The sequence below is a fragment of the Arvicanthis niloticus genome, chromosome 2 (assembly GCF_011762505.2).
Source record: "Arvicanthis niloticus isolate mArvNil1 chromosome 2, mArvNil1.pat.X, whole genome shotgun sequence".
Lineage (NCBI taxonomy): Eukaryota > Metazoa > Chordata > Mammalia > Rodentia > Muridae > Arvicanthis > Arvicanthis niloticus.
Window position 1 is genome coordinate 102,566,469 of NC_047659.1, and position 144,179 is coordinate 102,710,647.

Sequence of the window (144,179 nt, forward strand, 5' to 3'; positions counted from 1 at the left end):
AGACTGAAGAATAAACAGGATTGAATCACACTCTGTCTGGTCTCCATTCTTCCAGTCCATCCTCACTCTCTCTCTTGCTGAACCCTGACCCGCAGACTGGAGCAGCTTGGGGTAGTGCAGGTTCTAACAGTTTAGCCACCAAGGCTTTTGGCAGTGCAGGTCCCAACACTGACAGAGCGGTCTGTGACATTTTGGCCCCCAAACATAGGGCAGCTCGGGCTGCAACACTGTGTTGCGACCATTTCCTCATGGCCTGATTCATAGTCTGTCTTTATAAAGAATGTTGGGCTTCAAGATCATTTACCTTGATTTAACAAGAGATGATAATAGAAACACTATGTTTAGGAAAGAGTGTTCGGTTTAGTGAGCTGTTTCCCCCGGGTTATTCTGGATTTCCATTTCCAGCAGGTGACTTGATTGATTTTCTTTCATCCTCTTTTTCTAATGAGTCCATTTTTTAAAGTTAAAGTTTTACTTGGCAGTGACAACTGTTTTTAAAAGTTTAGTAAGTACAACTAGTTCTAAACTCATCTGACTTTCATTATGTTTTCCTTGTCAACCTACAGGCTGCTCCCAATTTTAATTCATTGTGAAAAAAATTGTGATCTTCAAAATAATTATTTGGAATATGTTGAGCTTTTTTTTTCCTTTTTTGTAGTTCAACATGTGGTCATTAGGGGGCGTGCTCTTTGTATGCTTGGGGAAATGTGCTCTGTGCAATACAAGTCTCTGTGTGTGTACGTGTGTGTGTCTGTCTGTCTCTCTGTGAGTGTACATGTGTGTGTATACTTGCGTGTGTCTGTCTGTGTGTGTGTCTCTCTGTGTGTGTACATTTGTATGTCTGTGTGTGTGTGTGTGTTTCCATGTGTGTACGTGTGTGTGTCTGTCTGTTGTCTGTCTCTCTTCCCCCTCCCTCTCTCCCTCCTTCTCTTCCTCTTCCCTCTCCATGCCGAGATATCTGTAGGAATCTCATTTGGGAGTAGCCTCCATCAGACTGGCCTATGGACATGTCTGTGGAGCATTTTCTTGATTGGGCAGCTTGGCCTGGGATGAATAAGAGGGGTAAAGGAATGTGATCTTGGAGCATAATCTACAGCTGCCACTTTACAAAACCCACACAATCCCTAACTCCCTTCCATTTGTCCCTTAGCTCACAGAGAAGTGGAGTCCCACTGCCTCATAAGGGAAACTTCTCTTGCAGCAGACAGAGAACATTTCAGAAAATGTGCAGTACACGTGCAGAGTTGTGGAGCCCAGTCCCATTTGATACATCCGCAACACAAGTGGGATCATCTTGGAAGAGGGGCAAAAAGATTGTACGAGTCCAGGGAACAGGGAGTCTGCTGTGAGATTGTTTCTCTTAGGAATGCCAGAAGCTAATGCCTCACCCACATGGCTGCCTAAGCGTGACCTGAGCAGGGACAACATCAATACACAGACATGCTAAGGTGGACAGGGGAAAACCCACTACCACAGTTACTATAGTTGTATTTTGGCCTCAACATTAAACAGAGGACTACGGGCAAGTAAAGATGCTGAGAGCAGGAGGAACAGCCGTCCCCAGAGAAGAGCACACTAACTGGTTATCCAATACCAAATGGTCAGCCCTGAAATCATACATACAAGTCACATTACACAAACTGAGGTCATAGGGGACATTTACAGGGTGACCATTTAGACTCCCACCTCTGGATCTAGGATGTATGTTTGTGGAAGATAAAGGGCACAGCTGCATTTACACGGTGACCGGTGCCTTTGGCTTTCCCAAGTCCCATTATTTATTTGGCTTTGTTTCCCCCCAGTGGTTCAAAACTCCATCTTTAAAGTATAAGAACCGTCACGGCTGGAGAGATGGCTCAGCAGTTAAGAGCACTGACTGCTCTTACAGAGGATCTGGATTCAGTTCCCAGCGCCTACAGTCATTAATAACCATCTGTAACCTCAGTTCCAAAGGCTCTGGCACCCTCTCTGGCCTCCACAGACATCAGGCATGCACATGACACATAGATATACATGCAGGCAAACACTTGTATGTATAAAATAAAATATTATAATAATAATATTAATAATAACTAATAATAATATTACAGGGAAAAAATCTACGTGCATGAGCCTGCATCTTGACTTTCCCTTCAGATACCTCCCACTGATCTGTCTAATCTGCTCAACTACTTACAATTTCACAGTATGTTTTAATGTGTGGTAGAATTATCCTATTTCATTATTCTTCGTAGAAAAGGTTTTCTAGCTATCCTTTTTTTAATTGACTAGTAATAATCTAGTATATTTTGGGAGTACATTGTGATTCTTGGTTTTGGTTTAAGACAGTCTCTGTGTTGCCTGGGCTGGTCATGAATTCACAGTCTTCTTGCTTCAGCCTCTGAGGGCTGGCATTACAAGCATGCTCCACCATGGCCCACCCATGTATACAATGTAGGATGATCAATTTAGTTAATATACAAGTCACTTCACATGCTTGTTTTTGTAGGAAAAATATTTTAAATATATTCTCAGTAACATTGATATGTAGGATACATAATTATTACATAATTATTAGCTCTGTTCATCGTAAATTTAGTGTGAAATACTCATGTTTATGTGAGCCTTAGAAGCAATAAACTTCACTCTCTCCTCCACAAATCTTTACGGGCAATTGCATTATGGCCCCCTTACATCTTACATTTTACTTGGCTATGTTTACCACATGGAGTCTCTCAGTCTGAGACTACAGTCTGCATTTCATTTGTCTAAATCCCTGATCTTCAGAATCATTTTGGAGCCCTATTACTTTATCACTTTCATATTAAATTTAGGCCCAAGGCTTTCATTTCCTAGCTGATGTGGCAAAGGGGCTTTGCCTCCTCAGCCATTCACCGCCTGCTATATGGAAGCTTTGGGTTTTGAGTATGTGTTTGTCTCTGTCACCTTCTGTCCATCTTCACTCTTTCCCCCTTTTTCTGAGTACACGTTGCTCTTCACATTAGACTATTGGTGATTTTATCTCCTCATTTCTAACGTTTAAATTAATAAAATCAGTCTTTTGGCCAGGAGGTGGTGGTGCATTCCTTTGATCCCACCACTCAGGAGGCAGAGACAGGCAGATCCCTGTGAGTTTAAGGCCAGCCTGGTTTGCAGAGTGAGTTCCAGGACAGCCAGGACTACAAACAAACAAACAAGCAAACAAGCAAACAAGCAAACAAACAGTCTTGGCTGCCACATGGCGTGCACCTCCAGGATGGATGATTTGTCTCTTTCCAAACTTGCATGAGGGTGAGTCTCTTGCTTTTTCTTAAAGCATGGTGCTGGTGCTGGTGCTGGTGCTGGTGCTGGTGCTGGTGCTGGTGCTGGTGCTGGTGCTGGTGCTGGTGCTGGTGCTGGTGCTGGTGCTGGTGCTGGTGCTGGTGCTGGTGCTGGTGCTGGTGCTGGTGCTGGTGCTGGTGCTGGTGCTGGATGGAAACACTGTGCCCTACCAAGGGCATGTCCAGCAATTCCTTTTTACTTAGTACTTATTATCAGATATTAACATGCATGTTTTCTAGATGCTTAAGGATGACTCCATCACATCTAGTCCCTTGGGTTGAAACTAAATAAATCTCATTTTAATTAGTCTTAATATATATGTTCCAGGAATAGGGTATTAATGATCTTTCGAGCTTCATATAAAATGCTTTAATATTTCCATTATCAAATATTGTGGGGGCTGGAGAGATGGCTCAGTGGTTAAGAGCACTGACTGCTCTTCCAGAGGACCTGAGTTCAATTCCCAGCAACACATGGTGACTCACAACCATCTGTAATGGGATCTGATGCCTTCTTCTGGTATGTCTGAAGACAGCTATAGTGTACTCACATAAATAAAAATAAATAAACCTTTAAAAATATGTTTTAAAACATTGTGAAGCTTAACAGAAAATTAGAAGTAGTAGCCAGCCCATTTTGTGACACAGTGTCCATAAATATCACAAGCGCACATGATTATTGATATAATTAATAAATTTTATTTTATTTATATATATATTTTTTGGTTTTTTTGGTTTTTCGAGACAGGGTTTCTCTGTTTAGCCTTGGCTGTCCTGGAACTCACTCTGTAAACCAGGCTGGCCTCGAACTCAGAAATCCGCCTGCCTCTGCCTCCCAAGTGCTGGGATTAAAGGCGTGTGCCACCACCACCCGGCTTATTTATATTTTTACAAATTGTGGGAATTTGGGGGCTAATCTGTCCCTTTTAATTCGGCTTCTCCCTTGTGAGGATTTTACATTTAAAACTAATTTATTTTGTAATGTTTTTGTATATTTGTTGACTTTAATATAATTTGCTAATATCTGGGTAAGAAATTATGGCTCACAGTAAACTCTTGAATTCCTGACCCTGCACTACTCACACTGACCACGGAGGGGCAACATTGTGAAAGAAATCCAGCAAGGCTCCTCCAACGCGTCATGAAACGTTCGCCCCATTAGACCTTAAGTTTAAGGAGGTCTGTCCTTGCCATTTCAGACTCTTTTCAAACTGTTTTTGATTAAATGTTTCGTGTATAAAAAAAATCACATGATAATAATCATTCAGTAAGAAGGATGAGAGCACAGTCAAATCCCTCACTTTCTGATCTTGATTCAATCTTTGCCGATGTCCATGCTATATGAAACTGCCTGCCCACGGGCCCCGCCCTCCAGCCCTCACCGCTCTCTGCTTCCTTTCCATAGTACATATCGAATCCTAGCATTTTTAATAACTTCCTTCGTATGGTTTCAGGTCCCTTTAGCGCCTGAAGTGTAAGTTCTCAGGAGACTGTTGTGTCCTGATATATATACTATGGGCCTGAGAGAGATTTACAGCAAGTGTTTGTCGAGTACATAATTGTGTGAGGATAGTGCTGATGGGGGAATTTGTGATGATGGTGGCAACGGCTTTGAAAGTGTTTCTATTGGAGGTGGCGGTGGGTCAGCGCAAGGGACAGCAGCTGATGCTGTATCAGTTGTCATGATGCTTATCATCTTATGGTTGGCCAGGGTACTCTGGGAAGATGGGATCTGAACCTAAGACCAGATGACTTCTAGAAGGTTCTAGAGAGCTCAGTCTCTGAGAGTCATTGTGTGAGATTTGGCATTCAATTCCTAAGCTGAAGTAGGAAGGATTGGTCCCTCATGTGATATATACATGTGTGCAAGTATACATATATAAACATATGGGGGGGGAGCGCCCCACTCCTATCCCTCCGACGTAAGCGCTGTGAGAAGCTGGAAGGCACAGTCAGCTATCACTTGTTCAATTCATCGTTCTTGTCACAGTTGAGGCTCCAAAGAGAAGAAAACACACCTACAAATCAACCCACCACATGACTGGGTGAGAAGGCGCAGGCAAGACTGCGCCTGGCTTTTGCTTAACACCAAGGACCCAGGGAGGAGCTGCCTGCTACATAGCCAAAATCTTTAAAGTGAAAAACTGAGCCAGCAGGGGGAGCTGGAGAGAGAAAATGATGGATGGATATGACCTAAATACATTACATAAATTGCTGTCTGTGCCCTGGACTACTAGCTGCCTGACCCCATCTACTCTTTGGGGTTTTAGGTAAGGAGGGGCAGAGTAGCAGACTCTGGGAGCAGGTGTGAGAAACACCACAGCAAGCTCCTTGAATACCCTCCACCCGCATCCCACTGGTCCTAAGAAAGCATCTCTTCCGAACAGCAGTTCCTGATTGACTGGCATTGTCTGCACCAGCAATCCATGGTCTCTCAGTCAGTCCTCAGTTAGGTCCTCCTGCAGGAGATGCTTTGATGGCAACAAGGCCAACAAGGCCTGGCATTTAACATAGAGGTTACTGCACTGTTCTTCCTACAATAAATATGAAATTTTCAAAGAATAAAAAAATATGGAATACTTTGGAGGAGGGGTGTTTCTCTTAAAATATGATTTTTAAGATTTATTTTTATGTGTAGGGTGTGTGTGTGTGTGTGTGTGTGTGTGTGTGTGTGTGTGTGTGTATGAGGGGCTGCTGCCTGTGGAGTCCAGAAGAGTGCATTGGATCCCCTAGGGATAGGAGTTGCAGGTGGCTATGAACAGGGCCTTCTGGAGGAGACGTTCTTAGCCACAGAACTATCATCTCTCAAGCCCCAAGGGAGGGAACTGTTTTTAAGGGAACCAGGACTTCCCAAGGGTGCCTGACTACCAAGGGAGAAAGTGTTCAAGGCAGGCAGAGTTGAGAAGGAGAATCATCAAGAGGGAAGCATTATAAAATTTCACGTGTGATCTATTACTTTATATGCTAATTAAAAGTCAAATGAATCCACTAAAAAAAAAAATCTATTGACAAATGCACTCTTGTGAGCTGCAGGGCTGGCTGGACTCCTAGAACTCATACCAAACACTGAGAAGCCTGCCTACCATCCCTACCCAGCCTCCTTAGGATTTCCAACATAGCACAGTCACCCAGATTGGCAGGCATGAGCTCTATCTACACTGACCCCAGGCAAGCAGCCTCCAGTCCCGTCAACACAAAAGCAGAGCACAAAGGTATCGTGCTAAAAATACAGGTCCCTGAGGTAACCATGGGAGACACAGGCTCGGAGGCAGCAGAGGAGGAATTCCCGAATCCCAGATACCCAGAACATGGAAAGGGAAGATACAATACAGATGTCTCCTGACCAATGTGCCTCTCTTCCACAGGGAGTGTGGCTAGTAGAGGGCCATCAAAGAGCCTGGGGAGCCCGGGCCTAGGATAGGTACCTTGTTCTTCTGGATATTGGGGTCACTGGGATCCCAGAGTGCACTTCTGCTCAGAGAAAGTTTGAATTATGATGTCATCCTGATACATCTAGGCAGATGGAAAAGAAAGAGCCAGTCATCAGTGGAAAGTACCTAAGCCTCAGTAAGGTCTGAGAAGGTCATGTCCATACACTGACAGCCCCAGCCCTCCAGTGTCTCAGGCCAGCAGAGAGAGAAGTCATAAGGGGCCCTCCTCTGGCCTTACATGGAAGCTTCAGCCTCCTCTTCCTCCTGTTCCTCTTCCTCCTCCTCCAGACCTCTGTAGATGTTAAGGGTTCCTGGCTGGTGGCTTCTTCCTCCCACTGATGTTTCTCTCACTCATATGCAGAATGGTTATGCTCCTTGGGCCCCACACTGTCTTTCTGCCCTCACTCTCCACCTCTAAGCCCTGGAACCTACTCTTCCGACCAGATCCCTTGAGGCCCACCTCAGAGCCCTAGAACCTGCTAACAGGCTCACTCCCTTTCCCAGACAGTTGTCCCTGCCTCCTCAGATGGGCTCACAACCATTGTTAGTGGGGTGTCTGATGCACTGTGGTTGTGCTAAGATCCATGGAATAGCACCTGTTAGGTTAGATTAGTGGCTGAAAAGATGGCTCAGGGGCATCTTGCAGAAGACTTAGATTCAGTTCCCAACATCACATGACAGCTCACACTGCCTATAACTCCAGTTCCAAGGGACCTGACACCTCTTCCAGCATTCTTGGGCTCATGTTTACATGTTGTATACAGACATATACACTTAGGCATACACACATACACACATAAATTAAAATATAATAAACATTTTAAAGGATAGTTATGTTTATGTGAATTTCAACTCAATTAAATAAGTGTTTAAGATTTCAAAAGCCTTCCTGCCTCTCACAGACACATGCAGCTGACAGTGTCCCCTATATCCCTTGCTTACACTGTTCTTTCATTCTATTCTTTATGTGACTCCCAAACTGTAGGTCTCCGTTGCTGCCAAAGGACATAAAGATGAATTCCTTGTCCTTGTCCCAAGGATGCATAGCAGCAGTAATGGCCATGAATAAATTCTGTCTGTGATTGATTCATGACAGCATGTTCTTTTGACAGTGGACACCCATGTCTGAGATGGGTTTTGTAAAACACATCCTGCCCTTCCCCAGAAGACCTCCAATCCCGAGGGACACTTTCCCCTGCTTTAGAGACAATCTTTCTGTCTCTAGAAGTTCATGAGTAGACCACATGCCACTTGCTTTGAACAAAAGAATGGAACCTTGTGTCCTATTCCAGGTCATCGGCCACTTTTCTCAGCAACCCGAGTCCCAGAAGGAGCAGCAGGAACAGGCTTAGTCTCAAGACCCGGAGGTGGAGAACTGGTGGCTTTGTCACAGGACCCTGGTGTTCCTCCAGGTTAGCACCCTTGAGTAAGGGAGGTCCAAGGACAGGGTGCCCCTCTGAAGGCAGCATATGGTCTTGTGACATCTTCCCAGGCTAGTGTTCATTGTTGTCATGTTGCTTTCTCTGTTCTTTTCAGCACGCAAGGAGATTGCATCTCAACTCTCCTTCCCTGAGATAAACAAGCGTGGACACCTTGTCTCTCACACACACTACCTCCCTTGGCGCCCCTCCTGGGAACAATCTCCCAAGAGGGACAATCTAATCATTTTGTTACTTGTCACATTGTGTGAACCTCCCTGCCCTGTCATCAGTACAGAGCTCAGAGCCCTGGGACACAACCTGCCCTGTGAGCTGGTGCTATCCCTCTGCTGCTTCCCTTCCCACGTGACAACAGAATCCTGATTGCCCCCAAGGACCAGAGTTCACAGTGGGCTCTGGGCCTCCCCAGGCCTCTGAGGACTCTTCTAACTTAACCAGATGTTGATACACCTGAACTCATGCAGCAACCTCAGGGTTCCTCAGAGATCTGCCTTGGAGTCTCTGCTAGGCGTCATCTCCATCTCCGACTCAGCAGGGTCTACCCCCAGCTGGTTTTGATGCAGCTGGACTCCTGTCAACTGTCTGAACCCCATTGCAAGGAGCATGTGAAATCCCAAGTGTGTATTGTTTGAGTGTGTATTGAGTATGAATCCTTTGACATAGGCATGGCTGTGTTAAGGACCCCAGTGCCTTAGACCAGTGGGAGTGGCCAAGCCTGTCCTGGGTGAAGCTCAGAGGGATGGCAACGCCTTCCTCTAGTCTATGTGTGGTTGTTGATAGTGTGTATAGAAAATGTCCACCATTGCTTTCTCCTTACACACACCACCCACAGCCTGAAAGCAGCTTGCCTACAGAGACTGGACCTGCAGAGATTAGATAGGCTCGTCTCTCTGTTCTATATAAGAACCCTGCCTTTTTATTTTTATGTATGCAACAATCCACTTCACCAACCCACTTCCCTGCTCAACTCTATTATAAACAGGCTGAGCTTCCAGATGCTGCAGTTTCCCCATCAGGGAGCCCAGGCCTCCCAATCCCAGCTCTTCTGTAACACAGGCCATGACTCCCAAGGGCCCCAACAGAAAGGCACAGAAGGCTTCAACAATGTTCCCACAGCTCCAAAGCAAGGAAATGACAGAATCAGATTCCAGCCCAGTCCCACTTCTCTGTCATGGATAACAACCCTGCCTGATCTACAGATGTGGCTTGGCCTTCCATAGACACCATGGACCTTGAGATGTTTGCAGTGACTCCACATCCCCATGTGTCCTCCTTTCCCCAGTCTTCTCTGCCCCAACGCAGCTTACTACCAAGATAACACTCTCTCTCTCTCTCTCTCTCTCTCTCTCTCTCTCTCTCTCTCTCTCTCTTTCTCTGTCTCTCTCCCATCCATCCTTCTCCTTCCCATCCCCTCTGTCATTGTGGTTCATTCTCTGAAAGTAAGTCACCATTTTGACTGCCTCCAAGTGTACAATCCAGTGAGATATGTCCAATCACATGGTCACACTGCTGACGCCATCACCAGAATGTTCCTGTTTTTCTGAATTAATACTATACTTAGTAAACCACAGCTCCAAATTGTCCCCTCTATCCAACACCTTGGTCACACTCTACTCCTCTGCATTTGACTGCTCCAGGTATCTTGTATGGGAAAATAATATAGCATGTGTCCTATCTAGGACAGGCTGATTCCCTAGCACAATGTCCTCCAGCTTTATCCAAGCTGTAGCATTGGTTAGAATCTTCTTCATTTAAGGCTGACTGATATCCCACTGTTTATACACACCGTATTTTATTACATCCAACTAGAGACACACTTAGGCTACTTTCGTCTTTGAATGTTTTGAATAATGCTGTTATAAACCTGGATGTGAAGATATCCCTCTAAGTCACTGATCTCTGTATTTTCAACTATGTAACCAGAAATAGGCTCATGTCTGGGTCTATGGTCATTCTCTGTTTGGGGTTTTGGAAAACTACCTTACTGTTTTCACAGCTGCTGCACTCACAGAAACAGGAGGTAGGGAGTCCCGTCTCCCCCAGCACTGCCCTAATTTGTTTTTTGTTTGTTTGTTTGTTTTAGAGTTTTGGGTGATAATATCCCAATGAGTGTGAAGTGGTACCAGACAACTTTCTCTTTTTAAGACAGAGTTTCTCTGTGTAGCCTTGGCTGTCCTGGAACTAACACTCTCTCTGTCTCTGTCTCTGTCTCTGTCTCTGTCTCTGTCTCTGTCTCTGTCTCTGTCTCTGTCTCTCTCTCTCTCTCTCTCTCTCTCTCTCTCTCTCTCTCTCCAGATCAGACTGGCCCTAGACTCAGAGATCCACCAGTTTCTGCCTCCCTGGTGCTTAGATTAAACCCATGTGCCGCCATGCCTGGCTAGTCAGATAAGATTCTTGTCACCAGCCCTAACATTTGCCTACTCATTGGGCAGGGCTGTTTGGGTTCCTGGGGTGTAGACAGCTGGGGTAGATGCAGGGAAAGGTACCTATCTGCGGCTACAGCAGAACTCAAGCAGGGAAGGAAGCAGCCTTGAGTGGGTCTATTGACTGAGGCCATAGGCGGGGCAGGAGAACTCAGGAAGGATGGGACACCCCTGCCTGGCTGGGAAAGATGTTGTATTTTCACAGAGGCTGCGGCACTTGAGGCTTCTAAGTGTGGACCCAGCTTGCCTGGAAGGATGAGGAGACTGGCATCCCTGTCACAGGAGCAGTGTCACCAAAGGCAGGAAACCCCTAAGAAGGTGTGTTCTAGGCAGCAAAGAGCTTAGTTTGCTTGACGCTTGGATGCAGGAAGGACAGTAGCAGAGGATAATGTTAGCTGTATGTGTTGGCACAGGATGCTAGGGGCTTCAAGGCAGTTTGCACTCAGGGATAGCCACCAAATGGTGTTGAGCAGGAGTGTCAGGTGAGACAGTGTAGGGCAGTGGTTATGTCCAGGCACTCAGGAATTAGACAGCCTGAGTTTAAAAACCAGCTTGAATTCAAATACAGTTCATAGGTGGCAAATTATCATTGAGACGTGGTTTCCCATCTGCAAAATGCGGGAAATGAGAGTGGCTGCCCAGTGAGGGAACTATGAGACCTAAGTGGAGAAAGCCTTGAAGATCTGGTGTTGGGTGGAGCTAACCTTCCTTTATCTCATTTGAACTCTGGCTCATGAGCTGTCACTGTGGGGATCAGGTTGGAGAAGTAGGTGTTGAAACCATGGGTCCCTGGAGAGATGGAGACAGTGGTGACCATGCCAGGTATGGCCAACAAAGGACTGGAGAGACAGGGAGTAACATCAGAGTCACAGAAGGGTCAGATGGGTGTGTGGATTGGGCAGATAAAGAAGACAGGGGAGGGCAGGAGAGATGGCTCAGAAGTTAAGGGCACCAACTGCTCTTCCCTAGGTCCTGAGTTCAATTCCCAGCAACCACACAACCACATGGTGGCTCACAACCATCTGTAATGGGATCTGATGCCCTCTTCTGGTGTGTCTAAAGAGAGCAATGATGTAATCATAAATAAAATAAAGAAAGAAAAAGAAAAAAAGGGGGGACCACTCATAAAAGTACATATATGCAAGATTATTCTACAATTTATATGGAAAGGCAAAGAAGGAGGAGGAGGAGGAAGAAGAGGAAGAGGAAGAAGAGGAGGAGGAAGAGGAGGAAGAGGAGGAGGAGGAAGAGGAGACGGGAGAGAGAGGACTGTATCTATGTGACACGAAGAGAGGTGATGGCTGAGTAGCCAAGGGTCTTGAGTAGAGCGAGATGAAAGAAGTAGGGGCTCATAAATGAGGAGATAGCCCTGGAAAGCCACACTTGGAAGGTGTGTCCAGAGTACAAGAACGTCAAACTGAAGGCTGAGCTTTGAGGAGGCACTGCTCAGGCAGGGGAGGAGAAACAAAGCTATACAGCCAAAGGAGAGAGGAAGGGGCAAGCAGAGGGAAGACGAGAAGAGTGCAGTAACTGTTCCCAGGGTGGCAATCAACTCATGGCTGTATATTAGACCCAAGTTCACAGTCTGCTTTGCTACCAACTTAGCTGCGTGCTATTGGGTAGGTTGCTGAGGCTCTCTGTAAAGTTGAGTGTTGCAATAGAACTTCCCACATAAGGCAATTATGGGAATTAAATAAGGTTCTGTTTGTAAGTCCTGATGGCCATGCCCTGCCCCAACAACAAAGCCTAGAGGAACGGTAGCTGGAAATCTTATGATCATCACAAACCCCAAGGCAAGTGAACAGGAGCCAGAGAGGCAGGTGAAGGTCAGCTGCTGCTGCAACCCAGGAGAGAGTGGTAGAGCAGGAGACTAGGGAGGGAGACTGTAGGGAAGCATGGCGGCGGCCTGGGTGGTGCTGCTGCTGGTGGTGGTGGTGGTGGTAGGGCAGTTACCAATGCTGATGGCTCACAGCCCTCCAGGGAGCAAGAAGGTGGACAGTACTTAGACATATGCCAATCAGCATATCTCATCTAACTTCAAAGAAAGCAATGTGGGTTTTCACATAAAGGTTCAGTGGGAAAGACAACGGTAAAGGCTTGGGTCTCTTCTCATGGGAGGTGAGAAAGAACGGGACAGCTTGAAATCCTGGCTGAAGTCCAGATTCTATACTTAGGGAACAGGGCAGCTAGGGAGGCATTCGGATGAGTGGCATGCTGGTACAGTTTTAAAGGGTGGGTATAGGGGTTGAGGGAGTGACAGGTGGTGCATCTCTGGTGGGGTGCCATACCTGCCCTGGTAAGGTTAGTAAGATTGAATGACGAGGGTCTAAAATTCCCATGTTGATGTTTCTACAGCATTACTGCTCCAAAGATTCCCCAATTCAGGTTAAGTTATGTCCCTTAAATAGTATTAGACAGAATTACATCATCTAAAATCTCAAATCTTACACTAACACAAACTGGGTGCCCTTGACAAAACAGGGAAGGATGGAGCCTGACCAGAGAGGCAGCTGGGAAGTGTGTGTGTACAGGAGTCATCTTTAGAGACATATAAACAGTATCTGTCATCTGAGAACAACCGAATGCGGAAAGCTTATTTCGTTAGCATAACACTGTCAGACACATTTTACCTCATAAATACAAACCATTGTCAACCACGAGCAAAATTTATAAACCAACCACCAGGGGGCACTTGCTGAGCGTTTTCACTGAGAAGATGATCTCATTCGCCCTCCGGAAATCTTGCCCTGATTTTCAAACTATTGCAGCATGGCAGCGAAAGTCAAAAAAAAAAAAAAAAAAAAAAAAGGACCATTTCGGCTCATCCAAAGTATCCCGACCTTGCGGTTGGGCCACCTACTCCAATTTCACAAAGCAGTGGGAGGATCAAGGGACAGCTCTTGTTTTGCTTAACCATGATGGAAAACCAAAGCTAGACTTCCGGTTATCTCTGGAGGAGTAGTGTCCATTAGTTGTCGGGGAGCCAGGCAGCTTAGAAAGGTCACTCTCCCCCTCTACCTTTCAAGTTCCTTCAAGCTGTCTTCGGTGCGGTTGGATAGGGGACATCGTCCCAAACGCAGCCTGCGGGGTTCATTTTTGGCAGGAGATCAGAGTGATGAATACAGCGGCACTCTGTCCTCTGTGTAGGCCTCTGTGGAACCTTGGCTGCTCTGGACTGCCGGGCTCAAGGAAACCATTACATAGGACGAAAGGTCTAACCAGAACCAGGGTTTTCCTCCTCCCAGGCGCCCTCTGGAGCCACTGCACTCCCAAAGAAAGGGTTCTTTCATCATCGGTGCTAGGGCAAGTGAGTTCTGTTTTCTAGTCAGAAACGGAATGGGCTATTCTTTCTTGGTGGTTTGTTGGGATCCTTGCAGCCCATCCAGATAGTTTACATATGAAATGATTTCCTAGCATCCTCAAACATGGTGCCTGAAACACAGTAGGCGCTAAACACAGTTTCTTAAAAACACTTTCTTCCACTTGCCCTCAGATGGCCCTGACCCGGCTCTAAGAAAATGTCTTACATCAAAGTTGGGACTGGATCCTTGAATATTTCTCTCCAAATGCAACAACAACAAGCCCCGATTCTGTAGCAACTATGGGAATTTTGATAATTACTTCAAGTAAATCTTTAAAGTACAGATAGTAATCTAAATGTGTGATTCCCCCATCTGTCCCCAGACTGGCCCTGGATCCCCTGCCTCCAAGAGAATTGGTTTCCTAAAATGAGAAAGAATTCAAAATAAAAATGTGAAAGAAAGGAGAAAAAAGTAAGGTTTAGTATAGGAGCCTATTCCTCTCATTATTTCATTGCTAGTTTTCTTGGGGGGGGGGGGGAGGATATGTCATGCTGTAATGCTGGAAACTGAACAAAGAGGAGAACATGTTTATGTGAGCATACCAGGCATGCTGCCACACACCTGTACCGGGGAGGGTATCAGAGACAGACTGAGCAATTGTTCTTAGTTGTGTTGAATTCTCAGCCGGTGAGAATCTGCAGCCAGACACTGGAGTCTGGGTATGGGCTCATTCCCTTCCCATATTCTCATAATTTTCCCTTCCTACCCTGCCTCAGTTTCTCCCTCTGAGACTTAGATCTCTCCATCTTAAGAGTTGATGAAGACTGGAGATCTGTCTTCTATCATTTCTTCAGGAGTACACAGGTAACAGACTTCTCGTCCAGGATCAAATGTCTCTATCTTTCTCACCTAAGGGAGACAGAAGGTCTAAGCTTGGAAAGAGAGGACCATCATTCAGCAGGAATCTTGGTGAGAGGGCATCGTCTCTCAGTATATTGAGACCACACCGATAATAAAGCACATAAGAGATTGTCTTGTCTAAGACCAGCACTGAGAAACAGCAAGGCCCTCTTACCATGAGACGCTTGGTAGCCATTATAATAGTAAATCATTAACACGTAGGGTAGAATCTGACATAGACTTAATATGAGTTTGTACATCTTAGAGACCGGAGTCTCACTGTCTCTACACTACCCTCAGGCCATTAAGTCAGCTGTTCCTAATCACACTGACTTTTGAGTTTAGGAGTGAAGATTCCACATTGTAAAAATATATACTGATGTAGTTACCGGTCAATTATAAGAAAGAATCCAATGATGGAAAAAATTAAAGAAAAAATAGTGTTATGTTGTAGTCACAAAATGTCATTGAAGAGGGGAAAAAAAAAAAACCACAATAAGCAGACCACAGTGCAAACGTTCCAGCTGCCAACAGACTCCTAAACTGGACTGATGGATATTTGTGTTGAAGATCTTAGTGTGTTTGCTACTTTGTTTGAAGAGAACTTTTAAGTCTTGATTTATGGTATGAACAGTCGTGTCTCTAAAATGTTCTTGAGGCTGTAGAGATTGAGAAGGGACAGATTTGCTGCAGAATAACTTCTGGAGTTATTTTAGTCGGGGGGGGGGGGTGAGGCAGGTTTTCATGCCTCCTGAGAAGCCATCAGTAAACATCAGAGGATACTCACATCCTTGTCAGGGAAGCATTGGCATAAAAGCTAATTAATAATTAGTATTTCTTGGAGTGTGGCTGTCCTTCGAGGTAGGCTGGGAAAGGTGGTGGCTCAGTTTCCTCTTCTGTCAGTACAGAGGCAAACAGACGGGCCCCTAAGAGTTTGGGGACTACGGACTTCATCTTTTTTCCCCAAAGGCCAACGGACCAGAGTAGTAAATATCTACCATTGCAGCTAACATAAGTAATGAACTACCTTATGTTTTAATATTTAAGACAACAGGATGGTATCGGCCTTTGCTGAACCCATTTCTGTTGTTTTTGTTGTTTCTGCATAAGGTAGGCTTAAAACTTGATTTGGAAAGAGGTCTGCCAGCCATGTGTGCAGCCTCCAGACTTTATCCTAGGCTGTTACAGGTTGTAAACAGCTGGCTATCTTGGCTACAGTCTGGCTGAGACCTCCAGATGAGCAACCCCGGCGTGATGATGCTTTACCTCTCTGTCACATAAAGAGCAATTTCCAAGGCTGAACCTGACAAGAATAGTTCCTTAGACTTTGGGGTATTCCTATAAACACTGGTGACTATATAAATTTGTTTAAAACAGGTCTTGGGTTATCAATTAAGGCAGAGAACAAAGCCCCCATACTGAAAAATTAACATTTTTACCTGCCACATCAAGAGTTACCCATGATACATGATGGTGAGTCATTCCACTGTTTTTTTCCTTAATTTAATTGTTTTACTTTATGTGTATAAATGTGTTGCCTGTGTGCCGATGTGTCTACAACATGCATGCCAGTTGGATCCTTTAGAACTGGGGTTAAGGGTGGTTGTGAGCCACCATGTGGGTGCTGGGAATTGAACCTAGGTCCTCTGCAAGAGCAACAGGTTCTTAACTGCTGAGCCATCTCTCCAGCCCTTCACTGGGGTTTTCACCAGGGAGCCAGCCTTGGGCGGCATCCTTAGGGACAGCCATCAAGGGAGCTGAGCCTATATTCCGTTTGGTGGACAGGACATCATCCCTCACAGTGGTTTCTCTTTGCAGATGGGGGCAGAGGCCTGGGTTTGTTCTGTTTTTATAACCCCACGCAGGGCTGTCCTTTTCCAGTGTCCTAGTTTTGCCCCAGTTGAGGGAAATTACTGGCCCTTTAAAAGCCTCTCTTCTGCTAGGGGTATGGGATGCTTCTCCCGAGCAGCAGGTTGTCTGCCTGGGGAGCAGCACCATTCCCCAAGACTAAAGCTATTACATTAACTGGGTTTGTTCCCTTGGCTATAATCCTTCCCCTGGGCAATTCAGACTGTCTCTATTTTATTTGTTGTTAAGAACCCCAGGAGCTACATTTAAAAATTATTTGGGGTGTCTGGTGACTCAATGTCTACTTTTGCAGTTTTCTCCTCATACTTAGAACAGATTGAGCAATAAAATAAGAATTATCAATAATCTAACCATAAGAAAAATAACCTGACATTATAGCAAACACAGTCACAAAGAGACTGTCTTTTACAGTCTTAACTTTCCGCAAATCATTTTGTGGTTCACACAGTTGTCCTGTGGCATGCTTAAACCTTGGGTTTTGTCCTTGCCTCTTCTTCAATTTTGAAGCAATATTTTAATTTAATACAGAACTAAAATAATGTCTTACCTGAACACACTTACTTTTCTCTTTAATCTTTGGTAGAAGATTAAAATTTTTGGTAAAAAATATTTTTTCTATCTATAATTTCTTTATATCTTTTTCTTACTTAATTGGTTTCTGTCTTGGAGTTTCTACTGCTATGATAAGACACCATGACCAAAAGCAACTTGTGGAGGGAAGGAGCTGTTTTACATTACATTTCCAGCTAACAATGAGTGGCTCAGGGAACTCAGGGCAAGAACCTGGAGGCAGGAATATAAATAAAACCCACAGAGGAATGATGCTTACTGGCTTGTTCCCATGGCTTACTCAGATTGCTTTCTTTAAAAAAAAAAAAACAAAACAAAAAACAGCAACAACAACAACAAAAACCCACCCAAAATAAAAACAACAAAACCCTCTTTATTATGTTTTTAATTATTTAAAATATTTTTTAACTTTAGATCTATTTTGGTCATATTCTTTCCCTCCCCCAGGTCCTTCCAGATCCTCTCCTTCTCCCTATCCACCAAACTTTAAGTTCTTTCTCAAAAAAACAAACAAACAAACAAACAAAAAACCCCAAACTACAACAAAATCTCAAACCAAAAAATGAAAGGAAGTAACCCCCCAAAACTCCACTAAACTGTACCCACATAAAAGCACAGACACAAAACCGTGGAGTCCATCATGTGTTGGTCAACTACTCCTGAAGATGAGGCCTGCCCTGATGTGTCACTCCATTGGAAAAAACTGATAGTCCTCTCCCAGCATGTATAAATGACAGTTCAGTTCAATTGTTACCCTAGTGGCTAGGTTCTCACATATTCATTCATTCATTTATTCATTCTGTTTTTTAAATGTCACAAAATTAAATATAATAAGATAAAACAAAACCTATTACATCAAAGTTAGACAAGAAGAACCAACAGAAGGAAAAGAACTCAAGAGAAGGCACAAGAGTCAGAGACCTTCTATTCACACACTCAGAAATTCCATAAAAAAAATCCTAAACTGAGGGGCTAGAGAGATGGCTCAGTGGTTAAGAGCACTGGCTGCTCATCCAGAGGTCCTGAGTTCAATTCCCAACAACTACATGGTAGCTTACGACCATCTGTAATGGTGTCTGATGCCCTCTGTCTGATGCTTTCTTTTGTCATGCAAGCACACATGCAAATAGAGTACCCATATATCTACATAAATAGATCTTAAAAAAGAATAAATTAGCAAACTGGAAGCCATAATATAAGCACAGAGGACCTGGTGAAGACTGGTGCAGGCTCTGTGCAGGCTTCAGCCTGCTTTCTTAAACAGCCCATGACCATCTGCACAAGGGTGCACAGTGATCTGGGCCCTTACTAATCATCAACCAAGGAAACATACTATAAGCTTGCCTACAGGCCAATCTGGTGGTGATGGTGGGGGTGGTTCTCAATCGATGTTCCCTCTTCCAAAATGATTTTAGCTCATGTCAAGTTGATATAAAACTAGCCCGCACAATTTCTTTATACTTTATTTTTTTCTTACAAAATTTAAAAGACATTTTATTTAAAAAAAAAAAAAAAACATTGTAATGACAACACAAGAAGTTGCAATGAAAGTTCTTTTCTTTTATATCCACAAGTAAAGAACAGAGAATATATTTTACCCTTGCAATAAATTTAAAAATTTGTTGGCCAGCAGTGGTGAGGAAGAAATTTTTTAACTCTAAGAGAATGTCTTGCCTTGCTGTTTAGCTCCTAAAAGAGAAAAGGGTATTATTACCTAAGTCTACGTGACTAACTACATTATAATCTTTTTGCTTTTTAGATCAGTCTCTGAGCCTTTAAGATGTAAGTTTTCTACATCACTTTTAAGAAAAAAAGTCATAACTTTAGAAGAATAGATTTAGGAATAATGATTGATTTGTTCTATGAGAAAAATAATCATATTAACAGTCTAACATGAAACTATCAAGTGAGAAATGTGTTGAAATCTAAAAAATATTTGGTTTGTTTAAATTTATCTTTATGTATGACTATGTCCTAGTCAGGTGTGTTACATTAATACTCCTGTCATCAATTTCTGTCTTAGGTTAATATTGCTGCAATAAACACCAAGACCAAAAGCAACTTGGGAGGAAAGGTTATTTTCTCTTATACTTTCAGGAAATAGTCCATCAGTGAAGAAAGTCAGGACAGGAACTCAAGGCAGGAATCTAGAGGCAGGGAGTGAAACAGAGACCATGGAGGAATGTGGGGAAATGGCTAATTAAGGTTGAAGTCTGCCATTCTCTGGATAGCCTTCTGGGGCTTGGCACAATGTGGAGGGCTCGCTTCATTGTCAGTATTTCTCCTTCTCTGACCTTGGCTGGGGAGTTCAATCCACACTCCCTACCTGCAGAATGTCTCTTAGCCTTGGTTAAGATTCCAGGTTCAACTTCCTTTCTCCCTGTTTAACCTGCTTTCTTCTACAAGCCAGGACCACCTACCTACCCAGTGGTGTCACTGTCCACAGTGAACTGAGCCCTCCCATATCAATCATAAAAAAGAAAAGAAAAGAAAAGAACTCACAGAATTGCCTACATGCAATCTGTTGGCAGCAATTCCTCAGTTGAGACTCCCTTTCACCAGATAATGTCTAGATTTGTGTTACACTGACAAAAACCAAGCAGAATGCCATGCATATGTATGTGTACTTTATATGTGTTTATGTTTTTATGTTGTTTATATGATATCAAATTGGCTTATAAATGAATGTTCATGTTGTTAGATTACCCCAAATTCCTTTTAGTTCAAAGTATGATTGATGTTTTAGGGGGGAAAACTCCAGCTCCAATAATCTCCAACAGGTTCAAGTTGGCATCTGTCTTGATATAATGGTTAAAGAGTCAAAGTAATGGCAATGGACAGAGTGGAGATTTGGTCAATATGGCCACGTTGAGTAGCAGATAAAAGTGTGGACAGCCCCAGATCTATCTTTGAGGTACCACCATGAGCTTTAAATTTAAATAGAGAAAATTAAAATAGAAGACAAGAGTTATGTGCAATTGGACAGTCTGAGTCATTGTGTTAACTGGTTGATTGCTGTCTCAATTCTGGTTCTAGAGGATGGCTCAAAGAAGTGTCTATTTCCTGCTTAGGGGATAATGGCTCCTGCTGCAGGACACCGCCTTTTCCTCACAGACAATGGCCTCCATCTGAGGGCTGGTCCTGCTCAACTCTGCTGTTGCTGAAACCCAAGGACTAGGAAGATGGGTTATCACTGTGTAACTCATGTAAGTTTTCTACATCATTTTTCAGCTTTCCTTGAGAATTAATATGCTTACCTACAAAGGTAAAGACACAGCCCAAAGGAAGAGAAACAAGACACAAAATGAAGACAGAGATGCAGTGACTTTATCCTGCATCAGCTGCCCCATGGGCCCAGATGAGAAGTGAGTTCTTTTTAATAATAATTTCATAATGTTTGTTACAACAAGACTTAAATCCTTAACAAATTGATTTGTGGTTCACAACTATCCATAACTCCAGCTCTATGGGATCTGACCCCTCTTCTGACCTCCAAAGCGCCAAGCATGTACATGGTACACAGACATACATGTTGAGCAAAATACTTACACATATGAAATAAGATAAATAATTTTTTATTTAATTTTTTTAAAGGAAAGAGATAAGGTAAGCATAGTATAGATTTGGGCTTCTTGCAACACTTTTCTGTTCTCATTGACTTCTTCCTTATCTCCTATACTAGACATTGCCAGGCCATCTCTTATAGCCATTTGCTTATCAGTGAGTATCTCCACAGCTCCATCGGCTCCCTAGAGACTGAGCTGTGCTTACTGTGTCTCTTTAAAGTAAATACATAGTTAGATACACAGAGCATCTGTGTTTTTAACCTTTCACAAAATGAAAACATGTGGAATTCACCTATTTTGGTTGTGACTATTATGTATGCTCCTTTGGTAAAATACCACCTAGGAGAATCCAGAATTTAAAACAGAGATTACTCTCTCCAAGGGAGCTATCAAAACAAACTGGTAGAACAGCCTTGAGAGAACAATTCTCTTTGCCAAAAGCTTTTAGCTGTACATGGAGCAGCTAAGGTAAGGACAGCAGCATGTGCCTTAGGATTTGAGTGGCAAAGAACAGGCAGCATATTTAAAAGTTTAGGACCAAGAAAAGATATGGAAGTAGCTAATCCCAGTGTGTTTTGAATCCAGATATACTGCTTAATGAAGTTAGCTTATCCAGATGTCATGACAGAGTTCATTCACCTTGACAGGGTCTTAGGGTGTCTTTCTTGAAAGCCAGGGTTATTTAGAATACCAATGGGTCAGTCTCATGGTAAAGTCCTCCTAGACAAGCCATGTAGTATTCCATATGACTCAGGAATGCAATATGGTTGACTCTAAGTGACTAATATCTTTGGTGTTAGTAGCACTCATAAAACATTAAATAGGTTTCTGCCTAGAAAACAGAAACAAACAAACATGTATGTATGTATGTATGTGCATATGTGTGTGTATATGTGTTTAAAATACGATAGATGAGCTAAGCAATAGTTCGTAAAACCCACCAACATTGCTTCAAAGAGATCCCAGACGAGCCCCCAAAGAAGACTCTATCAAGGGTAGCAGGGGCAAGGCACAGAGCCACACTGTCATCCTCAGCAACCTAAAGAGTTCCCTTAATATTTTAGAAACTTCATCTGAGGTAAAACCAGATCCTTGTCTTAAATGCAGAAAAGAATGTCAAGACTAGCAGTATGAAGAAGAGTTAGGGTTATTAAAAATCAGAAGACACTCTGAGGACTACAGAAGCATACCTAATTGTGATGTGAATGAGAATGCCCCTCACTGGTTCATATGATTGATTGCTTGGCCCCCTGTTTATAGAACTGTTTTGTAAAGGGTTAGGAAGTATGGCCTTGTTGGAGGAGGAATGTCATTGAGGGTGGACTTAGAGGTTCCAAAAGTCCCACACCAGGCCCAGTCTGTCTCTTTTCCGTCCCCTCAACATGCAGATAAGATGTAAGCTCACAGTTACTCCAGAACCATGCCTGGCTCCCTGCTACCATACTCCCCAGCATAAAGATCATGGACTATCCCTCTAAAACTCTAAGCAAATCCCAAATTTAATGCTTTCTTTTATAAATTGTCCTGGTCATGGTGTTCTTTTACAGCAATGGAAGAGTTACTAAGACACTTGAGAACATGGATGTACACTTCTTAAAGACCTATCAAGATTTATTAAAAGACATTTTAACAGAGATTGTAACTGAGGGGTCAAGAGAAAGAAGGAGAGAATAAGATACACCTAGTGTAGGTTTGAGCTTCTCATGGAAGCACAGCTAAGTGTCTTAGCATTGGCCATATTCCATGTCACTGGCTCTCCAGATGCATCACATAGGGTTTATAAGAAGCTCTTCTCCCTGCCACACCCTCTCTTTGATAAGTGAGTTTATGGGATGGCTCCAGAAGTACTTTCAATGGAATTATAATTGCATATCACAAAACCAGGAGACACTAGAGTTGTGTGAGGGGGTTAAGACAGGTCTTTTAATATAAATGGAGTTTCTGGCTAGATTCCTAGAAAATTATAGGGTTACATTGCGGGAGGGAGAAAGGCTTTAAGTCCCCACCCTTCCCTTGTTGTGTTGATGAGAATCTTCATCCTGATTCTGGAGCCAGGGATTTCTTTCCTACCTGGGTCCCCACTTTTTTTTTTCTTTCTCTCCTACCCCTTTAAGAGCATGCACCTAAACAGTGGGGCTGATTTGATCTTGTGATGCATAGACTCCATGTTTCTTTCTTCTTAAATCCCTCATGTCTAGGGCATTAGTTTCTAACTTTGCTAATTCCCTAGAGTCAGTACAGGTTCCACAACTAATCTGTGGCTAAAGCAATAAAAGTTTATCCCTTCACAGTTACGATGACTTGAAGTCTAGACTTGTAGTGGCTACAGAACTGGACCTCAGGGGAATAACCTGTTTCATGTAACAGGATCATCTCCATCCTTACCAGGACAGTTATAACGTCATTAGTACAATGCTTCTGACACCAGATGTATGAGGGGCTTTCGAACATACACCAAGTAAACAGTTCAAGGGACAGCAGGTGAGCACACTCCCATTCAGTTCTGATGCTCTCTGCCTGAAGACTGCATCAGACCCCATAGATTGAGAGTTTGAAACAGGAATTTAGAAGCTGCTTTTGCTGAAAGTCACTAACTTCTCTCTTGGGTCTACAAGGAATCCAAGAGCAGGATACAAGCCTTACATCTCTGCCTTCATGTTGTATCTATCTCTGTAACCTTTGCTAGGTTTGAACAGCTCTGTCTCACTTTCTATCACTGTTTGTAAAGCAACCTAGGTGTCTGGATTCCAACAGAAGATAGGAACCTAGGAACTCAGAGACCTCATACACAAAAGTCTCTGTTGCTCTCTCTCCCTCTCTGTCTCTCTGTCTCTCTCTCTCTCTGTCTTTATCTCTATCTCTCTGTCTCTGTCTCTTTCACAGACACACTCTCTCACACACACACTTTCTCACACACACATTCTCTCTTTCTCTCTTACACACACACACACACACACACACACACAGTGACTTTCAAATACACCACTCCCATTTCTTCCAGAGTCCTTCCTTACTTCCCTATGGTGCTAGCCACTCCCTCTTCTCTTCTTCCCTAAAACAGCTTAAAGTAGGCTTCTGTGCTCTTCCTGGTGGTCTGAAATTTCTCCTCTTCCTTGGAACCCACCAGCTCTCTGGCATTAAATACATTGTATGGCCTCGTGGAGCAGTTTCTGTCTCAGGGTCCTTTATATCCCTTCAACCTTCCTGGTAGGAATTAAAATATTTTAAGCTATTGTGCCCTTCCCTTTAGCTATCACATTATTGAGATAATGAATACCAAGAAACCAGAATTTCCAAAGACATTGATGAACACATTTGTATCTTTCCACAATGACAGAAAAATAACAGTTTCACAAGTTCCTATGATTTCAGTGGCAGCAAGTTGTCAGATAACCCCACCTACCTTGATAGCCTTATCAAAGTAAATGCAGGCTCTTTTATTATAACCTTAATTGCTAATATTAGGACTTATATCACACAGCAAACAGCCTCTCTCTCTCTCTCTCTCTCTCTCTCTCTCTCTCTCTCTCTCTCTCAGTTGTAAGAGGCTATAGCAGAGTTGAGAAGTTTACAAAGTGGACTGAAAATCTATAGTGATAAGATAATGAACCTCGGTGGAGTCAGAAGAAACTGCTACTGATGAAGCTGACAGAGACAGAGTTCAAAACCAGAGCTGCAGTGTCCAGATGGAAGGTGAGGCCAAACCAGGGCCCAAGAGCCAGAGATGGTGGGTTCAAGAACAGGTCTAGACAGGAGAAAGAGTAAATGAGCCAACTGCCAAGTAGCCACATATAGTGAACTGCAGCTACAGGGAGAGGTGGGGAGTCCCCTGTTGTCAGTCAGACTCACACAACGGGTATTGTTAGTAGCAGTAAATGCCTACTAAGCTGATAGGATCTCTGGCCTGGGTAGAGAGTCAACCTTCCCGTTGCAGTGTCAATCACCTGGCCAAGGGACCACCCCTAGGAAGGAAATGCAAGTTCACCTTTAGCCACACTGAAGAGATAGCTGGAATAATTATTTAAATAAAATACTGTATTTTTCCTTCCAAGAATCCTGCCCTGTAGCACTCCCTAGAAGCTGCCATGAGGGTCTTCTTTGAGCCTACTCACCCAAGCCATGGCTCAGAGGATACAGCACACCTCTTTCTTTTTCCTGTCTCTCTCTCTTTCAGATGCTTCCAGAACATAAGAATACTTTTTCTGATGTTTTGGGTTTCTTTACTCTTCCTTTAAAGGTTTATTCCTACCATATGACTGCTTGTTCACCATGACTCTGATGCCTGTCTGTTGAACTCAGCAGTGTGGCTTCTCCCTTCCTTCCCTGCATTCTCCTCCAAGTAGCTGCTGAGATTTACAGTTTGGTTGCACTGTGTGTGTGTGTGTGTGTGTGTGTGTGTGTGTACAGAAATCAAACTCTTATCTTCTAAAAGAGCAGTACATGCCCTTAGCTACTGAGCCATCTCTCTGGTTCCCTTGTGTCCATTTTGAAATTAATTTCTTAATGATACTAAGAACACCAATGAAGGAGCCTGATTTTCCAAGTATCATCTGGTGGTCACGAAGGGATCCCCAACATTTCTGGTAACAGAATCAGTAGATTGATGTGGGGGCATCAGAGTGTTAGGTGTCCATCACTTTATGGGGTCTCAGTGAGAGAATTATTCCTTCCTCAATCTGGACTATCTAATAAGTTCTTGGACATGGTTTCCTTGGCATGATTTTAATACACTCATACACCACCGCAGTTGGGTGGGTCTTTTTCTGCTCCCAGGAATAAGTAATTTATCAGTCTGTGCTACTTGGGTGGTGCCAGACAGATATATGATTTGAGTGTCAACCGAAGGGTTGCAATCATCATTCTTCCTCAAAAGAAAGTAAAGATCTGCTAGTATAATGGGGTTTCCTGGAGCAAGCCAGAAAGAAAGAAAGAAAGAAGAAAGAAAGAAGAAAGGAAGAAAGAAAGAACACTGTTTTTATATAAGTTATATAAAATAATATTACATTATATAATATAATGTAAGTTACAACAGGACATAGTTCGAGAGCAACATTGCTCTTATTTCTCTCTTTGTCCTGTTGAGGATAGGTGGCTGAACTTGTCTTGTTAGGTCAGCCAAGGACCAGGCTCTGACAGAACAGTTACAGGACATCACCTTTACTCTGACTCCAGTACAGCAGTAAGTCACTGGACTTCTTTCTTCTCAAACCACCTTGAGTTCCCAGAACTGCAGAGATTCCCAGAATCCTCTGCCCAGATAACAACCACCCACGATGGCAAGGCTGCACCCTGAAGCAGATGTAATCACCCTGAGAACTGCCCCATCCCCACAACAATAAGGACTTCTTTGACCACTTTGCAGAAATGGAGCTGAAACAGGGATGGGCAGGACCACACCTTGACCAGGACTTGCTAAAGCATGCTACCTCCTGTTCTCGCAGTGCCCCCCCCACCCCCCCAGTTCTTCCTCAACTTACATCTAAAGCTGGTATAAGAACTCCTGAAAAAGGACACGAAGTCACTGAACCCATCTGTCTATTGTCTCTCTGGCCATAGTGAACAAATCTCTGTTCTCACTATTATTTGTATCCTTATCTGGTACACTAGGGTGGTTGGCCAGTCATAGCCTATTGAGACTGCCAGCCCTAGGCTTCCCCTAAATACTCTTATTTCTCAGGTTAGGTCCTGAGAAAATGCTCTCACTTCAGATTCCAGGCACAAGCTGTAGGTTGCCACTGCCACTTCTGACTGACTGGTCAGAAACCAGGGATCGATACGACCACATATTGGACTCATTACTTTGTTAGAGTGGTTCACAGAACACAAGACAATACTTTACCAATATTCATCACTCATTATAAAAAGCTATGTAAAGGATACAGATGATGAACCTGTGGAAGAGGTGCACCCACCCATGTGGAAAGACGGGGCGGGCGTGGAACATTGATGTATTCTCAACGCCCCACTGGTGAGAAATGGGCGTTGGTGTTGTTGTTTAATCAAAGTAGTTAGCCCAGGAAGAACTCCTATTTCCTGAGCCTCCTCCTTTTCTCTTGTGCCAATTAGCTAATCACAGAGTGTGAAGCTGAGCCAGTGGGATAAGATGCAGTCACCACCTACATCAGGGATAAAAGGCAGGAGCCTGCAGTGTGCTGCTAGTGGATTGGGGGTGAGTGCATCACTTTTCAAATGGGTTGCACTTGCTGAGATTCTTTTGCTTTGTGGGTTCCTCTGTGTGACGCTGGGGTTGTTATTTTTAACACGACCTCCAGGAACATCCTCTTGTTAGCTCTGTGGAAGCGGCTCCTAACCTGGTCCTTTGTGTGTCACTTCATTATGTAGGCAAGGTTGATGAGGTGGCTGGCCTTTGAGAAGCAGCTGAACTTGAAGCCCTTTGTCCCTCCCAGGAGCAGGAGAGAAGGCTTTGAGTTTCAGCCCTCTCATCTCCTGGCTGGTTTCCTTGGCAACCAGCTTTCTTTCCAGTGGTTATTTAGGAACTTTCCAGAACTTATCTCACCAATATAAACTCATGTACTGTGAAAAGGGCTTTTCTGTTAATAGCAAAAGCCTTTGTCTTTACCACCCTGGTACTTCCCAGCCCTGTCTGAAGGACAGGACCGGACAGGACAGTTCTCTTACAGCAGAGTACCTTCGGGAAGCCCCTGGTGGGCGAAACTGGAAACATGTGTGCTCATGTGTTTCATGAGAACAACTTTGTAACAAGTGAAAATTGAAAATCTTAGCAAAGGAGCAAATGGAAAAGATAGAACTTAGAAATAAAACAAGCAATGTTTAAAACTTACTAGAGAAGAGAGTTAACACAAGTAAAACCAATGAACTTCACAAGTCAATGGACATACCTTAAACTAGGGCCTCTTAAATCTTCTTATGGGGGTTCTTTTCCACTCTAGAAAATTTCACATGACCCTGTGTTTATAAGTATATAAAATAGGTTTATAAACCAAATATTTATTGATTAAAAAACATAAACATTCAAAAAAATTTGAGATACATAAAATTTTGGCATTTCTTGTATGTTTATGTAGAATGTGTATGTGTGTATGCACATGCACATTCACACATGTATGCATGAGGGAGTGTGCACGGGTGTGGGCACACTTTTGGAAGCCAGGTGTTGACTTTAGGTATCTATGCTCACTTGTTCTCCATGTTCATTTTTTGACACAATATCTCTCACTGAAACTGAAGCTGATTGGATCAATTAGGCTAGCCTGCCAGTTAACTTCAGGAATCCACCTGTCTTGCAGCACTGAGGTTGCAGGTATATGCCACCAAGCCTGGAGTTTTACATGGTTTCAGGAGATACAAACTCAGGTCCTTGTGCTTACATGGGAGGCCCTTTCCTGACTGAGCTATCTCCCCAGACCCACGTGTTAGCATTTCTGAAAGACAAAGGTAAATTCTCATACTGCTGAACTTTAGGATTTTTTTTTTGGGAGGATGGAGATGTGAGGTGGTAGATTCTAGAGAGAAGCACTGAGAGGAACTGTTTTAGTTTGGGTTCTATTGCTGTGAAGAGACACCATGTACAAGGCACTCTTATAAAGGAAAGTATTTCATCAGGGCTGGCTTACAGTTTCAGAGGTTCAGTCCATTATCATCGTGGCAGGAAGCATGGCGGCATGCAGACAGACATGGTGCTGGAGGAATCAAGGGTTATACATCTTAACTGAAGGCAGAAGAAAGGGTCTAGATTCCACATTGGACAGAGCTTGAGCATAAGAGGCCTCAGAGCCCACTCTTACGGTGACACACATCCTCCAACAAGGCCACACCTACTCCAACAAGGCCACACCTTCTCTAACAAGGTTGTACCTCCTAATAGTCCACTCTCTATGGGCCAAACATTCAAATACATGAGTCTACAGGGGCCAAACCTATTCAAATCACCAAAGGAACTATCTTCAAGTGAGAGCTTTATTGGGGTCGTTATTGACACCACTGGCAATATCTTACGATGTGGCTTTAAAGAATGGGAGATTTTGTTTTGGTTCCACCAGTGTGGTGGTTTGAATGAGCATGGCCCAGATAGGCTCATATATTTGAATGCTTGGTCTCTAGTTGGTGGAATTGTTTTAGAAAGAATTAGGTGTGGCCTTGTTGGAGGAGTATGGCACTGGAGGTGGGCTTCAGGGTTTAAAAAGCCCATGTCAGACCCAGTCTCTCTTCCTCTGCTTCCACTTGTGGATCACATGTTTGAGTTCTCAGCTACTAATCCAGCCCCAAGCGTACCTGCCTGCCACTGATACACTTCTGCCATAATGACATGGACTCACCCTCTGGAACTGTAAGCAGGCCCCCAATTATGTGCTTTCTTTTATGAGTTGCCTTAGTCATAGTGTCTTTCCACAGCAAAAGTAGCTAAGACAAGCTCACTAAAAGTAACTAAGTACTAAGAACAAGTAACTAAGAAAGCACAAGTGTTTGTTCTTAAAGGTTTGCAAAGAAGCAAGGAGGGGCCGTAAGCACCACAGCAGGATTAGTTAGCAAGTGGCTTAGAACACCTACCTGCAGGCAGGCTGTTTTGGATTCTCTGATAAAACTCCACCTTTTGTGAGAGAAGTGAGAGAAGACAGGAGGTACCCAGGTCTTGTGTGTGTGTGTGAAGTGAGGGATAAGATGGCTGCAGGAACGAGTATGGTCCAACCTGTGAGACAGCAGGATTCATAATCTAACATGTATCAAGACGGATGAGTTTATTTATTCTTAAATAAAGAATTAAATCTGCAGGGCATGATTATTGACAAACAAAACAAAAAACAAACAAAAACAACAACAAACAGACTCACAGCTTCCACCTTAAAAGGAGCAAGTGATGGTTTATTCTGGAGCCGAATCTGAGAGATCGTGACACAGCAACACAAATTTAGGTTATCCCAAATACCACATTCCAACAGGGCAACAACTTCATGTCATCTTTAATCGTAACAGAGCAAGGAAAGTTATAAATAACTTTTCAAATACCTCGGAGGAAACATAGGCAGGGTATAGCCAAGCAGAGAAATCTTTGTTATGAAATGGTATTATAAAATTATATACAAACAGCCCATGAGACAAGGACAGGTAGGTAACTTCTCTTAACTGCTATGAAAAGACTCCATTTATGCTCAGGAGTGTGATTCATTTTCTCTGTATGTGTTTTTGTCTGTCTTTCTATGTGTATATGTCTGTCTGTCTGTCTCTCTCTCTCTCTCTGTCTGTCTGTCTGTCTCTCTCTGTCTGTCTCTCTCTCTCTGTGCATGTCTCTCTGTCTTTGTCTGTGTGTCTCTGTGTGTCTTTCTGTCTGTGTGTCTCTCTGTCTCTGTCTCTATCTCTATGTGTCTCCCCTCCCACCTCCCTGCTGTGTTTTCTGCCCATGTTCTGTTTGCAGTGTGTATTCTTTATTAAACTTTCATATCAATTCCAATCCGTAAACACTTTTAGCCCTGCACTTTGGACTTTTCCCTCCTGCCACAACAGGAAACATTGTTTTTCACAATAAAACCATTATTTTCCTATAAGAAGATTGGTGCTTTGCACACAGAGTGAAAACACTAGCATTCAAACGCTTCAGTGGCCTCGGATCTGAGCTGGGTGTTTCAGGAAGCTTCATGGTGTGCGCCTCACAGTGAGATAAAGTTCACAGACCAGAGTGTGAAAGCTGAGACTCCTAAAAAGCTCCTGATGGAAGAGACATTGTCTTGGTTTAGGTTTTCATTGCTGTGAAGAAACACCAGGACCAAGATAACTCTTATAAAGGAAATATTTCATTGGGGCTGGCTTGCAGTTTCAGAGGTTCAGTCCATTATCATCATGGGGGAAGGGAAGGGTGTCTGTAGTGTAGAAAGGACAGATTCTGAGGATGTGGAAGAAGGGGAGAGACATGTCCAGTGGAGGTGTGCACACTATGGGTGACAGAATGTGTCACCACTAGTAGCCCTCTACTGTCCTGGAGTCTGAAAATCTGATGCCTGAAACTTCTTCAGCAAGTGAGAATGGTACCTAACATCCTCCTGAAATCTGACACCAGGGGAAGCTGCTCATGGGTTAAAGAATCAGAGGAGAAAAGGTGCCTACTGTGGTCATGGCCTTAGCCAATCTAGTCTGTGTGACTTCATGTGGAATTGCCACCCACAGTTTAAAGAGCTAGGCTCTTAGTAACAAAGAGAAAATGAACTAAAAGAACAGAACGTACAAAGGTAGAAAGAACTGAGCCTCTCCTTTGTTCATGAGTATCTTTGAATTGTTTGCCGTGTGTATGTTACACATGTACAATGTATATTACACATGTATACTGTATGTTGTGTGTGTTACATGTATATAGTGTATGTTACACATGTATACCATATGTTGTATTATGTTACACATGTATACTGTATGTTATACATGCATATTGTATGTTGTGTGTATGTTACACAGGTGTACTGTATGCTGAGTGTGTTACACATATATACTGTATGTTGAGTGTATGTTACACATGTATACCATATGTTAACACATGTATACATGTGTTGTATGTTATACATATATACTGTATGTAGAGTGTATGTTGCACATATATACTGTATGTTGTGTTTGTGTTACACATGTATACCGTGTGTTGAGTTTGCCCCACACCCATGCACCTCCCTCCTCCCATCCACCTTTCTCCCCTTAGCTCTCCCCTTCCTCTAAACAGGTTCATGTCAGTTATGCACACATGATTTTATTTATCTATAGAAACCCTAGGAACTACAGAGAGAAAATGTAAATTTTTTCACATATTTTCTTGCGAAAGACTAAATTTCATCATGCCTGAAGTTTCAGTGTGTGTGTGTGTGTGTGTGTGTGTGTGTGTGTGTGTGTACTAAATTTTCCTTATCTATCCTTCTGTTGTTGAGCTCCTAGGTTAGTTCTATAACCTAGGAATTGTAAACAGCGCTGCACCAAATAACTATCTCTGGGACATATTAACATGAAGCCTTAGGTAAATACTCAGGAGTGGTGGAGCTGGGCCATGTACAGCTGTTGCACCCAGCTGCTGTGTCCTGCTCTAAGGCCCTCCATGTCACAGAGTGTGAGTGTGGCTCTCTAGTCCAACATGGTGTCAGGTATGGCGATCCCTCCAACATTGTCTCTCTGCCCAACGTTACTCTGTCTATCTCGGGTCTCTGGTGCTTCTGTATGAATTTGAAGATTATTTGTTCTGAATAGTATTGCCATTTCTACAATATTAATTATTCAACCCCATGAGCCCTGATGGCAATGCTGAGCACAGGGTCATATAGTTCCTGTCTGTCTGACAAAATAGATTAGTCCTAAGCAATAATCGGTGTGCTCTATGAAAGACCTGTTGATATCATGGAAATCTGCACTCTGAAAGTGAGTCACCATTTCTGTTAACATGTCAGGCCATTTCTGAGGTAACTCTTCCAGAAATGCTGAAAGCAGCGCTCAGCTCCATCTGAACACTCTGGGCCACTCAGCTGTAAACACATTGTGTGAGCTTTAGTAGGTCCCTGGTCAGATTTGCGAAGTTTGCTTGGTTAATTTTTACCAATTTTTCTACTTCCTTTCAATATAGTGGTGTGTCTGTGTGTGTGTGCATGTGTGTGTCTGTGTGTGCATGTGTGTGTCTGTGTGCATGCACACACTTTCCTGTGTACATGAGACTTAAGCTGAGCATCTTCCTCCATTGTTCTCCAGCTTATTTTTTGATAAAAGTCTGTGATATAAATTATATCCATAAATTGTCATGTGCCATCTGCGCTTGTTTCGAGCTGACTCTGAGAAACAAGCAGCTATGTTTATTTCACGTGGATTCCGGGACTCCTTGTTCTGGGACAGCCCGGCTCCTGCCTCTGTAATCAGGGAGATAGGAGACCAGCATGTGCCCTTGAAAACAGATAGAAGGTAAACCATTTCCATAAAGGTTAAACTGTTTGTCTCATGGTATAAAAGGGCACGTGTCAGGGACTGGAGGCCTGAAGCTCATCCAGGGAGAGTCTGGGTTTGTTCAGGACTCCCGGTTAGTCCGGCCTGGCTGTTTAGCAGGGCACACCTAGTCACTTCTACTGCCGTTCTAAACACACAGTTGTTATAAACAGCTGACGTGGTGACGTTTTCCTGTCTGCCACTTGCTGCTCATGTTTTGATTTTTGTTAACTACATATTTAATAAACTCATTCTTTAAAACTCAAAGTACCGCTATGGTAGACCATTCTCCCTGCAGAATACGGTCTCTCCTGAACCTGAAGGTCATAGATTCCACTAAGTTGGCTGGCCAATGAGCTCCAGAGCACCAGCCTCCAACCCTACCCCCTCACGACTGGGGTTATAGGCACCATTCCAGCGTCCTTGTGTGACTGCTGGAGATCTCAGGTCCTCTGCTTGCAGGACAAGTACTTACCAGGTAAGGCAGCTTCTGGCTTAAATTGTGGTTATCCAAGCTTACTGGACACATGCTTTCAAAAGGCTATTCACATGGAGGGCTGAGTGATGCCTGCTTGTCAAGATTCCATTAACAAAGTTTGCAATGCCCTCATGCTTCCTAGATCTTCAAAGAATGGATATGAAATGCATGAAAGCTAGCAGGAGGAGATCCTGCCTCCTATAAGAAGTCTGTACCCCTCTGATCCCCCGCCTTCATCTCTTAGCATATACAGCAACTGTAAGAGCCCAAGCAAACTTCCTTTTATCCCTATTTGTTTAAAGCAACATGCTGTCCACAAGAGGAAGCTGCCAGTCTAACTCTGCTGCTCTTGTAAATTCTGAGGAGGTTTTGTTGCTGCTATCTTTTTATTAATATTCCACAGAGATAGGAAGGAATTTATCTCACATACTTTTCATGTGATACCTTTGTTTCTGGAAACACACAAACCTGACTCCGGTCTTTACATGTGACTATCTTCCCACAACCTTCTCCCAAGTATCTGGGAAGAAAAAGAGAGACCCTTGCTCTACTGAGGTGGCGCTAAGCATTTTTAGAGTGCAGTTCAAACACTAAAGCAAGTGCGTGCTACTGTTGACAGAATTCCCAGGTTACTGGGAATCTTCCAGAAGCTGATAGGCTTCTTCTCAATAGTCTAGCAGAGCACACACCTCCTGAATCAGTTGGCCAATACAGAAAACAAATCTTCATTCTATTATTCTAGAGACTTAACAGTTCCAACACCATGAAGTCGAGCAAGCTCTTATTAATTTGTATTCCATAAAGAATAGGACATAGAAATATTTGACTGTATACAGCAAAAACATACATACAAGAAATATATATACGTACAAGAAATATTTGACTGTATACAGCAAAATATTCAGAATGGTTGTGGGTGGAGGTCATTATCCCAGAAATTCAGACAGTATCTGGGACTATATATAAAGGTCTGTGCAGGTAGCAGAATCATACTTACACTGTCCCCCAGACACAGACACTGACAGTGGCAGCTCTGGACTCCTTGCTCTGGTCTCTGATAGACCTTTCCGAGTTACAGGAAGATGACACCATTCTTGGTGAGCAGTGTTTTGTTGCCAGTGAAGGGTCTGCCAGGATACCAGACTGCTGCTCATAGTGGGCATTCATGTGGGGAGTGGGGAAGGGGGAGGGGGAGAGGGAGAAGAGAGCGTGACCCGGTAGGGTCCAGCCTCCACACTTACCTAGGATCACTTCAGTTGTCTGCTGCCTGAAACAGAATGGGCTTGCCACCCCCCCACCCCCCACCCCCCCCCCCCCGCAGTGAACACAAGCCTTATTTAGCACACCATCACCAAGGCCACCTCCAGGTGGCCAGGGACCCTGCTGTGTACTGCCTTCTGACTGGCTGGGTCCTCTGGCAGTTGCTTAGGAACTGTGTAGACTCCAGAGCACAGCTGTGCTGAAACAAAGCAGATTTCCCTTTTGAGTCTGTCACGAATTCCATCTTGTAAAGGGACGATGTTGCTTTGAGCCAAACTTCGAGCACATTAGGTGGTTTGTGTGATTATAGATTCAAGCAGGTAGCTTTTTTTAGTTTGCACCTTGGAGGGACATTAACAGTATGATATATAACACTGGTTTGTGTTGAGCATTAACAGTTTGGATGATTTTACATTTTGACTGTGACTGAGCAGTGGTTCGGATGAGCATGGCCCCCAATAGACTCATATGTTTGAATGCTTGGCCCCCAGTTAGTGGAACTGCTGGAAGGATTAGGAGGTGTGGCCTTGTCGAAGGAGGTGTGTCACTGGGCGTGGGCTCTGAGGTTCCAAAAGATTGGTAGTGTTACCAGTGTGTGTTTTCCTTCCTGTTTGTGGATGGAGGTGTGAGCTCCACCGTCATGGACTCCAGCCCTTAGAACTACGAGCCCAATTAAATACTTACTTCTATAAGTTGCCTTCATCATGGTTTTTTTTTTTTTTTTAATCGCAATAGTAGAAAAGTAACTGATACACTGACTATGGAGACTTCTGTTACCAAATCCTTTTGTTTTGAAACTATTGCCATTTGTATTTTTTATGTGTTAGGGTTTTTGTTTGTTCCCATGAGCATTTATTAGAAGTGTGGAAAGATAAAAGAAAATCACTTGTTAATGTGATTCTTCACTGTAGTCAGCAATAAAGAAAACCTTAAAATGTGTATCTAGGGGGGAAAAAACCCAATAAATAGGAACAAAAGCAAACTTAAAACCTGAGCAATCTGTGGTCAGACATATCCCAAACAAACATTCATTTATGAACGTTCATTTAGACAAATGTTTGTGGCACTTTTAGTTGTGATATTTCAAAACTAAAAACAACATACAAGTGTTCTTCAAAGAGTAATAATGGTCACTGGGCTTAGTGACACCTGAAAGGCTGAAACAGGAAGACTTCAGGTTTAAGGCCTGCCTGGCCTTCAAAATGGCTCCAATTCTGCCCTGGCAATTTAGTGAGACCCTCTCAAAACTCGAAAGAGGGCTCTGTATACAGCTCAGCGGAAGAGTGTTTGCCTAACATGTGCAATGCCTTAGGTTTAATTGTCAATTCCACCACAAACCAAAACAACAAAGAAACATAAACAGCAAGCACACTTGAGTGCATTAAACAACAAGAAAAATTAAACTAGGAATATACATAAAAATTTGGTGTAGACATCCTTGCTCCAGCTTAGCTGACTAAGTATAACCCTCAACCCTCACCAGAGAAACTTGTTTTTACAGCAGATGCAGAACACACGCGCCCACACGCGCGCGCACACACACAAACACACACACACACACCCCTAATCAAAACCCAAGAGAACAATTGATCATGGGGTGTCTATCCCCGATTAATACATCTACAACACAACTCCTGCACCCAAGGTTCAGGGAACATCTCAGAAGAGGAGACAGAAATCTGACAAGAAACAGAGGACCAGGAAGTCTGCTGTAGGATTGCACCTTCTAGCTATGACAGGGAAGTTTAAACCTATGAAATCTCAACATGGCTGCCCAAACAAGACACGGACAATTCCAACAACAATTGACATCTTGAAGAACTTAAATAATGCAACTAAAATATAAGTAAGCCATTTTCTTCCTCTCCACTTTCCTACCCCTCCCATGCTTACCCCACCCTCTTCTTCTTTAACCACTGTTATTACAGATACAGGTAAGTGATTAGTACCGCCCACTGAGTCCATCAAGTGTTGTCCGTATATATGTATGTTTCTAGGGATGCCCACTTGGTGTTAGAAACCAATCAGTGAGTTCATCCCTGGGGAAGGCTAATTCTTCCTCTCTCAGTAGTTATAATTACTGTGCTTTTCATCTAGATGCGGGCCTCATGAGAGTTCCCCCTCCTTTATGTTAAGATGACTAATCTCAAGAAATTTATCTGAAAATGAAGAAAGCCAATAACGAAACTATGTGTGCTATATAATTCCACCTATATAGCACTTATGAAATATCATAATGATAGAGATACAGAACAGATTGGACGTTGCCAGGAGTTAGGTAGAAATGGAAGGTGGGGAGGGGCTAAGTGTAGGGAGTACGTTCCATGAGAGGTCTTGGGGGGGGGGAGGTGACGGAGCTAAGTGTCCTGAAGCTGAACACAGAGCATATAGGTGTTTGTGTAGAGCTGTAAGTAGCAGCACACTACTTCAGTAGATCTCCAAGCACGCCCCCAAAGATGAACATTTTCTGTACTGTAACATCACCCAGAAAACTTGATAAAATGCAAATTCTCATTCCTAGACACTAAAAGGCCCAACACTGGGTGAAACAGTCTTGGGCTGGGTGAGTTCTCCAGGGGATCCTGATGCATACCTGAAGCTACTGCCCCTATGGGTAATGTACCAGCTCTGGTATACTGAAACTTCATCTTCTACTTTATACCACCCCTCTAGAAGAGACTCCAGCCAAGCATAGTCCTGGCCCCTCTTCTGGTCCCTCTTCTCCAAGCTGGTTGTGAATCACATTGGTATATTCTGCCACAAATGATCTTTCAACAGGAGAGAACATGGAGATCCTCAAAGCCCGCCATCCTAGGTCACTGAGTCACACGAGTTTCTGTGAAAGACATAATTTCTCATAAAGACCAAATTCTAAAGGAATGTGTGTTCCCATTAGGCCTGGCCTAAGGAGCACTCTAAGTTAAAGGAAATGTGATTATTTCCAGAGCTACCTAAAGCCTTCATCCTCTGCCCAGAAGTGATGCTGGGAGAAGTGAGATTCATTTAACTCAGTAGTGCCTGAAGCACTTCACAAAGCGGGTTCCAGACGTGAACTGCACGAAGTATAAATAATAGTGCTAATAACGTCTCCTTCATCTTCTCTCTATCTCTGGGGCCGGGAGGATCAAGCCTGATACACACAGCTTCAAAGGCTTCTCCCATCCCAGATCTGGGAACGAGTGTGTTCCAACAAGTCTCCAGCCCCAGTTCCTGCATTCCCAGCAGAGGTTCCAATTCATCTTAAGTGGCGTTTGAGCCTCTCTCTCCCCATGATTGTCTCTAATAAGCTTAGTAGCACGAAGTCTAACAGCACCATCAGTGAAGAAACCTGCTTTCAAGAGCCACGTGCCCCACGGTTTCATCTTCCCCCATCCCTAGAAGTGCTTAGAATACTTTCATGAATTAAATAGAATCTTTAACTTGTCAAGACAGCTTTAAAAATAACCAGAGGCTGTGGATGGGATGGTAACAGGAGGCTGGCAGATAGCAGTGGTAAAACAGAGCCTGCAGTTACTCTGGGGAACCTACGAGGCTTCACTGTGGGTGGCAGAGAAGAGGGTGGGTCACCCCGACACTCTAGAGTTGCTGATCAGGGGCTGCATAACTAAAAAAATATGACTAGCAGGAAAGTAGACTCCATGTCAGGGAGTGTACAGCTGGGCCACAGGTAGACGTCTGCCAGTCAGCCTTGTGGATTTGGTCCAACTGCGAGGTACAGGCTTGAGGACAGGACTTCTGGCCCCAGAAGAGTGAGAAGAGCCAGATGAGCCTGCTCTTGAGCTGGTGGAGGAAGTAAGATGTAAGCCTCAGGATGAACCACAGCCCACTGTGGGAGGACAGACAAGGCCCAGGTTGTCTCCACCCAAAGCCCTATCAAATGGGGGTGTCCTACTCAAGAACCTTTAGCTTAGAGAATCATTTGGCCCCTTTCAGTCCAGACTAAATGAAAGTTTCTAGAAATTAGAGGCCTAAGAAATGTTGGTTTAAGGACAGCACATTTTATGGATTATTCTAAAGCCTGAATTAGGTAATAGAGAGCTGTTTGGAGGAAGTGGCCCCGGGAAGGGAGGTAAGGCACCGAGTAGCATCCACACCTCCAGAGCACTGACCTTATTTAATCTCATTCTGTTTACATCTGCACGTTCCAACTGGCTACACTCTCCAATCATCTAGCACAGCGGTTCTCAACCTTCCAAACACTGTGACTTTGGAATACAGTTCCTGGTGCTGTGATGGCCCCCAACCATCAAATTACTTCGTTGCTACTTCATAACTGTAATTTTGCTACTGTTGTGAATCATAATGTAAATATCTTTCTGTTCTTTTGGAAGCCAGAAGTCCTGTCCTCAAGCCTGTACCTCGCAGCTGAACCAAATCCACACTGTACTAAGGACACTGTAGCTAAGGGTGACCTTGAACTTCCAATTCTCTTCTCTCTGTTTCCCAGTTGCTGCTATTACAGGCTTTTGAGACCATGACCTGCTAAGAAGCACAGTTCTAAGGATACTGAGAACATTTTTCTCACCTGGGAGCTTTAAAAACTATTAGTATCTGAGGTCTGGTCTAAAGCAATACTTTGAACCCAGAACCAGCAGTAATGAAGGGAAACCCAGAACGGTTGGTGGGCCCCTAGGTGCAGGAGATGGATAGATCAGCCTTGTAATGCCCATCTCACTAACTCAGTAGGTCCTGATTACCAAGATGCCAACTCCTCCACCTGGGAGAAGCAGAGTGTGGTAGCCAGCAGATGCCTGTAGATGTTGGTGATACATGAGACGTATTTTCATAGTCACCCTCCAAACCCCTTGATACTTTACTGTGACCACGGGAGCTGAGCCTTTTAAACAAGCTCCCAGGAGATCGGTGGCTCCTGTGGCGGTGGCTGTGGCTGCTGTTGTTATGGGTCTGGAATTGTTCAAAGATTCACCAGTCTGACAGTGAAGGAATTTTAACAAAGGGGCTTTATTAGATATTGGTCAGGACCACACCTGAGACTCAGGATTCTCAAAGTGTGTCCCCAGCTATTGTTGGAAAACCCACAAGGTTATAGTTTGAGGGTGGAGTTATCACACACCTTGCCTACATGCAGGCAGAGCTTAACTTTTATAACAGATGCCTTGCAGACACCTTGATTATCTTGAGCAAGCAAGCATTTTTTTTTTTCATACAGAAGCAGAACCAGTGGTTAACCTTGTGACCATTATCATGTCAGAACAGCAATGGTAGTTCAGCATTTTGACTAGATCAGGCAGTTTTGAAAATAGCCCAAATATTCGAAGAACTCATCCATCTTGGGCAAGTTAGCTGACAGGGTACACTTTACAAAAACTTACAAGCTAGAACAATTGCACAGCAGTTTATGGATTTTAAACACAAGGTTAATCATTATCACATTCTCCCCTGGGGTTGTGTTCTGAGTCAAACCCTTGACTTGGTGGTGGGTGCCTATTCATGCTGGGACCAAATAACCATTAGTTTAGTAGCACAGACGTGTGAGCAGGAGAGCTAAGTGTAACTGATGGCAGAGTTACCTGGAGGTACTGAGCCAGGAGGCACAGTAGCCAGGAGGAGCCTCAGAATGAGAATGGGAACCATTGTCTCCCCCTTTCTGTGAGGTTTTTCCAGAGCACAGCCAAGTTATCTCTAATGATTCCTGAATGCTTTGCATAAGAGCAACTATTCTCCCCTAAAGCCCTCCTTGCTCTGCATAGAACCACCTCAGCTAATGAATCCACATGCTTTTCTAGCTTGGCAATAGATTTTTCTAATATGGGCAGATCTTGGGTTGTTTGACGTGTTATGGTTTTGAAGTTAACATCAGCCATTGCTGTTCCTGTGGCACCACTAGGGGCTCCAAGCCTAAGAGGATTAAGCAAGGTATGAGGAGGTGAATTGCACACTTTGTTTATTTTCCTGGACTGGCAGGGTCTGTGAATACAAGTACTCTCTCCCTGCTGGACCATCATCATAAATACATTTTCAGGGGAACAGAAATACCAAGATACAGAATTTTGGGGCTTGTGCGTATGGCAGATAGGCAAGCATGGGTACAATTCATCAGTACTGGTGAACCAAACAATTTCTGCCAGGTGGGGAAGGAAGGAAGGGAGGGAGAAAGGAGGGAAGGAGGGAGGGAAGAAGGGAAGAAGGAAGGAAGGAAGGAAGGAAGGAAGGAAGGAAGGAAGGAAGGAAGGGAGCAAAGGAGGGAGAAAAGGAGGGAGGGGAAAGGGAGGAAAGGAAGAAAGGAGGAAGGAGGGAAGGATGGAGGGAGGGAGGGAAGGAAGGAGGGAGGGAGGGAAGGAGGGAGGGAGGGAGGGAGGATTCAGCACTTGACAAAGTGTTGCAAGGAACTGAGAAATATTTATGGAGAACCTTCATTTATTCTTAAAGGGGGATTTAGATATATCATAGCTCTTTGAGTAGAAATGGGTTCCCTCACCTTGGATTTGGCCTACGTGAAGAAATTTGATGCTTGAGTGGAAAGACGTACCCATGGACAATTGGCAAAGAGAATGGCTGAATGGGCTTCTGATTTATGGTGAGTCCTACATAGTGTGAGAGTTTTGTAAGGTTCAGGACCAACAATCAGGCATAACATTTGAGTTAGTAACATTCATGAGCAAGTATACTGATATTAACATGTCATTAGACATTCAAAGGAGGCCGGAGAAGTAGGGTTAGTGGGAAGAGAGAGAGAGAGAAAGGTGGTGGTAACACAAAGTGATGTCAGCCTGTGACATCACCAACAGGGCCAGGAGCAGGTTTAGTAGCTGGTTTGGTTATAGCACTCAAACAGAGGAATATGAAGGTCTATATATCTCTAAACTTCTAAAGATGAGTATCTTAGTCTTCCTGTCATAGCCTGTATCCTTCTCATTATGTCTGTAGATATGACCCTCTACCCCTGTTCTCCATCTGTCATTCCAGGGGTCAGGGATCGAGTAGGTGACTCTAGTATGCCAATCAACCGAGTTGAGTCTAGATGGATTTTCTCCTCCCCATCTGGGCCAAGTACTGTGATATTTGCAGCCCCAGTGCGGACATCCTCCATAATTCGGGTCTTTACAGTCTGAGCGTGTTTGCTCATACATGAAACAAACATATATAGGAGAGGTCATAGCATTGTAGAGCTCCTGTATACATTTCCCTTGGCAGGTGTCCCTTATATCAAAGGTGAGGCTTATAGTACTAGCACATCCTGTCACCGGACAGAATGTATAGGCTATGGTCTTGTTGAGATTTTCTAAGGCAATTACCCGGAACTTCCATGCCTTAACGGCTGGTTTGATCAGTTTAGGATCCTGGGGACCTAGGGGTCTCCAGTTTAGATTCCAGGAAAGAACAGAAGGAAATATAGCCAGATAAAACAACATCATTAGGTTAAAACCCATGGTACCCTTATCTTTAGTGGCTCTTTGCAGGTCTTGGTGACAGTCCCCTTTTAGTTAACTGGGTCTTGTTCCCAGTGGCACACTTGACCTAAGAGTGATGTATCCAGGTACAGACTCTGTCTACTTTGACAGCACAGGAGAGGTCAGGATGATGATGTGGTCTCTCTAGCAGGGTCCCAGTGTCTCAGCTCTGAGTCTCTGGATCCTGGGAAGGACGTGTTAACGCGATGGAGCTCGGAAAGCAGCCTTAACTGAGGAGATCACAGTGTCCTGGGGCAGCTGCTGAGCCTGTACAGATTGAAGAAGACGGTGGTTAGAATTTCAAGTCAAGGTCTTTTTGTTTCTTTCTTTCTTTGTTTGTTTGTTTGTTTTGGCTTTCTCTGTGTAACAGCTCTGGCTATCCTGGAACTCTGTAGATGAGGCTGGCCTCCAGATCACATAGATCCGCCTGCCTCTGCCTTTGAGTGCTTGGATTAAAGGTGTGCACCACCATGCTCCACTAGGTCAAGGTCATTTTACAGGTCTTACTTATCCTCTCTACCTGTCCTAAACTTTGTAGATGGTAAGTGCAATGGAATTTGCAACTGATCCCCAGATCAGCAGAACTGTTCTCAGTAACCTTAGACAGAAAGACTGGTCCATTGTCTGATCTTATGGACAATGGCAGTCCAAACCTAGGTATTATCTCATCCTTTACAAACTGTATTTCTGTCTTTAGTTTGTGGAGCAGTGAGTGTCCCAACAGAGGGTATAGACACTCAATTATGACTAAGAAAGAATAGGTCATGGTTCCCTTTCCCAGGTCCACAGTCCTTTTGGTGGTTCAAGAACAAAATTTGTGAACCAGTAGCTCCTTGTATTACAAATCTGTTTCTTACTTATTGGCCCACCTGCCTGCTTTAAAACCAAATAAGTGGCTCTGATCTCCACAAGGAAATTGATGGGAAACATTGCCCCCTTCAGAGTTATCTTGGGCTGGAGGTGTGGGAAGGGTGGTGGCTGAGCCCAACCCATCAGTCTATAGCTAGCTGGCGCGCCAGTGCAGATCTTTGCTTTTGTTTCTCCTATGGCTGGTTTCTTTGCAATAGGCACATTGGCCTTTCTTTAAGGGAGCACCTCTCTCAGCATCCATTTCCCTTGGCTTTGGCCCTTCTTTCACAAATCTTGGATGCTGAGGTCCTTCTCCCTGGCAAGACGCCACCATAATCTTAGCTAGTTTCTTAGCCTGCCTGTCCCTATTGCTGTATAGCTCTGATAGTGCCTATGCTTCAAAGCCTTCTGTTTTCTAAATCTTTTTTCTCCTAAATCTGTTTTCTCCTAATGTTTGATGCTGACCAAGACACAAAAGCTATATTGACAGTGCTCTGGTTTTCTGGGACCTCCTGGTCCATGGGGTGTGTAAGTTGGGTAAGCTTCTAGGAAGCACTCCAGAGAGCAGATGGTGACTCATCTAAACCCTGAGTTATCTAACCTACTTTAGACAAATCGTGGGACACTTAGCTGAGGCCTCAAGACTCCCCTGCAGAGTCTGGTAAAAGAGGTTAAAAGACAGACTCCCTACCTTCATGGGAATTAGAATTCAAGTCTGGTTGCTGGGAAGGAAAAATGTCTCCGGTTGTCACCAGATCAATAATAGCTGCTCTCCCATCATTTCCCAAGACCTGCCTTTTGGGCCTTTCATCAGACTCCCTCCCTCTTCTCTGTGGTGAAGAAAGTTTGAAGTAGCTGCTGACAATCTGCTCATGTAGGTGGTGTATATAAAACACCACTTCTAGCAGAGAGAACAAGCCTTGGGTTTTTTCTGAGAGAGATTTTGGAGTTTCCAGTTATGCAGATCACTAGTGGAGAAGGGACCATATGCCATAACTGATTGATGGCTCTTCCCATTTTCCTCATCCATGTGTGTGTGGTGGGGGGGGAGTCTTTTTCAAAGAGAGGATATCTGGAGGCAGAGAACTGGGGTAAGCATGTCAGAGAGTGACACCAGGGACATGGTAGGATGTGTTCTGAGAGGGGAGTCATGGGGACTCTATCACAACCTCAGATACAGCAGGCAGGAATGAAGTCTCTGAGAGAAAAGAGGAGGGGGGTTGGGGATCAGAGATAGTGAATGACCAGGAGACTGGGGTCAGGAAGAGGTCCCACCCAGGGTGTGAGGGGACTCAGGAGTGCCTCTGGCATCAAATTCCTCTCCCTGGCTGGTGCCTCAGCCAAACAGGGTGGCAGTACATCTTCCAGTGGGGATGGTAGTACTGGGGGCTGAAATTTGTCCCACTCCTTGGTCTTCTTTCTCTCCTCTGATACAAAACTGGTGGCATTAGGAGACTGCTTTGGCTGGTACTCTCTCATCTGGGATGGAAATTCCTCACCAGGAACCTCCAGACCAGAATGTAGCAGAGCTGGTGGGTGCCCTGGTTTTCTAAGGGCCTCCTGTTGCACTCTGTAAGTTTGAAGGAGCCATCAGCAGGCCAGACTACCTGAAATGAAGGCCAATTGAGGGAGCAAAAGGCAGTTAGTTTTCCTGAATAGTTCTGTTCTCTGGACTCCAGGGCTTTTCTCTGGAAGTCCTTAAAATGAAACTTCCTCAGATCTCATTTTAAGGGGGGGGGGTTTCCTGGGTGGAGGACATTTTTGCCCCATCTTTTCAATTTCTTCAAGGACAAGAAATGACACAAAAAGTAACACACACAACACAAAGCCACATGTTCTCCCACTTGGCAGCTACCCTCTGCTTCTAGTCAGCCTTTGCTTACCTCCAGAAGGAAGCAACTAGGACCCAGTGGTCCCTCTGACTCAGGAATTAATTCTGTGTTCAGCTTTCCTATGAGTCTCACAGATAGATGCATGCTACCAACATAACTTTACCTCTGAGAGGGCTTCTGATGCCACAATCCAGGCGTGGAGAACCTGTCGGTGGCCACCTCTAAATGTTAGGCTTATCCAAATTTCTCAGCTTCCAGTAGACCAGAGACCCCACCGTCTCAGGGCTCCTTAGTGGGATGTAGGTGTTGAGGACTGGCGGCTCCCTCGGCTTAAGCAAAGTCTTGGCTCCCAGTACACCAGGATCCCTGGGATCAGAAAAACGTGAGAATCAGACTGAAAGCCTAGGTATCTGTGGAGTCTCCAGATATCCCAGACCTTTATTAGATGCTGGCCAGATACACACCCAAGACTCAGGATTCTCAAAGTGTGTCTCCAGCTATTGTTAGTCTGGGGTTTATAAAGGCAAAAGCCACTGGTTACAGTTTGGGGGTTGAGTTAGCACACACCCTGCCTACGTGCAGTGTAGACAGAGCTAAATTTTTATAGCAGATGCCTTGCAGATGCTTTGGCTATCTTGAGCAATCAAGCATTTGGTACAGAAGCAGAACCAGCAGTTAGCCTTGTGACCCATTATCTTGCCAGAACAGCAGAGGTAGTTAAACATTTTTACAAAGACCAGGTGGTATTAAGAACAGCCCAAATACTCCAGGAAATCATCTAGCTTGGGAGTGTTAGCTGAGAGGGTATACTTTCCAAAAACTTACAAGGTAGAGCAATTGCATATAATGCTGGTCATCACACTGCCAGAACCTCACATAGCATAGAAAGGCCTGTTAAAGATGGCAGCCTCAGGTCCCATCCCTCAAGGTTACTGCTGGAAATATCAGAATCTGCAGCTCTGAGAGAGGGAACTGAGAGACTGGCAGGTGGGTATGCTGAATCATACCCACCTTGTGGCCTCGAGAATAGTGATGGTCAAGGACTCACATCCCACACTCTGCCTCTTCATGAGAAATGGCTTACTACAACTCTGCTATCCCAGTAACTGGGATAAGATTTCAGTTGTCATCTTGTCATCCAGACAAAACCAAAAGGACCTCCAAATTCTCATTCTTAGTCTCCTAAGTGACTTACTAACCTAGACATGGCGCCTTCTACCTGGAATTCCTGCACTCCAAAGTCTGATGTAGGAGGATTATGAATTCAAGGTTAACTTAAGCTATATAGCAAGACTGTCCAAAAAGAAGAAAGAAGTAAAGAGTCAAAATAAATTATTTCTTGACCTGTTTGCTTCTACTGATCAACCTGAACACAATTCTTGATGGTCAGACTTCATTTAAGGTTCTCCACTCTTCTACAGGTCTCTGAAATTTGGTCTACCTTCAACAGGAGATCCATATCGCCCTCCTGATGAAAAGGTGCCCCGTGTACAGCCTTCTTAGACACTGACAGGTCATGTTGATGAGAACAGGATATAGAAACTGGTTTGAAAGGTTTAAGGGCAAAGACTCAGAACACAAATAATTCTAATTCTTATAATGCTCTTGGTTGTGTCTTGGCTGGAGGCCAGGCAAATCAGAAGATTCCTTATTCAGCTTCTCATAAGTGAGCTACCTTGTCTGGAGGCTGCATACAAAGTGTGATCCAAACTCCTAAACCCTCTGGACAGCTTTGGAACTGGACCTCTAAGCTTTCATGATGGAAATAAGTTACAGCTATTGTCCAGTTTCAGCCCATCTCCTAAGTGATTTTAGAGTGATTGAACTCTTGAGGTGAAATGTTACAGTAGTCTTAGAAGCCATTAAGGATATCAAGGCTCTGTAGAGGCCCATTAAAGAAAGTTATTTCTTCCCTGTAAAAAGAATGGAATCTATCACGGGACCTGGGTGGAGATGACATTCTGATCTGCTGCAAAGAGTAGAACATTACATATATTGTCTCCTCCCTTAAGAGTCAATCCATCTGGGCTGTCAGTTACCTGGCTAAGAGATCAACCCTCAAGAAATGATAAATTGAAAGCCACGCTAAGGACAGGGAGAAATAATTACCCCCCTAATGAGATAATGCCCTTGCCCTTCCTGGAACCTCAACATGGGTTCCCCAGAGTTTCCACAGCTAGCCGTCAGCCTCTAAAAGTCAATTTACTCCTTTTATTCTTCCTTTTCTTCTTTCAGATACTGGCTGAAGCCTAAGCATGCTTTCCCAAATACCTGGGGCTTCCTCGCTCTGTTTCTCAAAGCTTTCCTCCTCTTCTGCCTCTGTCCCCCAACATTACTAAAGCTTCCTGCTTTCTATCATCTCCTTCTGACCACTGCTGAGATTTGTGGCTTGCCTGCTCTGTTTCTTTCTTAATAGCTAATAAAATCTTCCACTAATGAAATTGTTAGGCTCCCTCATAAGTTTGTTTCTAAATTCTATTAATGAATGAAGAACCCAAGAGAAGTACTCCCCGCCCCCAACTATGGCCTGCCTTTACCCCCTTTCCTGTCCAGGTTCTTCCTGACAGTACTGATTCACTCCTTCCTGTGAAAACTAAAACCAAAACCCCCTTTGCCTAATCTTTGAGAGTATTGTCCTTCTGACCTCGGTCTTGACATCTCTTTCGTGATGCTTTCAGGTAAAGTATCTTTACCACATCAGGGTTTGCACTTCCTTAAACAGGATGAAAAGGTCCACCATGGGAATGGCCACGTGAAAAAGTCCTTTGAGGCCTCACTAGAATGTCTGGGGCAGGGGCATGATACAGAAGTGAGGAGTGGCTCCTAAGACAGAGTCTGCCCAGAGTCAGAACCAACAGAAAGAAAAGCCCTGATGCTCCAGGGACCTGAGCCAGGTAAGAGCCAGTGGTCCCGGCTAGGCATCGTTTCCAGTGCTCCCAGCCTCTGCTCCTCACTCCCTAGGTTATGTACCAGCCCAATGTTAACAAAATGCTGAGGATGGCAGTCTGCCTTGAGCCTGCACCACCTCTGCAGACTCTTTCCTGTAGCAACTAACCCCCTCCCTCCTGCTCCCACAGCCTCTTCCTACAAAGGAGCTCTGTCTCAGCATATAAACCCCCCCCCCCCCGCCCCGTCTTAAAACAATACTGTCCTTGACCTCAAGTCTCAGGGGCTGTCCACCCCTTACATGCATGCGTGTGCGCGCACACACACACACACTCACGCATGAACAAAACCAAATAGATTTAAGACTGCCCTGTACCTGCTTGCCTCCCAGCCAACCTGTCCTGCTGTGTCCCACAGATTCCTTGTGGTTGAACACCTTCCCCTGCAAGCTTCCTCTGAGGTATTTTGCTGCCTTTACAGTTTGTAATCCTCTTGCTCTCTTCTTGACATTTCTCTGACTCCCCCCTCTCCTGACCTGTGGTCCTATTGTGCTCTCTCGCTCTCTATCTCTATCTCTCTCTCTCTCTCTCTCCCTCTCTCTCTCTCTCCTTTTTCCTCTCTCTCTCTCCTTTCTCATGCCATTCTGGCAATACCAATACTGGACTTGAATTCCCAGCCCAGCTCTAGCATAAAAGCATCACAAGCAAGCCTGGGTATGAAAGAGAATGTCACCTATAACCACATGGGGTGGATCTTCACTCCTGCCTTCTCTCCATGCTCTCTCCCAAGGGAATGGAGGAGGGGGAGAATTCTCTTACTGTTTCTCATAGATCATAACACGTCTCATGAGCCCCAAAGGGTCTGCTGGTCCTCAAGCCCTTAATAAAATCTCAGCTCCTTCTAAAGGAGAAGTAGACATTAGCTTCCTAAGGCTTCTTTGCCAGGACCCAAGCAGCCTGCTCCCTGTGCTACAACATAATCCACTGCTAATCTCTAGCTAGGGCACTAAATAAAGATGTTTTAAAATCCTGGTCCCCCCTGGGCTCATGGCATTTGCGATACATAAATACGTTGCCATAGTGACACAGTGACAGATTAATTACCAGATCCTCCTGGAGCAAAGCTGCTTTAACAACGTGGAACCCTAGCACAGGATGAGGGTGAGTGATTCCCCCACTCCACCCAGCACACAGTTGGGGTCATTGGACCTACTGGATGAAGACGGAGAAGACAAAGCAGCAGCCACTACCTCCTTCGTAAGTCAAAATTCCCTGGGGCTTCTGGAATCAGACATGCTTCTAGAAAATGGAGTGTGTGTGTGTGTGTGTGTGTGTGTGTATGTGTGTGTGTGTGTGTGAGAGAGAGAGAGAGAGAGAGAGAGAGAGAGAGAGAGAGAGAACCCAAGAGTGAACGTGATCCTAGGTGAAATGATCAAAGGTGGAGGAATCACAACATCTGGTTTCAAAACATAAAAAACATGGGATTTCCAACAGAAAAGATACCTGTGTCATCCTGTTGTTCATTTTTATTTTTGTATATTTATTTTACCTTATGGATATGAAGGTCTTCCTGTGAGTATACATGTACACCATGCACATGTCCACTGCCCACAGAGGTCCCTGGAACTGGAGCTACAGATGGTTGTGAGCTGGGAACTGAACTCAGGTCCTCTGCAAAAGCAACAAGTGCTCTTAAGTGAAGCGCCATCTCTGCAGTTCACATGACAACCTTTCATCCAGGCCTTTGCCAGGTATTGTGCAGCCTGTGTGCCTGCTTAGTTCATGAGCTACTTCCCACAACCACCCCCACTACCACCATCAAGTTGTTCTTAGCTAACACTCCTCGGAAGCAACTGGCTGCCAAAGTGCTGCTCCCGAGAGTCATTCTGCCAATCGTGTGGCTCTTCACACGGAAAAAGAGGCAGAGACTCTGGGACAAAGCTGCCACCGAGAACCTATTAAGGATGCCAAGGCAGAATGTGATCCCCATTTTTACATAAACAACATTGAAAAGTTACGTAAGTTTTGAGATAAGCCTGTCCCTACTAGTTCTATGGCCTTGCCTCTTTCTCTCTGCTTCCTTGGCCCCTCTCACAGCTCCGTGGTCTGACGCACCATCTGTGCTTGGCAAGTCTCCTGTCAACCTGACACAAGCTACAGTCATCTGAGAGGAAGGAATCTCAATTGAGAAAATGCCTCCAGAAGATTCTGTTGTAGGCGAGCCTGGAGAGCATTTGTTTAGTGTTTGATGGGAAGGGCCCAGGCCGTGTGGATGGCATCCCTGGGCTGGTGGCCCTGGGTTCTATAAGAAAGCAGGCTGAGCAACCCAGTTAGCAACATTCCTCCATGGCCTCTGCATCAGCTCCTGCCTCTAGGTTCCTGCCCTGTTTGAGTTCCTGTCCTGACTTATTTGATGATGAACAGTGCTGTGAAGGCATAAGTCCTCCCCCAACTTGCTTTTGGTCATGGTGTTTCACCATAGCAATAATAACTCTAAGTCAGACGGGCTTCTGAGCACTTGGACCCCACGAACCACTGGCTTCTATATATCCTCACTGAATTCACTTACAACATATCTGACATTAAGTTACTAGCTCTTCATTCTTCTGCCTGTTTGGAAGTAATTCATCTGCCCATGCTGTTGGGAAAAAAATAATAAGATGAATCGTGACTGCTTGTCAAATATGAAGGTAACACTATCTTTTACAAAAACAACAAAATGTGGTGTTTCCTTCAGCTTGCAAGGTGGAGCCGATAAGATGGGGTCTCTGATAAGGCTATAAACACACACACAGGAGTTGATAGAAACAGCAGCTGCAGGGGACAGTTCCTGCTCTTCTCTCTAGATGATGGAACAGCTGTTCCCTGGAGGAAGGTGGAATGTCTTCTGGAATGACTTATGCCAACATATGCCAAAGTGGGTTGAAAGGAAACACCAACACCCTCAAGTGAGTCTGTAGAGAAAGCTGGCAATTCACTCGGAGTGATACAGAGAAAGGGAGCCCACTCTTCAGTCCTCAGACAAATGGCTTAATGACCTTAATAGCTAAAAGGTTCCCAAATTTTGTGCTCTCATATGAGGGTGATTGTGCCGACCTCAGTTTGTGTGAATTTAAGCGAACAGAAGTGATAAAATGTTTATGGCAGGTTCTCTGTAAATACATATTCTTCTCCACCTAATAAATTAGTTTACAATTCACACTATAAATAGTTGAAATCCAAACCATGAACAAAAGGTTTTCTGACTATTGATGTTGCCCTTAACGAATTTCTCTGTGGTAACTGTAAGGGAGTTAAGAATCATCTAGATAAGACTTACGTCCTACTTACCAGCCATGTCTTTCGGTGAGTTGCGTAACCTCCCCATGTGTCTTGGTTGTTCGTCTGTTTGGTATTCACATTTGAAAATACTTTATGGCTTAGGAAATAAATGCACAGTGCCTGCCCCACAGCAAACACTTCATAAATGTTAATTGTCATTATCTTTATCGTTGTTGGTGCAGTTGTAGGTGAAATGACATCAGTCTGCCTTCCTATTCTCAGGGTGTCTGGTAACATAATTCAAGAGTGGTTTATCTTCATGACCTGTGCCTCACTAGTCTAGTTTCATTCTGTTGTCATAATAAAGTACACATCAAAAGCAACTTAAGGATAGAAAGGGGTTATTTTAGTTTATTGGTTACTCTTGCTGATGAAGGAAGTCAGAGCAGAAACTTGACACAGAAACTATAGACAAATGCTCTTTACTGGCTCACAGCTTCATTCTTAATTTTCTTACACAGCCTAGGACCACCTGCCTAGGGAATGGTGCCTCCCACAGTGGGTTGGGCCCTCCCATATCAATTAAACATCAATACAATACCCCGTAACATTTCCATAGGCCAATCAAATTTGGGAAACTCCTCAAACAAGACTCCCTTCTGAGGTGACTCTAGGCTGTGTCTAGTTGACAAAGCTAGCTAGCTAGGACACTAACATAGATCAAAAACTAGAGTCTAACTTTATGATTGAGTGAAATGGGACACAACTCTTGTCCATCTCCTGAAACTAAATTGAGTTTAGCATTAGAGGTTAACACCTCCTGCCTATTCTCATAGTGAAGTAAAGAAATGCCAGCTGGTGACAGAAGTAGTCCGAGTTTTGTGGGGACCATTCAGTCAGGAGAGGCACACTTGAAAATGAGGCATTAGTGGTACACTTCTCCCTTGTTTGAGTCCTGTGAACATCAAGAAAGGCTACTCCTGTGCCCCCAGATTCCCCACTCATGTGGGAGGCGGGAGTGGGGTATCTTTCCTCTCCATCTTCTCTGCCAGGAAAGTCAGGCTACCTGTAAAACTATAAAATGTACCCACCTGCTACATTTTCTGGCCCAGCCTTATGAAAAATGCAGCTGAAACTACACGCCAATGCCTTAAGCAGGCTCAAACCAAGGAGAGGAGTTGCAGAGAGCACATCCTCCCAGCTCACCACAGTCGATGTGGCCAAACGTTATACTCCAGGCAAGAAGCAGCAAGCCAGCAAATGCTCAACACTGTCTCTAACAACCTGCTTTCCAGGGAGGAGTTTAGCACCTGTACATCTCTGCTCTCCAGATAATCCCTCCGCGGCCAGTTTTAAGAAGCCGATATGATATTAAATGTCTTGCGCAATTATTCAATGTTAGCAACTGGTCACAAGGCTCTCGTGAGCAGGCACTTCTGCCTCAAAGCCAACACAGCACTGTAGCTGTACCCACTCCTTCTCTTGTACCCCACCCTACTCTCCCCTTCCGAGTTCAGTGAAGTCTGGTTATTCAAGATGGATGCCCAAGAAATGTTGAAGCTAGTGTAGTATCCGAACCTCTGTTTTCCTCTTCAATTCTGACATCTTTCAGCCAAAAGAACTGTAATGCCTAACTTTGCTTCAACCCACGTTGCTAAGAAACCTTCTCAGAAGAAATAACAGACTACATAATGGGTACCAGGCAAGACCCTGTCTCAAAATCCAAAGACCCAAAAAGTGTCTCTAGCTAAACCTGAATGGAAACAAAGACCTCCGGCCAAGAAGGGCTGAAGTTTGAAAGATGAACCTGGAGTGCAGCAGGGAGCGTGTACGAAGTGAAAGAAGCCATTTCTGAGCCTTATAAAGATGTTCAAAAGGTCTTTAAGCCCATTCAACCATCACCTCTGTGTTTTGTCTCCTTTTGCTGCTATTTAAATGTAATTTTGATGTCTGCCAAGTTAAATTACCTATTTGCCCTTAAGTGAAAATGATGTAATTATCCTTAATAAGTATAACTATCATCCTGCATTTTGTTTGATGGGTAGGAAGTTTTATGCCTTTTAGAAGCACACCTTCAAGCAGACCACTGGGCTTTTCAGACAGCCAGAAACCAGCTCTACACGGAGTGACAGACAAGACCAGAACCTCTCCTGTTCCCCATAACAATTTGAAATAGTTTGAAAAAAAAAAAGTACACATTCACCAGAAGATGCACTCTCATAAAAACTGACAAAGCAAGGAAATCCTACATGGGTTTTGAGAAAGGAAGTCAATGTCCTAGTACAGCCTACCTTTCAGCTTAAAAGCAATAAAAACATTGTTCTTGTTCTAAGTGGCTTTGGAACTGGCTCCTTATGGTCTTTCTTGCTGGTAGTAGTCGAGTTTCCTCAGGTGGCAGCCTGTTCTTAGCCCAATGTGCCTTTTATTTCACACTTCCAGTGTCTCCTCTCCCTCCTCCTCCTCCTCCTTCTTTTCCTCTTCTTCCTCCTTCCCTTCTTCCTCCTCCCCCTTCCCCTCCTCTTCCCTGCTGCTGGGGTCCCTCCACTGAGGTGCCTTACTTTCAGCTAAGCGGTGGCCTGGGAGTAGAGTGGGAAGGGGGCTTCATCTTTTGCTTCCTGTGTTTCATTATCTATGTGACATCAAATGTAAACAGATAGCGGAGGGGTGGTGGTTCACACCTTTAATCCCAGCACTTGGGAGGCAGAGGCAGGAGGATTTCTGAGTTCGAGGCCAGCCTGGTCTACAGAGTGAGTTTCAGGACAGCCAGGGCTACACAGAGAAACCCTGCCTCAAAAAAAAAAAAAAAAAAAAAAAAAAAAGTAAATAGATAAATTAATTCATTAAATTGGTTCAGTTAGAAGACATTGGAGTCAACAGATTGTTGTAAAGGTAGAGCAGCCATACTCTGAACTCTGGCTCTAAGTTCTAAAAATCAAGCCCAGAGGGTGGTGAAGCTCTGTGCAGCAACTATGGAGTGCAGAGGACCAGAGTTCAAGGCCTCTGGGTAACTTAGAGGAAAAGTATTTGCAAGTGTCTCACGAGTTTAGGGGAGGACTTGGCTTTTCATTTTTGTTTTCAAATAGGATGGTCACTGAGCTCAGCCTGTTAGAAGGTCACAGCCTGTTCTTGGGAAGGGCAGTGAGGACTCATGTGCTGGCTCAGGCTGGGTATAGGTCAGAGTTCAGGAGGTATAGGTCTGATGAACTAGGGTTGTGTTCTGATTGCGCACTGGGGTAAACGGCTCAGAGGACACCAGTGTGAGGCAAAGGGTGGGAGTCTGAAGGAACTTTCTGTCCTGGTTTAAGAGAGTAAAGGGGTATCCATGGTCTTGACTGAGTCACACAGGTTAAGAGAAGGGCTTTGTAGTAGTCAGCCTTTGTTTTCCAGAACACAGAGAGGTAGGGGAGGGACTTCCAATCCTGTCTTCCAGTAGTGGCAGCTTTGTGCTGTTGTTACAAAAACACAGCTCTCATCTCAAAGGGAACGAGAGAGAGAGAGTTTACTCTGGAGTCAAATATGAGTGACCAAGGATCAGGAACACAGATTTAGGTAACCCTCAACTCCATGTTCCAGTGCGTAAGAGGTCTCATGAAGTTTTTAAAGTAACAGAGCAAAGAGTCATACAGCAAGGCACCTTCAGATACACTGGTGGACACATTAACTGGGTGTTTAGAGCAAAGGAGGTTCCCAGCTATAGCCTCCGATGACGCTCTTTTGGTTGGTAGAAACTATGATCTTAGTAAGATGTCCCAAAAGGCATTATCAGTCATCACATGATGTTAGGTCCAATGTAGAGGTGGCACAGAATGGCTATTCAGGGGTTAAAGACAGCCCAGATAAATTCTAATTGGGTCTGGACCTGCAACAGTATAGCCTCTCCATATCACTGAAACCCTAATCAATCAGTCTTCCAGAATGCTCAGCTTCTTTCTAGCAGCTGTGCTCACAGTTCCTCCCGTTGGCCAAGGGTCACATCCTGCGCATGTAGGAGCCACACATTAGCATAATGTCGATTATACTAGTAAGCCTCATTCCTAGGATGTGAAGTAGATAAGACTGGTGGGCACAACAGTCTTCAGGAGAGAGAAATAGTCAATGAAGCCATAAAGGCAAACAATCCTTGGTCAGAGCACTAAACTCTTACCAGTCACTATGATCCAGATCTTATGGTTTTAATCCTCTCTCTTGACATAATATGTGACATGTATTAAGAGTAATATATTAAAATTAAAATAATCAAGAACATTGTCTGACCTTATAGAGTGGCAGTAACATACAAAGGAAACAGACATTTTAAATAAATAGAATTTACCCATTTAAAAAAAAACTTAGATTGATTCTACAGTTACCCCGTACTTATAGTAATTTGTATTGTATGAATGCTCTTTTATATGTGGTATATTTAAATAAACCTATTATTTTTAATTTTAGTGGGTTTTTTTTCTTGGTTTAGTTCCATTGCCATAACCTCATGTGGAATGGTTGACTCTAATTCTACAAACAATTGGCCTTCAATGTCTAAATTGTCATGCCTGTGGGTACTGACTTGATTGATTGCAGTATGCTGACATTATACCAGATTTTAGTTTGGAAAGAAGCCACAATCCTCAAGACATGGGTCCCAGAACCCTTGCCAAGGTGACAAGGGGATGAAGAAAGGGCAGGCACAGTGAAGCTGGGATGAGATGGGGTCCTCCCACTGCCACAGCCTGCCGTTCATTATGCACAGCATGGGGAAAGGGCTTGGCTAGTCTTGGTAGGAGGTCTCTGTAGATGAACAGTCTCAAGCTATAAACACATGGGAGGAGAAAGCCACAGTTGCTGGTCTTTGCACACCCTGATCAGTCCTTCATATTCACTGAGAGTCTCAAGGAAAGCTTGCCATTCCTCTTGACCTTAGCTGTTCCAATTTACCATGGACCAATCAACACTGGAGTCCCAACAGGTAATGCTCACATCAAAGAACTTATGCACCCAGGATTTCACTCACTCAGGGCTTTCTCCCGCCAGAAAGGTAAATAAAGCCAGAGTAGAGAAAAAAATAGATAACAATATAGTATTCCTTTAGATTTTCTTTTAATAAGATTGTCTTCTTATATACCAAATATTAATAGTGCTAAAAACAAAGTTAGAATGGCTAGAAATCAGAATTTTATAAAGCTATAGCTACAACCAAATCTTACTTCTTAATTTATTGGTTACAAATAAAATATGGATTCCAGGAGTCACTGTAGTATTGTCCATTTTCTTCTTATTAGCAAAATATAAATATTGTATAATTAGTTCTTTAATCACTGCTACTTGTACTTTGGAACACCCTAAATATTAACCTAATCAATAAACATCAATTCTTGGGACTGTTGAGATGGGTCAGTGTGTAAAGATACTGCCACCAAGCCTGATGACCTGAGTTAGAGGTCCTCAGGATGGGGGGGTGGGGGGGACTGACAGCAGAGGCAGCAGTGTAGGAAAAAGAATTCTTAAATTGCTTATAATTATATATGCATACATATAAAACACATCTAACAGCACAGAGACACGTGACCCTCTTAATCCTTGGGATGAAGAGCTGAGCACCTTAGAAGAGAGTAATTATCCAATGGGAAGAACTGCACCTGGAGCAGGAGCAATCATCTCCTAAATTAGTCTGTGCCCTGGAGCCATAGGAACTAAGCTGCAGAGCCAGAACGGAGACAAGGATCAAGGAGATAATACCTTGAACGGAACTGTGCGATTGTGGGGCCCCTGGACCTGAGAATTTTTCCCTTAAAAGTTTAGTTTTACTCTGAGCCAAAAGGAAGGTGTCACACCTTCCTTTAGCACTTACAAGTCAATTTTGTATCAAGTAGATGACACTTCAAACCAAGCCCTTGTAGATGGTGTATACACAGAGTTAATACATAAAAAACAGATTAAAAGCCAAGATTTTTGAATGTTGCTGTTTATTAGTAATATATTTTTATAATTCTCACTGTGAAAAGAAACATGAAGATCTTTAGCCAACATACATATCCATTATTTTACATGTAGTTCAGCCTGTAGGCTTTAATTTTTTCTTAACCCTACTTTTAGTGATGGATTCTTAAACACTTTATCCTCCCTTCTAGCCTGCTACCCACTAGAGGTAGTAGAAAAGAAAGGCGATTAGGATGTTGGGGAAGAGGACCTGTTTAGAGATGGAGCAAAACCCATCTGCACTGTCAGGAAATCAGCAGTTCAGTTCACAGGTCAGCAGTGGAGCTTGGTCCACTCACAAACACTTCACAGATACACCGGCAGTCCAGTAGTGTCAGGACAGCAGCAGCAGTGGCATGACCTAGCAGGGACAGCCAGGCCTCAGCAGGAGGAACCAGAGCCAACAAGGATGCCAAGACAAGTTCTCGGCTGTGCTTCTCTCAACAAAGCAAAGACCAGCAAAGATGCAAGACCATGAAGTGTCGCAAAGCTAACTCTACAAGCAAGCCCCTCTCACAGCCCGTTAAGTTCTTTTTATACCCCTCCGAGCATCACAGGTCCTCTATGGGTCTGGCCTCACCATGTGAGTCTGTCTTAGCAAAACTCCACCTGAGTCTGTATCAGCTGACATCACGATGCCAATCAGTCCAAGTCTGAAGAAGTGGCAAGAAGCCACCAGCACACCACCAGAAGTTTGTCGGTGTGTTTCTCTCCATGGAGTCCCAACAAATGGAGCTCAGCAATGCATGTGAGCTAAACCAATACATGCATGTTGTTAGTGAAGAATCCTTCACCACTTGTCCATTCATGTGCTTGCTTTAGCAGAACATCCTTTCACTTGTGTCTGCTTCAGGAAAATGCTCCTTCAGGTGTTTACCTGAGCAAAACACCATCCAACACAACTGACTTTCCAAAGAACCCTAAGTTTCCATTTCATCAGCCTTAATAAAAATCTTATGTGTAACACTTTTACATTAAGAATATTTTGAAAAAGAAATCTTGGGATTTTTATTTAGAACCTGTTTTAGGAGGAAATTCTTATCAAAATCTATGAACATAACACTAAGTTATCATTTAAATAAAATTTTTATCTTATGACTCCAATAAATGTTGTATGATATTAACATTTTAAGATTTTAAGAAACACTTAAAAGAACCAAGATAACACTTTCCTGAGTTTTAAAAAGTTTTGAGTACTTAGATTCCTAAGGCAGTATGCATTTATCAGGCCTTTAGTATAGCACCAAAATACTCACACTTACAAATATATATGCACATGTGTATTTTAACTGGGTATGTAAAGAAATAATTAGAAAGAATAATTTTAGCACACAATAAAATGATTGAAAAAATCCCAAAGTAGCTGAATAGATTGTTGGTACAATCTATATAAAAAAAATTATCGCCGGGCGGTGGTGGCGCACGCCTTTAATCCCAGCACTTGGGAGGCAGAGACAGGCGGATTTCTGAGTTTGAGGACAGCCTGGTCTACCAAGTGAGTTCCAGGACAGCCAAGGCTATATAGAGAAACCCTGTCTCGAAAAAACCAAAAAAAAAAAAACAAAAACAAAAACAAAAACAAAAAATTATCATAGAGACTTGACACAATTGAGTGAATTCTATGTTTTTTATAATCCTACTTTTTTTTTAAGATGAATGTGCTAAGTGAAAGGCTTAGCACAACTGAAAAATGGAGTTTGTCATGCAGACTTAAGGAAGTATTTCTTTCCATTATTAAGAAATAATTAGCAGCAGGTATGGTGATACATAAACCCCCAAGGCAGTGTAGATTTAAGTTCACAACCAAGCTGGTTTGCAGAGCAAGTTCCAGGACAGCCAAGACTACAGAGAGAAATCCTGTTTCAAAAAAGAAGAGGAAGAGGATGCGTAGAGGAGGAAGGAAACAAAATAATTAGCAGAAAGAAGACATCTTTACCTATGAAAATGTTTTTTAATGTTACTTTAGGTCAAAGCTTTCAGTCTTTTAATTTATTGAAGCTAACTTCTGTTTCATTTACTTGCTGTATGTCTGCAAGGAGGAGAAAGAAAGAAAAGACAAAGAAATTGTTAGATCTAAGGTATCCTGTGCTGCCCAGTGCCAGGCTGGAATGCGGTTTCCTCCCTAGATTTGGCAATGTTGGTCTGTCTCATACAGCTGTGTACCCAGAATTTGGTCATTACCAATATTCAGCTGGCTAATTTTCCCTCTGGGCATCCCCAGAGGCCTTTGGATCAGAAATGCTATGTCCGATGCAAAGTGTAAAAACAAAGTGTAAAAATACATAATAGCTGTTTTGTTTACCTTTCATAAAGCAAGAGTATACAGTTTAAATTTATTTAGACCTAAAACATTCCATCACAGAGGAGGAAAGCAGCAGGGCTCTGCCATCTAAGCCTCAGTTTCCCAAAGGTATGGGAGAGAGAGAAGAATGAAGCAAGGAGCTGTTAAAACTTCAGAGGGAAAAAAAGAGAAGAAGCAGTTGTCCCTGCGGGACCGTGGACCATGCCAGGAAACTTGGTAAGGCTGAGTAGGTTGGAAGCCCAGGAACCTGTACCAGAGGACCATAGGGGAGCTTCACCTGCTTTTGAGCAGGCCCCTGTCACGTGACCACAGCACCCCCATGGTGAGGATCCTGACAATCAGTCACATACGGGACAGCAGCCCAAGCCCCTCCACATGTAGACCAAGCCAATAGAAACCATCTGCTGTCAGACCCCAGCCCACCCCAAAATGTACCTAAGATCCTATCCAGAAGGAATAAAGGTGTGAGATTACTCCATCACAGATTGTCTGAGAGCTTCTGTCACATAAGATCGGTAACCTTTCCTGGGGAAGAGGGCTCCCTCCTGAAGCTTTTGCCACTGGAAGCTCCCTGGGCCCACCTCCATCACTGGTCATTTCCTACCTAGTAGCCATGACCTCAGTTCCTGGCTCCTCACCTCACCAGCTAGCAGAGTGCTCCCCTCCCCTGAATGCTGCTTTCCCGCCAGAGCCCCTGTAAATCTCCGAGGATAGCATTCAGTATACAGACCAGCAGTCCCTGTGTCTGCTCCAAGGAAGTCATTCTCCCCTATACCTCAGGATCTCAAAGACAAAAGATTGGTGTGGGGCATCTAAGGGACCATACCTTATAACAGCCCTAGAGAAGCCACACATTGCCATCTGACCCAGAAATAGACAATGGATAAGGGGGTTTGGTTTTGGTGCCAGTGACACTTAAGAAAGTTACAAAAATAAATAAATAAATAAATAACCAAAGTAAACAAACCAAAAAGAGAAGTAAAGGAACACAAGATAACATGCACCTTCGGACTGGGAAATTCACCAAGCATGCTTCAAGACAGATCTCCTCACAAGGCCTAAATAACAAACAAAATGTCTCCAAAGGTCTAAAAGCAAACAAAACTGAAAACAAATTAATCAGAAACCAAAATGTTTCTAAAACAAACAAAGTAGATACTTTAAAGCAAACACTGGGGAAGCAAGCATGCAAAGAAACAAAGGATCCACACCAATGTTAGATTGTTCGGTTTTGCTGGTTTGTTTCTTGGAGGGAGTGTAGAGAGGACACTGCCATGTATTACTTGGGAATACGTTTAGTAGAAGAGTTATTTATACCATGATACACAAAGAGGCAGCAGCATGCCCCAGATTCCAAGGATTCCAGTCCAAGCACCAGAGACAGATATCGTGGGGAATGGAGTCTCTGAGAGTCAGAGCCCACATGGCACAGGAAGTAGTCTCTCTTCATACCTCTTGAGGATGGAGGAAATTCCATAGCAAGAATTCACAGGCAAACTCACTGAATCCCAGAGAAGGAGGCAAGGAAAAGGGTAGGGAGCAGAATGTGGCACTCCCAAGGTGCCAACAAGCCTGCTCCACAGGGTTCACAAGCAGTGTCTCATTAGGGGGCCTGCCAGTGTCTTGAAAGATGTATCAGTTACTTTTCTATTGCTGTGATGAAACACCAAGGCAACTTACACAAGTTTGAGTTCACAGTTCTAGAGAGAAAAGAGTCCAGTGATGGCTAAACAGAGGCATGGCAACAAGTGGAAGGCGTGGGAACAGAAGCAGGAGGCTGAGAACTCACATCCTGAACCACAAGCATGGAGAGCAACCTCCAAATGGGCCTGAGTCTTTAAGCTTTGAAAGCCCACCTCCAATGACATAGTTCCTCCAACAAGGCCATACTTCCTAAGCCTCCTAAACAGAACCACCTACTGGAGACCAAGCATTTGACTACCCTAGACCATCGAAAAGCCTTTGTGAATATGGATTCTAACATTACATTCTTACAACAAGTAAGATCCTGAAAACCTCAGTTCAGAATAAACCAATGAACCATTGACCAAACCCAGGCAGGTTAAAGAGAGTCCCAGGAAAAAAAATCACCAAAATCCACTTGAGGAAATAACACTATGTGGTTTGGGAACAATGTGTCTATGTGGGTATCTATCTGTCTTTCATCCAAGTGACTTCTCTGAAGTTGACGTTAGCCAGTTGGCAGTGGCGCACACCTTTAATCCCAGCACTTGGGAGGAAGAGGCAGGTGGATCTCTGAGTTCAAGGCCAGTCTGGTCTACAGAGTGAGTTCCAGGACAGCCAGGGCTACACAGAGAAACCCTGTCTGGAAAATAAAAAGAAAGAAAAAAGAAAGGTGCTTTCAGAGCATCACATCGTGGCACCGTAACAGCCAACACAAAATAAATACAACACAAAAACACAATTCCTGCTACTGCACTTGAGGTCACTACATGTGCCCCGAGCCAAGTGTGGCTGCATGTCCTCGATAAACCAATTAAAAGAGCCAAATCAAAAGGGAAAACTGTAAAAAGGAGATTTATTCAATGTAGTCACATTGGCAAGATGGACTTGGGGGTGGGGTGAGAAGTTCACTGGATCTTTGTCTCCCAAATTCAAGAACATTCTCACCTCAAGGGTGATAAGTAATTTATTATGGAGCCAAATATGACTCATCATTGCCTAGGGACACAGATTTATATCATTCCAAATTCCATGTTCCAATATGGGAGCAGTTTAAAGACGTTACTATGGTTACAGAACAAGGAAAGTCACAAATAAAGACATTCCTCAAAGACACTGGTGGACACATCATTACAGTGAATTACAGAAAAATGGAGAAACCCTTGTCATAGGCCCAGATGCCTTCGGCTGGCACTCAGGTTGGAGGAAGCGAGTGATGTGCCAAACTGATACATTCCAAAGAAAAACTAGTGGCCTGTTTGTACATTCCAAGTTATCTACATAATGCCACAAAGAATCTTGGATCATACACAGAGGAGGGCAAACAAAGGCTATGAATGGGGCTAAAGATGGCTGAGGCCATTTGACTCTGGACTAGGAACATTCCAAGTTCTCCGTGATCACTAAAGATCTGTTTAGCAATTAGTCTTGCAGAAGGTTCCATCTGAAGGTGACTCCCTTCTGGGAACATGACTCACAAGGTGAAGGTAAAGGCTCTCAATGGCTACAGACAAAGTCGGAGCCAGCACACTATGTAATTAATGCCTTGCTGTTCTGGAAACAGAAATTATGTGAATTGACAAAGAATAGGTGGTTTTCCCATGTAGGTCTCCTAGAGGGACCTTTTCTGGGTCTCAGTTCATACAGTTGGAGGGCAGCTGTGAACTAGGAGAGATAAATCTGAAAGAAAATAGATCTGTCAACACTGCTACTTACTATTACCAGGGTTGTTACCATCGAAGTCTGGACTGTGGTACCCCAATCTAAGAACGTCCAGCAGTGGATCCTCACTATGTCAACCAAAGAGACAAGTAATCACAAACGACAGAAGAGTGGGACATACAAATGTAGTCACATTGGGAAGAGGAACTGGTTGCCAAGGCTAACCTCAAACTTGAAATGATTCACCTGCCTCTGATTCCTGAGTGCTTGGGTTCCAAGCATGCACCACCATTGTCCCACCCTTGTGTCCAGAATCTTAATATACTGGCTCTGTTCCTTTCTACTTCTTAATGATCACTGATGCTGAAGAGTCTAGAGAAGCTTCAAATTATACAGATGATTACAGACCTCGGGGACTGTCTTGTTTTTCAGTTGGGAGGTGTGTAATACTCAAAACTATGAGTCAACTATGCAGAAGTACCATGCTGACAAGGCCATTTTTTTCCTTTCTCTCTTTCTTTCTTCCTTCCTTTCTTTCTCTTTCTTTTTTCCTTCTTTCTTTTTATTTAGTTTTGCTTGTTTTTTCAAGACAGGGTTTCTCTGTGTAATTGTGCCTGTCCTGGTACTTGCTTTGTAGAGCAGGCTGGCCCCCGAACTCACAGAGATCTGCCTGCCTCTGCCTCCCAAGTACTGGGATTAAAGCCTCGCACCACCACACATGGCTGATCAGTCTATTCTTTAGCATGCCAAATGTCTTACTTTTGCCTCTAATTTTATCATATGCTTATTTTGCACAGCTGGAGACAGCCATGGTTTTCTACTTATCTCCACAGATAAACATTTTACTAGTTGGCATCCTGTTGTTAAAGTGTCCTCTCACTTCTAGTCTACCAGTGTTGGGTTGTTCCTGAATGAGCATCTGAATTTGCAGTACCGGAAGTTGCTTCAGGATGTCTGCTTCTATTCATAAGTGAATCTGACTTAGAACTATTGTGATGTCATTGTGGGTGTGTGTATTAGTCATTCTCCAGAGGACCAGAGCCAATGAGAGATTAAGGATTTAGTAGACAGCTTTAAACTAGGAACAGCTAAGTGACACCTGAGAAGCTGACAACCAGAGGTTCCTGGGTCCTTGAGGCTGAATGCCTCAACTATGTCCCCAAGATCAGGGTGGGACTTCCCACCACCAAAGCAATCAGGAGACTTATCCAGATGAAGCGGTTTATGGTTGCCATAAAACTCATGCGGTTTATGGCAAGTTGATGTTAAAACCAACCATAACACTGTGTTCTGGTGCCAAAGTGGTCATAGTCTAGCAGAGTAAACTGATACCTTGGCAGCCTTGGCTGCACTTTGGGAAACATGTGATCTAGGATAAGAATGTCTTTTCTCAGGTCTCTGGCCCATGGGGAGATTCTGTAGTGATAGAGACAGTCTATCCTGTGCTGTCCAATGTGGCAGCTACTTGTCAACTTCTGGGCACTTTGAAATCAGTTAAAGATCTGCTGTTTGAGTCTTATTGATTTTCATCAACCTAGGTTTAAATAGCCACACTTGATCATTCTCTTATTACTGTACTGGACAGCACTACTTTTGTTGGTTTGAATGGAGCTTGAATGGAATGATCCATGAAGCACACACACCCCACCTTTGGCCCATTTCCTCTATTCTCAGTTCTCAGTCTATAAAGCAGTTCTAGCAATTGAACATTAGGGGGGAAAAACTGATCTTAGAAAGAAACTCTTATTAGGAGTTTCAATTTTGTTTGTTTTAAGTAGAAGTCTCAGGTAGCCCAGGCTGGCCTCGAATATGTTACATAGCGATGATGACTCTGGCCTCTCAGGTGTTGGCTGCCACACCTAACTACATTTTCCAGTGTTTTAGCTTGTAATTTTGTATCATATTCCTACAATGGCTTGTATTAACCATATTAATTCTTGTGCTGCTTCTGCTTTCAGTTTCATTCATGGTCTCTGTAGTGTCCCCTTGGTGTTTGTGTTCCTCATTTCTCTTATTAAGCTGTCCAGGACAGCTTCTTCAGTGGGATCTGAAGCACCAATGCACTAGCAGACGAATGGGAATTTGAGGCCTTTGCAAAGTCCCCTTACTCCTACTAAAGCCAGACTCCACACATGGCCTCAAGATCTCCCTTCAAGATCGTTCCCAGGACCTTCACACTCCTACACATGCCTTTCCCCACATGGAGCCTGCAGTCTTTCTTTTTGTCCATTGAATTCTCCCATGGGTGCAGACACATAGTCTAGTCTCCTGAAAGTCTCCAGTTTTCTCTGGTTTTTCCTTCTGTCTCCCCCTCTACTCCATCACTGTGATTGTTATCTATGGATCCATAACAAATTATCTCCTAATTTAGCAGATTAAAACAGTATGAACACTTATTATCTCTCTAGGCATCTAGGAGTGACTTAGCTGGATAGATCTGATTCAGGATATCTCGTGATATTGACTAGGGTGCCGTTATCGGAATCTTACTGACTCAGAAGGATTCTCACCCAGATGTTGGTCAGAGGACATCTGTTCCTCCTCCCGATATGGGCTCCTCCACAGCTCATGTGCAACATGGAAGCTTGAGTTCTGAGAGAGAGAGAGAGAGAGAGAGAGAGAGAGAGAGAGAGAGAGAGAGAGCAAAATAAGCCACTGTGTCTGTGTCTTCATACCCTAATCTCAAGGGTGATAGATTATTGATTCTGCCAAATTCTCTTGGTCATACAGACAAGCCCCCAGTGCAACATGAATTCCATCAAGCCCTTGGGAGCCACCATGAAGGTGGATCAACAAAGGGTTCTTGGGGTAGTTGGGCTGGTAAAAGGTACCTGCTGCTGAGCCTACAGCCTGAGTTCAGTCCCTGGGATTTACAAGATGGAAGGAGAAAACTAGCTCTTGAAAGTTGTCCTCCAACCTCCACACACTGAATAAACAAACAAAAGAATGTAATACAAAAGAAAAGTTTCTTCCATTTCGTTCCTGGTGTGTCTGCATGTTGCAATCCAGTCTTCTCAACATTCTACGAAATGTCTTCAGGTTTTCTGTCCACATGACTAATTTTAATTTAGGCAGGTTTATTTGCTTTCTTCTTTTTTAAACTGCCCTTTCAAGATGTACTTTGTTTAGTAATAGAATCTGAGCTCAAAGTCAATATTCTTCTGCCTCAGCCTCCAAGTTCTGCAGTTGTGGAGAGCCAGACCTGTCTTTGAAGACTGAGAATTCATAAGTCACCCCTCTTGTAATGGCTGTTCTTGGTTGTCAACAACATCTGGAGTTAGCTAAAACTCAAGTAGGTGGGCACATCTGGGAGGGACTTTTTTTTTTTAATGAAATCATTTAAAGTGGGAAGAGCTACTTTTAATCTGGTTCTTTTGAGAAAGATTCACCCTTAATCTGGGTCACATCTGACGGAACCCTATATAAAGCACATGGAAGATTGATGCTATCTCTTTGTCTGTTTGCTCTTCCTCTCACAGGAAAAGTCCATCCTCTGGCATTAGAGCCTACTTCTTCGGGATTCTGGCTACACTGAAGAACATTGGAGATATATACTGGTCGGTTAGATTGAACAACCACTGGACTCTTGGACCTTTGGTTAGTAAACAGCCGTTGTTAGATAATTAGACCACAGCCTGTGCTGTTCTAATACATCCCCTTTATTTCATTCTGTGAGTTCTTTTCCTCTAGAGAACCATAATACACCTTGGTACCTTTTACCTCTATTTCTGATCATTTGTTCCCCATCTACCTGTGGTTCTTACTTTATTTTACCCCTTACTGATTAGTTCTTGTCAACTAGACACAAATTAGCATCACTTGGGAAGAGGTAAACTCAAGTAAGGAATTATGTCCATCATACTGGCCTGTAGGCTAGTAGTCTGTGGGACATTTTCTTGACAAATGATTGATGGGGGTGGGTCTGGCCCATTATGGGCAGCACTACCTCTGGGCAGGTGGTCGTCGGTTCTATAAGAAAGCAAACTGAGCACGCTATGGAGAACAAGCCTGTGAGGAGCCACATTTGCCATTAAAAGATGGCGCAGGCTTCTGCTTCCTGGTTCTTCACGGAAGCTTTACTTGAGAATGCGCCTGCGCATGGTGCGAAAACCGAATATGACAATTGGATGAGAGATTTGAGCCAATGAGGGATCTGCACGTCTCCCAAAGCTCTATTTAAGCAGCGGGCTTTCTGAGCTCGGCGTCCTTCCCCTTTTCTCCATCTTGAAGAGCTGTTCAATAAATGCTGTCAGAAGAATCCTGAGTGTGGCGTTCTCCTTATCGGCGAGGCTGTGCGCTACATTTGGTACCGAAACCCGGGCGGAGCCGAACGTCTCAGAGTTTTGACCAGTCACGAAGGACCCTGTTGGCTCGCAGAGGATTCAGAACTGGCGGTGTGAAGAGTCTAGACGCTTTTCTGCAAGGTATGGTGGATCTTGTTTGGCTTAACAACAAGATAGCCTATCAGAAGCAGAAAAGGGAGAGAGCACTAATAAAATAGAAAAGAAAACTAGGATAGAGAAGAAAACTAAGAAGGAAAGGCTAATTTGGACAGAGCCTCAATGTTTGAACTCCAGTAAGCGGGATACAGTGAAGGACACCACGGGAATTGGAAGCGGTCATCCTCACTCCTGCGCTGGAGAACTAGTCGACTGACGGAGCTGGCTGAATTCGGAAGTGAAACAAAGGTAATTGCATAGTAACAAAAACGGGGCAAGAAAAAAAATAAGCAGAAACAGATGAAAAAAGTTTTAAAGATGCAAGGAGTAAATTGCAGGCTGCTCTGAGTCAAGAGAGCCAAACAGATAAATAAAGGTTATAGTAACAAAAATGGGGCAAGAAATAAGTGAGTAAAAACAGATGAAAAAGGCTTTAAAGACGCGAGGAATAAATAGAAGGCTGCTCTAGACAGAGAGCTAAGCAGAATGATGATGTTAATTGATTTAACTTTCAAAATGGGTGTGATTCTGAGTTATATAATATTTTTCTGGATAAAAACTCAATGTAAAGGTTTTTCTGGTTACTGGCTTAAGGAAAGGCTAATTTGGAAAAAAAGGTTTTTCTGTGAGTTTTCTGATGAGGTCATTAAGGTAGTAGTTATGTCTTCCAGAATTATATGGATCAGACATGACAGAGGTAGGCCTCCAGAACACTAGATTCCAGAGAATCAAAATAATTATCTTGATACTAAAACTTGTTTTGAGATTTGTATATTGCAGAATACACAGCTTTGGAGAATGAATCTTATCACCTGCATGTTCACTGATGCCCAAGACTTCCAGCTGGATGCAGTTAAGACAGACTTCAGATGCTTATCAATTTACCCTTCCCCTCATTCCTCTTCTAAAAGTCAACGCCCATGTTCAGCTTGACTCGCTTGGATTTTTCCTTGACCCAGGGACTCTCCTCACGGATCTCTTCGGTCTTTTCTTACTTTAAGGAATGGGTGGGGGTAGGGTTATTTGGCTGCATGATCTTTGGGGGAGTGCTGCTTACCCTCTGGTTGCTCTGCAAATTCAAACAACAACATCAAAAGGATAAGGTGGTGATCACACAAGCATTGCTTGCCGTGGAGCAGGGAACATCCCCTCAAGCCTGGTTGAATCTGCTTAAACAATGAGACACCATCACTTAACAGGATATCCTGAGGGCTCATGTTCCCATTGCACCAGGTATCCTAGTGGTGGTCCTCCACACTTCCCAGGGCTCAGGTTCCCATTGCACAGGATAAAAGGTGTGGAGGGTCTCGTACTGTTTAACCGCCTTGAATGCCTATCGGTAGAACGGTGGGCTAGATCGGCAACCTAACAGCCCTCGATTGTTGTTGCAGTTTAATAAGGAAGGGGGAGATGTGAGGAGCCGCATTTGCCATTAAAAGATGGCGCAGGCTTCTGCTTCCTGGTTCTTCACGGAAGCTTTACTTGAGAATGTGCCTGCGCATGGTGCGAAAACCGAGTATGACAATTGGATGAGAGATTTGAGCCAATGAGTGATCTACACGTCTCCCAAAGCTCTATTTAAGCAGCGGGCTTTCTGAGCTCGGAGTCCTTCCCTCCACCTCACCATATTGCAGAGCTGTTCAATAAATGCTGTCAGAAGAATCCTGAGTGTGGCGTTCTCCTTATCGGCGAGGCTGTGCGCTACACAAGCCAGTAAGCAGTGTTCCTCAGTGCTCTCTGCTCCAGTTCCTGTCTCCAGGTTCCTGCTTGTGTTCCTGCCCTGGCTTCCCTTCATGATGGACTATAGCCTATAATGCAAAGAAAACACACTCCTCCTCAAGTTGCCTTTGGTCAGACTGTTTATCCGAGCAATAGAGAAGTCACCTAGAGCAGCATCCACCGTTCATCTCTTCAAGTTTGTGCCCTAATTATACTGAGGACACTTTATAGGTACTTTTAAAAACGTGTTCCTTCTTCTTTACCTATTTTTTCCAACAACAACAACAATAATAACAGAAAACTTCCCTGCTGTACATCTCAATTTCCTATCTCTTTGATATTAAATATTTTCTTAGCTACCAGACTCACGTGAGTGTTATAAAAATTTTTCAAGCCAGAGTCTCAGGCTGTAGCTTAGGGTGGTCTAGAACTCAATATGTTACCCAAACTGACCTCAAGCTCACAGCAATTCCCCTTCATCAACCTTCTAAGATTGCTATTAGTTATTGGCTACCATGCCTGACTGCTTTTTCTTCTCTGTTTTATTAATTTTTACAAAGGAAAGTCCAGCTAATCCTGCTGTTCGGATGGTGGATACGGAGCAACTTTCCTTAGTGACACTTGGCTTTGAGTATCTGTTCTTGGTTCCTAGGCTTGAGGACCAGTTGATATTAGCTTGACTGATCCACGAGAGAGAGAGAGAGAGAGAGAGAGAGAGAGAGAGAGAGAGAGAGAGAGAAAACAGAGTCACGTGCTCTCCTGACAAAGGACCTTTGTTCTTCCCTGGCTGAATTAACTTTCTGTTTCTAGCTAGCTGTGCAAATGTGTAGTGAGTTTGGCCCTGCACAAAAGGTCTGGCTTTTGTGTTGGCCTCTGAGAGGCAACCTCTGTGTGCCAAATTCAGTGGCAGTTTGTTTTTATCTAAGCTCCGGCTGACTACACTAGGTTAAGACTTCTGGTGTGGCCATAGCAGAAGGACCAAAAACATGGTGTTGGGCGAGGGCAAGTGTCGCGAACCCCCCACGCTTGGGCACCAAACTGTTGCGCTTACTGGAGCCCGATGTTGGACGCCAAACTGTTGAGCCCGTACTGCCCGTTCCGGTCCGAGGGTCAGGGTCTAGCGAGAGAGAGAGTGGGGATAAAGGGGAAGAGACGCGAAGAATGGAGACAAGACAGAGATTCTGATCAAGTCTCGTTTATTGAAGGGAATTCTGAGCTATTTATAGGCTTTTGCCACGTGCCTTGTAGGCACGTGGATACCACGTGCCTTGCAGGTGTTGATATGACGTAAGCCTTACAGGCGTCTATAGCGTGGACAGCACGTGCACCGCAATGCCTTGCAGGCGTGGATAGCACGTGTGCCTTACAGGCATGTATGGCGTAGATAGCACGTGGACAGCACGTGAACTGCAATACCTTGCAGGCGTGGCCACCACGTGCACCTTGCAGCTGGGGGCAGTAAACAGCAACACAAAATATGTGGGATATCAGAGTGTGCTTCAGCTGTTGTAGGCTATTGAAAACCAAATCTTTCGTCAGGGTATATGGTTCCAGATGGCTGCAAAGTTGATCTAGCCGCTTTCTGCTAAAGTCGGCTCCCAACAGGCAAGGATGTTGGTGGCACTGCCAGCTGATTTGGAGACTGGCTTCAAGCTTCTAAGATATCAATCAATCAATCAAGCAAGCAAGCAGACACAATAAAATCCTAATGAAGACTCTGTCTAGGCCCTGACACTCTGAAGAATGTCTCCAGTCAGCAATACTCAATATATATTTTACATTTTATTAAATAGATATATTAAAATATATTATATATAAAATATATTAACATCATTCATATATATACGTATATGTGTATATATATATATATATATTTTTTTTTCAGTCTCCTCGACTCCCTGGTTGAGAACAGCAGAGCTTCACCCCAGAACTCTGCCATGCCTGCCCTATGCATGTCCTTAAAATGAATCCAAATAGCTTTCAGTGTGTCCTCTGGGGCTTTTAATGGCTTACTCAAACTTAGGGTTCTTTGCATGATCCCCTAAAGTTAAAACTGTCATTAGATGTGGTTTTATATAGATACTGTGCCCTCAAATGTCACAGTAAGCTGTGCCCAGGTAGTTGGCTAGTCCAAGTTCAGCATATGCCACTCCTTTCCTAAAACCACTGCCTTGTGTTGGCAAAGGACAGCCCTAGGGATGCCAGACAAAAGGCAGACCAAGTTCCCCACGTGCCGCCAACATCCCTGCCTCATCCTTTATTACTTGAATTAGAGGGTCCCATCTGGGACTCACGCACCCAGAGTCTGGATCCCTTCATAGCTGCAGAGTTTGTGCTGCAGCTAACACATCTCTTGCTGTTTCCAGCACAGGACTCTACATATTTCTTACTGAGACGCCCCTTCTCACCTTTAACACTCACCTGGTCCTTTGTGAAGGACTGTGGGGTAGTGAACAGGGAGTCAGATGAGGGTGGGAATGATTTTACAGCCTCCACAGGAGCAGATGGGATGGATCTAAAGCAACTTTCCACCTAATTTAAAATATAATGTTTACTGGGGGGGGGGGGGGGGGATTGGAATGTGTTACTTTAGCCTTTTCCCATCTGTCTGTCCTTCCCAAATCTGCCCTATACTACTTCATTCAACATCCAATTGTCTTTCTTGCCTTTATAAGGTTCTTCATGGTTGAGCTCACCATAGAGACCAGAGTTACTAACAATAGAAAATGTGGTGTCCATGACAACCAGAAAACCCAAGGCAGTGGCTGATTCTAACCACTTCCAGTCTTGATGCTCATGAATTTTACTGATTGCTGTGTGTAAGAGTCAGACATACTGCAGCAGATGGGCAGACAGGAAATGCTGTCAGCTGGAAGGGGTGACACCATGATGGTGGAAGATGCTCGGTACGTTGTTGAGGGGAGAGGGGTAACTTCCTCTTAAAGATACCAGAAAGGGACTTGGATTCCTTACCTTTAATCCTCAACAGACTATTCCTCCCATGAGAGCCCTCAGGGTGGTTAGTTGGTTCTGTTAGAGGAGGCCACACAGTTAAGCATTCCAGGGTTGCCAGACACAAAAGGTGCCAAGGAGGGAAAGGAGGCAGTTAGTCTACAGGATGGTGATGGATTCACACTAGATTTGGGCAGGGGAGTGGGAGAGGTAAAAATAAAAACAGGGACATTCAGAATGAGTTCTGGGACCCCAGGACTACACAGAGAAACCCTCTCTCACAAAAACAAAACAAAACAGAAACTCAGTCTCATCGTGGGGACTTCGGGATGTCAGCTGAAGAGCAAGGGTTTCTGTCAAAAGTCGGGGTGTTTCCAGGACAGTACTCATTCCTAGTGTCCTGCACAGATGTCAAGACCACATACGCTCAAGCCCCTTATATAAATGCCGTAGTGTTTGTATAGCAGTGGACAACTTCCTGTTCAATTCGTCACCTCTAGATTATTTATAAAACCTAATACAATGAAAATAGTTGTTATAGGAAATAACAGCAAGGAAAAAGGTCTGAACATTCAATACAGCACAAGCTAATGTGTGCGCGTGGGTGTGTGTGAGAGAGGAGGGCGGGCACATGCACTTGCGAGTTCTGTGCTGCCACGGTCATCAGAACTACTTTACTGTGGAATCAGAGAGTTTATACTTACCAGGCAAACACTCTACAGCTGAATTATATTTCCAAACCCCCTTTAGCAAGTTTCCCTTGCTAACCTCAAACTAGTGTGTAACCCAGGCAGGCCTTGAACTCAGGGCCCACCTACCTTAGCCTTCTCGGTAGCTAGGATCACAAGCTTATCCTTTTTGCCCTTTTGCTATTTGGGGAAAGAGGTCAGGATAGGGTCTTACTGTGGAACCCTGGCTTGATACTGTTTAGCCCAGGTTAGCCCAAACTCATAGCTCACAGCAATCACAGTAGGATTACAGGCCACACCACATCTGGCCACACCACATCTGGCTTTCCTTTTACCTGTTCACTTTCCCTCACTCTCTGATTTACTGAGCTCAAGTGTGTTCTGTTTTGTTTTGGTTTTTTTTTTTTTTTTTTTCACCTTCATAATTATTTACACACACTCTGGACTCTTCCCTCGTTCACCTGGCAAAACCTAAAGTTTGCTTAATCCAACACTCACCTGTTGATTAATATGTCAGTGCTTTAATTATGACATCAATATGTCAGGAACGGAGGTAGAACATGGAGCCCATCGCTGAGAAGCTAAGGAAACAAGTTGGGGTTCAGGTGCTAGCTCCCTCACCATGGCGGGGATTCAACCAAGAAATGTACGCAAAGTTCTCTGGTCTGATGGTGAACAGCTTCTCATCCGTTCCTGCAGTCTCACAAGAACTTCACAGACCAGGAGCTCCAAAGAAAGACTGCACTTAAAGGGAAACGCTGTGCTATGGAAGACAACTGACTTCTCAGAACCGCCAGAGACCTGTGGTCATAGGGTAAGCAATATCCTGGTCTCTTTTGAAGACACCTCCTTAGAGATGCAGCTCTGGGGGTAGAGGATTTACTTACATAGAACACAAAGCATCAATCAATGGGCAAGAACACGAGAGTCATTGTCTTGGTGAATTGCTGGAGGCTGAAACCAAACTGGGGTGAGAGTGACAGGCCCTCACCTTGCCTGGCGAGGCCAGTGGCTGTGAAGGAATGGGGGCAGGCTGGTGTGGCTTTACACCACAGACCCCAGCAACTCCTACAAGTTGTTGGCTGGCTCCAGGCTCACACCAAATACTGAAGATTTATAAAGTTAAAAATGAACTGGGTGTGATCAAGTATGAGAGAAGGAGACAGAGGACCAAAGCCAGCCTGAGCCACGTGGTCCGTTCTAGGCCAGTGGTCCTCAGCCTTCCTGATGCTGCGCCCCTTTGATACAGCTCCTCGTGTTGTAGTGACACCCCCAACCATGACATTATTTTCATTGCTACTTCATAACTGCAAATTTGCTACTGTTATGGATTGTAATGTAAATATCTGATGTGCAGGATATCTGGCACGTGACTTACGAAGGGGTCGAGACCCACAGGTTGAGAACTGCTGTTCTAGGGGTCTCACTACATGGTAAGGCCCCTTTTTTTAAAAAAAATGCATACAAGTATAGATATAGACACAGGTGTAAGTGGGTACTAGAACTATGATGTAATCAAAGGAGGCCGTTTCTAGTAATGCAAGCCTGGCTTAATATTTGTAAGTCAATGTTATTCATTATACTACTGACTGGATAGGGGAACCCATGTGATCATTCCCATAAAAGCAGAGAGCATTCAACATTTTCAACTCCTCACGATGAAAATTCAGAAATTGGAGGTGAAGTACTTGCCGGGCAACCATGAGGACCTGAGTTTGAATCCCCAGAGTCCATGGGAAGCCCTATAAGGTAGCCCATGAATACACAACTCAGTGCTCCTATCTTACAGTCAGAGAGAGGGTCACATAGGAGACCAATGAGCCTGGCACATACAGCCAGTGTTAGAGGAAGAACAGGCATTCTGAGAAACAGGACAGAGAAGACAGACCACAGAAACAGTCTACTGACATTTGACAAAAGGGCAAAGGCAGTCAGGAGAAAGACTATTTCCTCATAAGAAAAGAATGTGGCACAGATGTCCCACAGTACATAACAGTTAACTAAAAATGAATTATAGACCTAAATATAAAACCCCAAACTTACACTTTTAGAGAAAGGCTAGAAAGATGAGAATGATTAAGGGCACTTACTGCTTTTACAGGGGACCAAGTGGCTCATGACTGCCTGTAACTCCAGTCCTGGGGTATATAACACCTTCTGGCTTCCAAGAGAACCTACATGAAAAAAGATATGCATGCATGCACATATGCACATAAAATTAAAATCTAAAATAATTTTCTAATCTTTTTGAGGAAAAATAGAAACAACAACAAAATCTATGACACCTTGGGTCTGATTATGAGTTTTTGGTTTTGTTGTTGTTGTTTTCTTAAGATAAAATGCCAAAGACACCATCCATACATTCTTGGTGGGGATATGAATTGTCAGAACCTTTGAGGGAGTAATAAAGCAAATTAATCAAACTTTATAATGTATGATATCCTTCAGTTGAACAATCCCATTTGAAGAACAAGACAACTAGCAAAGCAGACATTCCCATGGCCATACCGTAGTGTGTGGTAAACCATCTGGAGGCAGTGCAGAAATCCCTTCTAGCACCTAAGCTTGGAGTTACATCAGCACTGAGGGGGAGGAAGTAAGACATGGAGAGAATCTTAGTGACACCAGGGATGTGGGATGCTGAACAGGGTAGGAATAGACTAAGCAGAAAGGTGTTAGAGAGCCCTGTCTGTTGTAGTATAATCCTCAAAGCAACTCCAGCCCCAAAGGCACACCCTGGGCAAGAGTCTCACAGTTACAGCTCCTAGGGCTAGCCTCATATGCAAAAAAAAAAAAAAAAGCTGGCTAAGCAAATCCAACAAGTGGCATCTTGGTTCTGATGGGACTCTATTCTGAAGGGGATATGACAAAAGAACAGGAAGATTTCCAGCAGCCAGGAGAATGAGACAAGGACAGAGGGGCAGGTGATATGGCCCCAGAGAAGGCAGTATGGGAAGCAGAGGAACTAGAGGTTGTGATGAAACACACAGTGTGTGTCCTTATTGGTCCAGCAAATCTGACCTCTGAGGCCTCCTTTCTGTGGAGTCAAAGGGGATAGGTGGACTCCTCCAGGAAACCCTAGGGCCTTTCGTAAGGGCACCTGTTTAGACCTGTCCCACGTGTTACCCTGATAAGTCAAACTTGTGGTTCCAGCTCAGGCTGTTGTCCCTCCCAGACTCCTACCAGGATCTGGAATGTCATTAAGGCTGACACTCATCTCACAGCCTGACACTGGGCCGCACTCACACCTGACCTCTCAAATGCAGAGAAAGCAATAGAGATTTCAAGATGAGAGAGGAGATGTAAGAAATAAAAATTACAGAGACCTGAGAGCAAATATAACAAGAACCTTTGGTTAAAGGCATACCAGAGAAAATCTGTGCCAAAACAGGACAATAATTGGACATTTCAATGTTGTATATCTTTAAAAGTTACAGCCGGGCATGGTGGTACTCTCCTACAACCCTGGCACTCCAGACCAAGGGCTTCTGGGAAACAGAAAAATCCTGTCTCACAATAAAAAGTGTCTATGTCCCATTCTTGAAACATCAGTGAGAAAAAGTAGGGTTCTGTGCCTGGGATGTTCTGTAAGAATTCTACTTTATTCAAAAGAAAACTGAGTGCTGGAGACATATGTAGCAAGGAGAAGTGCTGGCTGCACAAAGCCAGTAACCTGGTTCTGATCACTGGGACCCACATACAGCTGGATGCCTTTGCACATCTGTGATCCCAGAAACATCTATGGCAAGATGGGAGGCAGAGACAAGAGATTTGCCCAGAAGCTGAAGGCCAGCTAGCCTTCAGAGTACACAGTACAGCAGCGTACATAATAAGAGGGACCATCCCTCAACATGGTAGAAAGCAAGAAACAACTTCCTTCTGAAAATTATTCTTTGACCCTGACATACATGGCATGTGCATACACACAAACACACACACACACACACACACACACACACACACACACACACAAGCTGAGGGTACATTCTGGAGAGTGAGACAGAAAATCTCAAGTTCAAGCCTTTACTTCAGAGTAAGGTCAAAGCCACCCTGTTTCAAAATAAGAGGTCAAATGAAGACTGAGCTGTAGCTCAGTCTTGGAGTGCTTGCCCACCATGCTCAAGGCTATAGGCTCAGTCCCGGCAGCTCCAGAAGTTATTTGTACATTATACAAAGAATAAAGACTAAACAGATTGTGGGGAGCCCCTGGAGTCCTGAGTGAATGTGTATTGTGGACATGAGCATTTCTGAATCAAGGACCTCAGTGCCTAAGACCTATGGAATGGCAAGGCTTTCCCCTGGCCCAAGTGCAGATGTTAACAATGTGTACAAAAAGTATCAACCACAGCTTTCTTCCATGAAAGGCTGCTGCCACACACTGCACGAGATTCACAGATGAGCCTTTAACAGGCTGTGTTTCCCAGATGTTGGTACATCTTGGTCAGAACACCCTGTTCACCCAACCCCAGCCTTTCAGGACAGTGTCTGTGTTTCTTCATCCCCTGTGACCCCAGTCAGGCCATTCCAAAGCTGTGCTGGAGGTGGCAACCGACCAGTAAAAGGAAAAGACCCATCCATTGTGCCATCACCCAGAATAGAACTTGGTCAACGTTTTGGTGCCCATGCCTGGGTGTGTCCTTACTAGTCCCACAGCCTCGACCTTTCAGTCCTAGCAAGGTATTTTTAAAAATATCTTAACTGTGGTTTATAGTGTATACACAAATTTAAATTTTCTGTCCAAAATGCTTTTTTAAATTATAGAATTAATACATGTTAGTTGCAAAAAAAATTGGGTGGAAAAATGTGAAAATAAACATTCCCTGTGAGGTGGAGGATGGCTCACTCAGTAAAGTGTTTGTCTTACAAACTCAAGGACCAAGTTTAATCCCCAGAACCTTCAGAAAAATTCAAGTTACTCCAGGGCAAGCCTGCTGGCAGCTACAAAGGCATCACTAGGACTCACTGAACAGCAAGCCCAACCTAACTGGTGAACTTCATGCCAATGAGAGACTGTGTCTGAAAGGATGGGTAGACTTCCTGAGGATGATGGCTGGGGTTGCCCTCTAGCCTACACACACACACACACACACACACAGAGAGAGAGAGAGAGAGAGAGAGAGAGAGAGAGAGAGAGGATTAGGGGAGAGAGGCACACAGACACACACATACATACACACAGAGAGATGCACACACACAGACACATACACATATACACACAGAGAGATGCACACAGACACACATACACACACACACACATACGCACACACATGCAGTGGCTTCTGGGTGCAAGTCCTCGCAGCTTTTCCACCTGTACCTTTTACATAGCTACACTTTGCAAACTAATTCCTTTTTTTTTTTTTTTCTATTCTCAAAAAAAAAGAAAAAACTACCTACAAACAATGGAATAGTTCAGAGATCCAGATGGTAAATGAGGGGGAAAAAATGTATGAACAAAATGTAAGGCTTGCCAAAAGGTGATTTATGAGTGTTAGCAATTTAAAAAAAGCAGTACTTCTGGGTAAGGTTCAAAGACACAGATGTCCTGAGAACAATATAGCAGCTCAGTCCCTAAGGTTTAAAACGCAGAGCCAAGTGTGCTAGCTACAGTGGGATGTGACGTCACAGCCTTTAACTTCTGTGAGGTGTCCTAGCTTTTGTGGCAAACATTTTCTGGTTCCAAGCCAACAGAGAAAGTAAACCAGCAGCAGCTGGGGGCTAGGCCCCACGACTGCAACTGGGTTCACATCATCCAGTTACAACTTGGACTTTTAGTTCAGGCTAAATACAGTCCGTTGTCCTGCAGCGTCTTTAAGAAGGGGCAGAGCCAGAGCAAGGGCATGCTCTACGGGAAATGAAGAGTCTTAAATGCCAGCATTATTGCAAGGGAAAAAAATGAAGAAATTAACCCGGCACCAACAAGAGCACAAAGAATATCTAATTGAAAGCTTGGCAGAAATGAGGTAGACGATAAAGACCAGTAAGAATAAAGCACCGTGAACTGGAAGACCCATCCAAGGGCTGATTTAGGGGCTGTGCCTCCACTCCTTTCCCTTTAGCTGAAGCTCCTATCTCTAGCAAGAAAACAAGCAGGTGGGAAAAGTGCCCTGAATGTTCCACCCCTCCTGCCAGCCTGCTGTCCCCCAGCCCCATGCACCAGGTCCTCTCCTAGTGGGGTCAAGTGTTTATGATTCCAGCAATGGCGACCTTCACCATTAGCACACTATCCCATCGCTAGGCAACATCTGTCATCTGTCTCCTTCAGCACTTCCTACCCCCACTGCTGGACAGACAGGCTATTCAAAGAACCCTTCCTGTGCAGGTTGGTTTTTGCCAACTTGACACAAACCTAAACAAACCTGAGAAGAGAGGATGGTAATTAGGAAAAATACCTCTGTGAGATTGGCCTGTCGGCAAGTCTAGGTAGTTTTTTTATTGACAGGTGATTGATGGAGGAGGAACCAGACCACTGGAGGCAGTTCCACCATGGGGCAGATGGCCCTGGGTTGTATAAGAAAGTAAATGTCGGCAGCCAGGGGAGGAAACCAGTACAGCATTCCTCCAGTGCCTGTTTCCGTTCCTGCTTTCAGGTTCCTGCTTACCTATTTGAGTTCCTGTGCTGATTTCCCTCAATGATGAACTGTGATGTCGAAAGTAAACCCTTTCCTTCCCATGTTGCTTTGGGTCATGGTGTTTATCATAGCAATAGGAACCTCTCTAGGATAGCTCCCTAGGCCAGTCCTGACCCTGCTCCTCTGCCTTCTTCCGCAAGGACACCCCACAGGAGAGTCATACTGTCATCTCCTGTGCGTGTCCTCCCACCCTGCTGGAGAGCCCACTACCGTCAGCTTCCCACTTCTCCCACAGAGGAAACATGATCTACATTAAAGGCAGGCACATTTGCTTGCTTCCTGTTACAGCCTAGAACAGGAACAACAACACTAACTCAGAATACAGGAGAAATACACATTCCTAATCACTAAGTATGTTCTCAGAAACAGATGCCACCATATGCTTTCATCCGTAAGCCTGAGAAACTGAAGGAGCCTTAAAATATTATTTAAGAACATGTAAGCTCCATCGGTGTGCAAAAGCCAGACTTCTGTAAACCAGACTCACTAGGGGAGGGCAGACAATAAAGCAAAGAAACTTCAGACTTTAGAGAGGATGCAGAAACCAGAGAAAGGAGCCAGGATGCAGCTGCTCCGCCCCACACCCACTCCCAAGCAAGGCCCATTGTTTTCTTGGAACCCAGAAGAGCAAGCACTCTCTGTGGAGCACAGAGTCACAGATTAAAAACAAGGCTTTCTGCAGCGATGGGAGCTAAGATCTATTAGGTTTCTCTTGGTACTCTCAAACCTTGCTGGGCTGCCAAACAGCTTACAGTTTCCTGTGCAATTCAGCAAAGGTATGAAATACTAACATAACAATATGAATAAATCTCAGAGACAAGGCTGAAAAGTCAAAAAGTGTTATGAACTGTACACATGGTTTATTTTAAAGTCTAGAAAGAACAGTGACAGGCTGCTGACAGTGGTGGCTTGGGGTTTAGATACAGTCAAGTCCACAAAGGACCCTCTTAGGGTGAGGGTCTGGCCTCTGTGTTAAATGAGGCTGTTTCCACAGCTGTTACCAAAGCTCATCACGCTGCACAAACGAGTTGTTTATGTATGGATTGTGTTGGTGAGTTTTAATTATATAATGCTCCAATTAAAAACTAAAAATATAAAAAACGACTTCATTCTCAGGATCTCTATGTACTTCTAGCTGTCCCAGAATTTACTATGTAGACCAAGCTGGCCTTCAGCTCAGAGATTCTCCTGCTTCTGCCTCTCAAGTACTGGGATTAAAGGTTTGTGCCACCACACCCAGCTCAGAAATGAAAACTTAAATGTTATGTATTAAAGTTTATACACTAACAAGTCTAGGTTTTTTTTATTTGAAAATGTTTGACTACATGGATAACCAAATGATTTTATCATATAAAACATGGTATTTTGAAGTCTGTTACCGGGTCATAGTGTCGCTGATTAACAAATGCATCGTACTATATAGTTCTCTCTCTCTCTCTCTCTCTCTCTCTCTCTCTCTCTCTCTCTCTCTCTCTGTGTGTGTGTGTGTGTGTGTGTGTCATAAACCAAGTAGCATCTATTTTCTTTACACTTTTTTTCAAAACTATAACACGGTACCCTTAACTATGGTCACCTGAGATACACTCCATCCCTTTAAGTGTGATATCATTAACTATGTCACCTGCAGTACAGTCCATCCTTGAAGTTTGTTCTGTTTGGTTCCCCCTACACACAAGGGACTGAGGTGCATATGTTACATATTAAAACAAACCTGGCCTCCAGCTCCTCCCAGCATCCCTCAGTCCCTACCTGGCATATCCTACTCCCAACCCTAAACCTTCTGGGGGAGTGGCTGGGCTGCCCCTCCTCCAGAGGCTCCTCCCTATATAATCCAGACATTTTACCTTCTCCCTTCCTCTCTTCTCCTTTTCTTCTCTGCGTGTGCACCCTTTCTCTCTTTCTGTCCCCTCCCCTCCATGGCGATTCCCCTGGCTTCAATTGTTGGGGCCAGTGAACTCTCCCAATAAACCTGCCTTTAATATATTCTAATCTGGCTTGATTTGGCTCTTTTCACTGGCAGAGAATGAAGAAATAACCTATCATGTTCCTCCTACCTATGTGTGTCTTCAGCCAACATCTCCTCCTCCTTTATCTCCCCCCACCCATATCTCACCCTCTGGTACCCTTCATTTCCTGCTTTGCTTCCTCAGTTCGAGTTTTATTGAGAGACTGATGGAGAGCGTGCATTATTTTTTTTTTATTTCTCTGTCTGGCTTATTTCAGTTAGTATAATATCTTCCAGGTTCACCCATGTCACAACAAACGGCAGGGTTTCGTTCTCTGGCTGAGTAGTATTCCATTGTAGCTGCAGAGCACACTGGCTTTCTCCCCTGTTCACTGATAGACATGCAAGTGGGCACTGTGGCTTGGCCACTGGGAATGGTACTCCAGGAAAATTCAGGAACCTCTTGGACTAGCTGTTTTCAGCTGCCTTAGGATATATACATTGTATCAGGTTGCTGAGGGTTAGTCTAACCTTTATCTTTTTGTGGAACCTTCACACTTTTTCACAACCGCTATACTAATTTATGATCTTGTTTTTTGTTTTTTATTTTTTGGTTTTGGTTTTGGTTTTGGTTTTTGGTTTTGGTTTTTCGAGACAGGGTTTCTCTGTGTAGCCCTGGCTGTCCTGGAACTCACTCTGTAGACCAAGCTGGCCTCAAACTCAGAAATCCGCCTGCCTCTGCCTCCCAAGTGCTGGGATTAAAGGCGTGCGCCACCACTGCCTGGCTAATTTATGATCTTAACATTTTCAAGTTTCTTTTTCTTTATATCCTCATCAACTTCTCTCTGGGGATTTTTAACTAATACCCATTCTACATCACTGTGGTTTTGATTTCTGATGAATAGTGATGGATAATGATGTCTGTTTCACATGCCCCTTGACCACTGTGTATCTTTCTTTGAAAATGTTTATTAGGTCTTTGTAACCATTAGTCTTCGTTGCCAACTTGACTAGATTTTAAGTCACCTAGAAGATTGATGAGGCATACTCTAGGTATGTTTCCAGGACAGGTAGGGGAAGACAGTTTGAGCATCACTGTCCAGTCTGAGGTCAACGTCCCACTTGCTCAGGGTGCAGGCAGAGTAAGAGGGAAAATCGGAGAGCTAACTGAAGACCAACATCCCCCTTGTTCTGATCCCTGGGCCAGCATGGAACACACTGAGCTGCCTTGCTGTGCCTGAGAACAGAATCTCACTAAACTTTCCCTTCTCAAACTTGTTTGTATCGAAGATTTGGTCAGAGCTACAAGAAAAGCAACTGACAAAGGTCTCGAGTTCACTTTAAAAGCATGTTGCGTGGGTTTGCTTTTTCCATTGAGTTGAATTCCTTAAGTGTCCAAGGTATTAGCTCTTTGCTGGATGTATACGTTTTGAATACTTTCTCCCATCTGTAGGCCACTTTCCACCCTGTTGATCTTTTTGCTGTGCCCGAGCTCTGCAGCATGGTGCAGCTCTGGACACTGTCAAAGGCTGGCTCTGTCCGCTGTAGGAGTGAACCACTCACTTTCCCATACTAATGAGTCTCTTGGCAAAAATCTCTCGCCTGAAACAGCTGACAGGACAGAGGGACAAACATTCTGAACTCAGCCAGTCTTGAGAGTATCAAAACACATCTCAGAGTCAACTGTTAGAATAGGCCTAACAGTCATAAAAAATCATAGTTAAGTGGTTCAATATTAGGAAATATATTGTAATTCATATGTATCATAATTCATATGTTTGAAGGTGTAGACAAGGAAGTTATATTTAACAAAATCCATTCCTGGGCTTACTTAATGTTTAGTATGATGATAAACATAGATATTTCCTCACTACCACCCACAGTCCCATGCTGAATTGTGCTGTCTTCTCAGGAAGAACCAAGCAAGGGCAGCTATTACTGCCCCTGGATCCACCACAGTTCTGAAAGACTTCCCCAGTCCAAGCAAAGATGAGGAAAGAATGGCAAACCCAAAACAAAGGAGGCCCTGTCATCATAATTTGTGACTACTGCAAGCATGTTCCTGGAATCAGAAGGGACAGACTTGCCTTTAGAAACAATTTGAGGCCAGGCGGTGGTGGCGCCTCAGCCACCCAGCACTTTTATCCCAGCACTTGGGAGGCAGAGGCAGGCAGATTTCTGAGTTCGAGGCCAGCCTGGTCTACAGAGTGAGTTCCAGGACAGTCAGGGCTACACAGAGAAACCCTGTCTCGAAAAACCAAAAAAAAAAAACCAAAACAAACAAAAAACCAAAAAACCAATTTGAGACTTTAGTGAGTTGGTAGGACTGTGAAATTAGCATAAAAAAGTTTTTCTCTAATCAAATGGAAACTATTATATATATATATATATATATATATTCTCATAAATATAATGAAAGAACATATTCTGTTCAAAATATAAATGAAATTAAACCAATGTAACTTGAATGGGAATATTCTTGATAAGTGTACATGATCCATTTAAAAGCCTGGAAGACAATGACAAGGTCTCTGACAATAATGGAAAGCAAATTGAAAGAGAACTATGGGAGATACAAAGATCTGATTGGAGGCTAGAGAAATAGCTTGGTGGTTAAGAGCAGATGCTGCTCTTGCAGAGGGAGGACCCAGGTTCAAGTCCCAGCACCCACATGATACAGTCTTACTCAAAATGAAAGACAGGGATAAGGCCATGGCTAAGTGGTACAGGCCTCACTCCACATGCATGAGGTCCTAGATTCAATCTCTAGTTCTGCTAAGGAAAAACAAAAGGAGACGAGAAAGTACGTCTGAGTTCTGCTGGGCAAACTTGCTTTGCTCTTGGTAGTCATAGTTACACGTTGTAAAGCTCCTCCATTTTGCTTAAACAAGGTCAGCTCTTCAAACTAAAGTAATTTGGTTTCCACAGCTGAAGTAACTTGTTTTTCTAGAATCTTCCCTCCCAGTAATCAATGTTTATGAGTACCTGACATTTTAGAATTGACTACTCATCTTACTTTCCTGGCTGTACAAAAGAGGCTGCGTTTGAGACCCCTTTCATTTTTCTGTCTACTTGTAAATAGATGGTGGGCACTCTGGTGCCCCTATGCAAGCCACGCCCACAATCAAGCCATGCTGCCTCCAAACTGCTAATTCCATTGTCTATCTTTTTTTAAAAAATATTTAATTTTATTTTATTTTATGTACGTGTGTTTTGGTGATGAGTATCTGTGTGCCTTGTGACCCCAGAGTCCAGAAGAACTAGATCCTTTGGAACTGTAGTTACAAATGGCCGTGAGCTGCTCTGTGGGTACTGAGAACCAAACCCAGGTCCTCTTAACCACTGAGCCATCTCTCCAGCCCATTGTCTGTCTGTCTGTCTTTATCACAAACCTTATCATCATCACTGCCAATTTCCTCAGATGTGCAGTAGAATTAATAAAAGCTCTTGCAATAAAAGTCTGAATTAACGCATGAAAGTATTTCTGACAGCGCCTGGCACACAGCACGGGCATGATATGTGTTATTGCTGCCATTTTTATTTCCTTTAAAAAAAAAAAAAACTGCAAAGAGCCAAAGAAATTTCTGGAAGAAAACAGTGTAGGTAAGCTAAGACTAAGACATTAAAACAAATGGTGAGACTACAATAATAACTATTTAAAAGAAAACATGAAAATTAGCAGACAAAAAAAAGAAATTAAAATACATAATAAACTCAAGTGCACATGAAAATTCCATACATTATTTTACAGATGACATTTCAAAGCAGTGGAGAAAAATCTGTGTCATATGAGGCCATCTGTGAGGACGATCTGTCAGCCACTTGCAGAAAACAAATAGTGTGGCTTGCTTTGATTGAATTTATCCTTCATGGAACAAAGGCTTAAGTTTTTAATGCAAATTAAAAGCACTATCCTCATGGCACATTTAAAAAAAAAAATAAGCAGGGGATCGTATGAAAGCTAGAAGCTGCAAAGTGTCTGATACATCAGTGTGACGGTCCACTGGGGCTGAAGAAATGGCTATGATTCACAAGCGATCAGAGTCATTAAAGCGAAACCTTTGTTTTACTGGGACAACTGATGCTGGTTAGCTAGAGCTGAGAAATTAGCAGTGATTTAGAAAAGACCAGCATCATTGAAGACCATAAATCCCAGAGTATTTGTCCAGTGTCAGCACACAGAATGCGTCTCATGCTGGGCTTTCAAACTTGGTAATATGTAACAGCTTCCCAAGTGGTACTGGTTTTGAAGGCTTGGAGGGGTCATGGAGAGTAGCTGAGGCTTGGCACTGTGAGAGGCTAGAAGAGGCCATAGGTGAAGGTAGAGACTCAGCAGCAGTGAGAAACCCAGGATCAAAGGGGCTGTGGAGAGAAACTGAGGCTTGGTACTATGTGGCACGCTTAGAGACTCTGAAAAAAGCTCTGGAGAGGCTACTGGTAAAGGTGTGGCCCAGTTGCAATGAAGACTTCAGGATTTTGGACATGCCAGAACCATGGGATGACCACAAAGAACAGAATCAGCCATGGAGGGGAGCCTGCTTGAGTCTAGAAGACAAGCTATGTGTGTGTTGCAGAGAGCAGAGCCGGAGACATGTTGCTGCCAAGTCCCAGGAGTCCAGAAGGCCGTGAATCTGACACCATTGCACTTTGGTTCTGCCTATGACCTAGTCCCTCCTTCCCAGAATAAGAAAGCACATAACTAACTTATTTTTTATTTTATAAGACCCCACAGTTGAGAGACTGAAGTTTTGAAGAGATTTTGAGTTTTGAAGAGACTTTGAGGTTTTAGAGAGGTTTCAGATACTTCCGAGACTGGCTATTTTAAAGAGACTGGATTTTTTAAAGTGTTTGAAATTTTAAAGTCTGTGGGGCTTTTAAAAATTGAAGTGTTTTATATTATATTAATATTAACGTGAAATCTTGGGGACAAGAAAAAGGGAAAGATTTATGGTTTAATAAGTGATGTGTTTATGTGTAAAGTTGACAAGAGGCCAATTGTCCTGGCTTGTTTTGTTTTTTAACTTTTTATTGGTTCTTTGTTAATTTCACATCATAGACCCCCAGTCCCACTCATCTCTCCTCTCCTCCTACTCACTCTCTATCCTTGCAGGCTCTTCATCAACAGAAAGGAAAAAACGTTGTAAAAGCTGTCACAGTGTGTCTGTCCCAGTGTACACCCTTTTGTCCACAGTTCTTTGCTTGCAAATGTCCACTGCAATGACTTGGTCTGGTAGGAGACCTCTGGCTTCTTCTGCTCTATCAATACTGGAACCTCACTGGGACTCCTCTCAGATATCTTGTTGCTGTTGCCCTATGCTGTGGAAATCTTGTAGTTTTGGATCTATAGAACCAGTCCCTTCATGTGTTCCAGCAGTTTATTGATGGGGAGATGTTGGGGTGGACCAATTCAAAGTCCTGGATCTGGGCCTGAGAGGTATCTGTGCTGATCAGCTGGCTCTCCCACTCTCACAGACTGGAACAGGCTCACCAGAAACCCCATCCCCCAACCCTCACCCCCACCCCAACTACCAGGGCTGTGCTGGCTAGTTTTTGTGTCAACTTGACACAAGTTAGGATTATCTTAAGAATCTTGAAAAATCTTACTTGAGAAAATGCCAGTGGGAAATCCTGTGGTGCATTTTCCTGCTTAGTGATTGACTGGGCAGTGTCAGCCCTGGGCAAATGGTGCTGGATGGTATAAGAAAGAAAACTGAGCAAGCCATGGATAGCAAAGCCAGAAAGTAGCATCCTGCCTCCAAGTTCTCAAACTTGGACAGTTTCTCAAACTTAAACACTCACATCTAAAGGTTGTGTGAACATGCTGATTCCTTGTGAATTTTGCATTTTTTTAACCAGCTCCGAGAGGTGCTGACTCTACAAGCCCTGTTGAGAAGCAAGCCCATAAGACACTCTACTTCTCAATTTTTCATAGTTTAGATGTGTTTTGTCCCTCCAAGGGCTCATGCATTGGAAGCTTAGTTCATAAAGTGGCAATGTTAGCAAGTGGTGTGGACTTTAAGAGGGGCCTGATAGGCCATTAAGAACTCTGTCCACAGAAGGTCATTATCCAAGAACTGTGAGACTCCAGGTTCTCACAGGAACAAATCAGAGGAGTGAGGCCAATGCCCCGAAGCACTTTTTCTAGCTTCTTGTCTTACTGTGTGATGTCTCCCTTTGCACACATTCCTGCCACCAAGACCTCTTCCTCAGAAGAATCCAGTGCAGGTCTTTTACCCATCAGAACTTCGAACCAGAATAGTCCATTTTTCTTTGTAAAATAACCCAACCTCTGGGTGTTTCCTTATAATGACACTATATTGCCTGCAATACATACTGCCTTTGGTCTGGCTATTTGCAGACATGGCTTCTCCATCAAACTTGTATAGCTCTCTTGATTCAGTTGCTATAGAGGCCCCATGGCTTTGTCACACCCTTATACCAATCACTGTTTTAACCAAGTTGTCTCCTACAAGTCAGGAGTGGCTCTCCTCTAACTTCTCAGCCCAAACCATGTAAGCTCAATGCTTTGGTGGCAAATGTCTCAGGCTGCAATTCACACTTGACAACCTCTTCTTTTCATCTAGAGATTTAACATTCATGACACTATTCAGATAACATTGTTGAAAGATTATCCTTGTGTTCCCAAGCCGTGCTGTCTCCGAACTTCCCCTTTCTTCTTCTCCCATCCTCTCTCCCTCGTCCTTCAGTCATTTTCAATAAATCTGGATTCTGTAGGATTCCTTGACAAATGTACAAACAATTCTTTTGTTTTTGTTTGTTTTGTTTGTTTTTGTTTTTCGAGACAGGGTTTCTCTGTGTAGCCCTGGCTGTCCTAGAACTCACTCTGTAGACCAGGCTGGCCTCGAACTCAGAAATCCACTTGCCTCTGCCTCCCAAGTGCTGGGATTAAAGGCGGGGCCACCACTTCCTGGCTCATGCAAACAATTCTAAGGCTTTATGTCAGCTTAGTAGATATGAATGTTAGGAGTGTAAACAAGTCTCTCTTGCTTCCTTCATGGCAGATGGTTTCCCTCCCAGGATGCTTAGGGATCAGGAATAAATCCCGGAAACAAGAGATTTTTGTCAAGGGGCCTAGGAGAAAAAGGAAGAGGACCCAGGGCAACCCTCAGATGAAGAGACAAACCCCTCATGTCCACCAGGCTTATGGCAGAGAGGAAGAAAGAGGAGGAGGGGGACGTGAAGCCACCAGAATTCAGGAGGAGACAAGGCTCAAGAAGGCAGCTGCTATTTCAGGATACTTTGTCACCATTGGAGGCTGTCTCAGAGGAATGGAAGCCAGGAGCACGAGATTCTCCTGCACTCAGGCTGCAGACAGTTCCCAGGGTGAGGCCTGGTGTGTGTCTCCCTGGCAGGTTAGCATGTCTTGACTGCAGACTGAGTCATGACTGCCGGGAGGGTGGAGAAGAAGGCTGTTTCCAAACTTTTCTGTTGCCAGTACCTTTAGGAGAACTCACCACACGTCAGAGGAAAATATGTGGCATTTAATCCACTTCCCTAGTGTCTCACTAGTACTGAGTCAGAAAAGCCTTGTGCATTAAAAGGGAAACCATTTCCTCTACAGAGAGGAATAGATTCTGCTACAGAAAAAAGAAAAGTGTGTGCTCCCTTCACAGAGTAGAGTCTCTGTCCTGGGTGCCTCAGCCCCAACAATGTACCAGACTAATGTTCTACTACATCTAAGGTTCTGTTCACTAGGGCGTGGTGACTCACACTTGGGCAAAGTCAGGAGGATTGCTGTGAGCTCAAGGCCAGCCTGGGCCGTATATTCTATCTAACAGAGTGGGGAGGGGCCTAAGAATATGGCTTAATGTTAGAGTGCTTTACTAGCTAGCTATGGAGCTTGGATTTTTGAGCTGCCATCTTCCCCCTACAAAATTGATACTTAAAATATAATAAAAAATTATCCTAGGAAGCCCCAAGTGAATGTTTGTCTTCATTAGGTTTTTTATTGCTGTGAAGAGACACCATGACCACAGCAACTCTTATAAAAAAAAAAAAACAAACAAACAAAAAAAAACAATTAATTGGGGTTGGCTTACAGTTCTGAGGTTTTTAGCCCATTATTGTTATGGTAGGAAACATGGTGGCATGCAGACAGACATGAAACTAGAGAGGGAGCCAAGAGTTCTACATCTGGCTCCAAAGGCAGCAAAAAGGGAGGGTGATTGGCTTGAGCATTTGAAACCTCAAAGCCCACCCCTAATTATGCACTTCTTCCAACAAGGCCACACCCACCCCAACAAGGCCATACCCACCCAACAAGGCCACACCTACTCCAACAAGGCCACACCTCCTAATTAGTGCCACTCTCTGTGGGCCTATGGAGGCTATTTTCATTCAAACTACCATAATGTTGCTGGGGAATTTAAAACTACAACCTTATCCCAACCTAGAAGATCTTTTGACCTTTCTGTGCTACCAGAGAGGGGTCATACAGCATTGTTGTTGACTCCCATCATAACTTAAAGGGAAGCTCACACAAAGTCCAGAGCCCTCCATACCCTGCAAATGAAGAAGTATATTCTCAAATTCCTTGGAACAGGGCCCCACGTTGGTGGCACCAACTTTAATTTCTAAACAGAACGGCATCTTTACAGAAAGAAAATCCGTGGTATCTACATGATACATCTGAAAAGGACCTAGGCAAATCTGCAGCTGACAATTCCAGCCACTGCTGCCACTGAGAGAACCCTGCTGATGTCAGCATCAACACCGGACATCGAGCCATGTTGACATTTGCAGCTGCTGGAGTCAATTCATCTGCCAGCCATGTCATACTTAGGAACTTGTCACTAACCAGATCCAAGCAGCCTTCAGGAAGCATGTCTTCTGGTGGTGACTGATCCCAAGGGCTGACAATGAGTTTCTTGCAGAAGCATCTTATGTCAACTTATTTACCGCATGCGGTATAATACAGATTCTCCACCATGCAGTGTGGACATTGCCATCCAATGTAACAGAAAGGGAGCTCACTCGGTGTGTCTGATGTGGTGGATGCTGGCTAGGGAAGTTCTGGGCATGGATGGCACCATCACTCAGGAGGACTTGTGTGGGGTCATGTCCACTCTACTCCTCTAGAGACTCTGAAGAGATGGAGAGGGGAGAGGCAAGCACAGATGAAAGACTGGGACCAAAGAGGAGTGTGAACAGACCACGCCTGCTCCTGAACTCACTGCTGCTCAGCCTGAAGTGGTGTGGCTGTCTACGTCTGGTCTGAAGGTATGTGGATACCCTCTGTGCCTGTCCAGAAGTTTCCTACTGAAGACAGAAATACCTGGCCATGGAGGGATGTGGAAGCTCCCACTTCTCAGGCCACTGAATGGGTCAGAACAATTGCTGGGTGCTCCTAAGCTATTCTTCAGCAGATATTTGAACAAAATGGAAAGAAGATGGGTTGAAATAAATGGTTTTAAGGGGAAAAAAAGTCTCACAAAGATATTATAAAAAGAAAAGAGCTTTATTGTTGAAGAAGCATTCAAATAACCAGAATGTGATGCACACCACAGGCAGTCTGCAGAGGGAGTGTGCAAACAGGAGGAATGTTGCCCTTTATATAAATAAGCCAGTAGATGCTGGACATTGTGCACATTTTTAGTAACTGGTCTCAAGCTTGACAGCACCGTTTATCACCTGGGTTAGACTAAATTCATCTGGCGAATGAGGCTGTCACGAACTTCCTGATTAGCTCTCTCTGAAATGAAGACAGGCTTCACAGGTTCTCGACAGGAGGTAATCCTGCTACTTAGAGAACCTATCAAAGCCAGGCTCCTGTCTCCCACCAACACTGCAGGTGAGGAGCCATCTCTCCCTGGTGTTTCTATTTCAGAGATGGCTCCCAGGTTTTTGGTTTGCTTTGAATTGGGTTTTGGTTTTCTTACTCTAGCCCAGACTAGCCTGGAATTCTCCGTATAGCTGGAATGGGGGAGCTCAGATTCAGTGAGAGACCCTCCCTGTCTCAAAAAACAGAGTGAGAAGTGATTGAGGAAGACACCCCAGTGTCAACCTCTGGCCTCCACATGTGCATGTATGGACACACACACACACCAGAAAGACAGAGAACCCACCCCCCCCCAGCTTGTTTACAGTAGATACAGAACACTCATAAAACATGGGGTATAATCTGAATGATGAGAGTAACGTAGATGAGCATCTAAGAAAGAGGAAAGAAACCAGGAAGAAACGAAGAGCAAGTGACCAGAAGATTGTTAGGCAATCTCCACCTCCTGCTCCTTAAAGTGGGAATGCTTCCTCATTGAAGTTCTTTAGAAGTGCCAGGATTTCACAATTAGTCTTTATGGTGGTTTGAATATGCTTGGCCCAGGGAGTGGCACTATTAGGAAGTGTGTCCCTGTTGGAATAGGTAGGTGTGGCCTTGTTGGAGAAAGGGTGTCAGCGTATAGGTAGGCTTGAGGTCTCCTGGTGCACAATCTCATCTCAGTGCAAGAGAGACCCTCTTCCTGGCTGCCTGCAGAAGATAGTCTCCTGTTGCTGCCCTTGAACTAAAATGTAGAACTCTCAGCTCCTTCAGCACCATGTCTGCCTGGATGTGTCCCACCATGATGGACTAAACCTCTGAAATTGTAAACCAGCACCAATTAAATGTATTTTTTCATAAGAGTTGCCTTGGTCATGATGTCTGTTCACAGCAATAAAACCCTAACTAAGACAGTCTTAAATCAATCAATAGACCTTTAAGTATTCATTGAACAAACACCATTTTCTTATATCAAGTTGGCAGTGGTTAGAAAACAACTGTGGTTCTGTACCAGGAGACTCAGGGGACCCTTTTTTTGGAGAAATATACTGATCCAAGCATGTTGGCTTCTTGATTCCAAAACCAAGACACCTGCCATGTCTTCCCATGACTTGGATTCCTGGCATGGCATCTGGTGGCAGGGATGTGTGTTCCAGGCACCCACTGGAATGCATGGAAACAATGAAAATAGCATTACAGAAGATACTGAAATCCAGGGAAAAACTAGTTCAATACTCAGAGCTGTAGCTGCTTAATTGCAGAAAGGACAAGAGGAATAAAACCAGGAGTAGTTTAAGATATTTTCATTGATTTCATGTGCATGGGTGTTTTGCCTGAAAGTATGTTTGTGTACCACATGCATGGCTGGCTCCTGCAGAGACCAAAAGAGAACACTGGATCTCCTAGAACTGGAGTTTCAGAAGTTTGTGAGCCACCACAGGGGTGCTGGAAACTGAACCCAGGACCTCTGGAAAAGCAGCCAGTGTTCTTAACTACTGAGCCATCCCTCGGGTCCCACCATGAATGGTTTTCTTTATTCTTTTCTATATTTTCTAATGTATTTATTGGAAATATACAAGTTTTGTCATGTATAACAAATGATGGAAGAAAGGGGGCAAGAGGGACAGTTGTTCATACGCTGCCTGGGGAGGCTTGGCTGCCCCTGGTTCAGCTGCCCCTGGTTCAGCTGCCCCTGGCTTGGCTGCCCCTGGCTTGGCTGTCCTGGTGCCAGTTGTTGTCTACTGCATCATAAGAAGTTTCATTCTGGGCTGAAGGGATGGCTCAACCTTTAAAGGCTAGGCTCACAAGCAGAGTAAATTGCATTTTATATGCACCAGGCTGAAGGGGATTCTGAAACTTGCTGTCAACATTATGTAACACGATCTTCAAATTAGGTATAGGGGTCATATATCAAAGGTTCTATAAACCCTGGAACAGCACCACTCCCTGGAAACAAGCATCCATCAACAAGAGCCTGTGGAGTACTTTACATACAAACCAAAAGGCTATGTTTGAAACTTCCTTTACAAGGGCCTGAACCCCAATCATGAGGGGAAGGAGGCCTCACTTCAAAATAACACCCCACTGGTGACATTTGAAGGGGACACATTCAAACTGTAACCCCACATTCAAACTGGAACCCCATGTTATATTATTTGCACGTTACGGTCAAATTGTGCCATCTTGGCATTTCTAAGAAGGCAGAAGTTTCAAACCTGTGCTTTGAGCCACAGGCGCGACAACCTACTTTCAAGCAAGTTGTTACTTCCCCAAGACTCTACCCCAACAGGCCTGGGGTCTGGAATGCGTTTAACACAGATGCAGGCTTCTGCCTTGGTGCAGGCTTGAGTCCTTGTGGTACTCACACCAGGTGCTCAGCCCTTAGCTTTCTGTCTCAAGGTGCATCTCCTTAGCAGAAAAAAAATCAGAAGCATCAAGCATGCATGGGGGAAGCCAGAGTTGTCAGAGGGAGTTTTGTGATAGCTTCTTCAGAGCCTATTTGTCAAGCCTGGTTTGCCTCATTTTCTTTATTTAATGAAAGAAAAATAATGCAGTGCTGCAAGTTAGCTTTGGTGATAGTTCCAACCATTGTCACGTTTGTAGTCTCATTCAGCCATTCAAAACAGCAAACCCATCACACTCCCTGCACAAAGCTGTAACTCAGAACAGCCACCAAACATCAGAAAGAGGTTCGACCCTCTCAGCCTTGCCATAAACTCACCAGCCACATGCTTATTTTAAATTATGTCCTTTCTCCCAACAATGACTTCCCAAGTGCTAGGTTGGCAGGCTTATACCACCATGCCCAGCCTTGCATAGCAATAATAACCAAATAGGTTATTATTATAGCCAGGTAGCTGCCGAGCTGTCAGTCCCCTTTCATTTCTAGAAACCTCTCAACCCCTATCCAAAAAGCTTTTAAAGCCACTTCCTGGTGGGTAGAGAGCAGTCAGCCAGTAGATATTTGATTCTTTGAGGAAAAAGCTGAGTTTTGATGTCTTTTTTAACCAAGCCTTTCAGAATCCCTCCATGGGGAAGGCCAGGTAGAAAGGGGGGGCAAGCTGGTCACTTACCTAAGCTAATCTAGCCGCCCTCTCCCACTCCTCCCCTGCCCTCTGGACAGCAAGTGGAGGGCCTCTGAGGAATCCAAAGATGCGGTCACCCTGATCACAATGAGTACTCTCTGAGGCAGGAAGGCAAGGCTCTGAATGATGGTCAGTGTATTCATTCATTAAGAACACAGAGTAAGCTGGGCAGTGGTGGCGCACACCTTTAATCCCAGCACTTGGGAGGCAGAGGCAGGCGGATTTCTAAGTTCGAGGCCAGCCTGGTCTACAGAGTGAGTTCCAGGACAGCCAGGACTACATAGAGAAACCCTGTCTCGAAAAACCGAAAAAAAGAAGAAGAAGAAGAAGAAGAAGAAGAAGAAGAAGAAGAAGAAGAAGAAGAAGAAGAAGAAGAAGAAGAAGAAGAAGAAGTCAGAGTAAGTGTCAAGCAGCCACCAGCACTGTTCATTTCTAACAGGCTAAAATCTAGTTTCACTGTAATTGAATCATCTCAGCCAAAGGCTGTGTTTTCCAGCCCTCTCGTGTTCTCTTCTCCAACAGCTGTCAAGAGCCTACCCACATATATACACACAACACACACATGCACACACACAGGGCCTGGGGAGACACAATGATAACACACGATTACTTTATAATAACTATAATTCTCTGGCTCCAATACTCCTTTCTCACCCTCTCCTCCTGGATCCTAATGCTGGACATGAATATTTAATCCAAATCCAATGTTGTGTTTGTCAAGGGAACAGGAGATTATGTTTCCCTGTGGTCCCTCTTCTGTCCCAGTATTGGCAGCAATTTATATTCATGGCATGGGAGTATGTTACATGTGTATGGGGCTGTGTGCACATGCACATGAGGGTGTATGTCAACCTACGTGTGGGGGCCAAAGGTCAATGTCTTGTCTTCTCCAATCACTGTCCAGTGTCCCCTGGACTCCAAACCCAGGTCCTCATGCTGGGGAACTGAACCAGCGCCCCAGCTCCTAACCTTCCCCTGTTTAAAACAAGGTCTCATTATGTTGCCCAGGTCAGCCTTGAACTTGAGAGTCTCCTGCCTCAGCTTCCTGATTGCAGGCTTTCACCTGTCCAAGTCAGCAGGCATCTTGAATTAGAACATCATTTTGTTTAAGTTGCTTCAGGCTGTGTTCAGTGGGAGCTGTTAAAAGTAGTGCATTTTTTTTTCCTTTGGACACAATAAAAGCAAAAAGTGATTAAATGAGCTGGGCACGGTGGTGCATGTCTATAATCCTAGAACTCAGGAGGTAGAGGCAGAAGCTCTGCTTTGAGTTTGAGGTCAGCTTGAACGACTTAGTGGGTAAACCAGGCCAATTTGGGCTACGAGACTCTGTCTCCAAAGATAAAAAAGGGAGGGAAAGAAAAGAAAAAGAAAGGAAAGAAGGCGAAAAGAATCAACAGAGTAATAAGCCAACATGCAATGGCTAATATACTTTCTAGGCCTCTAATTCTTTTATAGTTTATGGAGAAAAGTCAAAAATCTTCCTCTTTACCAATTTCTTGTTACCAAAGTTCAACGATGGCTTTCTCGCTCCGTTAGGTAACCTTTCATTTTCCCAACTACCCATTATGTAACGGAAGCACTGGGTTCTGGATCAGTCTTCCATTAAAGATGATTTTTATAGTCGCTGAGTGTTGTCAGGGAGTGCTGACACTCGGGGGCGGTTTAAACAGAGACAAGCATTTAAGCCAGTCCGGAGCGGTGACTCATCCCCCGCGAGAGACGCGGCGCGGGCATTGGTGAGTACCACGCCCCGCCCCTCGCCCCGCCCAGATCCCTACCTGCCCCTCCCCTTTCTACTCCCCACTCTCCGCTCCCCCACAGTGTCAGAGCAGCAGACCGATTCTGGGCGTCGCTTCGCGTCGGTGGCAGGTAAGCGCGCTGCTAAAGCCAGGCCTCGGCTAGCACTCAGCTTTCCCGTCACCAAACTCCGCTCACTGCGCCTCTCGGGGCCCTGAGGCCGCGGGGCTGAGACTGGGGCTGAGCCTAGCTGGAAGGTGACTGTGCACCGCTGCTGTGCGACTCATGGAGGGACCTGAATCCCTAGGGAGCGAGGCGGGGAGCGAAGCCCGGAGCTAGCCTTTCCTTCCCGAGCCCGACTCACAGCTCAGCATCGCTGGGGGTGGGGGTGGCGTCTTTTGACTGTCCTTTGCTATTTTCTTCTCTCTTTGTAATAGCTACAGAGAACGTAATTTTACCTCGTGATTCCAACACGGTTTCATCCGTCCTCAGCACCACAGTCATTGCTTCCTTGCTCAGTTTCATACTCAACGCCGCCGTGCGCCTTCCCTGCCCTGACTAGGCGTTTTCATGGTTGTCTTATTTTCTTGTACTTTGAATATCGTGGTTTAATAGCAGTTGCCAGTGTGCTGAATTGCCCATTTCTTAAGGGAAACTCCTGGGAGAATGGGATTAAAGACGTGTAAATTTAATTATACCACAAACAGGTATCAACATTTTGCATTAAAATGCCAGACATCTTGAAAATTTAACTATTCAACGAAGAAAAGGAAATACTTTTCCTACACACACACATCCGAGAGCTTCAAAGAGGCTCAAAGGAAGTAGGGATGGTTTGTGTCGTATTTGAATCTGACACAAGCTTTCCATATTATTTATAGCAGGGACTAAACGATGAGTCATTTTCTGAATAAGATGCAAATTAAAGCAAGTTTGTTTGTTGTCTTTACATCCATTAAATAGAGACAATGGCAACAGCAACCCGAACCTAGAGGTTGCCTTAAACCACCATGTTCAGGTTTGGGAGCAGGTGACTCTATTTAAGGGCTAGAAAGATTGCTTTACCACCAATGTTATGACATGGCATTGCCTGGGGTTCCTTTTATTTAGTTTCTTCTTTAAAGGACTAGTATTTATTTTATGTGCATGAGTGTTTCGGATCCACATAAGCCTGTATACATGGTTCTGTGGAGGTCAGAAGAGGGTACTGGATGTCCTGGAAGTAGTGGTTATGTGAGCCCCTGCCACAGGGGAGCTCAGAACCAAACCCAGGTCCTCTTGGAAAAGCAACCAGAGCTCTTACCTGCTGAATACCCCCTCCATCCCTTTCCTTCATATTTAGGAAGGAGAAAACTGCTACCCATGGCTGGCATTTATTGCAGAGATTAACTGCATAAAACTTGATGTTGAAGATATACTATTTTGTTTCCCATTCACACTTAAATCCAGGATACTGTAAGTCAGTAAAGGGTTTTTCTTGTTTGATTCATTGGTTAGTTTGGAGTGTGCTTGTTTGTGAGCTCATAACAGTCTTTCAATATGTAGCTGGAATTGGCTATGTAGACCAGGCAGGCCTCAAATTTGTGGCAATCCTCCCCGAGACTCCCCAGAATGCCCTGGTACAGGCATAAGCCCCTGTGCCCAGCAGTAAAACAATCTGGTGAGGTATTATTAGTTGCATGCTGTGACCCAGAAACCCCACTTCTGGCAATTTACCTGAGAAGGAACCAACAAAGGGCCAGGGGAGCCATATGGCCAGCAGTTAGAGAAAATGAGATCCAACTGAAAATCAGCCTAAGTGTTTAACAGCCGAGCAGCTAAGAAACTAACAGGCCCGTGATGGGAGCCGTAGCAATCGTGACCACTTTATTTTAGACTCCATGTATCACTGGGGAAAACTGAGAGTCAAAGTAGAGGTGAGGAGACCGAGGCTCTCCTGGATTCATGCCATACTCACTGAAAAGCCCAGAAGAGCAGCAATGAAGGAGCCTGGAAGATGTGTCTGATCTTGGCTGTATGTTTGTTGCTATGTTGTTTCCACTAACTTAGTTGGAAAAAAAAAAAAAAGTTCACAGGCTTCTTTTCTTGAAATACTGGGGAATACTGGGGATTGAACCCAGGGGTAGGTTTTCAGTTTCTAAAATAACATAGACCATGTCCTGTTTGCTTTTTTTGGAATATGTTTGATCTGCCCTCATTTTCATTTTCAAATACTGCTCCATTTTGTGTGACTCTTTAGTAGTGGTTTGACAATTTGCATATTAGATTAGATTGCATTTCAGTTCTCAGACTTATTTATCAAGTCTAGTTTTTTCTTTTTGTTGTTTTAAAGGACTCCTGAGTACATTTCAAAACTGAACCATTTCAACTGAGCTGAAGCATTCTGCCTTCCTAGTGGTACCAGTCCAATTTAGGAGCGCCAAGCAGACTGTAAGTGCCTTGTGAATCGTGATGGTCTTCGGGGGATGGGAGGGCTGAAAATCACCAACTGTCTGGGGAAATGGGGGCCAGAAAACTCAGCACCGCCCTTGCTCCAGAGGCCATCAAGTCATGTGGGACTCATGCCTCTCTGTCCACTGCTGTCGTGTAAAGTCAGCTTGATTCTATGGGACAAAGGCCAGTGCTCTCTCAAAAATTTTGCTGGGCCAAGGAACTGTAAGCATTTTTAAAATAATGAAAATAGATAAGCATTTTTATGCCAAGTCTCAACCAAGTACGAAAGGTAGAGTGAAGGGTTTTATTTGTTTGTTTGTTTGTTTTGCTTTTTACTTTGGGCTTTTTCTTTTGTTTGTTCTTGGTTTGAGGGTTGAGTTTTTTGGTTTTGCTTCAGTGTTGGTTTTGAGGCAGGGTTTCATATGCCCAGGCTGACCTGGGACTCCCTGTGTGCAACCTTCTAGTCCTATTCCAAGTTCTGAACCAAGTCACCGCACCCAGCTGGTTTTTCTGAATGTTGGTTTTAACTTTCCCATTCCATTCTTGAAAGGTATCTGTGAGCTCCTGCATAATAAATACTTAAAAATACATCTGTATCTAAGGCAGGGGTAGCTACAGCATTATAAAGTAATGCATAAATGGATAGTGTATGCATTAGCTCTTAAACGTGGGAGAACTTCTGTTCCAGTATGTTAAACAGTCCTCTGTTCGTTGCCACTGCAGTGTTGAGTGGCTACCCCAAAGGAGCTGCATCCTGGTAACAGAAAGTGTAAAGTGTTGAGTTCCAGGTGACCTAACTTTGTGAGGGAGGGAAGGAGGGCGGGCAGGCAGGCAGGCAGGCAGGCAGGCAGGCAGGCGGGCAGCAGGCTCCGTGGGAGCCTGTTCCAACCTCTCCCATTCCATCTCTAAACACTTCCCGGCTGTCCCAGGAGGATATCTGATGGTTTTTCAAAGGTTCTTAAAGTAGCCCTGATAATGAGTCAGATAATGACATCAAATGACGAGAAGTGGATTAATTATACTTAGCACAAGAAAGACAGGGATGGGTAGTAGAGGGTGTCTGTCTATGTATATGTGTGTCTGTCTTTATGTGTATTTGTGTGCATATTGTGTTTGTATAAATTTGTGTATGTATATGTCTGTGTGCCTCTCTCTGTGTGTGTGTGTGTGTGTGTGTGTGTGTGTGTGTGTGTGTGTCTCATTTTCTCTGCTTTATAATTTAACGAATTAAACTTCAAGTTGTATGTATTCTGAATCTCAGACTACTGCCTAGTGGACTGCAGAGACTGATCAATATATATGGATCTCAGCAGCAGCATCTTAGGCTGCTACAGCTTTGAGAGAAGTTCTTAGCAGCTCTGTTCCTTGATGCCCATGCATAGCAGAAATAGAATAACTGAGTGACTCATAGACCTTTTGTACCCTCTCTTTGGTTCCACAGCTGCACATGTTGCTCCTGTGAGCAGAACCTTGTGATGTCTGTGTAGCTTGACATGATGCTGGACCAAGTTTGCTCTGGATTCTGTGCTCACACAGAATTTCTTCAGTTTTTAGGGGGTTTGTTTGGGTTTTTGTTTGTTTGGTTGGTTGGTTGGTTGGTTGGTTGGGGTTGTTTGTTCGGTTTGTTTGGTTTGGTGCTGGGAAGCAGATTCAGAGTCTCACATGTAGCAGACAGATGCTCTAGCATTGAGCTAAATCCATCATCCAGACCCTTTTAGGCAGACAGGCAGGGAAGGCTGACTGGGTCTCAGCCCAGTCTGGCTTCCAACTCATTTCGTAATCAAGGCTGGCCCTAAGCTCCTGATCCCCCTGCCTCCACCTCTCAGTCGCTGGGACTGCATTCATGAACACCATGTCCTGTATCCTGTCAAGTGTCTCTGCACCATGTTCCTTAAAGTCCTCTGGATTTGGATAAAATGGCGTTGGCCCTGTATTATTTGGATAGATTTGCAATCTCTTCTTACATGGGTTTCTAAAATCCATTAATACATATATATCATTTGCTTTTTCTATTATTTTTTTTAAATATTTATTTATTTACTTTATGTATATGAGCACACTGAAGCTGCTTTCAGACACCAGCAGAGGAGGGCATCGGATCCCATTACAGATGGTTGTGAGCCACCATGTGGTTACTGGGATTTAAACTCGAAAGAGCAGTCAGTGAGCCATCTCTCCAGCCCTCTAGTAATTTTTTTTTAATATCTCAGCAAAATTTTATAGCTTTCCTCATTGTCTGCTATTTATATTGAGGCTGAACCCTAGATAGTTTGTGTTTCTTAATGTCATTTGAATGGAATGTTTACCCCACTGTATCTTTAGATGCAGCAGATTTCAAAGACCGCCATTTTAGTGAGCATACTTTTTTTTTTTTTTTACCCCCAAAGGCCTTCCTAGGTGATTTTCTATCATTTTCACATAGAAACCACAACTCTGTAAGCTCCTAGAACAATCTAAAAATGGCAGTAGGCTTGATGTTTTCATCACATAAAGGAAGATTCTTTCTTGTATAGGCGTATGACACTATACCCAGCTCTGCTTTTTAAAATGCATATACTACTTACTCAATAAAGATATGTTGAATGGGTTCACTCTAAAGTCACTTTTATAATTCATAAGTTAATGGGAAGGGTGCCCATTTCCCAAAGATTTTTAGTCCATAAAATGAATATGGTGTATAGTTACTGTCCCTCTAAAGCTTTCTCATTCTGAGTGTATTTTCCCTTTCTCATGTCTAACCTACAGCTGCCATGTTGGGGCAGTTTTATTTATTTATCTTTTTTGATGCTGGGACTCGAACCCAGGGCCTCAAACATCCTAGCCAAGTGCCCTGCCACTGAGTTACAACTCTGCTTCGCTGCTGTGTTTTCGAATGATACAATGTGTGTCTATATTATCAAATAACTCTCCATTTTATTTAGAAAGTCCACATGTTCTAGATTTATTTGGTAAATGACTTCTTACAAATACAATAGTTCATTTTGAAAGTTTCTCTTTGTATTCTCCCTTTTTAGTTGTGTTAGTCATTGGCATTTTCATTTTTACTACCCATTTCTACCGCTCATGTTCTCCTGCTGGCTGGGTGGGCTCCTGGACCCCCATGAGTCCGCCATCTTGACAACATCCAACTCCCCTTTTATTTTTTGCTCTCATTTTCTCTGGTTCCTAAGGACTTTTAATATACTTACAAACCAACGGGTTTGTAAGTATATTAAAATTATTAACTCCCATACTGAAATTATATTAAAAATATAATTTCAAAGTATATTAACTCCCACTACTGAAATTAGTGATTTATATGTTAATAATTTTCTCAGAGACTTGATGACTTACTTTTTGTAAAGCTTCTTTCTAGATTCTAGAAAGAACCCTCCTGTCCAGCTTTAATGCTACAAACTCTGTTAGCACTGTGCACACTAGCATTACGGACATGTTCTATTGGCTTTGCTCATGGTGGTTCCTTTCATAGCATTGAACAAGATTTCTTGGTTATTATTCATCAAATTCACCCCTCTGGGTTTGCCTGTGCTTTGTGTCTCCTTGTCTGGAAAGCCCTAGACCTTCGGGCTCACAAAGACACTCATCTTTATTATATATTAATATTTTAATATCATATACATGTGCATACACATGCATGTTCATTTGCATACACATATGCATATACCATGGACATACACAATACATGGAAGTATTAAGACATACAGGTTTTTAAAACTGACATATATAGTTAATGTACATAGTATTGAGTTACGTAAGAACATTTTCATACAATACACAATGTACTTTAGCTATGCCCACTACCTTCTCTTTCTTCCTTCTCCTGCCTCCCAGTCTTCCCCTAGACAGGTTCACTGTCCTTTTGTGCCAGACAGACAGACAGACAGACAGACATTATTTTATGTATCTATGTAAAATCTAGGAACCATATGTGAGAGAAAACATGCAACATTTGCCCGACTTGATTTATTTGAAATGTTAATCTCTGGTTGCATCCATTTTTCTCCAAATGGCATAATTTTACTTTTCTTTATGGCTAAATAAAGCCCCATTGTCTTTATCCCCTTCTCTGTTGATAGACACCTAGGCTGGTTCCATAACTTAGCTTTGGTAAATGGTACTATAATAAACAGCAGCCTGCAGGTGTCTCAGATGTGTTCACTTGGAATCCTTTGGATAAATACCTAACATTGGTATAGCTAGGTCATGTGGTGCATCTAGTTTCTGTTTTCCACAGAACCTAGAACATTTCCATGGTGAGGTCTAATTTAAGGATTCCTTTTTCTCCTCATCCTTGCCAGCATTTGTTGTTTGCCTTAAGGGTAGACACTCTAACCTGGAAGAGATGGCTTCACTGTGTAATTTTAATGTGCGAGTCTGTGATAGCTGGTGATATTGAACATTTTTTATATGTTTATTGACCATTTGTACTTTAGAAAACTATTCTTTTCAATGGCCTATTTATTGTTTTACGTTTAGAGATGGGTCTCACTGTGTCATATCTAGAGTCTACTTTTGCTTATGGGGTTAGGAATTCATTTGGTATTTCTTCAGTTTCTCAGAAGCATCAAGCCTTTCTTTCTTACTGGTTTGTGGTACCCACTGATATATCAAGTGCTTTTATAAAATGTATACCTGCTTCCATATTTGAACTTTATTCTGTTGTTCTGTTTCTGAATTTTAAGTGGCTTTTTGGTACTTTTTTAAAAAATGGCTTTATAGGATGATTCAAGTCTGTTGTGCTACATTCCCCCCTTTCTTCCTTTAAGGTTGGCTTTTGATTAATAAATATGTCTTTTCCCATATAATAAATATATCTTTTTTCCATGTGTGTTTATTAGGTTATTCAGAAAAATCAATCTAGAGTTAAAGTTTTGAATTTCTGCCATGTAAAAATTATTTTTTATTTAGCTTTGTCACTTCTAGATATTTTACAGTTTGCTTGCTATGTGACTATCTAGTTTTTCTAGTTAATTGTGGCTGGTATAGAGATGATCTTGGTTTCTATGTTCATTGTGGTGGTTTAAATGAGATGTTTCCATAAGTCTTAGGCATTTGAGTATTTTGGTCCCAAGTTGGTGGCCATTGGGAAGGATTAGGAAGTATGGCCTTGCTGAAGGAAGTGTGTCACTGGAGGAAGGGCTGTAAGGTTTCCAAACACTTTTGCCATCTCCAGTTAGCTGTCTCTGCCTTCTGCTTTGGGATCAAGACGTGAACTTCCCCTGCGGCAGCAGTGCCATGCCTTCCCGCCTTCCCGCCTTCCCGCCTTCCCGCCTTCCCGCCTGCTGCCAGGCTCCCTGTCCCCCATGATCGTGATGGACTCCTACCCTTCTGGAAGTGTTAGCCGAAAAAAAAAACCCTTTCTTCTCTAAGATGCCTGGGCCATGGTGAATAATCACAGCAATAGAAAAATAAGACACTCATCCTGTATCCTGCAGCCTTGCTCAATTCAGCTATTATTGTTTATTTTATTTGATTGGTTTTGTTTTTATTTTGGGGGTTGTTTTGTTTTGTTTTTGTTTTTTGAGACAGGGTTTCTCTGTATAGCCTTGGCTGTCCTGGAACTCGATTTGTAGACTAGGCTGGCCTCAACTTAGAGATCCACTGCCTCAGCCTCCCAAGTGCTGGGATAAAGGTGTGTGCCGGCCACCTTATCTTCTGTTGTGATCATGCTAATTGAAAATAACGTCAGCATGACCTCATTCCTTCTAGTTCCTGCATCTGAGATTTTTTTCATTTTTAAACATGGCTTTGGCAGCACCTTGAGTCTATGAACAGGGGAAGTTTTTGGTTTTTAATCTGCTTCTGCTCTTAAAAGAAATGTCTTCAGAAGCCGTTCATTATGTGTCCTGGTTTTACTGTAATATTTATCAAGCTACGGAAATTTGTATTGCTAGGGTTCTAGGAGTATTCTTAGTGAAAAATATAGATAATGACCTTTATTAAGTACTTACTAAAATATCTCAGATGACATTACAGCACAGCCATGAACTCAGAAATCTAATCTTTCTTTCCTAGCAACCTAATGAACCAACAATTGTTTGTAGAGCTAGGGCTGGAAACCAGGCAGAAGCAGTGCCACTCGCTGTATCCGCAGCCCAGGAACTAGTCACTTAGGTGACCCTATTTTTAGAACAAGGGCTTTGAATTTAGTATTTAACCCCCCTAAGCCTTATGTAAAGTCTGAGTTATTCTTTAGAAATGATCTTGTGTAGGAATTTTATGATTAAGTGGGGTTTTGTTCTTGTTGTCAGCTGATTTTGAAATGATCCTGTCTTAATATAATTTATAGTTCTCCAACATTATCCAATATCCGTTTCAGTACTGGCAAACATGGCTCTGGTGTCCTATTGTGTGTCTGGGGACAGCTCCCTGGCTGACATCTCCAGTTGGTGGCTGTTCCTTATCCCAGATGCTTGAAACTTTCAACCCACATGTTGTTTGACATCAGTGTAGCCAAAACCAGATCCCTTATCCACCTCCCTCCAGATTGGATGCACTTTTCATGTTCTGTCCGTGTAACTGCCTAGTCCAGAAGCTAAGCTCCCAGATAGATTCTTTCAGTCACTCACCATTGATATCAGACACTGTGTTCCCCCAGAGGCTGCCCAGTGAGTCACATGGCTCTGTTTCCATGTTAGCTCCCTCACTGCAGCAGCCTAAGGCTCAGGCCCTGTTCTGCTTACACATACAAGCCTAGACTTGAACACATGTACACAAAGTCCCTGCTTCACAAATGTTCCTTCTGAAAAACAACCCAGGTCAGACCTATCATAGTCTTCTCATAAAGCCAGCTGTAGAACCAGCATCCAAATTGGGGCGGGGGGTGGGGGGGGGAAGGTAGCACAACACAGCTTTTAGTTTTCTTTTTAAAACAGGTAGTCTTGAGACCAAAAGGGATGTTGTAATGTTAGACCAAGAATGGCAGGTGTATTTGTCCCAGAGGTCTGCTCACTGTGCACAGATGGCCTGTTACCTGACCCCTCCCTGCCTTTCCACTGCACGCCTAACAGCTCCAGGTTCAGGTGTCCTCAGATCTGCCAGTGTCCCTCGAACCCCGCCTACCTCACTATAGCTGCTGTCTGTCCCCATCATGTCTTCACCTGTGTCCTTATTCTTGTGTGGTGTCATTTCCCAGTCCTGACTCTCTCCAGAACACACAACTGTAACTTTTACTGCAGTAGACGGATACTAGGACATGTCCAGGCAGATGCTCTTCCCCTGAGCCACACCCAGAGCTGGGATCTGGTACAGCCTTAAAGAAGCATATGCAAAGCCCAACTCAGCATGCTTCCCAGCAGCCTTCTCTGCCTCCCACCCTGCCTTTTTCAGATAATACTGCATCTTCAGCCAGCCTGAGCCCACCACAGTGGCTGGCATGGGAAATAAGTGTTTGCTTAATTCAGTAAAACAGTAAAATTAGCTGGCCGTTGTAGAAAAGGGTGTTTTGTAAATGTTTGAGCACGTTCTCCTTCACCGTCCATCGTCCATCGCAGATACTGATTGCTAGTTGCGTTTGCTATGCTTCAGGTAAGATGCTTTCCTTGTCATCCCTTCAGCACCTCCTGTACGTGTTTGTGGGTCAGGCCCTGTAGGGGCATTGCTGTAAACAGACCCAAGACTCTGCCCTGGAGGAGCCTGCCCATGGTGGAGAAAATGGGACAGTAAGTCCACAGTCACACCTATGTCAAGCGTGTTTCTTGCTCTGGAAAGAAACGGAGCAGGGAAAGAAGATAGGAGAGGGGGCAGAGCAACATCTGAGAGCCACGGGAGTTGCTGGGGGAGGAGGAGCTACCGAGGCCAAGGAAGCAGCAAAGGCCAAAGATTAGTAAGATCCCCTTGTGAGATTTATGAGGAATGCTTTGTTTCCGATTAAAGGTAGCAGGCCTAGACTCCATAACCCCGACTTTGTAACACTTTTATCCGGATCTTTTAACCTCCCCTACCTGGTAAAACCCTTTGTTTACACAAAGCCTCAGCTCCCTACAAACAAGGCCTTCCTTCCCAGACCCTGATGGCCTATGGCAGCCAACCCTTTCTCCTTTCCCTTCATTTCCTTTGTCTGGATTCTTTTAAAACTAGCCCATCTGAAAAGATTGTGAGAGAGGATCCCAGCCCATGTGGCAAAGACACAATCCCCACCTGCGGTAGAATAAAACAGAAGGGAAACTTCTGGCTGCCCGGCCTTCTGCAGCTCAGCTTCAGTTCTTTACCTTGCCAAGCTACTCTCATTTTGTGTACGCTGAGGGTATTCTTTGTCTCTAACAGGTTTAAGCAGGCTGGGGAGTGGAGGGAGTGAAGCCAAATCCTGTGACATCCAGGCAGTGTGGTCAGGACTTTGTATTTTAACCTGGATATAGAAGAATGCCTCTTAGGGAAGCAGTATCGTGTGACTGCATGTTAAAAGGAAACCACGAGATAGGAGGAGCTGGACAGACTCAGGGACAGACAGGGAGGACAGATGGACAGCCGTGGGAGGATTCACATGAGCAGTTATGGAGGCACCAACCAAGATAGTAGCATTGAGACTGTGAAAAACCAAGGGCTTAAGATTCACTGTAAAGATAGAACTGAAAAGGTTTGCTAATAGTTTCATGTGTGCCGAGACAAAGAGAAATTCAAGAACTTACAGCTAGGTTTGACTCCGTAGCATGAATGGAAAAGTGGTTTACATAAACATCCGTTAGGACTGAGAGATTGATTGATTGATTGATTGATTGATTGATTGATTGATTGATTGGGGTTCTGGGGATTGATGCAGGACCTAGCACAAGCTAAACAAATGCTTTATCTTTGATTTCTTCCCCAACGCTTATATTTAACATCCAATCCTCCTGTCTCAGCCTACCATGTGCTGGGATTATATGGGTTTACCACAAAGTCCAGGATAGACTGAGACCGAAAATAAGAGACAGTCACATGGAGGCCAAGAGCTGGGCCATGAAAAAACGGGAACCAGGGAACAGAACTGCAAGGTTCAGAGCTGGAACTGTGGAAGCTGGTCTAGCTCTCTGACCCTCACTAGAAGAAACTTCCAGAAATCCCAGCTGGCCTGGTCTCAGTCCTTGAATCTGGCTTGTGTTTTCTAAATAAATGTTGATTTACTTCTGAGTGCACTTGCCATTTCAGTGACTTAAGTAGAAATAGGACCAGACCATTAGCAATTTCTTTACTGGTTTTTCTCATATACATCATACAATTTAATTGAAAAGTAATTTTCTAATTTTTTTGATGTGAAGGCTTTGTCAGTGCCGGAAGCAGGACTCACCAGAGTGTGACTGTGTGTCGCCTTTTAGGTTTTCCGGCTTACTCGCATTGCGGGGTGTATGTTTTGACCTAGGGTGCGGTAATACTGTTCAATAGTCACTGTTGTCTTTAGCCTCTGCCCTTGGATCGCATCTCAGTATCCAGGGTGAGTCACTTGCAGGTCACTAATCTGAAAGAAGGCTATATTTGATGAAGGTACACTCTGTGGAGGGTTGCAACTTGCAGGCAAGGTTGTTTGGTGTGCTTCTAAACTATACTATTCCTTCTGTACCAAAAATCAGAAGGAAAAAAACCACTCAAATATTAATACTAAACTGGTACGTGTCTATGATCTGAGTACTGAAGAGGCTGAAACAGGAGGATTGCCATAAGTTCAAAGCAAACCCTAGCTTCAGAATGAAACCCTATCTCAAATAAAATAAAATAAAATAAAATAATCATGCTGAACTCAGACTTACTTATCACATGTGAGACTGCCGCACTTGTGAATATAGCTAGATATCTCTTTCTCTCTCTCTTTCTCTCTCTCTCTCTCTCTCTCTCTCTCTCTCTCTCTCTCCCCTTTTCTTTCTTTCTCTCTCTCTCTCATCTATGGAGAGAGTGAGGGATTCTCAAGTGAGCCTGCCAAACCCTAGATGTTTCCTGTCTCTGATAAACCTAGGTTGAAAATTCCTTCAAGGAGATTCTTGGCTTTACTATACTCAGGGGATGTTAATTCCTTCACTTGACAGCTGTCTGGTGTGTCCTCCTCTGTGCCAGGTACTAACCTTGACCATAAAAAACCAGCAACAAAGCAGAGACCGTTGGTTTGGTTTGGATTCTGAGGCATGAGCTGTAAAGCCCAGACTTATTAGAACTCACAGCCATCTTGTTTCAGCCTCTACCTCCCAAGTGCTGGGGGCACCAACGTGCACTTCCTCATGCCTGCCTGGCTTTCGAGAGAGTTATTCCTTGTCTCCAGGGCTCAAACACTGAGTCAGCTTTGTCAAGTCTCTGCTCCTGCTGCAACCTCTCAGGAGTGTCCTGACTAGACCCTGACTCAGGCCCTTGTGTTAAGTTAGTTACTCAGGATGGTGTACTCTCAGATCCACACAGCTGCCCCTGCAGGTGACTTTCTGAATTCTGAGGAATTAGGTCTACATCTGTGGATAAAGATTCTCCTCTGTGTAGAGGCTCACACCCCACAGCACCCTGGGTCCATTATAGCAGCCTTCTGAGTACCGCTGCCAGGCTGCCCACAAGATGATGCCCAGTTCCAAATTCCATTATGTTGTTAAAGCTCAAAGACATGGGCGTAACGACCATGCAATATTTCCTAGAGCAGATGTAGTTTACCAAGTGAGGTAATTCTTGTTTTCAGGGAACAGAGTGAAACATTTGTCCATCTGTCCTAAGAGGATGGGAATGAGCTTTTTTTTTTTTTTCTTACTTTTCTCCTAAAGGAAAAGCCACAGGGGGGACTGACACCATGACTTCCACACGTTTGTTCTGCAGATGTCAAGGAGCTTCAGCCTAAGTGCTGGACACTGATGCCTTGTTCTTCATTTTGCAGATCAGCCATCATGGCGAACCTTGGCTACTGGCTGCTGGCCCTCTTTGTGACTACATGGACTGATGTCGGCCTCTGCAAAAAGCGGCCAAAGCCTGGAGGGTGGAACACTGGCGGAAGCCGGTACCCTGGGCAGGGAAGCCCTGGAGGCAACCGTTATCCACCTCAGAGTGGTGGCACCTGGGGGCAGCCCCATGGTGGTGGCTGGGGACAACCCCATGGTGGTAGCTGGGGTCAACCCCATGGTGGTAGCTGGGGTCAACCCCATGGCGGTGGCTGGGGTCAAGGAGGGGGTACCCATAATCAGTGGAACAAGCCCAGCAAGCCAAAAACCAACCTCAAGCATGTGGCAGGTGCTGCCGCAGCTGGGGCAGTAGTGGGGGGCCTTGGTGGCTACATGCTGGGGAGTGCCATGAGCAGGCCCATGATCCATTTTGGCAACGACTGGGAGGACCGCTACTACCGTGAAAACATGTACCGTTACCCTAACCAAGTGTACTACAGGCCGGTGGATCAGTACAGCAACCAGAACAGCTTCGTGCACGACTGTGTCAACATCACCATCAAGCAGCACACTGTCACCACCACCACCAAGGGGGAGAACTTCACGGAGACCGACGTGAAGATGATGGAGCGTGTGGTGGAGCAGATGTGCACCACCCAGTACCAGAAGGAGTCCCAGGCCTATTACGACGGGAGAAGATCCAGCGCCGTGCTTTTCTCCTCCCCGCCTGTGATCCTCCTCATCTCCTTCCTCATCTTCCTGATCGTGGGATGAGAGAGGCCTCCCTGCTTGTTCCTTCTCATTCCCGTGGTCTAGGCTGGGGGAGGGGTTATCCACCTGTAGCTCTGTCAATTGAGGTGGTTCTCATTCTTGCTTCTCTATGTCCCCCATAGGCTAATACCCTTGGCACTGACAGGCCGGGGAAATGTACAGTAGACCAGATGCCCTTCGCTTCAGGTTCCTTTGATTGAGTCCATCATTGGCCAGTGCTAACACCAGGCCAATAAGAATATAACACCAAATAACCGCTGGCTAGTCGGGGCTTTGTTTTGGTCTAGTGAGTGAATACTGGTGTAACCCCTGACTTGTACCCAGACTACATGGTGACAGTGACATATAACTTAGCATAGGTGAAGGGTTCTACAACCAAAGAAGCCACTGTTTGGGCATGGTGCCCTACCTTGGATATCTAGAGCATTCACATGTGGAATTCTTTCTTTACTAACATAAACTATAGCTGATTGAAGGGAACAGGAAAAAAAAATCAAATTATCCTTTTGATGTTGAAAGCAAATCTTTGTTAATTCCCTAGGCACTAGAATGATTTTTAGACTTGCTTGAATTGAACCAGGAAAATTTTGACTCTGAGGAGAGCCAGCACTTTAAAAAACATGGTCCTCCTGTGACCGGAGAGATGGCTAAGGTACAAAGACAAGACACTGGAGTTTTTTAGTTTCTGTCTCATAATTTCAAAAGCTAGAATTAGCTTGTGCCCTAAGTTTCTGTACTTGTATTTGAACTGGACAACAGAGAGACAATCTAAACATTCTCTTAGGCTGCTGATGAGAGAAGTAGGCTCCATTCCAAAGTGGAAAAGAAATTCTGCTAGCATTGTTTAAGTAAGGCAAAATTTGTTAATTAAATTGCTTTGTATTTTCCCCAGCAGACATATACACAACCCTGCAATAGCTTCAGCCTGCACTGCGGGTTTTCTGTGTAAAATACATAAAATATAACTTCAAGCTTAGGCCTTCTGTTTTAAAGCATCTGAAGTGTGGAACGCACTGGCCGTTCCATTGGGTACTAAATACTTACCGTGTGACCCTTGGGCTTTCAGCGAGCACTCAGTTCCGTATGAATTCAAAGTAGACCCTTAGCTGGTCTTTGAATCTGCATGTACTTCACATTTTCTATATTTGTAACTTTGCATGTATTTGTTTTGTCATATAAAAAGTTTATAAATGTTTGCTATCTGACATTAAATAGAAGCTCTGATGAACACCCCACGGGGTTTGTTCTCTCTTCAATGTTCCTGGCCCTGCATTTGTCGCCAGGATAGCTCAGGCTCATCCGAGCCAGGGAGTGGCTCACTTCACATCTCTGTCCCCGAGGGGCCTCAGGTCTTAAGTCTTGTTCTTGCCCTGTCTTGTTTCCACAGACTTTGCACTTTCCCTTAAGTTGGTGGGCTGGGGAGAGGAGACAAAGGGGGGCGGGGAGTAGGGCTCTCCTGCTCTGGAAGAGGTAGTTCTTTTTTTTTTTTCCTCACTGTGTGTCAGTGTTTTCACCTACATATCTGACTGTTCACCATATACATTGCCCTCAGAGGTCAAAAGATGGTGTCAGATCCCCTGGAACTGAAGTTACAAATGGTTGTGAGCCACTGTGGGTTTTGGGACTCAGCTCCAGGGGGAGTGGTTTGGTTTTTTTGTTTTGTTTTGTTTTTTGTTTTTTGGTTTTTTTTGTTTTGTTTTTGTCCTGAATTCAGATTTATTTTTTCTTTACTCTATCCCTCCCTTCTTCCCTTCTTCCCCATTTGTTTGGTCCATGCTGTGGTGATTGGGCCTCAGACATATTGATCTATACCTCAATCCATAATTTTTTTTGAGATCATGTTAATTTTTCTCATTGAACATCAAAGGCAAGTCTGGAACTCACTAGGTAATCCAGGCTGGACTTGAACTCAGACAGAATCTTCTGCCCTAGTCTCCCTTGTGTTGGGATTATAAAGGTGATCTCTCATGCCTGGCTTAGACATAATTTTTTTTTTTTTAATTTTTGAGACAGGATGTCTTTACATAGCCCTGGTTGTCCTGGAACTCACTATGTCAAACAGGCTGGCCTTGAACTTACAGAGAACTGCCTGCCTCTGCCTCCTGAGTGCTGGGATTACAGGTGTACGCATCTTAGAAATAGATTTTCTTGACTAAAATGAAACTTAAGCTCCAACAGTGCCTGTTTTAAGCCCCCATAACTCAGGCTTTGCCATTTCAGGTTCAACCTTTTGGCTCAAAGGCCACACTTGCAATTCACTCTGCATACCTGTGTCTATTGTAAGAGAAGGCATGGGCTCACTGTACAGGTGTCTGTTGTGAGGGAAGGCAACGGACTCACTGTACAGGTGTCCATTGTGAGAAGACACCAGTGCAGCCATGTGATTGCTCACCTGGTAGGAATTTTCCTGAGCAGCTGTCATGTGCAAAGGCACGAAACCTTAAGAAGAGGTGATGGAAACCACAGTGTTCCATCCCACAGATGCTCCTGCTGTGATAGTGCCACCTGCAGGCCCATGAGAATCATCCAACCCTGCTGGGGAAAATCCCACTAGGAGAAAAAAGCAGTCCTGATATTCACAGGCCTTCTTGGAGAGCTCTCAGGGAGTGACTCCAATCAGGAGAGAAGCCTAGAGACAAAGACCAGGGCAAGTGCTTCTTCTTAAGGTCATGGAGGAGTACACAGAAGGCAGTGGGAGGTGGGGAGACTTGGGGGGGGGGGTGTTTTGACAATATTAGATCAGTGAGCAGTATAAGGTGGCAGTTTTGACCAGAACAGGTCTTATGACACTGGTTCACCTGTTGGACAGGGTACAGGACTGTTTGTAGAGGATGTTGAGGCATCAATGCCTACTTCCTGCAGTACTCAGAGAGTCAGTTGATTTCATACCAGAAATGAAAGAATAACACCTTGACACAGCATCAGTCACAAAACTAAGAACAACACAAACTCAAAAGCTTGACTTAACCAAAAATGCCCCTCAGAGTCAGTCCTTAAAGAACGTTCTTACAACCATTTTCATGCTATCTTTTGGGCATTTTCCTACTTATTTACAAGTAAACTCTTCATTGTCTGGCAATCATAATTTTCTCAGCTGCCCCACTAAACGATAAAACCACACCAGAGTGAGTGATTGGGGTCACCACCTACCTGGCTTGCCTTTCAAGAACTGTAAGGTCTACAAAAAGAATCTTAAAGAGTAACTAGTGTTAGGGAGACAGCTCTGTCAATGCTTGCTGGGCAAACATACAGAACCACTCAATCCCCAGAACCCACGTTTAAAAGCTAGACGCAATGGCGTTCACTTGAGTGCAGCAAGCACTGAGGAGGTGGACTTGCCAACTAGACAAAATAGCCTACCCGAGGAGCTCTGGGCCAATGAGAGAACCTGTCACAAAAATAAGCAAAGTAGATGTCTCCTGAAGAATGACACCCAAGACCTCTACTAGCCTTAACATGCACCCAAACATCAACACACACCCACAGAGAGGTTTAAGTAAATATGGCTGTCTGTCCATTACAGAGTGTTCTAGAGAACAGCCAGGTACTGCCTTTGTCTCTCTCTCCTCCTCCTTCAAGGACTTCAAAGTGTCCCCTGCCTTTGGAAGGAAATAGCCCTGTCCTGCTATCTACTCCACTAGGAGCCTTAATCCAGGACCCCAGCTTTCCTGGGCCTATGGCCTGACCTGACCAACTGACCCCAACGATTTGTGATCCTTTCCACCTATACCAGGTAACCTCTCTGGCTGCCCAGAACTCTACCCCACCCTGGACTCTGGCTGCTCTAGCCTGTCTCCATCCTTTGTATTCCTATGAGTTCTTCCCACATTGTCCAGGGAAACTGCCATCTGGCTGGCTCTCACGGTTTTGTAGGATGCCTCTTGAGTGGAGCAGGGTTCCTTGAACTTGAATGTACATATGAATCTGCTGGTCCCAACTGCTGGGTCTTACAAGTTCCCAGATGATGCTGTGTTGAACCCATATGCCACTAGCACAAGTCCTTGTCCCCACACTGGAAACCATATCTGAAACCCCTGGAGAACTTGTTATACAGAGTGATGGGTTCCACCCATGGAGTTTCTGATTCCTGAGACCTGGGATGGGGCCTGGAAATGTACATTTCTAACAAATTCCCAGGTAATAACATGTTGCCGATGTAGACATTGTGCAGAGAAATCTGCCCTTCTGGAAGATCAAGAAACTGAAGGGTGTCCAGCTCTGACATGCTCACAAAGCCAGAGACCAGATATCTGTCTGAGAATACTCTCTTAGAAGGAGAGAACTGGACAAATGACAAAAGGCATGTGGAGGGTATGGGTAAGCCCTGCTGTGTGAAAGCTCTGCAGCCCAGGCCTGATCCTAGTCCATTAGTGAGAGAGTTAATCAGTCAGGATGGGAGCCATCCCACCAATGCAGGCTTCTCGAACTCACATGTGCCTAAATCACCTAAGCTAGTTAAACGCAGGCCTTGAGACTGCAGGCCTGGGGCGGGCTCTGTGGTTCCCAGAATCTGTGAGGTCTGCAAGCTCCCAGGTGATACATGGCTGCTGATCTGAAGGCCAGAGGCTAAAAAGCAAGGATGCCAAGGTTCAAGTCACTCATACTCCTCTAGCCTTGGACAGGCATTTGGCGGAATCATCGAGGGAGAGTGCAGAACCTGGCAAATGAATCTTGGGCTCTCGTTTCTTTCGCTTTGTTTGTGAAGGTGGTTTATGATAGGATCTTATGTAGCCCTGACTGACTCATGGAAATCCTCCTACCTCTCAGGACCAGCTACCCTCTATTACTTCTAAGGAGTTTCTCCTAGTCAACAGAATTAGTGCCCTGCTGGCAGTGGGGCTTGTAGCTTATTTCAGACCTGACACTATCAGCTAGCTTCACCTGTGAGCTCTCTAAGACCCAGATTCTCTTGTGTATTCGTCATCTTCGCCTCTAAGACCATCCAGTCTCTTGGACCTTCAGCAGATTCGCTTTCTCTGAATAAGTTGCCCACGGGTCCTGCAAGGAAACAAGGAAGGTGGCATTTGGGGCCAAATGGTTTCTCTAAGATGGACATGGGCCTCGTGGATTCAAGAGGTATGTGTGAGATACATAGTAATTTTCCCTTCAATATTATAGCTTCTAGGGACTTCTGAGGGTAGCTGCCTCAAAGTCAACATTCAGCAGAAGGAGGCCCTGCCTCTCATCCCATGAACCCAGGACCGATTCTTCCAGCTGCTGCTTCTGAGTCCAACATCTCATGATACTTTGGAATTGGGCCTTGGAGGTCCATTGCTGTCCCACAGGGCCCCAGGTCACACTGTTTCTGAGATGCTGACTTCTCCTCCACCTCTTAGAATCCAAGTTTGAGCCTTGGCATACACTGAGTGCTTGAAGAGTCCCCTGAAGGTGTCTCCTCTGATCTGATTGTCTTTTTTCCAAAACCATACCAGGTAACAAGGATGCTGGAAATCTCTACCCAAAGACCAGGCCTCTTACGTCTCTTAGTCTGCTCTTACCTGGATGGACTTCACCTCATGAAGATTTGACTCTGTGCCCTACAGATAACCAAATTTTGGCTGTGGGGGACAAAGGGACTCAGAGAAAGCGTAGGTGTGTGAACTTAAAAGTGTTCACATCTGTGAGCTCAAGACCCTTCCACAGGAGGCAGTGAGGTAGGGAGCGGAGGGGTGGGCTCAGGCTAGAGGCCTTGAAATTCCTTCTCTCAGCCCTAGAAATAGCACAGATTTTTACAATGAAGCCATTACTTCTTACAAAGGCCCCAAATCATGAAAATAATTTTAAGTCCCCCTTTAGAATGAACTGTTGTTTCATGAGCCCACGGAACCTCTCAAACCTAGACGTAAGTAGATTTTCACACTGGTGAAAATCGAGCCAATTCAACCACCCTAGACAGTCACTTCTCACCACCCCAGGGACCTTCTTGGTGACCCTCTAGATGGTGGCCAGTGCTACAGAAATCTCTTATAGCGTACGTGTTAGATATACTTCCCATCGCTATCATCAACACCTGAAAGACAGTTTAGAGGAGGAAACGTTTGCTTTGATTCAGTTTCTGAAGTTTCAGTTCATGGGCTCCATTGTTGTGGGTGTGCTACGGCAAAGAAAAAGAGGCAGACAGGAGCCGGCCAGGAATGACACCCCGAACACACCCCTCGGGACCTGCCTTCTCCTCCTGACAGCCCGTTCAGTGAGAACTTATTAAAGGACAATTTGGTGTTGACGTGATTCGATCATCTCTCAGTGACTGTATCCACAAGATAGGAGCTGCCCCTTCAACACACGAGCCTTCTGCGGAATACTCCATATCAAACCCTGACAGGCTGTCTCAGACTGTGAGGGTCCCACTGGCCACACAGCCAGAGCATACGCACTCCCGAGGGGAACTTGCTGACACTCGATTCTGAACTCTGACCCTCAGAGCTGATTTGGTTTTAACATTGCACTAAAGCGTATTTTAAATTTTTAAAATACGTATACAGTATTCTCGTGAAATAGAATATCACACAGCAACTAAAAAGTGTTCGTCAAAAATGCTCATTACTTAAGGAACTATACATAATATACATAATATAATTTTAAAGTATAAAAATTTAAATTGTATCGTATATCATATTATGAGACTCAGAATACAAATGTATAAATGCACATATATAGACAGATATGTATTTTAAGAGAACAAAAAAATGAAATATATGGGGGAAAGTAACAGAAATAAGTTTGCCAGGTAGTTACCACAAGATGGTGATTTTCATTTCTTTTTGTACTTTTTCATATCTCCAAACAATATAGTGTCATGGCTACTTTTACGTGTCAAGGGGTTCCCAGATTGAACATTAATCTGAGAGTGTCTATTGGAGTGTTTGCAGGTGAAACTAACATTTAGCTCAGTAGCTGTGTGAGGGAGAGTGTTCCCACCACTGTGTATGGTCAGCTTTCAAGCCCTTGAGGCTCTGACTGGAACAAAGTGGGGGAGGAGGAGGATCTGCCCACATGGCTTCCTTACCTCCCTGCATCAGCTGGGGTGTCCTCTTCCTCAGCCCTACTGCTGGACTTTACACCAACACTGTTGGTTCCTGGGCCTTTGGACTAGAAATACACCCTGGCTTTCCTGGCTCTTCAGTTGGAAGAGAGCAGATCATGGGATGTCATAGCTTCCTTTATCATATGAGCCAACTTCTCATAATGAATCTCTCACATACACATACATACATATAACATGTGTGTATTTTTCCATACGTCGTGATACTTTGGGCTCTGTTTCTCAGGAGATCTGTTTTTCACAGGGAACAGATAACGCTTCTATAGAGGGAAGGAGATTAGCAATTATTCTAATCCCCTCAGAGGACACCTCATGCTGGCCCACTGCCTTCGGGGATCCTGTCTTTAGCACTGGCTCGGTCTTGTCCCTGTGCCTCACCCTCATCACATCTGGCCTTACTGGGTCCTCACAAAGGTCTCCAGTTTAAAAAGCTGATGGGTGATGGACTCATCTGTCACCTGCCCAAAGGCACACCATTGGTTCTCCCAGAACATACTCTGGAAATGCTGTGTCATTGGGTTACTGTGGCACTTAGGCATCTGGCACAGAGGTCACCACCTCCCTGCAACGGGCTTCCCTCTGTGCACAGCTGTGCCTTAGTCACCGCTCCATATAAGGACGTCGGCTTTGTTTGGATTATAGCTCACACATATGACCTCATCCTAATCACTTCGTCTCTCCTTTACAGACCTGATCTCCAAATACCGTCACATTCTGAGGTACTAGGGGTTAGAGTCTTGTCCTATACATTTGTGAGGACACAATTCAGTTCTCGACGTCGTCTCATTGTAAGCATCCTAGTAGTGTGCCTGCTGCTCTACACGGGTCCTAAGACATCCTGGTGACTGTACGGACTTTCTGGGTTCTCTCCCAGAGATGCCGCTCCTAAAGATACTGCTATCTGTATACTCAGTGCCCTTGCACAGATGGAAGTCATTGCTCAGCACTCGCTGAGGTACCGAGGGTGCCACCTGCTAGTGCCCACTGCAGAGATGTCCCCGTTCTATACAGAGCTCAACCACTGCACCACTATGTCAGGCACCAAGGGAAAAGTTTCGTCGTGTTCAACCAAAGTTGTCGTTTGGCTGATGTCTGTGAAGATGCAAAAACTCTAAACCAGATAATGTCCCTCCCACACAGATAATGTGGCAAACAGTCCTGGCATAAAGCTAGACTAATTATGAGTTAACACGAAGCAGGGAGTGTCGGCTGTAATTCAGTGGGAGTTGTGGAAAGCTGGCAAGGTCCTCTGCCTTCACGATATGAAGCCCATCCTGTGGGCATGCCTACCACCCTGTTCACCAACACCGCTCAGGCAAGGGATGGGTCCTTACATGTGAGAGGTATCCACTCAGCTTCATATTAAAGCCCAGTTCTCCAAGGGTTCAACTTCAACAACGAGGGAAAACCACTTGGAAGATTCTTAAGCCTCCAGGCCCTCTCTGCTGTTTGTCATGTTCCCTGGCCTTAGTGGACTCCTGGGCCAGAGAACTCAGTGACAGGGAGGACTACAAGCACAATTCTCTCACAGTCTAGCCTGAAAACTCTTTCTCTACACACCAGCTTACTGAAGTGTGAATAATGAAGTAATACGTTCTTGCTCTTAAATGTGCACAGACTGAAAGTTAACTCAGAGTCAAGCTAAGATCTTCTGGAGGATGAGCTCTGGATTGTGAAGGAGTGGGGGTTGCTTGCTGTGGCGATTGCCTCACGCACCAGGCAAATCCAGTAGCTACCTTCTCTACACATTCTACGTGGCTCCTCATAGAAACTATTTCAGCGCCTTCCTTCTGCCTGGTGGGAACCTGATGGTTTTCTTCCTCCTGACTTCACATTCTGTCCAGGTGTTGCTTCTCTACCTCACAAGGAAATTATGCAGGTGAGGAGGGCACGCCTTCGTCACACTCTTAAGATGTTTGGCAAGCCTGGGCTATGTGAATTTCAGGTATTGCAAAAGGAGGCTTCTCTTGGTGCTCAGCTCCCCAGAGCCCACGCTGCATTCCTCCACCTGTTCCCTCTCCTTGGGCCTTGCTGAATCCTCAAGCATGGGTCATCCTGTCTGTGTTGTCTGGGATGACTTGGCCTTTCCTGTGGTGACTTGCTTTTGTACCTGGCCTTCCTTCCCTACATGAACCTCATGCTGCTTGTCACTTCCACTGACTGTTAGTTCATATCCAGATGCAAAATCTGATTCGTTTTCCATATGTCAGTTTAAGTGAAATGAAGATTTAGCCAATCCTTTAAATTGAAGCTATCCATGTTGGAGGAGGGTGTCACCATAAAGGTGCTCCAGATGCCTCACCAATGGCCAGAATTCCACTCCTAAGTATTTGCCCAACAGAAATGGAAACTATCTTTACCAAGACGCCTACACAAGAATTTTCATAGCAATAGATTCATTCACAATAGATGAACAGAAATAGATTGTGGTCTGTTTATATAGCCAAATACCAGCAACAGGAATCCAAAGATCATATCTCTGAAATGACAATGTTGGTGTATCTCATACACATGATGCTGAACAAAAGAAGCCAGCCATAAAGGAGAACCTATCGTGTGATTTCATCTATAGTCCACATAAAAGACAAGGAAGTCTAGCCTGATATTAGAAGTCAAGACACTGGGTACCACTGAGGACCCAGGTATTTGGAATAATGTATTATATACATAGATAGAGGGATAAAGTTTGTTTTTTAAAATTACTAAACTGTGTCTTTGTGCATTTTTCTGTATGTTATACTTCAACAAGAGCACTTGAAATATTGAGTCCCTAATTCCTACTTTTGCAATATCTGGTTCCAAGAAGTGACCTTGGCATTTTCTTGACTGCTCTGCAGCTCGGCATTTGCTCTCCCCACCAACGCTAACTTGCATAGAGCTTTGATTTGACATCAAGGGTTATCACAGATCCAGTCTCTGGCTTGCTACTCTTTGCCAATTGCCTTTAAGGACCTAAAGCTAGTGCTTCTGGTAGGCCACTAATTAACATGTTAGCACATGCCTGCGCATTCAAAACAACCACTGCCCACTTCCAATGCCTTCTACTATTTCAGGGGAAGAGCGTGTATGGAACTCTGTCCCTCCCACGTGTATGCGCTCGGCAGCATTTGCTAAGCCTTCATTGCAGCAGTTGTGACATGAGACCTGTGGCACCTCGTGAATAGATGTGGGAACCAATTGTCATTGTCAACTGTGACCTCCCCCAGAGATGCCCGGAAGGCATTGTCTGTCTTAGGCAAGGGGTTCTTCCCATGAGGGAGCAAAGGCCCATGCTCTCCTCTAGTGAGGTAACCTCAGTGGCTGGAGGCAGAGCTCATGCCCAGCACCTGAGGGCCTCCCTGAGCATAAAGACCACCCCAGACTACGACAGTGACACTGCCTGTCCTCGGGAATGTCCTTTTGGACCTTTTCCTGCTGGTTTAGGGATGACACGTGTTAGGGTCCGAGGAAACCTGGGCAAACGGTTAACTGCATGAGGTGAGTGGCAGCTTTTAGCTCTCCTTGCCACTATCACCATGTTTCTTATAAACAACACACGCTTGTTTTTTATAGGATCTGGCTGGGAATGTATTAGTGACTTTGTTGTCACTATGACCATGTACCTGACACAGATAAGGGGGGAGGATTCATTTTGCTGACAGTGTGAGAGAACATGTCTATGATTTATTGGCCCCTCCTTGAGGCAGTACTAGTTACATGCTCCCTGAGATGAGTGATAGGACATGCAGCCAGGACTGAGTTGTCAGAGAACGGGTGTCCATGGGGGAAATATCAGGGTGGACATCTTCTTTTATGTGATATGGAGTCTGTGCTTCCTTGATGAGCTACCATGTGAATACAGGATGCCCCTCAAACCTTTGGTGAACTACAGAATACGTGATAATCCCTATAGTATCACATATGGGATTGAAAGCAAGCTGTGGTATCAGCTGTACGGCTTGTGTTATGGGTAGTGAGCCATGTAAACTAGTCTGAGTTGTTTTCCCTGGAAGAACTTGCCTGTATAAGGGGGAGAGGGTTTACAATGGAGAAAAGGTACGTGGATGCAGACTACACATTCACCTCTAACTTGTCAAGGAAAGTAAAAGAAGAAGAGAGGAGATGGAGGCATTTGGCTTGCTATTTCTTCCACCCAGCTGAGTGCAATGGCAAAAGAATGCAAATTAGATGTAGGCTAAAGAGTCCTTCCTCAGATCCAAGACCATGGGGCCTACAAGAAGAGTTGGATAACAAGAAGGAGAAGAGTGAGGTGAAGAAGATAACGGATACCCTTGCAGACATATCTTCCATATAAAGGAAGGAAAAAATCCACCATCCAGCCTGTAGGTGGGACCTTAGTACCGACCCAGTACTGAGCACCTTGCACTCAGGGATGCTCCGCAGCCAAGCCACTTGAGCTGGAAGGACTTTTAAAGAAGCACCAACCGCATCACAGCCTGGTTTGTGAGACCAAGGAGGCAGACTGAGCACTGTGGAAACAAGAAAAGTGGCTAACACGACTGCCCAGCTCTCCTCTAGAGAAAGGATGCATGACCTGAAGGAACATGGGAAACCAGGATGCAATCAACTGGCTCCTATGAGCAACCAGGACACTCAGTCATTACCCAGTGGGATCCCCGCTAATGTCAGGGACTGACAGATACAGGAGGGACAGGCATTACTGGGGAGTTGAGTATGAGAGGGTAGTGGTTGGTGCTCAGTTCACCGAGCTGCATAGGGCTGGAGTCACAGGAGGACTGATAAGTGGGGACCAGGGCCTCAGTGTCTTCGCTCAGATCCATGGTGGAATATGATCCTTATGAGGTGGGAGAAGCTTGAGGTTCTGAATGATTGAGAGCAGCATAGAAATAAGATTCAGACGAGAGGAGGAGCTAAGTAAGCCATTCTCCTCCTTGGCACAAACGCAGAGAGTGATGTCACACAGGAAGCTTTTGAAGGAGAGTCTATTTCATGTTGGAAGTTGGGTCTTGATGGTTGCTGTATTTATTTTTAAGTGTTCTTAACTAACCCAGGATCTAATCAAATTGAAGACTTTATCAAATAAAGACCTGTTTGTGCATACTGGAGTTACCCCTTTTTCCTGTCACGTCTTCTCAACACATTTGAATTTCTAATATTTGTATATTCACAAGAGACATGCCAACCCCCCTCCCCCAGGTCCCGGAACACTCACATCCTAGGAGTGGCCCCTTACACCTAGGTAGCCTTCCTGTCATTGTCTGGGCAGGGAGACAATGCCCTTGGCTCTGGCCTCTCTGCTCCTATAAAGAAGTCTCCCTCTTCCCCATCATTTGAGGCTGGAAGGCCATGTGTGAGGCAGGGGCTAGATGTGCAGACTCGGCATCTGGTTCACACTTCATTTCATCTTGTTAGCGGCTTAGCTTCTAGAATTCCTCCTTATTCTCCAGCATGTTCTGTCTTCCACCCTTCCTGGTGCCTTTGAGAACAGCCCTTTGCTTATAATCCAGAGGAATCTGCAGTCTCTTCAGGTCTGGCACTCCTTCCTACCACCCTCTGGCAAAGCCCTTCTCAGAAAAGGACTGGGAAGCCGAGAGAGGCGGGCAGCCGTGGAGATGCTTCATAGACACAGAACGGAGGGATGAGGCCCCAGAACTCACTGCCTCCAGGCTAAGTCACAGGCCTTGAACCTGTCTGAGCCTGTGCCACGATTAGTACAGAGTTGGTGAACTAGAAGATTCTGGATCCTTTCCAGTTCTGCATGCAACAAACCCTAGTTATGTCCTTAAGCACGTATATGACCAACAAAATTTCACAGAAAATTGCCTTTGGGTAGTAAAATGTTAGAAATTTTTGGGTTTTTTGTTTTGGTTTGGTTTGGTTTCTCTGCATTAATTTGCAAACGATCTGCACAAAGCAGTGTTTGCATCATGTGTGTTCACATGCACAGAAAGTCTGTAAGTCTACAAAGAAATACAAACATCTTTTTAAGAGAGGAAATGAAACAAACTTTAAAGTAAAACAAACAAACAATCAAAAACAAACAAACAAACAAACAAACAAACACACAACAAAGGCAAAAAGGCAGAGGTGAGGTGGAGGCACAGCTAGAAGTCCTCAATCCTAGGACAACAGTTCTTAGTTCTGGTGGGATAGCTAGGAAGTCCACCGCCAGACTGAAAAATCTTTGTAAATTCTTCTGGCGCCATCTGCTGACCATTACAGGAAAGGCAGCTTGATTTAGTTTCCAGTGGGATACCATTGAAGACAAAGGCAGCATTCTGTTTACAGGCAATCTTACCTATCCTTACCTCCAGAACTCACTTTTAACTTTGTCTTCCAGTAGTAATCACAACAGGCACACTCCAGAAAGTCCCTGTGTTTAAGGCCTTGGTACCTGTGAGCTTCCTGCCATGGGGGGTGCAGGGGTGGGGGGGGCGGGGGGGCAGGCGGGTGACATGATTCGGCTCTCCTCCCCACTGCACCTGAGCAGCAGGGAAGACCCTCGAAGAGTGCATTTTTACTGCTATCATCTGTGTGTAGCTGGTTCCTGCCCTTCTGGCTCTACTTCTCCAGTTCTCACAGGTCTGTAACCCATTGGCCTTAGGGCTAACCTTGACCTCAAGTATCCCTAGGGACCCCCAACTAGCCCAAAGTCCTGGGAACTCTTCAAGTTTGTCTCGCCCCTCACTTATTAGTCCTGCTTTCCCACCTACCCATTTTTTCCACTTTTGTGGGCTCCGGCAACATGGCGTGGGGGGAGGGGGAGAGAATCCAGACAAATAAATGGCAGTTCTTAATTGTCCCTTCCCATGAGGTTGCCTGAAAGAGGCCTCTTGCCACTGGAACTGGTCTTAAGGGGCAGGACAACAGATGTGCCCAGCAAGGCTTCCTTAAGCCCCCTTAGCGGTGGGTATAGAAAGCTGCCCAAACTGTAGTTCTGAGTATTCTTCCCAGGCCTTTCTTAACATCAAGATCTTCACGTGGTTTTATCAGTGAAGAGTAACAAGAAGCTCCAACCTTCCAGGGTGGAGGAGTGATAGTGATGCAGGAGCCCTTGATTGGTCCTGCCAAAGGGAAGGGCTGCCCTATTTGGAGGGCTGGAGCTCGGTAGAGAGGCCACCCCCCCACACATACACACACCAGCTCCTATATAGCTGAGTGGTGGCCTAGAGAAGGCATTCCAGAGAAGTGAGGGCTCCAAGCTTCAGAGGCCACAGTAGCAGAGAACTGAGGTATGTGGCGGGGGATTTCCCAGACCAAGCGGTGGCTTGTGACTTCCCTTCCAGCCCACCCCCACCCCCACCTCCTGTCCCAGGCAGGGAGGGATGCTATGAGCCGTCTCATTCATTCCTAGCTGCTTCTGTATTCCTATGCTCTGATGCTACTGGGAAATGGTAGGGCTAACTGGTGGGAGTTTTGTTGCTACTTTTAATCCCTTGTCTGTGAAAACTTAAGTCCTGTCTCAAGAAATCTGTGCTTTTATTTAAAATAAAATGGTTTTGTGGGTGGGGCTCACTCTTAAATGTCTTTTATGCTATTACTCTTATTTAAGATTTTACTACCACAAGGTAGAATCTAACACCATGGCCCTTATTTGGAAGACCAATGAATATTTACTTTGTACTTAGACTTCTTTGGGAAAAAGTTGGTTTGGCTCATTGGGGTAATTGGGGTGGGAGGCAGTAGAGGCTTTGTGCTTTACCCACAGAAGGGCTGAGACAGGCAAGGCTCACAAGAATGGGGCACCTTTGCATCCTCCATGGATGACAGGATATGCTCTTAGGCTGGGAGAGCTTGGGTCTTCTTTTGTTTTTGTTTTGTTTTGTTTTGTTTTGTTTTGTTTGATAAGTACAGTGTTGCCCCCAGAGTTAAAAACAGTCTAATGTGAACACTGAGCCTGTCTGAGGATGCTACAGTGAGTGACAGAGCCATGCTTGCTCTGGCACTCCAGGGACCCACAGTAAATCTTTGTCTAGGTGACAGCCTTGACCCATTATGCTATAGGAATCTCTCTATGTCCCTGGTGAACACAGACAAAGGCCCTGGTGCTGGAACACTCTGATGCTGGTCTTCGGGGTGGATTTCCACAGTGGCCACTGTAGCTTCAGGAGCAAGATGTCACAGCTGCTAGAAGTGGCGGTAAAGGGGAGTGGGGAAGATTCCCTGAGATTGGCAGCTCTTTGGACCCTAAGATAGGTACCTGTGGCAGCCTCTCAAGTCTCACTGACACCCCTTTGGGCTAATGCAGTTGTTCTCAATCTTCCTAATGCTGTGACCCTTTAATACAGTTCCTCATGTTGTCATAACTGTAATTTTGCTCCTGTCATGAATTGTAATATATAATATGCAGGACTTCTGATATGTTACTCCTCCCCCAAGGGGCCATGACCCACAGGTTGAGAACCACTGCTCTAACCTTTCTCAAAATCCCTCAACAGCCCTGATTTCTGTTGGCTTAGGAGCCACCATGCCCCTAGGGACACAAACCATTAACAGCACCTGCCCCTGAATTATTCACAGGCAGTGGGACTCGGATAATGGGGTGTGAGCTCAGAATCAACGCTCAGTTCCAGATGGCCACCTAGTACATGCAGCTTAGGGCAAATTACTAGATATCTCTGAATCCCAGGACAAGTTACAAAAATCGGATAAAAGTATTTTCTCCTTGTGAGAATTAGATCATACCGTCAACAGGCTTAACAGAGTATAGGGGCCAACATTTAATAAGCTTGTGATTGAAAGCTATTAGAATGAGCAGAGGGTACATTGTCCCTGAGTGAGACTGCGAACATTCCTGACAGCACATTTTGACCGTGACGTAAGATACCCCTGACTACATGTCCACTCTCCTTTTCTCCTCCAACTGAGCCTCCTTTTCTCACCGGTCTCCTTAGAATCAGCAACCAGTATCTGGGAGTCGACAGCAGAACCAGTCTGAAATGGTGCCAACTCAGGGCACTAGAATGTAAGAAAGACTAGGTCAGGCCCTTTGATTCCAACTCTTACCTCCTAGGGATCATTAACTTGAAAGATTAGAGAACACAAGAGAAGGCTGCCTTCCTTATGCCACAATGCTCTGTGTTCCTATGCATAGTCTACAGCTCAGCCCCAAACAGCCAACATCAGACCAAGAGGAGCAATCCCTGGCCAAAACAAAGAGAGCAAGCTGGCAGTGAGTTGACCCCGAGCAGCCTGTGCATGGGACATCATTATGATCTGAGGATTCCTTTAAAATCTGTCACTTGTTGGAGGGCGGGAGGCCACCTGAGGAGAGAGTGACAGCCCAGCCTTTCCCTTGCAGATTCTCGAACCATGAAGAACCATCTGGGCACATGGAAGCTGGCCATCCTCTGCGTGCTGCTTGCCAGCCACCTCTCCACTGTCAAGGCGAGGGGCATAAAACACAGGTTCAAGTGGAACCGGAAGGTCCTGCCCAGCAGCGGCCAGATCACCGAAGCCCGGGTAGCTGAGAACCGCCCAGGAACCTTCATCAAGCAAGGCCGGAAGTTGGACATCGACTTCGGAGCAGAGGGCAACAGGTACTACGCCGCCAACTACTGGCAGTTCCCTGATGGGATCTACTACGAAGGCTGCTCTGATGCCAACGTGACCAAGGAGATGCTGGTGACCAGCTGTGTCAATGCCACCCAGGCGGCCAACCAGGCTGAGTTCTCCCGGGAGAAGCAGGATAGCAAGCTCCACCAGCGGGTCCTGTGGCGGCTGATCAAAGAGATCTGCTCCACCAAGCACTGTGATTTCTGGCTGGAAAAGGGAGCTGCTCTGCGGATCGCAGTGGACCAAACGGCGATGGTCTGCCTGCTGGGTTTTATTTGGTTTATTGTGAAATAAACAGCAATGGAGCTGGTGGCCACAGAGGTGAGCTGGTGGGCAAAGGTGGACAGAGGTAGTCCAGTTCTCCCTTTCTATCCCCGAGTGTCCTGAAAGTACAACAGCACTTCAAAAGTCCCTCCCAAGTACCCCCCATCCCCCTACTCCTTACCCCTTGCTCCCTGTGTTTGATAAGGTGTTTCAGTGCTCCCATGCTCCACCCCGTGGGACCTGGCTTGTTCCTGCCATTACAAACCAGCCAAAGAATGCGAGAATTGCCCTGTGCACTCTGCCTGATTTTCCAACTCCAGGGAACTGAGGCTCACATTGCTGGAGTCCCCACTCCAGTACAGTTAGAAAACAGCTAGTTTCCCCTGGCCTGTCTTCCCTCATGTTTTCTGCTCTGTGTAGCCTAGAGCTGCCTCCTGATCCCTTCAAGACTCGGGCCCAAGTGCAGTCCTGAATGTGGAGTGAAATGTTGAAGTCACACTCTGAACTGAGTGAAAGCCCTGAGCTACAACTGTGCTCCTTGCTTGACACCGAGACATAACAGAATTTATATCAGAATATAACAGAAGTTAAGCTAAAGTAGACATGACACTAGACAAAGGCTCAGATATCAGATTATAGGGAAATTTGCCACTCACCTCCCAGAGAGCAGCTTCAGGGCAGAATGTGTTTGTGGTGTCTAGATGCTTCTTCACAAGGATGTTTGGGCCCCTGCAATGTCTGCAAAGTTAAGAAAACCTTTGTAAGTGACACATTTACGTGTGTGTGTGTGTGTGTGTGTGTGTGTGTGTGTGTGTGTTCTGGCCTATGATGCTCGCTTTGCACAGAGCTTTCTGCAACACTATCCATTTTTAAGGCCACTTTGGTAAAACCTAATCTCAGTTAATCATTTAACATTCCAAAAATATAATTATTGCCCAAAAACCCTAGGAGAAATGACATCTTTAGGGAGAATCAATAAAGAATTGTGGTCTGCTATCACAAGAACTGATATGCCACTTTGTGAATTTAAATATGTATTAAAAATATGAATATTGCCTAAATGTTTAAAAAAAAATCTTTTAAGATTCTTCTGCAGGCTTTCCTCACCTTTCAGGACCCCAGGCGTTGGTGAACGGTATCTGGAGATAACTGCTTCTGGGTGTTCTCTTGTGAAAGGAGCATCTGCCAGGGGGGTCGGGTATTGTCAAAGGATTCATCTGCAACATTTCAGAACACGAGTGCTGATAACGGCACCTCATGTGCTTAGCTCCCAGTGCTATCAGTTATTCTCAAGGACACCTCTGGGAGGCTTCGAGTGGTAAAGGGACATGAAGCAGGGCGCGGAACCTTTTCCACTGGACAGACAGCCCAGAGAAACCAGCCTGCTGCAGTACTCCATTGCTGCCAAGACACACCTCCTCCGCCTACTGTCTACTGATCCTAAACCAGAGAGCAGGGAGAAGCCCAGAACACAGTTTATCCCTAGCATGCCATTTTAAATATCAGGCAATAAAAAAGGAATAGTTCTTAGATGGTGATGTTGGTGTTTCAGCTCCAGGCTTAAGGATTAGTTACCAAAGCGCACAAAGCAGTGGATAACCAAGTTCCTTCCAACGTGAAAACGCTTAGGCTGGACAGAGTCCATGCTCCATGATTGCTGTGTTCTCTCAAACCATTGGTTGTCACACCCCATGAACCTAACTGCGACAGCCAATGAGTGTCCATGTGATTTGACTGCAAAAGTCTCCTGTTTGGTTTTTAGCGGAGATGTCCTTGCTCTTACTTATGGATCCGGAGGGGTTTTCTTAGCCCTTCTAAGTTTTCCTGAGTTAAAACAATTGCGCTGTAGAACAGCAACAGCGCAAACTGACAGCGGGTCAAAGGGGGCGGGGCTGCACTTCCGGCATCCAATTCCGTCAGCACTGTTTTCACCTCTCCAGACTCACCATTCCTTTACTCATTTGCAACTGCAAATATAGCCGTTTGCAATCCTAATACAGAACCAGGGCGGTAGATTCCTTAAAGTTTTACTTTGCTTCATTTAGTGCTTTCTGTCCATTTTTTAAATGACTTTTGTTTTCTTGTTTCTCCAGCCCCATCCCCTCCTTCTACCCCAGTATGAGACCTGTACCCCTTTACTATGTTTAAATATAAAGACGAGAGCTTTTATTTCATTACAATCTTTAAAATACAATGATCATTTGTACAATATTTGTTTCTCTGCGGTTTGTATTCCTGACTTAATGGAATGCCATTAAACACTCTGGATCAGTATCTAACTAGTTAATATCTGACTAGTCCTTTTAGATGACCATGAAATATTCCACAGTTCAGATGTGCTGCAAGTGACTTAATAATTTTCTTGTTGATGGATCCTCAGATCATTCTTATCTTGCAAACAATAAACACCCGTATACAGACAGCCACGGTGCCTGGTGGTTTTATTTCTGCAGAAAAGATTCACTGCCGCAGAATCCTTAAGACAAAGCAGATCTATAACTGAGACTTTATTAGGCACCCCTGGTTGTGTGGTGGCGCCGCTGTGATGCTCTCGCTGCATCATGAGAGTGATCTCTTTGAACTGTGAGAAGCTGGAGGTCACTCCTTCCAACACTGCTTAAGCATCTGCTAGCCTCTGCAGAGGGCACACAAACGCTTCCTGAGGACCCCAAAGGCCATTCAGAGAGCCCAAAACCATCAACATTGTCTAGTCCAGACCTGGTTCTTGTCTTATAGCATGTGGAAGAGAAATCTGAACATCAGAGAGTGGACCTGTGGGCCTTCTACACAGAAGGCAGTGTCTGCAGGCTCTGTGTCCCCCAGTAAGAGGGAATTCCCAAGGTAAAGTTTGGCCTTGACCTTTTGACAGACTCAATAAAGTTGTCCATGCCAGTCCTGCATTCCAGTGAGAATGTTCCAGATTACCAGGCTTATGGGGAACAGGATGGAACCCTGTTGCAGCAGCCACCCTCTCCTCTCAACTTAGGAAAAAAAAAAAAACCCAACATCTCTCTCAAGACCCTTGCCCCACATGGCCCAGAAGGCACCTACCAGCCTCCAGAAAAACTACCTGTGGGCTTTGTGAGATGTGCCCCTAGCAGTGGCTATGACAGTCCCTACCACAAGTTCTCTAACCTCCAGTAATCGGCCTGGGTGGTGACTCATTGAATTAGAGACCTCAAGGCTTGCTTCACTTGCAATATGAACACCTACAACTTCTACCCACAACTTTTCCCACTATGTAAAGCTAGACAAGGGTTCTCTAATGTGCCTAGGTATTCCCACATGCCACACTACCGGGGTCTGTACTAAAACAGTGCAGGAGGGCTCACATGCCCAAAGGCAGGTTGCATTGTAGTAGAACACTCCTGTCAGGAGAATAAAGAAGCCCTTCACCAGCATGCATTGTCATTGTGACATGTTCCCCCCCCCCCCCACACACACACACATCTATCACCCCTCTCCCAGGGGAAGCTTAGGCACAACTCTATTGAAGAGTAGACCAGTTGGCAAGCATGGCCAAGCTAGCAGCCACAGCAGCAGGTACCCTTCCTGCCCCCAAGGCTGTAAGTCAGACAAGCTCGAAGTTCTTTTCAGTATCTTACTGCGAGCAGAGATTCATTTCAACTAGGCACCCAAAGTTCTTGGTAGAAGGCAAAGGACCAAACCATTCTGCCAGTGGGAATGCAGGACCTTGTCGATAGGAATGTTAGGCGTTCCTGGAAAAGCAAAAGTAAGCTACTGTGCATTGAGACATCCCTAAGCCCATCTTAAACTGGCCAAAGAAAGTCCCAAAGAAATAAACTCAGCTGGTCCCTTAGCAAATAGGAACTATGACTTAGGTTTGGGGCCGGGGAGAGAGTGCCACCTTTGAGCAGAAATAGGCACCAAGAATGACCAAAGTCCCATTCTCTGGACCCCAAAGCCAGAAGCTGTTACACAACAAGCATTGAACCCGATAGACAGTGGAAGGATTGGCTTCTCTGATATCGTATTGGAAGTACCAGACAAGAATAAGGCACATGAGCTGACCATTCTCATCCCCAAAGACCTCCCTGGTTGGCACACAGGTGACCCTCCAAATTGTACATCTTCCAGTACTCAGTCATCACCTCCTTTCCCAAGACGCCTCCCTGTGCACTGATCCCATAGGCCCACCCACCTGGGGATTCCCAGATTCTATTTTGGTGCCAACTCTTTTGTGGAAGTGTTGCCTTCTGAAACAATGTAAATTGTTTTAACTCCAGCCGACTTGGCCAAAAGCTGTGGAAGGAAATTGGCAAGAGACAGAAAGGAACTAGAGGAAGCCGGAAACAAGCCGGTCAGGGCCAGAGGTGCTAACCTGCACAGCTGGCCTCCCTGGAGGGAGGGGGGGAGAGCAGGGAGATGAACAGAGTCGGGAATGATGAAGGGCAATGGAGAGCGCACCTATGGGTGTCCAAGGAAGAAGTCCCCACGCACAGTCATTAGAAATGACATGAGTCCTGAGACTTAAGGAGTTGAGGCTTAGCTCCCCTCCCCCACGCAACCCCTACGGTATGGGTCTAGGATTTTTAAGTCCATACTGAAGCTTCCTACATTTTTAGTTAAATTTTGTTTGTTTGTTTGGTTGCTTGGTTGGTTGGTTGGGTTGGGTTTTTTCGCTCCATGCTACCTAGCACCCAAGAACAAAAAAAAAAAATGGAGTATAGCTGCCCGACATCCACAAGGTTCTGGATTCAAGAGAGAGAGAGAGAGAGAGAGAGAGAGAGAGAGAGAGAGAGAGAGAGAGAGATTGGGGGAAGAGGATAAGCCAAAACATGTCCTTGGGGTCTAGAGATGCAGCAGCTGTTAAGAGCACTGCTTGTTCTTCAGAAGATTTGGGTCCCATTCCTAGCATTTACAGGGCAATTCACAACTGTCTGTAACTCCAGCTCCAGCAGATCTGATGCTGTCTTCTGGCCTCTGCAGATACCAGGCACACACACTGTTCACAAACATACAGGCAAGCAAAATACCTATACGCTTAAAACACAATAAAAAAATAAAATAAAACCCAAACCAGAATCACAGTCTCCCTCTGCTTTCCTTTGATGTCTGGGCAGAGTCAAAGAGCTACTCCTGGATGAACCTGTAGTTTTGCTCCTCTTGTCTGAGAGGATGCTGGTCTGGACAGACAGATTCTCCCGGAAGCTGTGGGGCCTCACCTGGAGCAGGCTTTGGCGTCTATCGTTTTCTTTATGGCCCCCACATCCACATTTCAAGGCCACTGGCCCTCTGCCTTTGCTGATGGATTTTATGTAGGTCAGACAACTTTTCCTCTGGGTACCAGCACATCTGCTCACTTAGTGCCAGTGTCTCAGATGATTTTCACTGTTACCTCACCCTGGGGTTTCTGTGAGCTCACCTCACCTTCTGCCCACATCTGGAGCGTCTATGCTGTGCTGGACCACAGTGGCGGAAGACAGAAACACCATCCCTACAAGTGTACCTGTGCATAATCAAAAGTGTGTTAGTATGCCATTTTGGAGTGGGGGTATATTATTGGTCACTTTCTATGGTGCGTATTGTGACATGGACAGTTTCAAGGTACCAGCTTCGCATTACTTAAATGTAAAATGTGACCTAGCTGATATGTGTAATGCTTGAGAGCCAGACTGACCGGAGCCAACACAATTTTCAATTTATTTTATAAGCTTTAAACATATTAGTTACTTTCCATAAAGAGTTTCTATAGCTTCCCTTCAAGTCAGAGCTCACAGCAGCTCAGATGTATGCATGGATTCCTTCTCCCCTCTGCCAGCTGGAGACCTGGAACTAGGTGAGCCCAGGAAGAGCTGAGAAGAGAAGAGATGTGGCCCAGGTCATGTTTGGGTTGAGGATAATCTAGCAGTGACTGTGACTTCCTCTTACATGCCCAATGGCCCACCGAGTTGTTCAGACGTTGTCATGAATAAATCACTAACCACCAGCTTCCTGTGCTCCTAGTCTGATGGAGACATGAGAAAGGGCCAGCTAAACCCAAATGTCCTCAGGTGTAACTCAGTGGCAGAGGGGAGGAGAGGGAAGAGGGTGGGGCCCAAGATATTCCATGAAGCCATGAAGGCTCTGGCAGCTACTCTTTGGACACCTTGCTCTGTGAGGATGCTCGTGAGAGAGAAGTATGGGAGGCCTTAGGAAAGTGGAGACCATGGCCAGGGTTGCATTTCTGGAGATGGCTCCAGGCACTGTGGGAGTTGGCTGCAGAACTGTGGAGAGATGGCTGAGCCGAGTTTGGAACACACAGGTTGGGGTGTTGTACCTGGATCGTACCTCTGTCTAACTCCCTCATTAACAGTACCTGTTTTATATATTTCTCCTACTAAGTGGGTGCTGGAGCCCAGGGTTCCTCCAGCCCAAGACCCTGCTCAGGCCTCACTGAAGAGCCAGGATGCTCGCTCTATTGGGTTTTTCATCACAAGGTCTCCCAGTTCCACTACACAGGGACTCATTTCAGCATTTTCAGAGGGCTTGTCCAGGGAGTGTCTATTCCATATCCAATGGGAATGGCTTGTGTTTTCTACTTGACCTTTGCTGAAAGGAGGGTATTACTGTGAAATCTCAAATGATCTTAGGCCCATGTCCCACAATTATGGGTAAGTAATAGGGGCTTAGAGGGTCTGACATGTAACTATAGAGCTCAGGATGGGGACTTTTAACTGGTCTCCCAGTCATCAGAGACAAGACATGGGCACAATCCAACAAGAGGAAAGATTTCGAGGGCAAGGCCTGGTTATCCTACAGGAGAGAGGACATGCCCTGGAGTCTGAAGGGCCAGGAAGGAACAGCACGTTCTGTGCACCCTGCACTTCTGGTGTGAGCCTAGCATAGACTGAGTGGGGAATGGTAAGAAATAAACCAGAGGGCAGATAGCAGGACACAGTGAGCCTCCTATGTAGACCAAAATGAACCCAGCCAAGCAGCCCACACTGGTCCCATGCCATGCTTGGGAATAGGATTAACTGGGCTGGGCTGGGCTGGCCACAGATACAATTGAGGGGGCCTATCACACAGAATCTTCAGCTGGCCAATAGCTGATTAGTCTGGAACATTAACAAGCAAAGGGGCTTTGGGTATTAAATAAAAGGTTTCCACAGTCTGGAAGGCAGGGAAGATTTCCCCACAGAGGTGATGAATGGGTTGAGACTGAAGATTGAGTCAGAAGGAAGCACATGAAAAACTCACTCCCAGCCACCTAGAGAACATGCTTGGCAATTTCTAATAGTTACACATGTAGCCTAAGCAATCCCAGTCCTAAGCGTGTACCCAAAAGAAACATTCACAGCAGCCTTCTGCAACAGGGATCAGATTAGCGTAGCTTCACACAGATCTACTCAGGGCCGAAAAAGAGCATTGTGGGTAACAGCTGAGGGAGAAGGATGTGCGCAAATCTCACAGTTTATCACGGAGCAGAGAGATGCTCAAGACGTTCACACTGCACTGCTCTGTCTATATGGGGTGCAAGAACAGACAAAACCCACCCGTGGCAATACAGGGCAGAATGGAGCAAAATGGTTGTTTAAAAAGATTAAAAAAAAAAAACCCCAAAAACCCTAAGGATGGAAGTTTCTGTGTTTTAATCTGTGTTGTGGTTCTGAGAATATACGCATGCTGAATTTTTTCCACTTTCCTGACCCTTGCATTGGTGATCTTTGATCTAATTATTTAACCTCTTTGTTTTATGATGTGTTGGAGGAACCCAAACCCTTACACACACTGGGCAAGTGCTCCATCCCTGGGCAACACATGAAGCCTCCTCTCTGCACTTCAGCTTCTTCGACCAAACAGTGAGTGTGGTGCCGCCCTCCCTGGAAAGCCCTCAAGAAAATCAAGCAAGAGGTTGCCTCAGAACTAAGGGTTGTGTCACTGTGTCAAGATAATATGTAGGATCTTAAATCAAGAAGTTAAACAAGCTGAATCCAATCTAAAGAGAACAGTCTTCCTTCTCTCCCCTTGCTGTCTTGTGCTAGGGTCTCTGACAGGAGGTCCCCAGCCCTGCCATTTCTGGACGGGTTGCGGTGGGCCAATACAACAGGGAAGGTCAGGGAGACTCTCGGTTCAGGAAGTTCTGTGCACAGAGTGCACAGCTGAGGGCCTCTGGGAGGATGTGCAGGATGGATGCACCACCGGCCCAACGTGTGTCTCAAACACTAAGGATAGCTCCCGGAGAGGACCCAATTCCCCTTGGCTCCAGCCTGCTGTGAGCCTGGGCTCAAAGATCACGTGGGCCTGATCATTTGAGGATGAGAGCTGGAGTCATGGAGCAAATAAATAAATGGCAAAGACTTTAGTCTGTGAGAGGAAAAAAAAAATCCATCTGACCCTTGACCATCCTGGCAGCCCCATCAGTCCTTGCCACGTTTCTATTTCAGCCGCTTTGTCAAAGGATAGATGATTTCACAATGCCACATCTGGTGAGCAGGTCAGCCAGCTTCTGAAGCTCTGGAATACCAGTACCTTTCCCACTGGCAGATGACACTAGCCACTGTATTAGTTACTCTTTTGTTGCTGCAATAAAATGCCAGAGGAACAGCATTTAAAAAAAAAAAAAAAAAGGCTCATTTGGACTCACAGATAGAAGATACATTCCATCATAGCAAGGATGGCGTGGCAGCTGGAGCCTGAGTCAGGGTCACACTGCATCTGTAGTTAGGAAGCAGAGAGATGAATGCTGGTGTTCTGCTCCTGCAATGGTTTGAACGAGAATGGCCCCATAGGCTCATGTGTTTGAATACTTGGTTCCCCATTCAGTAGAACTATTTGGGAAGGATTAGGAGGTGTGGCCTTGTTGAAGGAGTTATGTGAATGGGGGCAGCTTTGAAGTTTCAAGACTCACCACTCCCTGCCTGACTGTCTGTCTGTCTGTCTGTCTGTCTCTGCCTCCTACTTGCAGATCAAGATGTGAGCTCTCCACTGTTCCTGCCACTATGCCTTTGCTCATGGTCTCTAGTCCCCTGAAACTGTAAGTCCAAATTAAGCATCTTCTTTATAAGTTGCTGTGTGGCAGTGGACCATGAGAGGTATCCTGGTCCTCAGTTGAGCTAAAGGCTTTGAAGCCCTGGAGACCCTGAAGGGACAGTAGGAGTTTCACCTGCTCCCAGGAACCAGACCCCTGTCACTTAGCTGCAGCGCCCACACCATAGATTTGTGGCCATCAGTCACATACAGGCAATGCCTCCAAGCCCTCCCACATGTAGATTAGGCATCCCTGACATCTCAGACCAAGACAATAGGAAAAGAGCCTATGTGACCACAGGCTGTGTCACATAGGCTAAAGACAGAGATCTCCATGATAATGAGTTACCTAGAAGTCTGGAGGGCATGCCAAAAAGAATCCCTTCCCAGACATTCCTCCCTGCAAAAGATATTTAATCTCAGACCCACCCTGAGAAGTGGGGTATGGTTCTACACATCCACTTTCCACCATAGCAATAAATGGTTTGAAACCTCACACTGTCTCTTTTCATCAAGATCTGCTGTGGGGAGCCATGGAGAAGCCCTTCACCTATAGAGTCATCACCTAGTTACCTGTAGAAGGCCTCTCTGTGCTCCCAGTCAGAATTGCCACCAAGTCTGTCACAGTCAAGCAAAGGACTCTCTCCCCATGGAACTGGCTGTAGCTCCCTTTTTCCCCCTGTCAGGGACTAGACCCAGCCTGTGGGCCCAGACTCCGTTCTCAGCTCTTCTGCAGCTTCCAGTGGTGCCTGGGTGTCCAAGAGCCTAAGAACCACACAGCTTGCTGCAGGCCCCGGGGACCCCCAAGCCAGCTCCGACCTTCTCGAATCTCAGACTGTACTTCCCCACTCCTGGAGTGGTGTACCGGGCCTTCCCTACAGCCCAGCACCTGCCTGGCAACAGCATGGGGTAAGGTCAGTCAAACTCCCCATGTCCCACTTTCCCAAGCAGCTGTGCTCTGTGGCAGAGCAGACGCTGGACCCACAACCCTATAGTTGCTGTGGTCATAGTATCACAACAATAGAAAAGTAACACAGCTCATTTTCTCCTTTTACTTAGTTCTAGACTCCAACAGACTTGGAGCTGCCCACACTTAAGGTGGGTCTTTTCACCTCGATTGACCTGATCTAGATAGTTCCACACATATACGCCCAGACACTTGCCTCCGGGATGATTCTGCATCCTGTCACATTAATAATCAATAGTAATAGGCACACCAGGCAATCAAACATGCTTCGGGCATTCGTTTTTAACTACAAATATGCACCATAGCTCAGTCTAAAAGCTTTATAAAGCATATGCTAAAAACATCTGGCAGTATTTAACATGAAATCTAGGGCAATTGCTTATGGAGAGATGTTATTCTTAACATAGACTATATACATATGCACCATACATGTGATGAGAATAGTTTCAACTTCTAATTATAGAGAAAGTTAAAAAAAAAAAAAACAAAAAACAAAAAACCCTGCTTCTTGGCTCATGCTTAGAATGTGCATGCAGAGGAAGAGACAGCTGCACCCCAGGCTCCACCCTCCCTGAGCCACAGCTCAGGTCTATGAGATGCACCTTGAAACAAGAAACAGGACACACCAGGGAATGAGTGCTTACTGGTGAGCACAGGCCAGCGGGGACTCCCCCCATATAATCCATCACTGAATCAGTACAGGTTCTCTGCCATGGAGGCATGTGTCCATCCTACCAGCTTCCTGCACAGGACGATCTTCATCTGGACTGGCCAAACCCTATGCCTAGAATTCTCCCATCTACTTCAAAAACAGCAAAGCTCCTTTCTAAAGTCACAATGCCCTTACATTTACCAGTAGGTTATGCTGCACTGTCTTAGCTGCTGGCTTGTTCCCTCTCCCCAGCAGACCTGTGGGTCCTTGAGTTCAAGGACTAGAATCCTGCTCTTGTATCACTCAGCACCTGACACAGCTAAGTATGTCAGATCAGTGAATGAATGAATGAATGAATGAGTCAGCGAGTGAATGAATGTGCAGTGGGAGCCACATTTCTTTCTTCCTGCTACTCCCACACCCACTTAGGAGATTCTGTTTTTGTATGTCGTTGCTATAGCAACATTTTTACAAGTAGCTCAAGGTTGTCTGGTATGAATTTCTTTCCCTTCACATTCAGATAAAAGTTCAATTACACCGGGCAGTGGTGGTGCACGCCTGTAATCCCAGCACTTGGGAGGCAGAGGCAGGCGGATTTCTGAGTTCGAGGCCAGCCTGGTCTACAGAGTGAGTTCCAGGACAGTCAGGGCTACACAGAGAAACCCTGTCTCAAAAAACCAAAAAAAAAAAAAAAAAAAAAAAAAAAAAAAAAAAAAAAAAAAAAAAAAACTTCAATTACTCTAGAGTTTAACTGCACCCTAAAAAGTACATGATTGTTGAAGAGAAATATGAGTAATTATGAGAACTTCCTTTCTTCGGAAACAACTCAAGCTGTAAACATGTGGGACTCTAAAAGGAAAACAGAATGAATTGATATCACATCTATTCAATAATCCTTTTAGGGATCCACCACGCACAGTCCATCACTTCCCCAAAAAGTTCAGAATATAGCCTAACGCTTGTCTGCTGCTCCAAGCCTGCAAGAACCCAGCACACACAAGCCTTTCCTCACAGCAGCAAGCTCCTCTAAGCCCTTCCCCCACCCTATACATTATGGAGTAGGATCAGGGTCACAAAGAAACGTATCCATTCAGGAATGTGTACGAATTTCCTTTCTTCTTATTGGGACTGGGCAGGAAGAGGCTGGGGAAGTTGGCTGGAGTTAAGATAGAATCTCAACTCCTAAGTGGAGCTGTGAATGTCGAGTACACCCCCACCCTCAGGATGGAGAGACATTTGCATAAAATGCTTGCAATTCCTCTGCTTGGGAGATTTCTCTCTCCTGAATGACTCGGTTACTAGGGACTCACTTATGTTTGTGATGGGTTTTCACTGCTTTGCTTTGTGGCTCAGGCTGTTCTGGTTTGGCTACTGGGGATGCTTTCTATAGCCCCAGTGTCAGCCCAGGCTGACCTCAAACTTGTGGCAGTCCCAGTTCAGCCTCCAAAGTGTTAAGATTACAAGTGCATGCCATCGTACCTTGCTTGTATGAAACGCTTGCTTCTTGACCTATACATAAGGTGTTGTCCATGAGGGGCCAAGGCGCAAACTCACCAAGCTGTCTTTTATACCTATTGGTCCCATATTTAAATAAGGAAGCGAATGCAAATCCTCAAGAATACATCTCCCAGCCGGGCGTTGGTGGCGCATGCCTTTAATCCCAGCACTTGGGAGGCAGAGGCAGGAGGATTTCTGAGTTCGAGGCCAGCCTGGTCTACAGAGTGAGTTCCAGGACAGCCAAGGCTATACAGAGAAACCCTGTCTCGAAAAAACAAAAAACAAAAAAAAACAAAACAACAACAACAAAAAGAATACATCCCCCAGTGATCTAACTTCCTTCTACTAGGTACCAGCCTCTAAAGATTACATTACCTCCCAATAGCATCATGGGCTGGGGACTTCCAAGATCCAAGCTGTCACTATGCATTTGTCTATGTCTATTTGTTCAATGAACTTCTTTTATTTTCTGGCCCCATACGATGCTCCAGGTGTCTTGTCCTTTGTCCATTCTGCCTGTCGTGAAAACCACCATTTCTCTAAGGGTTCTTGGGATTGGAAACCAAAGTTTTGGTGCCAGGTGTGTTGCTTACTGCTGAGATGGCATTTCTTTTAGGTTTTCTCGGCTGGCAGAGCAAGGAAATGTACGTATATGTAGTAATGGTGTGCATTCTGATATGCACAGGGCTCTGTGTGTAACTTTCTGTAGCTGGGTGAAGCCAGTCCAGCTAGTAGAAGGTCTCTACCAGCACTCAACTACTACGAGAATTATTGGATCCTCTTCTTACTTATCTGTAAATTCCCACCATAGCAGTGAGAAGATTAATTCCTCTTTTCCACCATGCATTTAATTAATTACATATTTCCACTCTTTTTTGTGTGTTAGGCTGTTATACTAGACCTTCATAGGAAGCAACTTCATCAGCCGAAGTGCAGAATGGATACGATGGAGAAGGCCGTGGTGGCTGAACAAGGATGGGGGTAACTCAAAGTTGATTTGTGGAGGATCTAAACTGACCTCCAGGTGTGACTGGAAGTCTAGTAAAGACCCTTGGCCAAGAAATGGCTGAAATATACAGACCACAAGTCCAAGAGCAGTAGGGACAACCTTCAAGGACTAAGAGACAAACTGAGCCCTCTGACTTATAAATCAGTTATTTAGGGTGGTGTTGCAATAGTAACAAAAAGCTAACACACAGGTCTATGTCAAAGAAACACTGGGGCTATAGAAAGCAACCCCAGTAACCAAACCAGAACAGCCTGAGCCACAAAGCAAAGCAGTGAAAACCCATCACAAACATAAGTGAGTCCCTAGTAACCGAGTCACTCAGGAGAGAGAAATCTCCCAAGCAGAGGAATTGCAAGCATTTTATGCAAATGCTTCTCCATCCTGAAGGTGGGGGTGTACTCGACATTCACAGCTCCACTTAGGAAGGGTGGAGCAAGCTGAAGACAGAGGGCAGAGCAGCTTCAGAGTGGAGAGGCAGTCAGCAGGACCTCAGCAGGTGGTCAAGATCAAGAGCAGCAGCCATGAGTCCTGCCAAGGTTCTCCTGGCATATACTGCCTGTCCCTGTGGTTTCTTCCTAAAAATCCACACTCCTGGTCTAAGGACAAGGACACATCAGATAGTCAAGGAGATAGTCACAAAGCTCTTCTCCAACTCTTTAAGCCATCCACAAGGAGCGAAGCATCCGAGCCCAGAGGAACCTGGGAAGACATGACAATGAGAACCGCATCAGCATTGGCTCCATCTGTAATCAGTTGCCTCACCATCGTGGGGGAGCCTGAGAGCATGGGAACTCTGTTCTGCCTCCTTGATTTTTCTGTAAGTATAAAATCATTCTATGCAACAACAACAAACATCCTCTAAACAACACAAACACTGTGGGATGGGGGAGGTGCTGGGGAGCTAGCTCAGTGGTTAAGAGCTCTTACTGTTCTTGCAGATGACCCGAGTTCGGATCCCAGCATCTATTTTAGGTGTCTCATAACACATGTGACTCCCAGGGGATCTGATGCCTTCAGCCTCCACTGGCGCCTGCTTCCAAGTGCACATAGGCATAAACATATATACATAGTTACAAATAGTATACACATGTATATCTATGTATACTATGTATACATAGTTAAAAACAGTAAAACTACATCTTGGAAAAAAGAAACCAACAGAAGATAAGGAAATGTTTGCAGAACATAAGAGACAGTAGATTACTGTCCAGCCAGCAAAAAGAGCTTCCATTACCAGGTTGAGTAGGCAGGGCAGTGTGTGCGGATATATGACAGTGTGTTTAGACAGCGTGAACAATTAGATATAAGTCAACAAGTGTAAACTTTTAAGAAAAGTAGAGGAAGAGAAAGGCATACTTGATTAATTGATTATTGATTGATTGATTGATTTTGGCTGTGGTGTAAAAGAAAATACAAATAAAAGATGAGGGTGATCCACATCCACCATCCTCAAGACTCAGGAGGCCGAGGCAGGAGGAACTAGAGAAACTCAGCTCCCAAAACAAACAATAAGAAAGCAAGCGGTGATCAGTGAATATCCAATGACACACAAGCACACAAGCAGTCAGTCTCACCCAGAGACAAATTAAATCTACAGTGAGTGCCACTACACACCAAAACGTCTGATACCGATATGACAAGGAAGATGAAGGGTATGTCATACACAGATACAAGAACCAGGGCTACAAAAGACACATTATAGATCTTATAGGTGCCCAGGGGTGGCATCACCCACTGTGGAGGTTTGAATGAGAATGGCCCCCATAGGCTCATATAGTTGAATGCTTAGTCATCAGGAAGTGGCACTACTTAAAAGATTATGAGGTGTGGCCTCCTTGAAGTAGTTGTGACCTTGTGGGAGAAAGTGTGTCACTGGGGGTGGGCTCAAAAGTGTCTCTCTCTTCCTTCTGCCTAAGATCCAGATATAGAACTGCCAGCTCTTCTCCACACCTTGTTTGGCTGCCTACTGCCATGATTCCCAACATTCTGACTAAACCTCTGAAACTGTAAGCCAGCCCCAATTAAATGCTTTCTTTTGTAAGAGTTGCCATGGCCATGGTGTCTCTCCACAGCAATAGAAACCTTAAGTCACCCACAATGAACTGGGTCCTCCCATCTGTCACTAATTAAGAAAAATGTCATATTCAACAACAGGGTATCTGAGAGGAGTCCCAGTAAGAATCCAGTATTGATAGTGTCACAGAAGCCAGAGGTCCTAAACCAGACCAATGACTCGTTGCGATGAACATTTGGAAGTAAAGATGTGTGAACAACGGGATACACTGTGGGACACACAGTGATATATTACAGTTTCCACAACGAGATGTTTTGTATGCTTTGCTTTTATTTTTGTATTTGTTTTTTATTTTCTTTTGGAGGAGGTTGCAAGGCAGAGGGTGGAGACAGAGAGACAGGCAGATGAGTGAGATTGGGGTACATGTTGTGAAATTCACAAAGAATCAGTAAAAATTTAAAAAAAAAAAAAAAAAAAAAAAAAAAAAAAAGGAAAATGCCTTACAGCTGAATCTTATGAAGGCATTTTCTCAACTGAGGCTCCCCTCCTCCTGATGACTCTAGCCTGTGTCAAGTGGACAGAAAACTAGCCAAGACAAACAGACAGAGTTGATGATAGATAGATGATAGATAGATAGATAGATAGATAGATAGATAGATAGATAGATTGATGATAGGCAGGCAGACAGATAGGCAGACTCCATTTTCTGACCCTGAATTCTCACTATGTTGCCCAAGCTGGTCTTGAACTAGGATCTCTCTGCCTCAGTCTCTCAAACAGTCAGGATAACAGGTGTTTCAATGTGGCTGCCTAAGTGTAGGCACCAGTACTCTGAGATGACAGAAATGAGAATAGTGGGCAGAGCATGATGGTGCACATCTATAAACACATAAATACCAGCCCCATGGAGGTGGAGGCAGGATTAGCAGCTCAAAGGCAGCCTGAGATGAAAAAATTCTGTTAAATCTTTCTCTGATTTGCCACTTTGCCCCTCGATTAAACATCGATTTCAAGCATGGCTGCTTCCTTCTACTAACTTTACTTTTATTGTTTGAGATTAAAGATGTGTACTAAGGGGGTGTGTGTATTCTAGCCAGAAAGATTAAAGGTGTGTCACTCCAGCCAGATCACACAGACAAAGGTCTTTGGATGTGATCTTTTGCCAGAGCAGCACTGTAACTGGATTAAAATTTCTCCACAACTGTTGCTGCTACTGAGGGCAAGGCCAGCCTCAAGCAGGTCCCAAAGCACCAAGCTACACTGCTTCATGCAGGTGACTCAGGCTGGGGTGAGAAGTAACTACCTTGTCTATGGGGAGCTCAAGGACCAGAGAAATGTAAGCCTGTGCTTTGTTGGACGTTTAAATTCTCTCTTTTATACCCGCCCGTTTCTCATACACTTGGCTTGCTTAAAGACACTGGTGGGTTAAGGCGGTGGCTCAGTGGGTAAAACAATTGCCATGAAAACAGGAAGACCTGGGTTCAAATCCCTAGGCACATCTAAAAACCTGGTATGAAAGTGGATGTTCTGTTCCCAGTTTCACATAAGATATTAGTGGGTTCGGAGAACCCCTGAAAGCTCAAAAGCTGGCTAGCTTGGTGACACACCACAATGTCAACCAGTTCAGAGGTTTGGTCCATGCTCATCCTAGTGGGAAGCGTGGTGGTATGCAGGCAGACATGGTGCTGGAGAGAGGTGCCTTAGTGGTCTCTACATCTTGATTTGCAGGCAGCAGACGTAAATGCCATGATAGGCCTGGCTTGAGCATCCAAGACCTCAAAGCCTGTTCTCACAGTGACACACTTCTTCCAACAAGACCACACCCACTACAAGGCCACATCTCCTAATAGTGCCACCCCCTATGGGCCTAAGGGGGTCATTTTCCTTCAAACCACACAGTCACATTCATATTTCACTATCACATTTTGTTTCCTCCTTTAAACACCGTCTGCATGTATTCATTTACTTCTTTATTGTGTATGAGTGTGCTTCTGTATGTGTGTGTGCAGACATGCACATGACATGTCATGCACATGGAGATAAGAACTCACACATGCCTCACCTTTCCTATTACAGGTTCTGGAGGCTCAAAAACTCAGATCATCGGGATTGGGGGCAAAGCACCTTTAATTGTTGAACCATTTTGCTTGCCCTTTGTTTTCTCTTTTTAATAAATTTTATTGCTTTCTACTCTCCACCAGGAAGGCTGGAAAATCTGCTGGAATTTCCCAGCAGGTACAGAAGTAGAGAGGGGAAGGAGATGCCTTCTGCCTGTGCACCTGCCCTCCCTGGGCACCTGCCCTCTCCCCACCCAAAGCAGGACAGTGAGGATGCAGGCAGGAGCCCTGACTAAAGGTGTAGAGGTGCCAGATCTTCAAGGATGTTATCTGTCATGGATAGTGTGGCTGGTCCTTCTACTTGTTAAGTGCCCCCCCCACACACACACACACACACCCCTCAGGGAAAACCTTCTCTCTTGGAGGCCCTGCCAGTCACATGAGATCTGACAGACCAGCTGAAGAGTGGGCTGAGAGGACTTGAAAGCTCTGTTAATGGCCAGGAATGGCTCTGAATGAAGAAGTGTGATTGGGGATCCCAGGGGTCATTCCGAATACTGTTCTGTTGTGACCACAATGATTTCATTCTTTGTTCAGCCCTGCAAGAGATCTCCATGTTTTTCAGTACATTTGCCCCATAAAAAGAACCACTTTCTGTCCTTTGTCACTTCAATTCAAAACCCAAACTTCCCAACACCATCCATACAAGATGGGGTCCACCCCACAGCAAAGCCTGATGCAGGATTCAAACGCATAATGCTCTGTGTGGGAGCATGGGAAGGAGGGGGCAGGGATGGTATCAAGCTGCAGGAGGACCCTTTGAGAGAATGCACAAAGTACCTCAGACTGCCCAGCCAGGAGCAAGAGAGCTTTACCCACCAGCAAGCCTGCTGCATAAGCTAAGA

General features: G+C 44.6%; 3 protein-coding genes and 2 long non-coding RNA genes across 11 annotated transcripts; 3 read left to right on the forward strand and 2 right to left on the reverse strand.

Annotated features, from left to right (window-relative positions):
- Positions 1-6,312: 6,312 nt before the first annotated feature.
- Positions 6,313-34,462, reverse strand: LOC143441433 (uncharacterized). 4 transcript variants are annotated; one of them, XR_013108819.1, is made up of 4 exons: positions 34,188-34,462; positions 29,329-33,334; positions 27,660-27,726; positions 6,313-6,812 (listed from the first exon to the last, which is right to left on the reverse strand). It is a non-coding gene; the product is annotated as an uncharacterized LOC143441433 (long non-coding RNA). The 4 variants fall into 4 exon arrangements; XR_013108818.1 differs by having other exon boundaries at positions 29,329-29,467; positions 29,610-34,462; XR_013108817.1 differs by having other exon boundaries at positions 29,329-34,462.
- Positions 34,463-40,747: 6,285 nt separating this feature from the next.
- Positions 40,748-47,892, reverse strand: LOC117703769 (putative endogenous retrovirus group FC1 Env polyprotein). Its single transcript, XM_034495597.2, has 3 exons — positions 47,806-47,892; positions 44,707-44,909; positions 40,748-42,129 (listed from the first exon to the last, which is right to left on the reverse strand). Exon 3 carries the CDS (start codon positions 41,839-41,841, stop codon positions 41,239-41,241), a length of 603 nt encoding a protein of 200 aa, XP_034351488.1. The 5' UTR covers positions 41,842-42,129; positions 44,707-44,909; positions 47,806-47,892; the 3' UTR covers positions 40,748-41,238.
- Positions 47,893-49,103: 1,211 nt separating this feature from the next.
- Positions 49,104-68,392, forward strand: LOC117702738 (uncharacterized). 2 transcript variants are annotated; one of them, XR_013108822.1, is made up of 5 exons: positions 49,104-49,179; positions 65,462-65,583; positions 65,771-65,888; positions 66,522-66,715; positions 66,869-68,392. It is a non-coding gene; the product is annotated as an uncharacterized LOC117702738 (long non-coding RNA). The 2 variants fall into 2 exon arrangements; XR_013108821.1 differs by having other exon boundaries at positions 66,522-68,392.
- Positions 68,393-95,297: 26,905 nt separating this feature from the next.
- On the forward strand, positions 95,298-110,513 carry Prnp (prion protein (Kanno blood group)). The gene is made up of 3 exons (XM_034493892.2): positions 95,298-95,394; positions 97,595-97,692; positions 108,512-110,513. Exon 3 carries the CDS (start codon positions 108,522-108,524, stop codon positions 109,284-109,286), a length of 765 nt encoding a protein of 254 aa, XP_034349783.1. The 5' UTR covers positions 95,298-95,394; positions 97,595-97,692; positions 108,512-108,521; the 3' UTR covers positions 109,287-110,513.
- A 12,916-nt stretch (positions 110,514-123,429) lies between these two features.
- Prnd (prion like protein doppel) lies at positions 123,430-128,526 on the forward strand. 3 transcript variants are annotated; one of them, XM_034493897.2, is made up of 3 exons: positions 123,430-123,518; positions 125,588-126,162; positions 127,190-128,526. In XM_034493897.2, exon 2 carries the CDS (start codon positions 125,599-125,601, stop codon positions 126,133-126,135), a length of 537 nt encoding a protein of 178 aa, XP_034349788.1. In that variant the 5' UTR covers positions 123,430-123,518; positions 125,588-125,598; the 3' UTR covers positions 126,136-126,162; positions 127,190-128,526. The 3 variants fall into 3 exon arrangements, with proteins under 3 accessions (XP_034349788.1, XP_034349787.1, XP_076785905.1); XM_034493896.2 differs by having other exon boundaries at positions 127,220-128,526; XM_076929790.1 differs by having other exon boundaries at positions 125,588-128,526.
- Positions 128,527-144,179: the final 15,653 nt, after the last annotated feature.

Coding starts and splice junctions, on each gene's coding strand:
- Prnp (XM_034493892.2), top strand. CDS start 108,522: ATGGCGAACCTTGGCTACTGGCTGCTGGCCCTCTTTGTGACTACATGG.
- LOC117703769 (XM_034495597.2), bottom strand. CDS start 41,841: ATGGGTTTTAACCTAATGATGTTGTTTTATCTGGCTATATTTCCTTCT.
- Prnd (XM_076929790.1), top strand. CDS start 125,599: ATGAAGAACCATCTGGGCACATGGAAGCTGGCCATCCTCTGCGTGCTG.